Here is a 144,179-nt window from a genome sequence, read left to right as displayed (position 1 = left end):
GCCTTCTCCTCCATTCTAATTTTATGTCAGCAATGTGAGAGGTATCTGGAAATGACAGTCACATGACACCCTGAAGGGCATCAAAGTAAGACTAACGAGGCAGGCATTGAGTGACATTTGCTGGGCTCCTTCTTGGTTCTGCTGGTCTCTAACATTGAAGTTCTTCAGAGTCTCTGCCAGATGATGATGATGATGGTGGTGGTGGTGGTGATAATGAAAGTACCTGAGAATTAAATGCAATCATTAATGATATATGTATACATGTATAATATTATGTTATATGAATATATTATACACATATATGTGTATACACACACACACACACACATATATATATATATACATATATATATATATATATATATATATATATATATATATATATTCTTTCTCTTTGTAACCCTGGCTATCCTGGAACTCACTCTGTAGACCAGGCTGGCCTCAAACTCACAGAGATCCACCTGCCACTGCCTCCCAAGTGCTGGGATCAAATGTAAGGGCCATTACCTCCCAGCTGCAAGACTTACTCTCTAGTTCTTAAATTGTGCTTGTGCATGTGTGCTATGGCATGTGAGTATGGATGTGTGCATGTGTACATGCGTGTGTATGTACGGATGTTGGTGTCTCTTTTCGCTCTACCTTTTTCTTTGACCTGGTGTCTCACTGAACCTGGAACTCATTGATTTGGGTAGGCTAGACCACTGATGAGCTCTGAAGATCTGATTTTTTTTTTTTTTTTGGTTCTTTTTTTCGGAGCTGGGGACTGAACCCAGGGCCTTGCGCTTCCTAGGCAAGCGCTCTACCACTGAGCTAAATCCCCAGCCCCCTGAAGATCTGATTTTATTTGGTCCCCACCTTGGTGTTTTTATGTAGTGTTGGTCCCTGGGCTTCTGTGCCAGGGACTGAGTGTCATAGTGACCCCCCCCCACTCACATAAACCTCTTAGGGTAATGTATACACTGCTGCCCTTGGCAGATGTCTGGCTAAACTTCACCTCCCTAGCTCTGGATCTACCCTCATACCTCTATTTCGTGGTCGCTCTCCTGACAGCAAAACACTGGCTGCTGATTCTGTAAAATGGTCGTACGGAGACGACTCGTTCAGTAAGGCACTTGCCTTGCCAATTCGAGGACCTGAATTTGCATTCCCCAGAGTCCGTGCCAAAAGCCAGGCATGATGTCATGCACCTGTAATCTCAACAACGGCGTGATGAAAGGCAGAGGCAGGTAGACGTCTGGAAGCTTGTCTGGCGTACACGGCAAAGGTCTGGGTCGGTGAGAAGCTGGTCCCTGGTTTACTCTGTGCAAACACGAGGCCTCATTGCTGAAGACAGCACCCACACAGCTCACTGAACATGGAGAAGTACAGCTGTGCCTACAGGAACCTTCCGCCCTGCGTTCCCTGTCATTGGTTTAGGAAGGGACTCTGCTGGCCATGAAGGGAGAAGCATGGACACCAACCCAGACACTAAACCTTTGACCTTCAGTCTGCCCTGCCTGAAAGATAAGCCAGGGTAGTGGTGGCACAGGACTTGTGGGAGTGGCCAACTGATGTCTGATGTCACTTCAGACCCAACCCATGAGATGAAGCTCACACCTGATACTGCTTGGCTGGTCAAGAACCAGAGACCAGATAAGCAGAGACCTCGGGTAAAACCGAACACTACTGGTCTTAAAAAACAGCCTCGATGAAATGACTCTCAGTGATATCTTTCTTACTCATAGGTGAGTGCCCTTCTCAGTCAGGAAAGACGCTTTTTCCTGCAGCAGATGGAGACAGACGCAGAGACACACAGGCAGACATTAGCCACGTGTGTGTGCACATGAGACAGAGACAGAGTCATAGAGAGACAGAGAGGACAGAGAGACAAAGAGAGACAGACAGAGGAGAAACAGAGACAGACAGGAGAGACAGACAGGAGAGATAGAGAGGAGAAACAGAGAGAGACAGAGAGACAGAGAGACAGAGAGACAGAGAGACAGAGAGACAGAGAGGGTGAGTCTTTGAAACACACAGCTCTAAAAGTCTCCATCAAATCCCTCCCCTCAGAGCTCAGAGAATCCCGCAGAGGAGGAGACAGAAAGTGTATGAGGTAGAGGAAACCAGGAAACAAGGTCTTCTAAATCACCTGAGCAGAGCTCATGTGAACTCACAGAGGCTGAAGCAGCAAACACAGGGCCGACATGGGTTTGCACCAGATATGTTCTGTATAGATTATAACTTTCAGTTTAGTATTTTTATGGAATTCGCAAGTGTAAGAACGAATGGGTCTCTGATTCTTCTGAGTCGTGGACGTGCTCTTGGGAATCTTGTCCTTCTGCTGGGTTTCCTTGCTCAAGCTCAGTGGGTTTTGTTGTATCTTACTGTATCATATTTTGTCACGTTTAGTTGTCTTTCAGAAGCCTATTTTTTTCTAATGAGAGACAGAAGGGGGTGGATCCAGAGGGGAAGGGAGGTGGGGAAGAGCTGGGAGGAGCAGAGAGAGAGGAAACTGTAGTAATCAGGCTATATATTACATGAGATATTGCATGAGAAAAAAATCTATCTTCAATAAAAGGGAAAATATTATCATGTCTAGATTGTGAGATATTATTCAGTGCTCACAGGAAATGAGCTATCAAGCTAGGGAAAGATACGGAAATGACTGCTGCTAGGTGTGTAAATTCCTGTCTGGAAAGACTACATGCTGCATGATTGTAGGTGTGTGGCATTCTAAAAGAGACAAAAAATGTCTAGAGAGGGTTGAAAGGGGTGAATGGCTGTGAGATCTGGGGGTCATGGTGGTGGTGGACAGGGAGAAGGGGCTTCTGGGACACCAGAATTGTTCTGTGAGATGCAGATAATGTATGCACACGTTATCCATTTGTCAGGGCCCACATTCCTGAGCACGTTCAGACAGTGGTCATGCTTCCTCATACATGTTTATGTTAACAGTGTTAGGTGAGAGTGTTTCTGGCAGGGAATTTACTATTATTACGAGCAGAGTCTGCTTTGTGTCACTGTTTACTGGATCGAGCTAAGGTAATCCTCTGGGCCTTATCTGATACAAAAGCAAGTTTAGAGGCAGGCTTAAAGTCATTTAACAAGCAGCAGCTTTATCCTGCAAGTCCTAACACCGAGACACAGACACCGCACACATGCACGCACGCACACACACGCACACACGCACAACACACGGTCGTGCAGATGCACACATGTTGGGGTAGCCAGGCCAAGCACACTGCCCTCTCATTGAGTGTAGCTTTGGTAAGGCTCACATCAGTTTATTCATGCTACAACCTGCCAGTCACACTGGCGAGGAATGACCCATCTGTCATTACTCGCAGTGTCCGGGGACTTCCCTGCCTCAGGCCTTAGCTTACGTTTGATCCTATAAACAAGACCAAGTTAAGGCCCTGCCCCCTTCTTCCTCTCTTTCATCCTTCTCTCTCCTTCCTTCCTTTTTTGTGTGTCTGCAGGTATTGTGAGTGTTCGTGTCTCTGTGTGGATGCACATGTACGTGTGAGTGTCTTCGTTAGGGTGTTACTGCTGTGAACAGATACTGTGACCAAGGCGACTCTTATAAAGGACAACATTTAATTGGGGCTGGCTTACAGGTTCAGAGATTCAGTCCATTATCATCAAGGTGGGAGCATGGCAGCATCCAGGCAGGCATGGTGCAGGAGGAGCTGAGAGTTCTACATCTTCATCTGAAGGCTGCTAGCAGAATACTCACTTCCAGGCAGCTAGGACTAGGGTATTAAAACCCACACCCACAGTGACACGCCTACTCCAGCAAGGCCACACCCACTCCAATAAGTCCACACCTCCTAATAGTGCCACTCCCTGGGCTAAGCATATACAAACCATCACAGCGAGGGTGTGGAAGCCAGAGACTAATCATGGGGACTCTTCACCTGGTTTTGTAAGAGTCTCTCGCTGGCCTGGAGCTTGTCACTTAGGCTGTGCTGACTGGCCAGCAATTACCAAGGACTCCTGGCCTCTCCTCTCAGTGCTGGCATTTCAGGTCACCACGCCCAGCTCTTTTGCATGGGTTCTGGGGATCAGACTCAAGTCTTAGTATTTGGGAGGAAAGCGCTTTAGCCACTGAGCTATCTCTCTAGCTCCTTTCCCTCTATTAAGATGGGCTTTTGCTGTGTCAGCCTGGCCAGGAGCTTCAGTCCACCCACTGTGTCTCACCGAGCAGCCGGATTAAGCATCCATTAGTACCTGGCCAGCTCTTTTAAGGAGCAAGAGGGAGACTCTCTCCCAGGCAGCGCAGTACAGGGAAACAGAAGTGTGGCAGGCTCCCAATGGAGCCGTTTACATGAGGACCTGTGGCAGGCTCCCTCTTGCCCTGTTCTTAGTTTGTGGCCACGCATCAGGTCATTCCTAAAATAATGAAATCCTCCCACAGACGACAGCTCCTTTATGAGACAAAAATTGTCAACAGAGAAAAAGAAAAACTTCATCATTTCAAAAAAAATATTCTTCAAGCAACTACATATAAAATGTTGGCTTACCCCTGTGCCTGTTTTTCCAAAGAAAATGAAATACATTTTAAAAATCACCTTTTGTACAAAAGACAGTGAAAATGTACAGGTTTTTGTTTATTTTGTTATTATAAGGAACTTTCAACCTGCCGAGAAAAAGCCTGTCGTGTTTAAAGACATTTTGTTTTATATTAAAACTGGGCTGAGTGTGCTTGGATAATTCTAGAATGTCATGGCTGGATTTTAAAGCCAATCACTCTTTCAGGTAACGTTATGGAAAACCCATTTGGCAACGGTGCAAACAGAAAAACGAGAGCTATTCAATATAAATTCCCAATTACTAAGTTTCATCAGAAAGTCATTTCCTATAGACTGTTCTTGAGACAGGACTACCCTATCTTCTGGGTAGTGTTCAGGAGGGAGCTTTAAGAGGATGGTTATGAGCTCGCAAGCCTGGACCAGCAGAGCAAGCCTGAGATGACCCCCAGTCTGGTGCCATGCAGGCTCAGGCTGGCAGACATTGCCCTAGAAGACACCTGCCTGGTGTCATACAACACAGGAGGGGCATAGCATTCCCGAGACAACCCCAGCCACCCAGAGGCCCTAGCCACCACTAAGATAAGCAAGTAAGCATTAGAGATGGAGGAGAAAGAGAGGCAGAAGGACGTGTGGACAAAGAAGAGAGGCAGAACTGAAGACTTGAGGGTGGTGAGGGAACAGCCTTGTGAGAGTAGTTGCCGGTGCCACCTAAGACCGTGGTGATGTCCTGGCCCTTGTGGCCGCTGAGGGCCAGGTCTGGGCCCTTAGTCCTGTAGCAGCAGGGTCTATTAACCACCAAGGCCAAGCTGATGTCCAAGGGCCATGTTGATGTTTGAGGGCTCTACAGAGTTGTTCCCATACCTCATCTGGGCATTATGGGAGAGCTGGCCTTGAAGGTGTAATAGCCAGAGAACAGGCCTCACCCCTCATCAGTCGCAGCACTGGGAGAGCAGGCCCTACCTCTGGCCTAGGCAGTACAGCAGAGCTGGGTCTAGAAGAGAAGGTACAGGTGAGCTGCCTCCAAGGTGAGAGAGCAGGAGAGCTGCCCCTGCCCCTTGCTGACTGTGGCGTTAGATGAGCCAGCCAGGACAGTGTTGGAGCTTGCTCTGGAGCTCTGGGTACAGAAGAACTGGCAGGTTGATCAGCTCAGCTATCACCCAGGCCCAGATCCAGGGCTCTGAGTTGGCCCTCCCCAACATCTACCCCATCTGTGAACTGCTGGAGCACATGGAGGGCTCCTTCTACAGATCCAAAGCTACAGGATGAGCTGGGGTCCGTATAGGCGCTCCATGACACACGGCAACAACAGGATACCCAGAAGGAGTCCTGGCAAGGACCCAGTATTAATTGAGTAGCAGAAGCCAGAGGCCTCCAGTCGGATTATCGACTCATTGCAGTGAACCTTTTTAAGGTGTGGACAAAAGGGTATACTGTGGGACAGTGGGACACACTACAGCTTCTAAAATGAGATTTTTTTTCTTTCTCTGTTGGTGGGCGGAGGTTGCAAGAGTGGAAGGTGGGTATGAAGTGAGGGGGGAATGAGTGGGTTGGGATGCATGATGTGAAATTCACCAAGTATCGATAAAAAGTTAAATAAAAAAGATGATTATGAGTGTGAATGTGTGTGTGTGTGTATGAGTGTGTGGGAGTGTGTGTGAATTATGAGTGTGTGATTGTGTTGTGATTGTATATGAGTGTGTGATTTTTGTGTGTATGAGTGTGTACATATGAATATGTGAGTGTGTGAGTGTGTATATATAAGTGCATAAGCGTGTGTGAGGTGTGAGTGTGTCTGCATGAATGTTTAAGAATGTATGTGTGGGTGTGTATGGTGGTGTGTGATTGTGTGTGTATGAGTGTGTGATTGTGTGTATATGAGTGTGTGATTGTGTGTGTGTGTAGGTCAGAAAATACGTTTTAAGAGTCAATTTTCTCAGAGCTTGAAGGGGCTCGAGACCCCAAAAGTACAACAATGCCAAGCAACCAGAGCTTCCAGGGACTAAGCCACTACCTAAAGACTATACATGGACTGACCCTGGACTCTGACCCCATAGGTAGCAATGAATATCCTAGTAAGAGCACCAGTGGAAGGGGAAGCCCTGGGTCCTGCTAAGACTGAACCCACAGTGAACTAGTCTATGGGGGGAGGGCGGCAATGGGGGGAGGGTTGGGAGGGGAACACCCATAAGGAAGGGGAGGGGGGAGGGGGATGTTTGCCCGGAAACCGGGAAAGGGAATAACACTCGAAATGTATATAAGAAATACTCAAGTTAATAAAAAAAAAAAAAAAAAGAGTCAATTTTCTCCTTCTACTGTGGGTGCTGGCTCCCATGGTCTGGCTTGCATGACAAGTGCTTTCTTCCCTGCATCATCTTGAAGAAGGCCAATATTTTGCTTCTTGGTTTGATGTAGGGGCAGGCAGGGCCAGAACTCTACTGAAGGGTTCTTGTTAACTGTCTTCAAGTCCTACAGGTCATGGCTGGATCACTCCAGTTCCTTCCTGAAAGGCGTCGATTGGTTCCTCTGAGTCTGTCCTAGTGTTTGCGGTGTGTTCATAAAGTAATTTCTTTTTTGATTTTTCTGTTTTCTCTTTCTCCCTCCTACACACTCTTTTGCAGCAATCCAGCTTTTGATTAAACCCAGGATCTTCTGTGCACCAGGCAAGCATTCCCAGCCCTGTTGTCACACACTCTGTTGTGTTGAGAGAAGTGACCCAGAGCCCCGGAATACAAGCTATCCTCGGACACTGACTGATCACTTACTTGCCTCTCTGTTCACCAGAATTTTGATTTTTAGTTCCCATGTTGGGTTCTAAATTCCATGCATTTAAAAATATATATCATATACCTCTTGTTGGTGCAAAACTGAGAAAGAAAACAAGATAGCCTTGGGGCATTTGGTGAGAGCACATGGTTCTGCTGTGCCAAGAAGAAGAAGAATTTCAGAATGAGTTGGGGTCTGTCCAGCATCTGGAGACATTTTCAAAACCTCTACAAAAGCCATCACTTACCTTCCTTGCTGCTTCTAGGGAATTTGGAGCTCTTTGACATAGCTAACGATGTGTTAAAAAAGTGTTTTAAACGTGTTTCCTGGGCAGGTGAGATGGATTGTGGGTAAAGGTGCTTTGGTCAAGCCTGAAGAACTGAATTCCATCCTGAGGCCCCCACTGTGGAAGGAAGGAAGGAAGGAAGGAAGGAAGGAAGGAAGGAGGGAAGGAAGGAAGGAAGGAAGGAAGGAAGGAAGGAAGGAAGGGACTAACTCCTTTAAGTTGTTCTCTGATGTCTGTCTGTCTGTGTATCTGTGTCTGTCTGTTTGTCTATGTCTGTGTCTGTCTATATGTCTCACTTCTCACTCTCTCACTCTCTCTTACACACACACACACACACACACACACACACACACAGAGGAAGTAAACACAGTGTAATAAGGCTGTTCCCCAGCCCATGGCTCTTACTTTCCTATTTGCTTTCTTTACTCTCTCTGAACCATCTTGTCTCCATTTTTCCTGCAAATGGATAGAATTTCAGCAGTACCATGATATCAATAGGCTCTTCTTGGGGCTGGATCTGGAAGCCCTATCACCAAGAAATTATCTCTGTGAGAAAATACTCTCCAGTTCTAAACAAACCAGAACACAGTCTCTTTGGACACCAGACATGGCTGATTTGGGGCAAGGTAAGAGCATAAATAAAAAGAAAAATGGGCTAAATTTAAATCGTGACTATTTTCAGCCAGCTGTGCAACTTCAGCTAGTTTCTTACCCACTCTGAACACATTGTTTCTTTTGTAGTGTGGCGGACATGACAGTGTCTACTACTGGGAGCATTTTCATCTATGTGATGTGATACAATGTCTAGAAACTGTATAATTAAAAGCACTTGCTGCCCTATGTCCACTTCTCCTTCAGGGCAGCCAGGCCCTTTACAGCACCTGGCTGGACCTGAGGGAGGGAAGCTCAGATAGGGGCAGGTAGGTGCATGCAGGCAGGATCTCGGTGGGTAGTGTGTGCTCAGGCAAAAAATAAAAACACACCAAGGAACAGCTTCAGAGAGCTGGTTCAGTTTATTGGGGGAGAAAGGGTAGTTATGCCCCTGGGGAGGTGGCCAGGGCATCTGGGTAGCAGTGTTGGAAGATGCCTCATCTACATACTGAGGGGCTGTAGTGTCAGGGTGAGGTGGGGGTGGGGGACCTTGTAAGATCAAACAGGGAGTGAGGCTTGATAACTGTCAGGGTAATAAAATTCTTCCTAGGTTTGATGCTGGGGGAGCTGGCTTTATGGCTTCAAGTTGAAATGGGGAGGGAGCCAACTCCTGCTGTCCTCCTTATCAGAGGTATCTGGGGTTGAAGCTCCCCTTGACTCTTCCTCTGTAACCCTGAGCCATTATGGTCCCACAGCCCCTCAGATGTTAACTTATTTGATCGCTCTGTTGATATTATCAACCGTCAGTTTGACAGGATCTAGAATTGCCAAGGGGACATACCTCTGGGCATGGCTGTGAGGGAATTTTTAGATTGGGCTAGTTGAGTAGGAAGACCCACCCTAGCTGTGGGTGACACCACCCCATGGGTTGGGGCCACCATGATGGGGACCCACACTGGGTGCTGGGGACCATCCCATTTTGCTGATTTCTCACAGTCCTCTGCTCAGTTGAAACACTCAGGAGACAGCTTCTTTGATGGTCCTGTCCTGACTTTTCCACTCACAAGCTGTGTGGTCTGGAACAAGATACTCTTTCAGTTTCTCCCACAGAAGGCCATAGCAAGGATGAGGCAGGCCAGGATGCATGACACAGATACATGTTTAGTGCATAGAACATTTTTAATGATGGTGTTGGGGATGATGTTGGATGATGATAATGGTGTTGGTTTGATGGTGTTGGTAATGATGGTGTTGGTGATGATGATGGTGTTGGTGATGATGGTGATGATGGTGGTGATGATGGTGGTGATGATGGTGGTAGTGATGATGGTGTTGGTGATGATGTTGGATTATGATAGTGGTGTTGGTTTGATGGTGTTGCTGCTGATGGTATTGGTGGTGCTGGTGCTGATGGTGCTGATGCTGTTGATGATGATGGTGATGATGATTATGGTGGTGGTGATGATGGTGGTAGTGATGATGGTGTTGGTGATGATGTTGGATTATGATAGTGGTGTTGGTTTGATGGTGTTGCTGATGATGGTATTGGTGGTGCTGGTGCTGATGGTGCTGATGCTGTTGATGATGATGGTGATGATGATTATGGTGTTGGTAACAATGGTGCTGGTGACGATGATGATGTGCTGCTTAGACCATCCCAATCTTAAACACCACAGCTGATAATTTATTGCCCTGAGCTCTTTGAGGATACCTTGAAACAGTTGTCCTAGCTACATTACCGAATGGGTGTTGTCCTGCTGCTAAGGTTAAAGTCCGATGTTATTGCAAAGCTCTGTCTTGGTGTAAAATGGTGGATTCCCTTTGTCAATGAGGCTTCCTCTTTTAGACCTGGGGGATCCTGGACCCCACATCTGCAGTAATGTCGGCAGGGTGCACAGATTGTCATTTTGAAGGATTATCATAGTCTAGGACAAGATTTGACACAGAGTTTTCAAAACTCTCTGGGTTTGTCAAAACCCTATTCTGTGTTTTGTCAAGTGTACTGGCATACACTACAAGCCAGGAGACCCATCATATGTGAGAACTGTGGTCCCCGCACTGCTGTCAACCTGTGTAGCTACAGCCTCAGATCTGAGAGGTCCAGCTAAGATTTCTTTCTTTTTGTAAATTTAGTTTATTTTATACATCTGAGTGCTTTGCCTGAGTGTATCATGTGTGTGCAGTGCCCACAGAGGCAAGAAGAGGACATTGGATCTCCTAGAACCAGAGTGACAGGAGGTTATGATCTGTCACACGTGTGCTGGGAACCAAACCCACTCCTCTGTAGGAACAAATGCTCTTAACCACGAAGCCATCTCTCCAGCCCTCTTTTTTTTTTTTTTTTTTGGTTCTTTTTTTTCGGAGCTGGGGACCGAACCCAGGGCCTTGCGCTTCCTAGGTAAGCGCTCTACCACTGAGCTAAATCCCCAGCCCCTCCAGCCCTCTTTAAAATGGAAACGTTTATTTTTATTTATGTGTGCATGAAGTTTATTTTTATTTGCATGTAAACGTGTGTGTACATGTGTACCTGCAGAGGTCAGTAAGGGTTTTGGATCCCCTGGGACTGGAGTTACAGGGGGTTGCAAGCTGCCTGAGGTGGGTGCTGGGAACTCTGGTCCTCTGGAAAAGCAGTTGAAGCTCACTTACTGCTGAGCTCCCAGCACATGGCCAAGATTTCATTTGAAACAAAGTGTTTGTACTTTGTTCGGGTATGTCTTTCTGTAGGCTTTGATAGAAAATATATTTCTAGATTAGGAAAAGCCTAACAGTCATTTGTAGTCAATAAGAAGATGATATATATATATATATATATATACATATATATATGTGTGTGTGTGCATATACATATATGTATACTATATATATGTATGCATGTATGTGTATGGGATATGTACACATATATACACACACACACACACATATATTAATTTTAAATGAAGGGAAGCCTTACCTATCTTTGGCTGAATAATAAGAGAGGAAACCAAATGGGACAGGCAGAGCCATTGTTTTGAATGCCCTCCTAAGGCAAGGTCATTACCTCCCTCATTGCTTCTAGGGACCAAGATGTTCCTCCATTCCCATGTAGTTTTTCTTGTACTTGGATGTACCCAGAATGAGTGATCACAAAGACAAGGTTGCAACATTGTATCATTTTAAAATCTGGGACATGCTGAACTAACAAGGACCAAGTGATTATGAGCCCAGTAATGGCCTAGCACTAGCTGTACGGGGAATTCTAGATAAAAAGGAAAGTATTCCGAGGTACCTTGAGACTCCCTTTTAGCCAGCACTCAGTGATCCCAGAAGAGATTAAAAATATCGCCGAGGCTTTTTGTTTCTCATAAAAACATCTTACAACATTGTCAGGCTAAAACATATGACTTTGGTCATTCTGAAATGCATTTTTATTTAACTGCCAAATCTAAGCCCGGTATCTGGGTACTAATGGAGTATTTACTCCCAATGTGCGGTCAATGGACACATCAGGAACAAGTGAATAAGGCTAATGTAGGCACAGCGAGCGCTGACGTGGGAGCTAGGGCTCTGTCGGAACTGGCCCATATGTACAGCACTCGACGATCTCAGTGCTTCATATGAGTGGAGTGATTTCCTAGATCCGCAGACACCGGCTTCCAGCCTTACCTCACGGTGTCCAGTTTGACTGTGCGTGACTGTGGGGCTGAAGGTCTTGCTGACCTTGTCTCTTTGGGGTTGTCCATGCTCTCATTTCTGTCCTTGGGCTGAAGCATCAGAACAGAGGATGTTGCCTCTGGAGGCCATCTTGGGAGGCAGATTGTCATCGCTCCAGGCGGACTGTAGTCTGGTCTTACACAGTACCTAAGCCAAGCTGGTCAGCGAGTGGGCCTGCTGCGTGCCACAGACATGCTCGTGTGCGTCCGTGTGGGGATGTGACGATGTCTATCGGACCCTTGCATCATTTAAACAAGTCCCTGTTAAGTTTGGCAAAAATTATGGTTTTACAGAGTTCCCTAATTTTTTTTTTTTTTGTAGAATTCCTCATTTTTCTGTTTGGTAAAGAGTCTTACATGTTACAACGAGTAACTTTTTGTTGGCTTGAGTCGCAGAGAGTAAACCTCAACGCAACCAATCTTTAAGCACAGAAACGCACATTTTATCTATTTTCTCATTGTATCTCTTGTTTCGAGGAAGGATTCAGAGTGATTGAATGCCTTTCTGAGTTTAAAGACTCCGGAGACACAGAATCCTCTCCCATTTAATTAAATGGTAATTCAGAATTCTGTTAAAGAAATATTACTGTACCCAAAGCTCAGATCAAAAGCAACCTTCAGGATCAATGAACTTACAAAAGAGTAGTATAGTTTGCATGCTCCTTGTCACAAGTGTTTGATGGCACCTTCCTCAACCCCTTCAACAAAACTGTTAATGGCAGTGGCTTAAATATGTGACCCCAGCAGGGACTGGTAGGGACCTGCATGTGTTCTTGGGGTCGTGGTAGACTTTCTCAGGAGAGGACACAGCTCAGCAAAGTCTCCCAGGGGATCTGGTGCCTCTACTTCTCTTTATCCCCACGCCAGTTCCTGCCCTAAGACTATCAGGCTGACTCAACCAGGAACTTAGTTTGGTTTCTCAGCCCCAGAGCTCTGGTTCCTCTGCTAAGCTGCAAGATGGGCAGTCTTGGCAGTGATGCTGGCTGGCTTGGAACCTTGCTGGACCCGTGCCCTCTGAGTGTCTCTTCCACAGATCCCTCCGTTTCCCTGGAAACCAGCTCTTCTTCCTGCATCCAGAATGTGAATCTGTTTTATCGGCGTGACACCCCCTTCCCCCTAAAGGGCCCTGGATTGCAGTTGTGAGTCAAGATGGGTCAGGATAGTCACAAAGCTCTCATTGCTTATGGTGAGGAAGAGTTACAACAGACTCCAGAGAAATGGAAAGGTGCAGTAACAGAGGTGAGGTAGGGCGGAACTCATCCCAAATATAAGAATGATACCTGGGTGCTAGAAACCCTTCCTTGTCCTGTCTGCCTGGATCCTAAGCACCCTGAAGGTGCAGCACCCATCTTGTGTATCCTGGAAAGGTCAAAGTCAGCATGCCAAGGTCAGGGAGGAGGAAAACAGGAAGATCTGGGTAATTATTTTTCTTTTACTGGATTTTTAAAAAAATTTACATTTCAAATGTTACTCCCTTTCCCGGTTTCCTGGACATAAACCCCCCCTATTCCATTCCCCTCCCCTTCTTCTATACGGGTGTTCCCCTCCCCATACCCCCTTCCTGGTCCCCAACCTTCCCCTACCCTGGGGGTTTCCAACCTTGGCAGGACCAAGGGCTTCTCCTTCCATTGGTGCCTAACATGGCCATCCTCTGCTACATGTGCAGCTGGAGCCATGGGTGTGTCCATGTGTACTCTTTGGGTAATGGTTTAGTCCCTGGAAGCTCTGGTTGGTTGGCATTGTTGTTCTTATGGGGTCACAAGCCCCTTCAGCTTTTCAATCCTTTCTCTAATTCCTCCAATGGGGGTCCTGTTCTCAGTTCAGTGGTTTTCTGCTGGCATTGACCTCTGTATTTGATGTGCTCTGGCTGTGTCTCTCAGGAGAGATCTACATCCTGTTCCTGTCAGCATGCATGTATTAGCTTCATCAATCTTACCTAGTTTTGGTGGCTGTATATATATATGGGTCACATGTGGGGCAGGCTCTGAATGGCCGTTCCTTCAGTCTCTGTGTCAAACTTTGCCTCCATATCCCATCCTATGAATATTTTTGTTCCCCCTTTTAAGAAGGAGTGAAGCATCCGCACATTGGTCATCCTTCTTGAGCTTCCTGTTGTCTGTGGATTGTATCTTGGGTAATTTGAGCTTTTGGGCTAATATCCACTTATCAATGAGTACATACCATGTGTGTTTTTCTGTGATTGGGTTACCTCACTCAGTATGGTATTTTCTAGTTCCATCCGTTTGCCTATAGATTTCAGGAAGTCATTATTTTTCATACCTGAGTAGTACTCCATTGTGTAGATGTACCACATTTTTTGTATCCATTCCTCTGTTGAAGGACATCTGGGTTCTTTACAGCTTCTGGCTATTATAAATAAGGCTGCTATGAACATAGTGGAACATGTGTCTTTGTTGTATGTTGGAGCATCTTTTGGGTATATGCCCAGGAGAAGTGTAGCTGGGTCCTCAGGTAGTGCAATGTCCAATTTTCTGAGGAACCTCCAGACTGATTTCCTGAGTGGTTGTACCAGTTTGCAATCCCACCAACAATGGATGAGTGTTCCTCTTTCTCCACATCCTTGCCAGCATTTGTTGTCACCTGAGTTTTTGATCTTAGCTATTCTGATTGGTATGAGGTGGAATCTCAGGGCTGTTTTGATTTGCATTTCCCTGATGACTAAGTATGTTGAACATTTCTTTATATACTTCTTAGTCATTCAATATTCCTCAGCTGTGAATTCTTTGTTTAGCTCTGTACCCCATTTTTAAATAGGGTTATTTGGCTCTCTGGAGTCTAACTTCTTGAGTTCTTTGTATATTTTGGATATTAGCCCTCTATCAGATGTAGGATTGGTAAGGATCTTTCCCCAATCTGTTGGTTGCCCTTTTGTCCTAATGACAGTGTCCTTTGCCTTACAGAAGCTTTGCAGTTTTATAAGGTCCCATTTGTCAATTCTTGATCTTAGAGCATAAGCCATTAGTGTTTTGTTCAGGAAAATTTCCCCAGTGTCCTTGTGTTCAGGGCTCTTCCTCCACATTTTCTTCTATTAGTGTGAGTGTATCTGGTTTGATGTGGAGGTCCTTGATCCACTTGGACTTAAGCTTTGTACAGGATGATAAGAATGGGTCAATTTGCATTCTTCTACATGCTGACCTCCAGTTGAACCAGCACCATTTATTGAAAATGCTGTCTTTTTTCCATTGGATGGTTTTAGCTCCTTTGTCAAAGATCAAGTGACCATAGGTGTGTGGGTTCATTTCTGGGTCTTCAATTCTATTCCACTGATCTACCTGCCTGTCTCTGTACCAATACCAAGAAGTTTTTATCACTATTGCTCTGTAATACTGCTTGAGGTCAGGAATGGTGATTCCCCCAGAAGTTCTTTTATTGTTAAGGATAGTTTTTGCTATCCTGGGTTTTTTGTTATTCCAAATGAATTTGCAAATCACTCTTTCTAACTCTGTGAAGAATTGGATTGGAATTTTGAAGAGGATTGCATTGAATCTGTAGATTGCTTTTGGCAAAATGGCAAGTTTTACTATATTAATCCTGCCAATCCATGAGCATGGAAAGTCTTTCCATCTTCTGAGATCTTCTTCAATTTCTTTCTTCAGAGACTTGAAGTTCTTGTCATACAGATCTTTCACTTGCTTGGTTAGAATCACACCAAGGAATTTTATGTTATTTGGGATTATTGTGAAGGGTGTCATTTCCCTAATTTCTTTCTCAGCCTATTTATCCTTTGTGTAGAGGAAGGCTACTGATTTGTTTGAGTTAATTTTATACCCAGCCACTTTGCTGAAGTTGTTTATCAGGCTTAGTAGTTCTTTGGTAGAACTTTTGGGGTCACTTAAGTATACTATCATATCATCTGCAAATAGTGATACTTTAACTTCTTCCTTTCCAATTTGCATCCCTTTGAACTTCTTTTGTTGTTTGATTTCTCTGGCTAGGACTTCAAGAACTATATTGAATAAGTAGGGAGAGAGTGGGCAGCCTTGTCTAGTGCCGGATTTCAGTAGGATTGCTTCAAGTTTCTCTCCACTTTGTTTAATGTTAGCTACTGGTTTGCTGTATATGGCTTTTACTATGTTTAGGTATGGGCCTTGAATTCCTGATCTTTCCAGGACTTTTATCATAAACGGGTGTTGAATTTTGTCAAATGCTTTCTCAGCATCTAATGAAATGATCATGTGGTTTTTTTTCTTTGAGTTTGTTTATATAGTGGATTACGTTGATGGATTTCCGTACATTGAACCATCCCTGCATCCCTGGGATGAAGCCTACTTGATCTTGATGGATGATAGTTTTGATGTGTTCTTGGATTCAGTTTGTGAGAATTTTATTGAGTATTTTTGTGTCAATATTCATAAGGGAAATTGGTCTGAAGTTCTCTTCCTTTGTTGGGCTTTTGTGTGGTTTAGGTATAAGCATAATCTTGGCTTCATAGAAGGAATTTGGTAGTGCGCCATCTGTTTCAATTTTGTGGAATAGTTTGGATAGTATTGATATGAGGTCTTCTATGAAGGTCTGGTAGAATTCTGCACCAAACCCATCTGGTCCTGGGCTCTTTTTGGTTGGGAGACCTTTAATGACTTCTTCTATTTCTTTAGGAGTTATGGGGTTATTTAAATGGTTTATCTGTTCCTGATTTAACTTTGGTACCTAGTATTTGTCTAGAAAATTGTCCATTTTCCTCCAGATTTTCCAGTTTTGTTGACTATAGGCTTTCACAGTAGGATCTGATGATTTTTTGAATTTCCTCAGATTCTGTTGTTATGTTTCCCTTTTCCTTTCTGATTTTGTTAATTTGGATACACTCTCTGTGCCCTTTGGTTAGTCTGGCTAAGGATTTATCTATCTTGTTAATTTTCTCAAAGAACCACCTCCTAGTTTTGTTGATTCTTTGTATAGTCCTTTTTGTTTCTACTTGGTTGATTTCAGTCCTGGGTTTGATTATTTCTTGCCTTCTACTCCTCTTGGGTGTATTTGCTTCTTTTTGTTCTAGAGCTTTTAGGTGTGCTGTCAATCTGATAATATATGCTCTCTCCTGTTTCTTTTTGGAGGCACTCAGAGCTATGAGTTTTCCTCTTAGCATTGCTTTCATTGTGTCCCATAATTTTGTGTATGTTGTGCCTTCATTTTCATTAAATTTTAAAAATTCTTTAATTTCTTTCTTTATTTCTTCCTTGACCAAATTATCATTGAGTAGAGTGTTGTTTAACTTCAATGTGTATGTGTGCTTTCTGTCGTTTTTGTTGTTATTGAAGACCAGCCTCAGTCTGTGGTGATCTGATAGGATGTATGGGATTATTTCTATTTTCTTTTATCTGTTGAGGCCTGTTTTGTGAAGATTATGTGGTCAATTTTGGAGAAAGTACCATGAGGTGCTAAGAAGAAGGTATATTCTTTTGTTTTAGGATGGAATGTTCTATAAATATCTGTTAAGTCCATTTGGCTCATGACTTCTGTTAGTTTCTCTGTGTCTCTGTTTAATTTCTGTTTCCATGATCTGTCCATTGATGAGAGTGGGGTGTTGAAATCTCCTACTATTATTATGTGAGGTACAATGTGTGATTTGAGCTTTAGTAAGGTTTCTTTTATGAATGTAGGTGCCCTTGTATTTGGAGCATAAATATTTAGGATTGAGAGTTCATCTTGGTGGATTTTTCCTTTGATGAAATGAAATGTCTTTCCTTATCTTTTTGATTACTTTTGGTTGAAAGTCAGTTTTATTCAGTATTAGCATAGCTACTCCAGCTTGTTTCTTCGGACCAATAACTTTGCTTGAAAAGTTATTTTCCAGCCTTTTACTCTGAGGTAGTGTCTGTCCTTGTCTCTGAGTTGTGTTTCTTGTATGCAGCAAAATGCTGGGTCCTCTTTACATTTCCAGTCTCTTAGTCTATGTCTTTTGGTTGGGGAATTGAGTCCGTTGAAGTTGAAAGATATTAAGGAATAGTGATTGTCACTTCCTGTTATTTTCGTTTTTAGAGGTAGAGTTATGTTTGTGTGTCTCTCTTCTTCTGGTTTCGTTGCAAGGAGATTACTTTCTTGCTTTTTGTACAGGGTAGTTTCCCTCCTTGGTTTATGCACCTGTTAATTGATAGTTTTGCTGGATATGGTAGCCTGGGCTGGCATCTGTGTTCTCTTAGGGTCTGTATGACATCTACCCATGCTTTCATAGTCTGTGGTGAGAAGTCTGGTGTAATTCTGTTAGGTCTACCTTTATATATTACTTGACATTTTTTCCTTACTGCTTTTAATATTCTTTCTTTGTTTTGTGCATTTGGTATTTTGATTACTATGTGATCGGAGGAATTTCTTTTCTAGTCCAATCTATTTGGAGTTCTGTAGGCTTCTTGTATGTTTATGGGCATCTCTTTCTTTAGGTTAGGGAAGTTTTCCTCTATGATTTTGTTGAAGATATTTACTGGCCCTTTAAGTTGGGAGTCTTCACTCTCTTCTATACCTATTATCCTTAGGTTTGATCTTCTCATTGTGTCCTGGATTTCCTGTATGTTTTGGGCTAGGAGCTTTTTCCATTTTACATTATATTTGATGGTTGGGTCAATGTTTTCTATGGTATCTTTTGCACCTGAGATTCTCTCTTCTATCTGTTGTATTCTGTTGGTGATGCTTGCATCTATGACTCTTGATCTCTTTCCTACGTTTTCTAGTTCCAGGGTTGTCTCCAGTTGTGCTTTCTTTATTGTTTCTATTTACATTTTTAAATCCTAGATAGTTTTGTTCAATTCCTTCACCTGTTTGGTTGTGTTTTCCTGTAATTCTTTAAGGGATTTTTGTGTTTCCTCTTTAAGGACTTCTACTTGTTTACTTGTGTTGTCTTGTATTTCTTTAAGGGAGTTATTTATGTCCTTCTTAAAGTCCTCCATCATCATCATAAAATGTGATTTTAAATCTAAATCTTGCCTTTCTTGTGTGTTTGGACATCCAGTTTTTGCTTTGGTGGGAGAACTGGGCTCTGATGATGCCAAGTAGTCTTGGTTTCTGTTGCTTAGGTTTCCGCACTTGCCTCAGGTTGTCTCTGGTGTTATCTTGTCTTCCTGTCTCTGACAGTGGCTTGACTGTCCTGTAGGCCTGTGTGTCAGCACTCCTGTAGACCTGTTTTCTTTCAGCTGGATCTGCGAACAGAGAGCTGCTCCTGGGTTTGTGTGACCTGAAGCCTCCAGTCGGGTTGCTTGCCACAGAAGAGTTGGTCTTACCTGTGCTCTCAGGTGTGTAGGTGCTCCTGGCGACTGGCTTTCTACTCTCAGTGCAGGCAGAAACCCAAAGGGTCCTGCCCCTGACTGCTCCTAGGTCCCTGTGCTGAGAGGGCACAGATGGCAATTTTCTCTCGGGTCAGGAATGTGGGCAGAAAGTAGTTGTTTCCTCTGAGTTCTCAGGAGTGACCACACTTCTGAGGGTCCAGCTCCTCCCCCATGGAATTTGGGTGCAGGGGGCTGTGGGACCAGTTCAGGTCAGTTCTGGCACAGGCGGAAACCAGCAGGTTCCTGCCACTGACTGCTCCTATATTCCTGTATCCAGAGGTAATATGCAGTTTCTTCTTGGGCCATGGATGTGAGCAGAAGTGGGCAGAAGTGGTGGTCTCTCCTGAGGTCTCAGGATTGTCCGCACTTCTGGGAGTTCAGCTCTCTCCCCCATGGGATTTGGGTGCTGGGAGCTGTAGGATTGGTTCAGTTCCTCAGTAATTTTTAAATTGTATTGCTTGGCTTTTGTACTAGCTCTGGACTTTGGACCTCTTTCTTATCCAATCAGAAAGATAAACTCACCAGTCAAACCTGGGTAAAAATTTCCTTGTTTATAGCTAAAAGCAAGCTCATTTGATGCACGCAGGGTTTAAATTATGAAGTGAGGAGCAAACCCATAAGCAAGAAGTCCCAGCACAGAAAATCAGTGCACAGAAACCACTGTTGTTTCCTTTCAGCAGCAATGGGATCGGGGGCAAATACTACTTCCTTTTTTTTTTTTTTTTGGTTCTTTTTTTCGGAGCTGGGGACCGAACCCAGGGCCTTGCGCTTCCTAGGTAAGCACTCTACCACTGAGCTGAATCCCCAGCCCCCGCAAATACTACTTCCTAATGACGGGAACAACAAAGGACAGGCAACAGACAGATCATAGCCTCCTTTTCTTCAGACTACTGATAGGTCATACCGCCTGCAGCTTTCCCTAGAACACAGCTGATTAGAAGGCAGGCTGTGCTGTGGCCTGCAGGCCCTCCCTTTTGAGGCTACAAGTACATTTATGGCCCCACCCTGTGCCTGCCTCTGTCATACTTAGCATGTAGTCTAGGCCAGACTAGATTTCATGGTAGGAAGCTTACTCAGCCTCCTGAAAACCTAGAAGACATAGACCCCTTTTTAGTCTCTGTACCCGAAGGGACCATTATGCCTGTCTGTGGCTCTGATGTATACTCAGTTGGTGTTTCAGAATCTGAAGTTTCTACTCCTGTCTTCAGGCCTCCTGTATGTTATACCTGATAGTCATCTCTCTTAATATGGCTCCTCTTTGAATTTGAAGGGCTGCTCTTCCCTTCTAAGGCCATCTCATGCCAGCACCTTTCCACGCGCGTGTTTCTCTTCCCCTTCAAGGTATAATGACAAACACAACCGACGAGGACAAAGCCAGACGCCAGCATGAAGTCTCGGAAAGAAGATAATAAATCCGAGAGACCTGTGAGGAGGAAGCAGTCTTTAATAGTCGAGTCTGCAGAAAGGCACACAACACAGAGCAAAGGCAGGAAGGGCTGGAGTGCTGCCTTGGCACAAGGCCATGGCTCACCCCACAACTGCTGGGAAAAGACAGCATTCGAGACTAGCGTTGAGGGGACAACTCGATGGATCTAGGTGTGGGTCTGAGCAACTGAGAGTGTGAACATGCAATTTTGGGGAAGGGGAAGGTCGAGCGAGGGTTCGTTTTGGGGACAGCGAGGCAATGAAAGAGGCAAAGAAGTATGTGGCTTTGTCCTGGTTTTCTATACGGCAGGAAAACTCAGGGCTATCAAGTATCCTGGAACTGAGAGGGGTGGGAATTAGAACCATGGATATTGACACAGGAGTATTTATTTCCATAGCTCTGGCTGCCCTGAAATTCACGGAGTAGCCTAGGCTGAATAGGAAATCATAGCATTCACTATGTAACCCAGGTTGACCTGTAGTAGCAATCCTCCTGCCTCAGCCTCTTGACCACCACAGGTGTGAGACACCAATTCCAGCTGAAGTGGTGTGTGAAGTCATGGGATTAGAGGAGAAACAGAGAGAAGACTAGATATAGAAACTGAGACCAAATAGAGGCTCTTGAAGTGAGTTCTTATGAAAACTCAGGGGGAAACAAAGCCCTTCACTGTTGTCCTAGCACTTGAGAGGCAAAGAGGCAGGAGGATCACAAGTCTAATATCATTCTTGGTGACATCATGAATTCAAGGCCTGGTTCCATGGAACCTGTCATAGTTAGCATTAACTGTCAAGTTGAGATAGCCCAGAATCACTTGGAAAAAAACAGAAGAGTCTCAATCAAGTAATTGGAGTAATTTCTGTTATGGATATGTCTGTGAGGGATTGTGTAAATTGAATTTTTTCAAACCTTATTTTTAATGATGGTTCTTAAACGCTTTAACCTCTCCTTTTGCCCACCCCCAACCAGAGATAGTGGAAAAGAAAGGATATGGGGGAAGTCAACCTGTTTAGAAAGGTTCTTTGGAGCAACTCCTGTTTGTGTTGTCTGGAAATTGGCAGTTCAGTTCACAGGTTAGCAGCAGCAGCTTGATCCACTCGCAAACACTTCACAGATACACCAGCAGTCCCGTTAGATAGAGTCAGGATAGCAAACATGCATCAGCAGTGGTAGCACTACCTAGCAGAGACAGCCAGGCCTCAGCCTCAGCTCGAATCAGTAGAAGGGACCAGGAGAAGCTCCAGGAGAAGTTCTCAGCTGTGTCTCTCTCAGGGAAGCAAAGATCATTGAAGATTCGAGACCTGTCCTTCGTGGGTCTTGCTTCAGCACATGCATCTGTCTTAGGTGACATCACTCTGCCAATCAGCCCAAGTCTGAGGAAGCAGTAAGAAACTTCAGCACACCACCACAAGTTTTTGGGTGCATTTCTCTCTTTGGAGTCCTAACAAATGCAGCTCAACTATGCAATGTAAGGTGGACCAATACATGCAATCCTTTATCACGTCCTTTCACATGCTTGCCTAAGCAGAACATCCTTTCTCCTGTGTCTGCTTCAGCAAAACGTTCCTCCACAAGTCTGCCTTTAGTCTTTCACCTGTGTCCACTTCAGGAAAACACTCCTTCACGTGTTTGCCACAGCAAAACACCATCCAACCGACTTTCCGAGAACCCTTACGTTTCCACTTCAGGACTGCCTTCATTAATTGATGTAGGAGGGTCCAGTGTACTGTGGATGGACCATCCCTAGGCACATATCTTAGGCTATATAAGAAAGTGAGCTGAGCATGAACCAATGTGAGCCAGAGAGCGAGTCAGCAAGCAGAGTTCCTCTGTGGTTCCTGCTTTGAGTTCCTGCCCTCATTTCCCTCAATGGTAGATTGTGATCTGTGAGTTGTAAGCTGAAATAAGTCCATTCCCCCTTAACTCGCTTTTGATTATGATGTTTTAACCTAGCAACAGAAAGAAAATTAAAAGAAAAAAGAACGATCGAAACAGTAAACAAACAAAGAAACAAAGAAAGAAAAGAAAAAAGACCAGACAAAGCAAAACAAAAGCAAAGGTTTCAGAGAAGACTACCAAGACCAGGGGATGGAACTGTATACTATTTTGACACCTTGTGTAAGAGGTGAAGTGTAAAGGGGGGTTTTGGTACTAAGGTCCTATTCCCCAATTGGTTCTTGATTTGTCAGTAAAGAAAGTTGTTGGCTAATTGCTGGGTTGAAGGTAGAAGCGGGATGTCTGGCTCCCTGGAGGCAGGCAGAGTGACATGAGGAGGAGAGGGCTTTTGGCCATACTTTGGAATGAGAAGAACACAACAGCCATGTGAGGTCTTGGAAGGAGCTGGGGCCTGCGGCCACTGCTATAGGCGGGTGGTGATGGATGTTTAGCATGGGGGTAGGTGGGACTAGACATTGAAGTTTAGGACATTTCGGAGGAACAGAGATAAAATATTAAGGGCACGCTTTCCCAGGTGGGAGACAGTAATGCCCAGCAATTGTGCTAAGAAAGCAAATTTTAAAGGAAAAAACTGTGACTCTGTGTGTGTGTGTGTGTGTGTGTGTGTGTGTGTGTGTGTATGTGTGTGTGTGTTTTATCGGGGGATTCAAGGGTCTAGGGTGGGAACTGGAAGCATGACGATCCTGGAGCCAAGGTGGTAACATAAAACTACACGAAAAGGACACTGTCACTGGCATTGTCTAGATAGAAAGAATCTATAGGTTGGTCATGGCATCAGTAATGGAGACAGGAGGGAATAACGGGAGATGGGACCGTTATCCTAGCATTTGGGAGGCAGAGATAGGAGGATCTGAATAAAGAAGACACGGGACAGTGAGGATATCAAATGCAGGGGTGCTCTGCGTAGGAACCTTGTGGAGAAGGACTTTGGGGTCGATTGGTTGGGGTTCAGGAGTCATCCCGTAAACCACATGAACACCCATCTCAGTTGGACAGGGATGGCTTATTGAACACACACCCTAATACTGATCGATCAGGGCCATAGCTCAGAATTCGGGGGCTGAGCTACGACCTTATACATCTTTCTCTGTGAGCTTATAAAGGCTAAAACTGCAAAACCCACAGTGAACTCATATGCAGGTACGGGAAACAAGTTATTTTAGATATGAGTTCATATTGACTTTAATTTGATGGGTCCTACATAAAGCTTTCTATAGGGATTTCTTAAGATTAACAAACCTCATACAGAATATAACAGGGTATGTGATCAACATGAACTTGCTCCGAGTAAAGTTATTTCTCTGTGTCAGTGATTGGCAGGCATGTTACAGCAACAGGATGAAATAGCTGGCAGGCATGAAACAAAATGGCCTCAGGTATGCTTGGGGGCAAGGCATGGGGCAGACCTCAACAGACTGACTGGCCACAGAGGGTGGAGAGACTCAAAATGAGTCCCACAGTTATGATCTGTGCTCGTGGAAGGATGCAGTTGCTTACCACAAAACTAGACTGATGGTTTAGGATGTTGGGGACTAGGGAGTTGAGATTGATGGCTGAACTCCTCAGCTTCACATCCCCTCAGTGCTCTCTTATTGAGGTGATATGGTTTGAATGAGAAACCTTCCATAAGCTTGAAAACTTGGTTCCTAGCTGGGATATTGTTTGGGAAGGTGGCAGAACCTTGCTGGCCCAAGTGGATCACTGGGAGGTGGTCCTAGATGTGGATACAATGTGATCCGTTAGCTTCCTGCTCCTCCTGGATACAATGTAATCAGTTGGCTTCCTGCTCCTCCCACTGTATTTCTCCTGCTGATCTGCAGCCATAGTTTCCTGGTTGTGATGGACTGATCCTCTCAAAAGGTATAAACTCTTTTCCCTTTAAGGCGCTTTTATCAGGGTATTTTATCACAATAATAGAAGAGAAACAAAGTCAGGAGGAAACCTTTCCTCCTAAGGAATGACTGAGGCTCAAGGTCTCCAGTTGGTGCAGATTTCATTTCATTAAAAAGCCTTGTGATGATGGGCTGGAGAGATGGCTCAGCGGTTACGAGCACTGACTGCTCTTCCAGAGGTCCCGAGTTCAAATCCCAGCAACCACACGGTGGCTCACAACCATCTGTAATGAGATCAGATGCCCTCTTCTGGTGTGTCCGAAGACAGTGACTTATATATAATAAATAAATAAATCTTTAAAAAAAAAGTCTTGTGAGCCCAACAATTTACTCACGAATATTAACGGAGATGTATATTTAAAACTGTAAATAGTGAAAGGTCTGTATGAGCTTTTAAATGCCCCTGGCTGGCTCTTGCACTTCTTAATTTCAAAATGAAGTGTTTCTCACTACCAGAAATTTACCTTCCTTTTTCTATAGAGGAGGGGCCCAGCCCTGCTGTAGTCAGTTGTAAAGGACTCAGTTTACAGACAGTGTTGGGAAGCAGTAGAAGACACGGCCTCTATGTAAATTATTAAGCAAGAAAATTAATCTGATTTTTAAAAGTTTAGTCAGAAAAAAAGGAGGGGGGGATAATTAGTATCCGTGATAATTTTTTTTTACTTGAAAAATACATACAATGACTGCCCCACTCCACCTCCCATTTAACAGTTTTTATTTTGTCAATGTCTCAAATGTTTCCTGCTTCTAAAAAGGGCTGATCTGTGCTTCTGAAACAAATTAAGCTTTATAATAAAGAAGGTAGATGAGTATCTTGTGTTTACAAAACACACAGAAGGCCCACTTTCAAAACAAAATAACCACAATGCTTTCCCTGCAACAATGCGACCAAATCTAGACAGAAAAAAAAAAAGTCAGTAATCTTAGAAAGGGAGAAAGCTGGCTTGATAATTCTGCTGATGCATACATTTCACACCATGCTGGAGTACCAGGGACTCCATGTTACTAAATTGTTATAAAAACGTTCACCTCAGAAAACCATTCTTAGAGAAAGAACACAGTGAGCCCTAGTTCGAAAGGTAGGCGTGTTCCTTCTGAAGGCTGCAGGGGACCCGGTTCCCACAGCTGCCAATCACGTTCCGAGATGCCAGGGTGGAAACCTAATCTTCATTTGGGATTTCTATTTTTCTTTCTCTACTTCCATTGTGTACCTTCGCTGCTCAGTCTTCTCTGAAAAGCTGTCTCTTGAAAACAAGAGTTTAAATTTATGAAGAACCAAATAATACCTTCCATTATTGCCGTTCAGAACCCATCCTAGGTGAGAGCTCCTCCCTCCTGATAGTTTATGCATTCATATGCAAATGAAACATTTGTATATATTTGCATACACATAATAACCCCTCCTCCCCTTAAACTTTGCATCTCGAAATAGCTTTTAATTACAAAAAGCTCAAAGCTGCCACAATGTTGTGGTGTGGATGGCACACGTTAGCATATCATAAGGTCAAAAGCAAGGGCAGAGACATTAGTCTTAACCCTGCCAACACACAGTCTTTATTCCAGCCACATTCATTTTTACCTGTTTTATTTTTTCCTCGTCTAGTAATACTGCATCCCACAAAATTGTTGCTTGTCTTTTGAAAAGTTCAATTTAAAAATCTTTTCTCAACTCTTGAGGATTGTTTCAGATTTAGCACAGCTTCTATGCTAGAGGCTGGAGAGATGACTCGCTCCGTGGTTAAGAGCACTGACTGATTTTCCAGGGGTTCTGAGTTCAGTTCCCAGCAACCACATGGTGGCTCGCAACCATCTGTAATGGGATCTGAAGCCCTCTTCTGGTGAGTCTGAAGAGAGTGATAGTGTACTCACATACATAAAATAAATAAATCTTAAAAAAAAAAAACCTTTCTATCTTCAGCATATGCATAAGCTGTTCTCCTAAATTTCAGTCTAGTCTCATGAAATAGTTTCAACTTTGCTTTAACAAGTATTTGCCCAGCTGTCTTCCACCCAGATCTGTAGCTAATTGCTCTTTTCCCTATTGAGTCAATGATTTTATTTTTCTATTTTAGGCACATGTGTAGGATGATGTCATTATGCAGCAAGGCGGGTCCAGGATGAGGCGAAGCCTATCATTGGATGAGAAGGAAGGGTAGGGGAAAAATCTAGGAAGGAGGGAGGAGGAGAAGTAGGGAAAAAATCAAGATGGCGATGACGGAGCAGGATGACGCAGGTCCAGGTGGACTGGGTCAATTTTATCTTGTGTAGGTAGGCAGTTTATAGCTTTATTAATTGGCAGTGAATTTATTGTGTGTGTGGATGTATTATGCATTGAGAATTTAACATATAAATCTGATTGATAAATTACAAATTTCTAGAGCTTTGATTTAACCGGGCTCTAGGGGATGTGAGCAAAGTTCCCCGAAGGCAGAGAGATAGCCTGGAGAGGGTGGCTATACAATGATTGGGGCTAGTGTGGTGTGGGGCCATGCTAGAACGGCCGGTGTAACAGATGTGTGTGTCAGGTGACAACCTGCCAAGGGGACAGTGTGAGAAAGCGGAGAGACAGCCAGAGTGCGCGGCTCCCACGGATCCGTGCGGAACGGGAACACACAGTACTGGTGGCCTCCGATCCATTTTCGGTTTTTACTGCAACACACATGTGTGAACCTGAGTGTGTGTTAGTGAACCTGTGTGTGTGTGTAGGAGCCTGTGGAGACCGGAAGAGCTCTGGGATGCCCTGGAACTGGAGTTACAGGCAGCTACAAGCTGCCGGACATCGGTGTTAGGGACTGATGAGAACGGTTAGCCCTCTCAAGGCCGAGCCATTGCTCCAGCTCTGACTGACTTGAAGTGCCACCTTGGAGAATAATACTGCACTGTCGCATAATTTGGGATCGATTCGTAGACTGTTGTATTCTATTAATATGTCTATCTCAGTGTGCCAAAAATACGGTTATTATTATTATTATTATTATTATTATTATTATTGTTATACTTGTATAATTTGTTTCCATGCTTCCTAGAAATTTAAAATAGTTTCTGATCATCAACTGCTATGGTCTCTGCTTTGCTTGTCCCCAGAACAGGGTCTCCTTGCAGCCTTATTCTTCGTGGTGGCACTGTCGAGAGTTTCTTACTTTGTTCTTTTATTTAAAATATTCTATTTGTTTTTTTTTTAAACAACTCAAATTCCATTGTCAGTTTGGATTGTAGTCACTACTCTTTTGGTAAAGATCTGTAGGTAGGCGCAAGAAAGACAGATTTGGGACAAGTAGAGCCACTGTCAGTGAGGAATGAAGAGACATGGTTATGTTTAAGGGCATGAATGAACAGATAGCACTAGCTGATACCAACCCCAAAGTTCACACAGTTGCAGGCTGCCACACGTGAGAGAGGCCGCTTATTTCTACCTGGGGATTGTTTAAGCCACGACACCTGCATTGGAAAAACATGGACTGAAGTCGGATACTGAGGTGGAAAGCGCTAAGATAGCTTCTCCTCTGTGTGTGTCTATCTCTAGCTACAATGGGTTCGGCGTTCATGAGACTTCGTTGTGTTGCTGAGGGTCACATCTAGGGCTCCACCATCTTAGACAAGCAATCTGCTGCTGAGCCACGCCCCAACCTGTTCATTGAAATAATGTCAAGGAGTCAATTGACTCTCCGGGGCAGGGGCAGGGGCAGGGGCAGGGGCAGGGGCAGGGGCAGGGGCAGGGGCAGGGGCAGGGGCAGGGGCAGGGGCAGGGGCAGGGGCAGGGGCAGGGGGTTGTCATTTGAAACAAGGTCTCAGGTAGCCCAGGCTGGCCTTGAACTTTCTATGCATTCAAAGGTGGTGTTGAACTCCTGACTTTCCCGCTTTTGCCCCTCAAGTACCGGGATTACATAGTTGCTGGGACAGAGAAAGCTTGCTGTACCTGATCCTGGAAGATTGAGTTGGAAACCGGAAGTTGGTACTTAGAGAAAGGTTGGGGGCGACCAACCAAGATGAGCCTCGTGAGGCTCTACATCACACTGGTGAGACTGGGGAGGGGGGTGTTTGTCTCAGCAGCTGGGTCCGAAATGGTGCAGAAGTGATGACCACAGCGCGGTGGAGACCACGTGCTCGTAATGGACTCACCTGATCAACCTGGGGCCATGGGAGAATACTGAAGTGTGTTCGTGACTCACGGGGTTGGCGACGCTTAGAATATGCAATCCCGCAGGATGAAACTGCTGGAGTTCTGAAGCGTTGTTTGTGTAAGTTAATGGGGAGATGACATGGTCAGTGTTGGATGAGGATGTATCTTAGAAAAGATGGCCTCAGAAGTCCAGGCCAGGGGAACAGGAGAAGGAACAGGGAGAATCCATGTGGGAGACAATGTGAAGGAAGAGATGACAGAAATTGCTTTTTCTTTTAATATTTAGTAGATTGATTATTTTCGTTTTTTTTTAATTTTTATTTTCCCTTTTATTGAAAATAGATTTTTTTTTCTCGTCAGCATATCCTGGTTACAGTTCCCCTCCCCCTGCTCCTCCCAGTCCCTCCCTACCTCCCCTCCCCTCCAGATCTCCCTTTCTGTCTCTCCTTTGGAAATAATAGGCTTCCTAGAGATAGTGATAAAACGCAACAAACTAAGACGTAGTAAGATAAAACAAGCTTATCACATCCAGGTTGCACAAGGCAATCCAACAGAAGGGGAAGGGCCCCAAGAGCAGGCACGAGAATCAGAGACCCACTCATTCACACACGCAGGAATCCCATAGAAACACTAACCTGACAGCTATAATATTTACACCGGGGACCTGGTGCAGACCTGTGGAAGCCCTGTGCCTGCTGCTGCAGTCCCTGTGAGCTCATATGAGCGGTGTTCATGGTGATTTTAGAGGGCCTTGTTTTCTTGGTGTCCTCATCCCCTCTGACGCTTAGCACTCTTTCTGCCTACTTCTGTGGGTTCCTTGGGTGCTGGAGGGTGGCATTTGATGGGGACATCCTATGTAGAGCTGTGTGTTCCAGGGTGCCCCCCCCCTCTCTCTCTCCCTCTCTCCCCTGTGGGTCTCTGTACTTGTTCCCACCTGTTCTAGGCAGAAGTTGTCTCTGATGATGGCTGAACAAAGTACTTATCTATGAGTCTCATTAGGAATCCTTTTATCACTAGATTTAACTTTTTTTTGTTTTGCTACGAGTAGTATTTGATTTTACACCAGATCTCCGGGCTCTCTAGGCTGGTGCTTGGTCACCCATGCAGTGTCCGGAATGGCTTCCACCTCGTGGGGTAGGCCTTAAGTCAAAGTGGACATGGTTACCCCCATGTGCTTTGTGCTACCACGGCCCTGGTGTATTTTGCAGGAAGGACAGTGTTGGCCGGCAGGACAGATTGTAGGTCAGAGGTTCTGTAGCTGGGTGGGTGTTTGCCTTTCTCTCTTGGTAGCCCACAGAGCACCTCCCCATGCCAACGACGCTAGGATGTAGGGGTGAAGGTTCTATGCAGGCACCACCTCGACCTCTCCATCGTCATTGAGTTGTGTGGGTGCTGTCCTCATCGATGGGGCCTTGGTGTCAGTTTGTGGAGAGCAACCTATCTTGGCAACAGACTGGATTGTTTGGGAATTTCTCTGGGATCCCTCTGCCCCAAAAGAAACCATTTTATTTATTGCCAGACGTTCGAAATCTTTTATGTTCCCCCCCCCTTTTTTTTTTTTGGAGCTGGGGACCGAACCTAGGGCCTTGCGCTTCCTAGGCAAGCACTCTACCACTGAGCTAAATCCCCAACCTATGTTTCCCCTTAAAGTAAAGCCTACTATTTTTTTTTCTTGAGTCAGTATTGAGAATAGAAGTACACAATGAGGGTTATACTCATGGTCTATATTTTAGGAACTTCCTCATTCCTGTAAGTCTGTGTGTTTATTAGCTTTCCATTACTGTGACAAAATGCCAGAAACAATCAACTTAAAGAGTAAGGTCTCATTTTGGCTCAGCGTTTGGAGGCTTTAGTCTATGGTCGGTTGTCTCCGTTGCTGTAGACTGTAGCAGTACGAGGAGGAGGCTCGTCCATCTCAATGCAGACAGGAAGGGAAACTAGAGATAAATAGGAACTGGGCTCCGATGTTCATACAAGGTCACCTGCTTACTTCTGAATGGGGGTTGAGAATAGGAAGAATTTCCTGCTCTGCCATATGCATTTCCAGGTTGCCTGAACTTTGTGCAAAAAGTAAAAGTGAACTTTGATAGGACGGAGGTTAGATGTGGCTCAACCTGTAATGGGAGCACAGATGTACTAGAAACAGAAGGTAGGGTGCCAGTTGACAGGGACCACTGAGAGGGAAGAAGAGAGATTTTTAAGATTTATTTGTTTTTATGTGCATTGATGTTTTGTCTGTGTATGTTCTGGATCCTCTGGAACTGTAGTTACAGATAATTGTGAGCCACCATGTGGTTTCTGGGAATGGAACTCAGGACCTCTGGAAGAACGTCCAGTGTTCTTAATCCCTGAGCCACCTCTCCAGCCCCGGGACTCTCTGCTTGCTTTCTTCCTTCCTTTCTTTCTTTCCTTCTTTCTTTCTTTCTTTCTTTCTTTCTTTCTTTCTTTCTTTCTTCCTTTCCTTCTTTCTTTCTGTCTGTCTGTCTGTCTGTCTGTCTTTCTCCTTCCTTTCTTCTTTCTTTCTTTCTGTCTGTCTGTCTGTCTGTCTGTCTTTCTCCTTCCTTCCTTTCTTCTTTCTTTCTTTCTTTCTTTCTTCTTCCTTCCTTCCTTTCTTCTGTCTGTCTGTCTTTCTTTCTTTCTCCTTCCTTCCTTTCTTCCTTTCTTTTTCCTTCCTTCCTTCCTTTCTTTTGTCTGTCTGTCTGTTTCAATGAATATAGTTTTCCAAGTTCTGGAGAATATTGCTCATTGTGAACACTTAAAATGGCTTTGATAGGGGCTGGGGATTTAGCTCAGTGGTAGAGCGCTTACCTAGGAAGCGCAAGGCCCTGGGTTCGGTCCCCAGCTCCGAAAAAAAGAACCAAAAAAAAAAATAAATAAATCAATAAATAAACTTAAAAAATGGCTTTGATAAAAAGGCTATGATGATACATTGTGTGCTACACGCATGTTGTTTGAGCGACTGTACCCGTGTGTGTGTGTGTGTGTGTGTGTGTGTGTGCCCCACATGAGTGCTGTTTACTTTGGAGGCCAGAAGAGGGTATAGGATGCCCTGGAGCCATAGCTACAGGCAGCGGTGGTGGCTTGCCGTGGTCTGTGGAGCTGCTTGGAACTGAACGCAGGTCTTGTGGAAGTTCACTGAGCATTCTTAACCCCTGAGCCATCTCTCCAAGCCCAGTAACAGGACTTGTTTAAGAAGCAGAACATGGTTCACCATTGCTATGTAATGGAGAGCAGTATTTAATGCCCACGTACGGTCAGGGCTTGAGAACTCATGAACAGATGAAAAGGTGTAAATGTCTTTTTCTCAATGGATAGGTTGGAGGTCAGTAACAATTCCCAGGGTCACTTCTGGTGGGAATTCTTCTTGCTTTTGACCCCAGTTTTAGGCTACGAAATTTAAAAAAAAAAATAAAAGCCTGACACTTGTCCCTTATATTGCCCTCCAGCACAAACTCCAAGGTCATTAATGCAGACAAACTCTAGGATTCGATACTTTGGATACATTTATTGTTATGAATAACCGATCAGATAGATTTCTGAGGAAAGAGGATGGTCAGGCATAAAGAAAGATAGTTGCGATTTTATACTAATAAAGAGACCGATTATCAAGAGGACAGCATTTTTTGTTTTTATTTTTAATGTATGCACACACACACACACACACACACACACACACACACACACACACACACACCAGGGGTCTCATGGTCTGCCTTGACAGTAAGAGACTTATGGCTGAGAGCCATTGTACTAGTTCACATTCTGCTTTTGTGATTGGTTTTCCCTTTTTAGTCAAGGCTGGTATTGGCCTCACTTTATGGATCCCAGTCTGGCCTTGAACGTATGGCAATCCTCTTGCCCCAGGCTTCTGAGTATTGGGATCACACATGATTGCCACCGAGGGTGGCAGACGCCGGATGTTCTGAAGAGTCATGTGATTTCTGACGTTGTAACCAGAAGTTACCAATGCAGCCTGCGAGTGTGGGGGTGGGGTCAGAGTGTGGAGTGGGGATTCTGAATGGAAAGGAAGCACAGATACCCCCCCACACATACACACACAGGCGTTTGTTTTGACCAGTCCAAGGGGCAGAGGAGGCTGCCTATGTGATAACAAAAATTCTCTGGCAGTTCCAGGGGGGGGGGGGGGGCGCCTTAAACAAACCCGTGCCACAAGGCCTTGCTCCTTGCTTCCAGGGGTGGTTATCCTTGTAAGTATTCATGACCGTGTGGATGCTGACTATTGTGAGCCTGAAATTGATTCTCTCTGTTTCCAGGGACAAGAGAGACAAAGTGTTTCACGATAGGGAAAGTGTGGCTGAGAAGGGACACACGTCTAAAGAAATCTAGTGGGTTTTTCAAAGCATACGCCTGGGGACTAGGGGTATATCTCAGTTAGAAAATGCCTTGCCTGGTAGCTCTGAAGATCTGAGTTCATTCTCGAGAACCCACCTAAAGAAGCCGATTGTGGTGGCACACGTGTGGTGGCACACATGTGGTGGCACTGGGACATAGGCACATTCGGCTTACTGGCCAGCCAGAGCAGTCTGCTTGAGAAGTTCCAAGACAGTGAGAGCCTCTGTCTGTGAAAAACGAGGTGGACAGTTCCTGATGGCTGTCTGGACTTTTTGGAAAGGCCATTTTTTTTTAATTTAATGTGGTCCCAGTCATGGGACACACAATTATACAAAACAGGATATGCTCAGTGTCTTACTTAGGGTTTCTATTGCTTTGGCTAGACACCATGATCCAAAGCAACTTGGAGAGGAAAGGCTATTCTGGGCTTATAGCTCCACATCACAGTCAGGGAGTGAGGAAGGCAGGGAAGGGCTTCAACATGGGAGCCTGGCAGCAGGAACCTAGAAGCAGGAACTGTGGCAACCACTATGGCAAAGCACTGTTTCTGGCTTGCTTCCTACTGCCTGCTGGGGCTGCTTTCTTATACTAAACAGCCCGTGGGCTTAGGGCCTGGTACTACCCACAGTGGCCTTGGTTTAAAAAACTTCCCATACTCTTGTCCAAAGGCCAATATGGTGGGGGTACTTTTTTTTTAAGTTGAGGCTTGTTTTAGTTAGGGCTTTCCATTGCTGTGAACAGATACCGGGGTTGGGGATTTAGCTCAGTGGTAGAGCGCTTGCCTAGGAAGCACAAGGCCCTGGGTTTGGTCCCCAGCTCCGAAAAAAAGAACCAAAACAAAACAAAACAAAACAGATACCATGACCAAGGCAACTCTTATAAAGGACAACGTTTAATTGGGCCTGGCTTACAGGTTCAGAGGTTCAGTTCATTATCATCATGGCGTGAGCATGGCAGTGTCCAGGCAGGCCTGGTGCAGGAGGAGTTGAGAGTTCTACATCATCATCTGAAGGCACACAGAAAACTAGTTTTTAGGCTGCTAGGCAGAGGATCTCAAAGCCCATGCCCACAGTGACATGCTTCCTCTACCAAGCCACACCTACTCCAAGGCCACACCTACTCCAATAAGGCCACACCTCCTAATGGTGCCACTCCCCGGGCCAATCAAATTCAAACCACCACAGGATTCTCTCTTCTCAAACAACAGCAGGGAGATCACTTGCATTGCACACGGGAGCCCTGGTTCCAGGAACGGTCTGGAATCTAGCCTTGTATTTACTTAAGAGTTAATGGGCCATTTGGGAGAAATAATAAGAAATTTGAGACGGAGGTCTGGCTGTGGAAAAATTTGCTTTCTTACACAAATATTCTCCCTGTTTCTTTTTATAAATAGCCTGCCCTGTTCCAAAATAGACTTTCTATTTTCTCTAGTTAGGAACTACTCCTTCCTAAATGCTAATTTGCTAAAACAAAACCATTTGTTTATTTGTTTATCTCTAACTATTTATATGAAAAATGAACTATCTAGAAAACTGGTAAGGCCAGCATCATTTCCTTTTCTCTGAATGGTTATTAGGAGCTCCCTCCCCTTTTGCCATTTGAGGTGTTTTGTGAATGTCTGTTGTTCCAACTCCAGGGCAGAATGTGGCTGCTTCCCCTTTGAATGACTTTAGTGTTCTGAAGCAAAAAAGTACTGTATATGCAAAAACCATTTACTCAGTGTTGAAAGACAATTACTGAATTAATAACTACTAAGGGACCTGATGATTTGAGGGTTGCAAATCTTTTAGGTTCATTGTGGATCACATCATAACCTGTTTATATATATATAGATTTGTATAAAACATATCTATATATATTGCATATCTCATACTAAGGGATAGTTTATTTTGAAATTTTGCTAGATTTCATAAATAACTGAAAAACCCCAGGTATAGTCTTCAGGGATCCAGATGTGGTATTGGCATTGAATGTTTGGTGAGATTTGGAGTGGAGAGACATTTGTAGGCTTTTTAAAATACCCACTGGAAGAAATTTCCACACTCATGTTCCACTGCCTTCTGGTGAAGATGTTCGTCTGTCTAGAAGAGTGCTATGTTGAGAGTCCGGCATTAAGGGGGAATGGAAGAAAGAAAAATTAAAGGTATACAAGCTGGAGTCTCAAAGACAGTATAAGGGTGGAGTATTATCATCATCACCATCACCATCACCACCACCATCATAATCTTCATCACTACCACCCCACCACCTCCTCCTCCTCCCCCTCCTCCCCCTTCTCCCCCTCTCTCCCTCCTCCCCCTCCTCCCCCTTCTCCCCCTCTCCCTCATCCCCCTCCACATTCTCCCTCCTCCCTCTCCCTCCTCCCCCTCCTCCCCCTTCTCCCCCTCTCTCCCTCCTCCCCTCCCTCCTCCCCCTCCCTCTCCCCTCCTCCCTTTCCCCTCCCCCTCCTCCTCCTTCTTCATCCCCATAATTTTGCATAGTGGCAGAGGAATTTCATATGAAATATTAAGGGGGCTGGGGATTTAGCTCAGTGGTAGAGCGCTTACCTAGGAAGCACAAGGCCCTGGGTTCGGTCCCCAGCTCCGGAAAAAAAAAAAAAAAGAAAAGCGGAGTTGAAATATTAAAAGGTAGCCTTCTTGTGGGCTTCTTATGGGGTTCGGGGTCTCATGCTCCCCATGTAGCTGATGATGACCTTGAACTTCCAGTCCTCCTGCCTCTACCTCCTAAGTGCTGAGATCTCAGGTGGGCCATAGCAGGCCCAGTCTTAGGTCGCTGTGCTGAAGACGCAACCCGGGCCTTCGTGCGAGCGCTCTAACAGCTCACCTACACCCTCAGCCTGCGGGATATTATATTCGGTGCTGACGGAGTCTGTTTCGTTAAGACAGATAGTTGAAATGGTAGGCGATGACATGTCTGGATGAGAAGCTCGATATATTGGCTGTTAAAGTTTAGCCTGTTCAGGAGGAAGTGGGGCTTTCGTTTGCTTTAATGGGTCTTTTTACTCAGCAAAGCGAGACAAAGCATCGTGTGTCCTGGAAGGGTAGGTGGGGGGGGGGGGTAGAAATACAGTGTTCTAGGCTGCTGTCCTGCTTAATGATTTTAAACATCCTTACCCGCACCCCCTCTTATTTTTCCATTTCCAACTTTCAATTACTTGGTTTTTTTCTGCCCCTCATCATTGGTTTTATACCTACTGCGTAGACGAGGACTCCCAGGTGCCGACATTGCTGGAGGCTTGATGGTTACTGGGTAATTGGAAGGAAGAGCTTCTATCCAGAGGGAAAGCTTAATTCTTTTCACTGAGATATTAAACTAATGGGATTTTGCCTCATTTGCTTGGTGCGACCGTCCCTGAACCCTGGTGATCATCGGAATCCTGGGAGGAGACAGTCAGCGCCTTTTCATCGTTGAATTAATTTCGGCTGTAAGAGTAGCACATGCTGTGGAGTAAAATAACGTACGTTATGCAGATGGATGGGAAGCAGGCCAGGTCCTTCTCTTTCTGCTTCTTGGGGCAGTGCTAGTATTAATATATTACTCAGCCTGCCTTCCCAGGCCTTGCTTATGGAACTTCTCACAGTGCTTATACATGTAGTCATAGTTTGAATATGCTCCGTCCAGGGAGTGGCGCTACTTGGAGGTGTGGCCTTGTTGGAGTAGGTGTGGCCTGTTGGAGTAGGTGTGGCCTGTTGGAGTAGGTGTGGCCTTGTTGGAGTAGGTGTGGCCTTGTTAGAGTAGGAGTGGCCTTGTTAGAGTAGGAGTGGCCTTGTTGGAGTGGATGTGGCCTTGTTGGAGTAGGAGTGGCCTTGTTGGAGTAGGAGTGGCCTTGTTGGAGTGGATGTGGCCTTGTTGGAGTAGGTGTGGCCTTGTTGGAGTAGGAGTGGCCTTGTTGGAGTGGATGTGGCCTTGTTAGAGTAGGAGTGGCCTTGTTGGAGTGGGTGTGTCACTGTGCATGTGGGCTTTGAGAACCTTATTCTATCTACCTGGAAGCCAGTATTCTCCTAGTGGCCTTCAGATGAAGATGTAGAACTCTCAGCTCCTCCTGCACCATGCCTGCCTGGACGCTGCCATGTTCCCACCTTGCTGATAATGGACTGAACCGCTGAACCTGTAAGCCAACCCCAATTACATGTTGTCCTTTACTAAGAGTTGCCTTGGTCATGGTGTCTGTTCACCGCAGTAAAACCCTAACTAAGACACATGTCTCCCAAATGTGTCCCTTCTGTCTGTAACTTGCTTTGCCAGGCCATCATCTGTTGGGCACCCCTGCGGCTCACACAGTCCCTGTGCACAACTTCTTAGAGCTGCATGTTCTGCTCCAGGCATGTTAGCACACGTCTTTGGTTGAGCATTCAGGATGCAGAGGCAGGGGGATCTCTGAATGTCAGCCTGGTCTACATAGTGAGTTCTGGGCCAGCCAGAGCAAGCTATGTAGTGAGCCTGTCTCACATAAAAGAGTAAAACAAACAAATGGAAAGAGATGTGTGTTTTTAATTCAAATAATTGCAATTTGGTATCTCTCTCTCTCTCTCTCTCTCTCTCTCGCTCACTCGCTCGCTCTCTCTCTCTCCCTTTATTGTGATCACGTTAGTCAGAGTCTCGTCCCTGTGACAGGACATCTGACATCAACCAGCTCTCAGGAGGACAGCATTAGCATGGATCGTAGCGTAAGTCCATGTTCAGTCAGGCTGATGTTTTTTGGGCCTGTGGCTGGGCAGTGCCTCCTGGCAGTCATGAACGGCTAAGAGTATAACTCACAATGAGGCTGTGTGTTGTGCTGGCTGTGAGAGCATTGTCTGTGGAAAGTAGCAAGCATGGGCAGACCTGAAGAGTAGATGTCTCAATATGCCACCCTGGAGGTCGCTGGTACCAGATGACGCCAAGCAAATACTCACGGATTGTCGAGAGATCGGCGATGAGTCAGGGGAAGGCTAGAGAGAGTGGGATAGACGGGGGCCAAAAAGAATTTCTTCTCATAATTGGGGTGCTGTTCCCATTTGGAAGTGTGAATGAAAATGGATGCTCCTTTCAGGGGAGATGTGATAAAAGTGGGACACTGTCACTGGTGAAGTGGAGGGCCAGAGACAGCGGTTCTCACCCTTCCTACCCCATGACACTTTAACACGGTTCCTCGTGGTGTGGTGACCCCCGACCCTAAAATTATTTTTGTTGCTACTTCATAACTGTACTTTTGCTACAGCTATGAATTGTAATGTAAATCTGTGTTTTCTGATGGTCTTAGGAGACCCCTGTGAAAGGGTTGTTTGACCTCCCCCCAAAGGGTCATGACCCACAGGTTTAGAACCGCTGACCCAAGTTATAGGTGGAGGGCTAGCAACTTGCAGAAAAATTGTACGTGAGTGCACCCATGTGGGGTTCTTAATGTTCATCTCATTTTCTTTGATTATTTTTATTTATTATTATTATTATTATTATTATTATTATTATTATATTTTATAATCATGGCCATGTTTTAACAGCTCAGCAGCCTATCTGACAAATGACAAAAGGACATTTATTTTGTTAATTTTAAGTGCATAATCATTGACAGGGTTTCTCTGTATAGCCTTCTCTCCTGGCATTCATTCTGCAGACCAGGCTGGACTTGAAGTCACAGAGATCTGCCTGCCTCTGCCACCCAAGCGCTTGGATTAAAGGGGTGCATCACCACCGCCCGGCTGTGCATAGTCATTTTAAGTTAGACTGGGAAGGGACAGGAAGGGGTCTATGGGATCAATCATACCATCGTCACAGCAAGGTACTTGCTAGGGCAATAATGTTGGTCAGCACAGTGTCACAAGGAGACCAGCGTCATACCCGGTGAGACCTAGGGCTGGGGCAGGCTCACCTGCTAATTTAAGGTGCAGGTTCCCAGGACCACCAGCATGACTGAATTTGAAATTCCGAGCCACCAAATGAGTTCCAGCAGACCAATGTAACACTATTACGCGACTGCAAAGACCCCCACTCTCATGCCAGGCCACATGCTCCTGGCGTGCCGTGGATGGGGCACACAATAGGAATGGTGCCTCTCAAGCCACGCTGTAGGCAACTCTTGCCTGAATTTATCCTACCTTGGCTGCCACAGTCTGTCTGCTAGAGGCTGCAGTTTACCACAGTGACACCATTCGCTGTGTCTGTGTGTGAGGGGAGGGGCTGAGGCAAACTCGATCCTCCCGGCCGAGCCTTGTATACCTACCTGAAAAAAAGGGGATAAAAATTTATTCTGTGTCCACAGACAGAATTATTTCTAGTTACTGCGCAGGCAAGTCTAGGTTATAATCTCTGACTACCTGTGAGCACTGACGAGATGGCCAGAGATGCTCGAATACCACGACTGAGCATCTGACAGGGACGGCGGAGTCTGAAGTACACTTGGTTCCCATTGCTTTTTTCCTCCGTCTCACGTTTCAAAAGTGCTTGGGATACTAAGGACACAGGACGTCAGGAGCCGCCGAATGAGATTGCTTTTTCCCACCCGGACAAGATTGCATTGAACAATTTTTTTTTTTACCTTGGTTATTGACTTCTTCCAACACATTCTCTCTGGACTGACTAGGACTTGGGGAAATTTGTTGATCAGACAAATAATAGCTCAAGTTGATTGAGCTTTACCCATGTGTTCGGGGTTCTGGGGACGAAAGATCAAATAAGACCTTTATCTTGTAAGATTCATGTTTTCATTAGGGGCGGAGGTTGAACAGGAATAGATTAAGCTGCCACGGTGTGGGATGGTGCACACCTAGGATATGGAGGGAGGAGGGGCTAGTTCTTCCTGGATAGACAGAGTACTTGCCAGGGAGGGGGATAGCTGATCAGCTGTGCTAGCTTTCCATTGCTATGACGGAACACCTGACATAAATAAACCAGAGAAGGAAAAATTTGGGTCTTTTGTTTGTTTTTGTTTCTTTTTTGTTTTTGGCTCACAGTTCAAAGGGCTCAGTCCATGGTCATGTGACTCCAGGTTTCTAGGATAGCTGGTGACAGAAGTACACGGCATCTCATTGGAGGGGAGAGGAGAGGAGAGGAGGGGAAAAGAGGAGAGGAGAGGAGGGGAGAAAAGAGGAGAGGAGAGGGGAGGAGAGGAGGGTAGAGGAGAGGAGGGGAGAGGAGGGGAAAAGAGGAGGGGAAAAGAGGAGGGGAAAGGAGGGGAGAACAGAGGAAAGAAGAGGAGAGGAGGGGAAAGGAGGAGAAGAAAGGAGGGGAGAACAGAGGAGAGGAGAGGAGAGGAGAGGAGGGAAGAAGACAGAATAGGGAAAAGACAAGATAACCTAGAAGACTTGACCCAGCGGCCTATTTCCTTCAGTTAAGCCCATACCGCTCATGGCCTCCAAAAACAACCAACTCGGGACCGCATTTTCAAAACAAGAGCCTATGGGGCAACGTCTCATATTCGACTGACCTCATAGCCCTTGGTTAAAATCTGGGGATGAGGAGGAGGAGGCTATCACACTCAGCAGGGGCTCTCGTGCTAACACAAATGTGCTTGTAAATATGTGGTGGTGCAAATGTGTTTGGCCCAAGGGGAGTGGCACTATCAGGAGGTGTGGCCTTATTGAAGGAGGAGTGGCCTTGGAGGAAGTGTGTCGCTCTGTAGGTGGGCTTGCAGGCCCTTTGCTTAAGCCCCACCCAGGGCAGGAGAGCCTTCAGATCAAGATACAAAACTCTCTGCTCCTTCTCCAGTACCATGTCTGCCTGGGCGCTGCTATGTTTCCCGCCACGATGACACTGGACTGAGCCTCTGAACCTATAAGCCAGCCACAATTAAATGCTGTCCTTTTTAAGAGTCTCCTTGGTTATGGTGTCTTTTCTCAGCCATAGTTACTACAGAAGCTCAGGGAGGCTGGAGGTGTGGAAAAGGGAGGCAGGGCCAAACCAAGGAAAGGCAGTGCCTGCCCAGTGGTGAGCCTTGATCTTGGCAGTGGTGGGAACAAGATCTGATCAGATGCGTTAAGGTAAAAAGAACACCTGGCAGGGTGTGGCTGCCTCCTCTCCAGGGGTACATCCCCTGTCTCCTCTATGTGGTACCATCTGGCTAGCACCAACTAGTTGGTGTGGCCTCATGGAGGGAGTCTTGCCTGATTTTCCCTGTGTCCCTGTCAGCATCTTCTTGTGTGTCTCTAAGGGACTGTGTGCATGTGTATCCGAGGATACTTTATTCCGTATCTGTTTTCTCAGCAGTCTGCGAGCTGGCCTCCTGAAATGGTCATGTTAATAGTCAACCTTTGTGGTGGTGTGAATATGCTTGGCCCATGGGAAGTGGCACTATTAGGAGGTGTGACCTTATTGGAGGAAGTGTGCCACTGTTGGGGGTGGGCTTTGAGGCACCTATGTTCAAGCTCACCCAGTGTGGAAGAGAGCTGTGGAGAGCTGTGGGATGATGTCACAGGTGAGGCAGGTACAAGACAGAAGGAGGCCTGTCATTGGACGAGAAGGAAGGATGTACGGGAGAAAAGTTTGAAGGAAGAGGAGGAGACTGGAACGGAAAAGAGGAGGAGACAGGAGGAAGAGAGAGAGAGAGAGAGAGAGAGAGAGAGAGAGAGAGAGAGAGAGAGAGAGAGAGAGAGGAGCCGTGGCAGGACAATATGGCGGGTGACGTTAAGATTCCACACTGTTCCTTTACAGGTTGTTACGAATGTTTTTAGGAGATGGATGTGTACTAGGCTTTGTGTGTTTAGGTGGGCAATTATATCTTATCAATTGCGCCAAAGGTTATTGTATTGTGTGTTCTTTCATGTGGTGATTTAAGTGGGGCGGCTGGTCTGGGCCACCGCAGAGCTGGGATGTGTGTTTCTGGCATGGACACCTGCCTTGGGAACTAGATAGGTAGAGAGATCGCTGCCAGGCTCAGAGGGAGGCCTTCGGCAGTGTGATATGGGATGGAGCAGAGTGGATGAGACGCTTTGCTGACTGAGAATTAAGATATCTAGCAGATATCTTGGGGCACTGCGGTGCTGGACTTAGTGGGGATAGAGGCAGCTCTTTTATTTTTTATATTTTTACAACAGAGAGCCTCCTCCTGGCTGCCTTTGGGTCAAGATGTAGAACTCCCAGTTCCTCCAGCACCATGTCTGCCTGGACACTGCGGTGCTTTCCACTGTGATGAGAATGGACTGAACCTCTGAAACTGTAAGCCAGCCCCAGTTACATGTTTGCCTTCATAAGAGTTGCCAGTGAGGGGATATTTGAAGAGAGCTGGTTCCCGTGTCTCTTCACAGCAATAAAACCCTAATTAAGGCAAACTCTTCTAATCCATCTAATGGTCAGAAGGGCTTGACACAGGCACTTATTTACCCTCTTGACAAATAGGGAAACCGAGTCACAGAATGACCGAATAACCTGCTGGTAGATGGGGAGGTCAGAATTTGGACACAGGAGATGTGGCTGTTAAGGCTCTTGGTTACACAGGTCCTACCCATGCCACAGGCAGAAGAACTTAGGGACTGGAGATCAGCCCGCCCGTCAGTGGTGGCTTCTGTCTCTGTGGCTCCCCAAGTTCTAAGCCTGCAATTTCCTGCCCTGTTCTTGGGCTAAACATATCGTGAGCCATCGCCAGGGTTACTGCTGAGGATTCAGAAAGCTGGATTGCGGCGGCGGAAATAAAGCACCACGGGGAGACATCTGACTCATGGTCGGGAGGAACAGCTGGCTCTAACTATTGCATAAAAGCTTGAGTGAGGAGGGTTGAAGGAAAGTGAGGCGGGAAACTGAGTCTGGAAGGAATGGGGCTGCGGAGGTGGTGTGAGAGCCGGGCACATAGTGCTGTGGCTGGTGGCAGAGACAGGCAGATCCCAAGGCTCAGAGGGTGGGCCATCTACATCTAAAACAGCGAGCTCCAGGTTCAGTGAGAGACCCTGTCTCAGAAAGTTAGGGGAGTAGTGATCGGGGAAGTCATCTGCATCTGTCATCTGGTATCTGGCCTTCATACATGTACAAGCAAATATATCTGCAGGATTACCTGCATGCCCGTGTTTGCATGTACACACACACACACACACACACACACACACACACACACACACACACGGAGGAATGGGGCTCAGAAGGAAGCTCTGACCTAGGGGTTCACAGTCTGAGAGACACATCTAGAAACTCATTTTAAGGTTTTTAAGCTTGGAAACCCTGCAGCGTTTTAATACTAAAGTCCCTTTTTGCTCGCCGACCTCTGTTGTAGCATTTCTAATCAGAAAAGGATGTTCTCATTAAGCCTCTCCATGCCGCTGTGTCTCCTCTGCTCGCAGGGCCTGCCTGAATTAGGAAATTGCTTCCTTCGGAAATCCCTTTAAGTCCAGGTTCCAGACTCAGGATTCCAAACGTCTTCGGCCTTAGCTAATGATTCAGCGGCCTCTCCACCTCTCCTTCCTCTCTTCCGAGCGATTTAATCATAACTGTCCCTGGATGTTGTTTGCTTAGTCATGGCAACAGAGCCATTTCATAGGCCAATTAGCAGCACAGACACTATTGACATTCTGCCTGTGCGAGGCGAATGTCTGAGATGCAAACAAACGTTTGACTGATCTCCATGCATCTTCCCAAACTGGACCCATGCGGGTATTGTAGGTGACGGAAGTCTCGTTCGTGTGCATGTGTGGCAGGATGTAGGCTCTGGGTTTTCAAAGGTGATCACAAGAGGTGGGGACGCAGCTTGGTTGGTCTCATTTTAAGTAGCCCGTGAAGTAAGGATGGGGCGGGAGGGATTCCTCAGAGAGAAGAGGACTTTCCGGGAGAAACAAACGTTCCAGAATTTCAGCACCAAGCTTCTTTTCCTGCTTCGAGAGACAAATATGCAGCTGTTAAAATTTGGCTTTTGAAGATGGAACTCTTAGAAAATGACAAACCACTGTGATAAAGACTTCAGTGTGTGCCCTCCAGCTACTGCTCTGGGTCCCCATGAGACTTCACAGTAATTTGCTATTTAAATATTAGATCTTAAAATGAAATTCAAATAGAAAGGCCATATTCAGTAAATAGTTGTAGCTGTATACTAAATTGTTAATGGCTATACACACAAACACACACACACACACACACACATACACACATATATATGAGGTTTTATACGTGTTTTTAATCATCAAAAGTTGTCCATCTATATTTCAAACCTTGAACAACAATATGCTGAAAATATAAAAATGGAAATCAGAATAAAAGACTTTAAATGTGTTCAGTTCTGCAAACGAAGAGACCGGCACCTTTACAATGACTTAAACATTATATGATGCACGCATGTCTTGGAATATTACACAGTACCCACATGCGTGCACGATTTTTAATGTAACCAAAAGCTCAAGTTTAAAAATGTAGGCACAAAAACCTCAGGCAAATCGGTTGCTGTCTGTGGTTTGAGTCATAGTTCGATATTCCCTCAGTTGTCAGGCACCGGCCTCCTCTTATACGGGCTAATAGATGTCTGTTATATAGTGACCGTCCAATGCCCAAGTGAAATTGCTCTCAAGTCCTCAGAAAAGAATGGGGATATTCGCCAAGTAATATACTTCCAGGGAAGGGACATGACGTCACTTGTTTTACAAGTGTGCTAAACCTTCATCATGGTACCGAGTAAGCACCAGGCACTGGGCTTGCCTATTGCAGGATGGACCTAGTTCCCTCCTTTCCCCTCCCAAAAGAAACCCAGCGTCTCTAAACCAACCCTTCACTTCAGATCTTAGTTTGCCCCGAAAGCCACTAAGTCCACGGCGGCACAGAGTAAGATGCAGCTTTGGTAAGATAAACTTCCCACATAATCCAAGCTTAAAATATAACAGTGACTCTGCTTGTATGAAACACCCAAAACAGGCGAATCCATCAAGACAGCAGATTCACTTGTGTGGAGGGGTGGGCAGGGCATGGCTGCCCGGTGGGTGCCGTGTTCCCTTTGAGACAGGCGGACATGCTCTGGAATTAGATCACGGCGTTGGTAGCACACCACTGAGGGTATGCTAAACGCCACTGAGCCATACACTTCACGTTGGTTGGTTTTTAGCTTTGCTAACTTGTGAGAGGCCGGCAATGTGAGGAAGTGGGTGTTTTGTAAGGGGCTCTGCTGCCTGGTTTTGGTCTTTGCTTTACTCTCTCCCTTTTTGAAATGGCAAACTATGTGGGCAAAGTAGACAACAGCCTAGGCACGGTGGGACTGAAGTGGAATCCTACAAGGCACCTCCTGTCAGGACCCTGCAGAGATCGTGTGTGAGATCCCTTTCTCCATTCTCAGGCTCTACCTGTGGAGTAGCGCCAAGCCTTGTGTCCTGGAGTCTTCTGGTGTGTGTGAGTACACGCGCACGTGCACGTGCGTGTGTGGTGACGGTGGTGCTGTGTGTGCACGCATGTGCACACGCCCATGCATGTGCACTTGTGGTGATGGTGCTGTGCACGAGTGCAAACACACGAGCATGTGCATGTGTGGTCATGGCAGTGGTGGTGTGTGTGTGCGCTCACGTGCATGTGTGTGTGCATGTGTGGTGATGGTGGTGGTGCTGTGTGTGCACTCATGGGCGCACCCCCATGAATGTGCACGTGTGGTGATAGTGCTGTGCACTCATGGGCATGCCCCTGTGCATGTGCACGTGTGGTCATGGCAGTGGTGGTGTATGTGTGTGTGCATGTGCATGTGCATGTGTGGCCATGGCAGTGGTGGTGTGTGTGTGCGCACATGCATGTGCATGTACATGTGGCGATGACAGTGATGCTGTGTGTTTGATTAAAACAGAGCCAAGGAGCTTTAAGAACCATTGATCTAGCTCCTTAAATCCCCAGCCTCCCCTTAAATGCCCCCACCACGGAGCGAGGGGCTTCTGAGCTTTTGTTTCAGTTGCAGCCCTTCATGTCACGCACACTTGTCCCAACAAGGCGTTACTACATCTATCTGTAGTTACTTGGTTTTGCATCTGTCTACTCCAGAAGACCTTGGTGGGAGTACACATGGATAGATATTCTCTCCAATATGGCCGAGTTCCTACCTGGGCTGTGGAAAGAGCACTGGAGCACACCAGCCTTTGACGGGCATTCTCAGCAGGAGACACGACTCGATGTTGAGGCTCAGTGGTGGGAGGGGTGTCAAGAGTCTGGGACCTGAAAGAAAGATGGTGGAGCAGGAGAGGTGGACAGAGGGCCTAGTGCTCAGTCAGGCACATTCGTTTTGCTCATAAGAACGATGGGGAGCTAGGGCAGGTGTAAGGAGAGCTGGAAGGGGTGACGTAATCAGGTTTACATCTGCAGACCTACTGTGCGGTGGAGGAAATGCCAAGGGAAGGACTTCCTGTGTCTGGATGTGAACCACCATTTGCTCCCTTCCTCACTCAAAGCCCTTCATGCGGTCTGAGCGGACGAGTGGCCAGAAGCTCTGAGTTAAAGTTCTTGCTCTGGGCGAGGGATCGACAGTAAACAAGACTTCTATGGGCCTCTGCTTCCTCATCAGCAAATGACAGGATCAAAGTCAAGTTTCTTTTTTTTTTTTTTTTTGGTTCTTTTTTTTCGGAGCTGGGGACCGAACCCAGGGCCTTACGCTTCCTAGGCAAGCGCTCTACCACTGAGCTAAATCCCCAGCCCCAAAGTCAAGTTTCTAAACCAACATTATACGGCGTCCGGGCCACTGCCCTTTTAAGTACCCAGAGAAGGAGCATTCTTCTGAGGGTCTCGGGAGAATCTTCTTGTCCTGTTTAAGTCACTAGCGGTCCTCAGCAGGTCAATGGAAGAGACAACAGCCTTTCTTTCTTCCTGACCTCAGCAATCATGTCACCTTGGATCTTCCTTTTGGGACTTTGAACCTGGAGAGAGTAGCGTCCGGTCAAAGACAGGTGGTGGAGCAAGTCTGTAATGTAAAGCCCTGGGAAATTAGAGAGTAGACCGGAAGTGAAAGGCCATCCTTGAGCTGTAGCGTGAACTTGAGGGCAGCCTGGGTTCCACGTGACCCTATCTCAAATGGTCCCTCTAAATTAACTACAGTAGTTTCTGTATTATGCTTAGCTTATCGAAGACTCCCTGTGGATGCCTGGAAACACTGGCTCATTTGTCTATGTTTTTCATGCGCGCGCACGCACAAACACACACACACACACACACACACACACACACAGGAGTTCAAAATTAAGCACACTGAAAGCTTAACAATACTACTAATGAAACTGGACATTCAAAGCATTTGTTTTTAGTTTACTCCTATGAATGCTTTCCCTGCGTGTACATCATGCATGTGCCTGGTGCCTATGGAGGTCACAGAAGGGCCTCAGATCCCCCCAGAAGTGGATTTGAAAGTTTGTCAGCCACCATGTGTGTGCTGGGAACCGAGCCCTCCCCTTGGACTGGAGTTATGGCTGGTTGTGAGCCGCCATTCTGGGAAGTAAACCTGGGTGGGTCCTTCTGGAGAACACCAAGCGTTCTTAACTACCGAGCCGTCTCTGCAGGACAAGTTTAATCATATGTTGTCATAAGATGATGTGTGTATGGCAGGTTCCTTTCTCTGAAGTGGCCCGCTACTCTCAGGTTCTTTCTTGTGATGATGTGAGATGTTAGGGCTCTAGAGACAATCAGAGGAAGGACAGGATTGTGGTGTGGGGTTAGGCTACCGCTCCTCTGAAGACCATCAGAGAAAGGATGGCTCTGGCCCACAGGAGAAGAAGGGTACTGGGTGCCTCCCAAGTGTGCACAAAGTAGGAACTCTCCTTTACCTAGTGTCTTCCATGCAATGTGCTTAGGGGCCAAGGCCACTTGTCAACAGAGAAAGAAAGGAAAATGTAAAGGAAACCCAAGCCATCCAACATGCGGGGGAGTCTTGTATGGGAGGGACCATCTCCGGGAAAAGTCTTCACAGCTTCCCGTCTCCTACTCAGCACACGGCACCCTCCTCTCCACAAAGCGGTTGCTGTTCAAAGGTGGAAACAGCTGCTGAGTGGTGTGGTTTTTCCCACCGCACTGAACGAGACCAAAGTTGATCAGTCAGGAAATGGGGCGTGCAGTCATGATTTTCTTTTGACTAATTATGGTTAGAAGCATCTGAATGCAACAAGCCTTTGCCTATAAGGTAAAACAAACAAGTACATTTCTAAAATGGAAAAGAGGCACTGTGCTTTCTCTTCGTCCTGTATTTCCATGTTAGGGACTTTCCGTTGCCCATCTGACGAGCCCGCACTGCCCTTTGACTAAACTCAGTACAGTCATAGCCACAGCGAGGCCACCCCTCCCCAGCTCCCACCTGGCCTCTAGCCTGGTCTCCTGGACATTTTTTCCTATTGATGGAGGATACGCTGCACGCTCCTGGCCTCAGGGCTTTGGAGTAGCTATTCTTTTTTGCCTGGGATCTTCTTGGTTCTTGGAGTCTCCGTTCTTAGCAGCAGACTTCTTAAAAATCCACTGCATTATGTTCACCTACTTAAAACACCATCATTTCTCTCTTCACCCCAATCCTCTATTCCAGAAACTTGCTCTTCTTTGTTTCTTTTTTCTTTTCTCTTTCTTTCTTTCTCTTTCTCTCTCTTTCTTTCTTTCTTTCTTTCTCTCTTTCTCTCTCTCTTCCTTCCTTTCTTTCTTTCTTTCTTTCTTTCTTTCTTTCTTTCTTTCTTTCTTTCTTTCTTTCTTTCTTTCTTTCTATGGTACTTATAGTGCTTGAAATTGTATCTTTTGGTTTGACTTTGTCTGTTCTTCCTAGAGTTTTCTTCTGTCTTGTTCACAGTCATTTCTCATGCATGTAGGGGATGGCTGGCCTGAACAGGGATTTTTTTTTTTCCCGGAGCTGGGGACCAACTGAACAGGGATTGTTAAATGAAGGGACAGATTACACATGCTATAACTTTATCAGGTGGAATATTCGATATCCACCAGGTCCAGTTAAGGAATATGCCTGTAGTCAGGCAGGTTGGGTCAATGACTGCTCATTCTCTCTCTCTCTCTCTCTCTCTCTCTCTCTCTCTCTCTCTCTCTCTCTCTCTTTCACACACACACTCATCATACACACACTCACTACACACTCACCACACACATACACACTCACCACACACACTCACCACACACATACACACTCACCACACATACCCACCACACACACACTCACCACATACACACTCACCACACACACTCACCACATACACACACTCACCACATATACACTCACCACACGCACACACTCACCACACACACACCACACACACACACTCACCACATATACACTCACCACACACACTCACCACACACACACTCATCACACACACTCACCACACACACACTCACCACACGCACACACTCACCACACATAATCACCACATATACACACTCACCACATATACACTCACCACATACACACACTCACCATACACACACCCCACACACTCACCACATATACACTCACCACACACATTCACCACACACACACTCATCACACACACTCACCACACACACACTCACCACACGCATACACTCACCACACATAATCACCACATATACACACTCACCACATATACACTCACCACATACACACACTCACCATACACACACTCATCACACACACTCACCACACACACACTCATCACACACACTCACCACACACACACTCACCACACGCACACACTCACCACACATAATCACCACATATACACACTCACCACATATACACTCACCACATACACACACTCACCATACACACACACACCCCACACACACACTCACCACACACTCACCACACACACTCACCACACACACACCACACACACACACCTGCTGAGAGCCACTAGCCATTCATAAGAGGACATGAGGAGAGAACTTCCATGATTTAGCTTCCCAGGAGGTCATTGGTGCTGGGATTTGGGAAGCAGAATTATTTTGTTTTTCTGGGTGGATACTGTCAAGAAGCTGGGACAGTCCCATGGATGTTCTTTCTGAGTACATCTCCTGCATGGGTCAGGAAGACTGACCTGGGAGCAGACTCTCAATAGGTGGTGAGGTGACAGCGACCTCTTCTCATTGCCAGGCCAGCGCATGGTCTCTGCTTGTGCAGTGACATAATAGCAGTCCTTGGACAAGACTACCAAGGGGGCTTGGTTTGAGTCTCTATCTGCTGTTAGAGTGGCCTCAGGTGGTAATGCTGGGCTATGCCTTCAACCTGGGCAGAAGCTGCCACAGATAGCTACCTGGTGGTGCCAGGCCAGTTTCTGGGTCTCCTGGAGTACTTTCCCTGTTCTTACGGCTGTCTCAGGGTGAGGCACAGGGTCAGGTAACATAGAAATAAACAGTCAGGGTGTGGTGGCACACACACTTAATCCCAGCACTCAGGAGGCAGAGGCAGGCAGATGTCTGTGGGTTAGAGTCAGCCTGGACAGTGAATTGCAAGACAGCCAGGGCGATTACAGAGAGAGACCGTGACTCAAAAAACAAATTATCTATCTATCTATCTATCTATCTATCTATCTATCTATCTATCTATCTATCTATCATCTATCTATCTATCTATCTATCTATCTATCGATACAGATATAGAGATCAGTAATTCTATCTGGTAGTGGTATTATCTTTCTAATATAGGATTTGTTTAGGGGTGGCCACTGAACCAAGACAGCAGAGGCCAAGGTGGGAACCAGTGTATTGTGGTTCATTCTCCAGGTAGGAGTGTTCATTTGGAAGGCTGTGGAAACTTTAAGAGGTAGAGAGACTTGTTGGAGGGAGTGGGTCACTGGGTGTGGGCCCTGAGGTTATCATGCAACCCAGCCTCATTTCCTGCCTGCTCTTGGACCCAGTGAGACCAGCCACCTGAGGCAGGAGTTTAGTTCACAGTAGGCCAAAGGGAAAACGGCTCATGCAAACTCCAAGTTACTCACATATGTTACAGTGGGAATGGATGTTAGAGTTCATATGGGATTCTAGGTTTAAACACTAAAGCTAGGCCCACCAAGGACTAGAGACAAAGACACTTACATCTGGGTACAAGACACTCAAGGACTTGACAGACTCAAGACAAACCATGAGGACCAAGACCAGCATTGTTGAGATGCTGGATAGTTTCCAGGAAACCCCAGACCATTCATTTGGTAGACAAGAGACAGACGAAACATTGTAGCCACCTCTTGTTAGCTGTGAGGGCAGACAGAGCTTTGTATAACTGAGAACATTTAGGATAGCCGGGGGTAACACCGAAAGTCTTACTTTCTCTTTTTACCAAACCTTTATGTCTTAGGAGCCTGCCTTGTTTTCCCTTAATTTCTTACTGTTCTGTGAACCCCTCAATAAAGTTTCCCATTTAACTCTTACAAGCACCTGCAACTTTAGTCTTTATTGGCATAGGACACTGAACTTGGAGTCACCGCATCTGGTCAATCTTTGGCGATAGTTAAGTGTCCACCACCTTAGGACTCTGGTCAAGCCCGCCTGGCTGAGAAAGGCTGTTGCTGGTAAGCACTGTAACAGCTTCATGTGTGCTTTTAACACCCTCCCTTTTTCCACCGCAATGGACGGACTCCCCTCCACTCATCAGCTAGAATAAACCATCCCTTTCTTAAGTTACATCTTGTCAAGTATTTTGTCACAACTAGAAACAAAGAAAGAAACTTACTTCTAGAGGTAAAGTGAAAAGTGCCCATTTTGTCCAATAACAGTCTCTCACCACAAGGTCAGATGCCTTCGTTTCCATGGAGGATGCATCATCTCTTTTATCCTGTACACTGGGTTTCCCCAGTCCTCATAGCTCAAAGGTCATGTTCAGTAGTCTGGTTCTTAACCTGTGGGGTGAGACCCTTTGGGGATCAAATGACCCTTTCACAGGGATTGCCTAAGATCACCAGAAAATATTTACACTGCGATTGGTAACAGCAACAAAATCGCAGTTATAAAGTAAGGATGAGATAAATTTATTGTTGAGGGTCACCACAGGATGAGGGGCTGTATTAAAGGGTGGTAGCATTAAGAAGGTTGAGAACCACTTTTCCATATGACCCCTCAACACACCTATAGGGTTAAGCCGGTCCCTTAAGCCTTTCCTCCCTATATCGCTCTTTTGGCGTCCCTGTTTTGATGTAGCTAATTTGTTTATAATTTGTCTGTCTGGGGACACAGTCTCCCTTCGTGTTTGTAACCCCAGAGCTTAGCAAAGAACTTGGCACGACCAGGGCTTCTCTATAAATAGCGAGTTCAAAATGGAGCCTTATTTCCTGACGAGTTCACCTCTCAGTGAGTTTTATTGATTCTGCACTGTGAGCCAGGAGGACACTAGGGAACGGAGGGTCCTTGTCTTCAAGGAATTTGAACTTCTGCTCAAAAGCCCAACACCTGTAATAGCAGATGGCGTTGGCTGAGGAACAGGCGCGGAGCCGTTTACAATGTCTCTGTACAGCTCCTAGAGTCACATAGCGGTCAGAGGGTCAGAGGCCAGAGCAGGAGTTGTGGTCCCAGTTAACAGCTCCCAGCTGTTAGGCTGAAACGGACCACGGAGGTGAAACTCTAGTTACAGATCTGGGAGATGTTGATTTTGAGGAGGAGCTCTAGGTCTGAGCAACCCTGGGAGAGCTGGTCTTTCTAGGTGATGGGGTTGTGAGGGATGGAGCTGTCTGCTTTCTTCGAAAGCAGGAGAGGGCTTGGTTTCCTCTTCAGACCCGAACGTCATTTAGTCTGTCGACCTTACCAGACATATACCCACGATGCTCAGAGCAGGTGTTCCCTGTCATTTCCTCTCCTCTCCACATCCTGGGGACAGGGAGGGGACGTGAGGAAAGAGAGCGGAGGCCAAAAGGAGGGAGGGCAAGCAGGCGAGCCCTGCTGCGGACCACGCCTTCGGCCACGACCCCCCAAATCCTACTTTAAACTCCCGCCCCCTCTGAACCGCCACCAATGCCCGGCCCAGGAACGCGCAGGAGGCTGCGCATTGGTTGGCGCCACGGTTGCCGCGGTGACGGGTGGGTCCGTGGGGGTCCCCGCGCGGGGCGGGGCTAGGGCTGTCCCTGGTCCCGCGCGCCGCCTCCATCTGGGTCTCCGCCACCGGGACCTGAGGTCCAGAGCGCGGATTCCCTGCGGGTGGCGCGATGGGTTGCGGGAACTCCACGGCCACCAGCGCGGCCGCGGGCCGAGGTAAGCCAGGCTACGGGGCGTGGGTCCCTCGGGAGAGGCGGCGGCGGCGGGGGACGCGCAGTTCCCTCGCCCCATCCTCAATTTCTGAGACTGAAGCTCGCCCGCTTCTGGAAAGACCGAGAGGAAGCCGGTGCCCCTGTGCGGGGGCGGTCACGCCCGGATTCAGCGGGGAGGACTGTCGCCTGGGTCCTGCAGCCGGTCTCTGCACCCTTCTGGGGAGCAGAATTTCCCAGTTGTGTCTCTGGTCCCTCACATCCCCTTTCCATCGGCTTGGCTTCCCTCCAGGCCTCGCCCCGGACCCCTTGACTCTCGGACCCTGCGCCTGGAAAAGTGCAGCTGAGCAAGTCAGGACTTTTCTGGGAGTGGGGCTGAGGGCCAGTGGGCTGGGGACAGCAGCCCGCAGGGCTATAAAAAACGCACCCGTGTGGGTCTGCTTACTTAAGACCCACCCTGCTGCGCGTTTAGGCTCTCGCTGAGAAGCTGCGGGAGCTAGAGGCTCAGTTTCGCTTGATGGAGAGCTTCAGGGCTGGCCTCTCTTTTGATAAATTTTCACTTAAAATATATATCCAAACTTGTTTGTGCACGACTTCATTTCGCTGATTGGCCGGGCAGGGCTTCTAGATTTCCCTGGCTAAGCCAGGCTTTCTATCGAGTAACGTATTGTAAGATTCAGCCCCTCTGATAAAACCAGCTGATGTTGGATTTGTTTGGGGTTTTCTCCGCTGACGTATTTTAGCGTCCTTTTGGACAGGGTTCCCTAGCTTCGCTCGCTGAGTCCAGACAGATGCCACAACCCACTCTAACCAGCAAGCGCAAACAGTAGTCAAATACTGCAGTGTTTGCGGGGCTGATGTGGGTGTCCTGCTAATGGCTTTTTGAAACCTTGGAGCTGTCACCTCCCTTAGCTAAGACCTTAAGGCTTGGCAGTTATTTTTTTTATTGATTGAAGCATTCAGGTTTGAACTCGGAGTCCGATAATTACCCATGCTGAGCAGGACTTTGACCGGTATAGCTTTTTATTTTAAGATAGGGTCTCACTAAGTCGTCCAGACATGCTCGGAACTCACTGTGCTTCTTGGGCTGGCCTTAAACTTGCGACTTCCTGGATCAGGCTCTTGATGAGTGGGACAAAAGGCCTGCAACATCAAACCTGGCTGAACTTGCTTAATATTTGCACGATGGGAACCACTGTGGTAATCTACCCAGAATATTGGCTGAATTTGGTCTACCTTTTTGGGGAGGGCAGTCAGTGTCATATCTGTGGATTAAGTGTGCCTCAAGGGACTCAACTAAAACACCTGAGAGTCTAGGCCCAGGGAAAGTTTATCCGTTCCAGGTGACCTTCCCGGTTTTGGATTTAGGTCTGGCTTTGGGATCTTCAGACAGCCACAGGGAAGCAAATCTTTTAGATTCCTATAGCTGTGACTCAGCTTAGTATCACATGCAAATGAAAGCAGGGGCACCATTGAAGCCGCGTTTCAGTGCAACATGGAAATCAGGAAAGTGTCAAAACCTCAACAATTGTGTCCAGCTCCCAGGTTCTGTAGCTCAGTGTAACCTAGTGCACGTGTGTTTCGCTAAAAAAAAAAAAAAAAAAAAAAAAAACATTGAGAATGCTAAGAGCAAAAACTGAAAGGAGAATCTAGAACAGATTTAGAAGTGGAGCAAGTTTAGTGCATTTACATTCTTTTAAGGATTTATTTTTATTCCTGTGTGTGTCTGTATGCTATGTGCATGTAGGTGCCCAAGAAGACCACAAGAGGGCAGCATATCCCCTGGAACTTGAGCCGTTGGGAGCCACTGTTGTAGGTGCTGAGAACCAGACTTGTGCTATCTGCAAGCACAGGAAATGCTCCAACTGCTGAGCTGTTAGTTTAGCCGCCCCCCTCCCCCACCCCCGACATTTTATAAACAGACTGCTTGTCAGATTTGAGGTTAGAGGGAGAAGTGTCGGTAGTTCTGACATGTTAACGTACAAATTACATTTGGGGCGGGGTGGCCAAGCAGTCTAGAAATTGTATTTCAGGCTGGAGACGTAGCATTGGGTGGTACCTGTCTAGCACACACAAACCCATGAACTCTATCTTCGGAACCCAATAAACTGGGCATGGTAGTGTGTGTCTGTAATATCGCCGTAAATATTTTCTGAGGGCTTTCTACCCCCACCTTAAACCATCTGCTTCCAAATAAAAGACACAGAACCTTTGCGTTTATAATAAGCCTTAAAGCATTAGAGCCAGCCAGATATTAGTCCTCTATGCTAGTTTATCTACTTCCCTGTCAGTAACCCAGAGACATCACTTGCCGAGTTCCACTCCTACCCCAATAGGCTGGCCCTCCTGGCCGTGTGCTCACAATCTATCTACCCCACGACCCATGCCACCTTCTTCCTTCTCCCTCATCTCCCCTCACTGCAGTCCCTGCCTCAGACCCCAAGCCCAGGAACCCCGCCTACCTCTCTTCTGCCCAACTACAGTCTGCAGGCATCTGTGTTCAACCAACAGTTTTAAAAGCTGGTATAGAGAATTCACTCTTCCCGAGGCAACTAGCCTTTGGGATACAGAGTTTAGCATCATTATGCGTAGCAGCAGACCAAACCTCAACAGTCCAGGTGGGAGGGTCAGAAGCTCAAGGCCATGAGCAATAGTTCCTTACTTCTTAGTGAGTTCAAGCCACCTTGAAATCAAGTAAACAAACAAACAAACAAACAACAGCATAAAACTATCTCCCACAACACAAACACATCTCAAATCGGGTTTCTTCTGCCAATCTTGGTAATCCTACACTCAGGGACAGGGTAGGAGGTTTGATCCAAGTTCATGGTCAGCCAGGTCTATATGGGGAGCCAGACTATATCTTAAAGGAAAAAAAATGCTATTGAGGGGGGGTTTACAAGTATTAGATTGATTTTTTTTCTCTCTTGCGTAGGTCTCTCACTGGGTAAAGGGAAATACAGTTACATTGAAAAGGACCTCTCAGAGTGCCCATCCTTAAAGGACCCGCTTTTTTTTTTTTTTTTTTTTTTTTTTTTTTTTTGTGAAGGGAGAGCATACAAGAGCTTGCCGTTCTCTGGCTTGCTCTTTGCTAAAAATTACTTTACGTTCAGAGAGAGCAGGGCAGGGAGTGGTACGTCCTGTGAAGCGGGAAGGCGAAGGGGCCGTGAGTGGGCGCGTTGGCGGCATCTAAGGGGCCGGGAGTGGTCGCGTTGGCGGCATCGTCTCTAACTGGGCTCTGCCCTTGGCTTTGAGAAGTTCTTCTCAGAGTGCCCAGCCTTCGTGTTCACCGGGGAATTTCGGTTTCTGGAAGGGAACGCATCAAGATGAGACCTGGAAGGGCAGGAAGGAGTGCCCTAACACAGGGATGAGTGCTCCGGCTGTGAGCTGGGATTTTGGTACCACAGTCACTAAGGGTCAGGCTGTAGACCCTGTCCGGAGCCTGGGAGATTCTGTGACTGGATGACGCTGTCCCGGACCTCTAGGTATGGACAGAGAGTAGCTTTGAAAATGTCTCAGGAATTCTGCTTTCAGTATTTCATACTGTCCAGTAGCCATACTGAAGAAAAAAATATAATGAAAAAGGCAAATGAAGGCGAAGGAGACCGGGTGACCTTGGACTGGAAGCTCAGGTTTGATACTGTTTCCGGCTGGGTTGCTGTGGGTGGGCATTTCCCTTTGCTTTTCTGAGCTCTGGTTCCTTTATCTTCGCTGTGGTGGAATAATTGGATGTACCGTGTTTCCTAGGGTCTGTGTGAAACACCAGATCAGATAATGGAGCTAAACACTCAGTAAAATGAGATTACCGTATTTGCAGTAAGAAGTTATTAAGTAAGAAGGTGGCTTCCGGGAATATTTCACTATAAGAAAATGACAAATCTGTATTTGTCTCAACAGGTCTGAAACTCAGTCTCTCCTCTCCTCCTCTCCTCTCCTCTCCTCTCCTCTCCTCTCCTCTCCTCTCCTCTCCTCTCCTCTCCTCTCCTCTCCTCCCCTCCCCTCCCCTCCCCTCCCCTCCTCTCCTTTCCTGTCTCCTCTCTCTCTCTCTCTCTCTCTCTCTCTCTCTCTCTCTCTCTCTCTCTCTCTCTCTCTCTCTGGTGACAGTCTCTTCAGATATCCTGGCTGACTTGGAACTTGCTCTGTATGTAGATACAACTAGCCTCCAATGAAGCCCATTTTGTTCCCTACATATCCAGGCAAATCTGGACATTTCTCTTCTCTCCCAGCTGACGGGACCACAGTCCTTCTGGTCTGTAGCCTAGTGAACTTGGCTAATATGACAGATGGCCATGGTGCACAGAGTGGAGTGCACGTGGGTCTATGTCACATTAGTGGAGGAGCTGGGGCATGGGGTCTCACAGCCATGGAGACCCCTTCACTGTTCCCTTGTGCCTTTGTCTTCAAGCTTAACCACTGCCTACCCCTGTGCCGAGCGATGTCCTGGAGACCATAGGACATGGGAGGAGCCACCAGCAAGAGACAATTGGAGATTGGAGTCTAGTTTTCTGGCTGTTGAGGAGCTGAATGTGGAAGGCTTAGTCTGTGAGAACAATCGAGGATACAGGAGAGCAGGGCATGGTAGATTGCACCAAGAAAAGCTAAGTGACAGAGCTCATGGGAGAAGGCTTCCTGGAGGAGGAGTTGAAGTGTTGACGCTGATGGCTGATGACGCTGTGACACTCTTTTGAGTCTGGAAGAGCTCCCCATTTTCTTATTTTCTCTTTCTTTTGTCCTTATAGTTCTGGCTCTCCAACTCGGGACCTTGTCCATGTGCACGTGGTAGGCCAGCACTGCACACGGCACCACAGAGCTCATCCAATTCTTGTTTAATTTTGGGAACTCTTGTCTTAGCCTCCTGTGTGCTGAATTCCAGAATGTTCCCATCACTCCTAGGAACAGCGCATTTTAATATCTCCATAGGAGCCCTTTCTCCCCGCAGGAGTTTTGATCTTTCCCGACTTAGAGCTGTGGAAGACCACTGCTTGTGTTTTCCATTTCGAGACAGTTTAGCATTTCTCCAGGGAAACAGCTGTGTAAAGTACTCTGTTTGGATTTTGATTCCCATACAGGGAGCTTTGGGGTGCCCCTGCCCAAGCAGCCAGGAACTCATATTGTGTGTTTGTCCTCCAGTTCTCTCCTCAGGAGGCAAAGACTGAAGTCCAAGGGATTACTCAATCCCTTTAAAAAAAATCATGGGTAGGGCCAGGGAGAGAGGCACATTCCTTTAATCCCAGCACTCAGGAGGCAGAGGCAGAGGTGCAGAGGTGCAGAGGTGCAGAGGGGCAGAGGGGCAGAGGGGCAGAGGGGCAGAGGGGCAGAGGGGCAGAGGCAGAGGTGCAGAGGGGCAGAGGGGCAGAGGGGCAGAGGGGCAGAGGGGCAGAGGGGCAGAGGGGCAGAGGGGCAGAGGGGCAGAGGGGCAGAGGGGCAGAGGGGTAGAGAGGCAGAGGGGCAGAGGCCAAGGCAGAGAGGCAGAGGCAGAAGCTAGCCTGGGCTATATAGCAAGTTCTAGGCCAGGATTATATAGTGAGATCTTGTGTCCAAATAAACTAATGAATTATGAATAAATAAACAATGAAAGGAAAAGAACACTGATCACACAAAGGGAGGTTTGGGGAAATTGCTTAGTTGGTCAAGTGCTTGCTTTGCAACCACTGAGACTTGAGTGTGGGCCTCATAACACATGTAAAGGGGGGGAGGGGGCTGTCTCTGACTCTGTTCCCTGCCACTGGATCCCCTCCCCCTAGCTGGGCTGCCTGGTTGGGCCTCAGTGGAAGAAGATGTGCTTAGTCCTGCTGGGACTAGATGTTGCAAGGTGGGGTGGTACCCAAGGGGGGAGAAAAATTCGTAAGAGGGGAGAGTTGGGAGGAGAGGAGGGAGGGAGGCTGTGGTTGGGATGTGATATGAATTAAAAAATTAATTATGGAAAGAAAAAAAAACCAAACTAATAAAAAAAAGAATAGAAACATACAAAATCCCAGCGTGGGGAGCTGACAGTAGGATCTCTAGGGCTTGCTGGCCCTCCAGCTTTTCATCCTTTCCAAGCCAGACAGAGATCCTGTGAATAAATATGGAACACCCACTTGAGCCTGACCTCTGACCTCTGACCTCCACATGCACACACATGCCTGCACTCACAGGAGGGTGTAGGGTGTCCGTTCACATACACTGTTCATGTAGGTACTTACTACTAAGTGAGTCTTTGGGATGGAAGCCAGAAAATCCCCTTTAAATGTAAGTCAGACATTCTCTTGAAAAACTCCACCAGGAACCTGGGGGGATGGCTGAGTGGTTAGAGCGCGTGAACTGGAACCCACGGAAGCGCTGGGTGGGCGTGGCGGCCACCTGTGACTCGAGCGCTGCTTCTCCCATTCTCCAATTTATTTTTTAGGTCAAAGCTTTTCACTGAACCTGGGCTCGCTAATTTTTGGCCAGGAAACCCCAGAGAGCCTTCTGTCTTTGCATAGAGTACTCCCTCACCCCCCTGCTGGCCGGCAGTGGGATTACAGGCAAGCTGGCTCGCCTCTGAACAAGGTGGAGATGGCAAGGAAGAAACTTGATGTTAACTGCGGGCTTCCACATGCCTGTGTATCCATCCATACACATATGAACACACTCGCATACATGTGCACACACACACACACACATGGAAAAAAAGTCCCAGCATTCTCAGATATCTTCAACATCTCGTTTCGCAGCGAAATAATCCTTTACTTCCTGGCAGTTATTTTAGAAGCGTTTGTCATAGGACATTTGCATCAGTCAGTTGTAGTTTTTACCCGAGATAGCCCATGGGCAGCCATCTGGCCTTGATTTTATGGGCCATTCACTGTGGATGTTTCTGATTTTTATGTAACAGTGGTCAGGAGGGGAGGGGCTTAGCCCTTGCCTTATTTATGAGTGTACCTGGGGAGTTCGTGCAATGCTTCAGGGTCCAATTATCCAGATTAGTCATCGGCTTGTCCTCAGTTAGCTCAGCAATTGTGTTCCCTTTACTGTCGCCACAGAGGTCCCGCCTTCACTGGTGTCTGCAGATGGCTCCATGCTGTTGAAGCAAGGCTGGGTGCTTCTCATTCCTACCTAACTAAGCAGGCTTAACCCAGGCCTGCTGGGGAATGGAAAGAGACCCATGCTGCCATCAGTGTGGTCATGTCCAGCTTACCTTGTTCCCTCCTCCCTCCTCCTGCCCCCTCAACCCACCCCCTCGCCCCGTGCTAGAAAGGTCGTCCAGCCTTCCTTTTGTTCTTCTAAGCAGCCGAGCTCTGCTTTCTCTCTGAAGCACATTTTGCTAGAGAGTCCCTGTCTTTTCTTTTCTTTCCTTCTTTTCTGTCTGCTTGTTTTTTTTTGTTTGTTTGTCTCTCTCTCTTTTTTTTTTTTTTTGGTTCTTTTTTTCGGAGCTGGGGACCGAACCCAGGGCCTTGCACTTCCTAGGTAAGCACTCTACCACTGAGCTAAATCCCCAGCCCCAGTCTGCTTGTTTTTTGACACAAGGTTTCTCGTGTTAACAGAACCCTGGCTGTTCTAGACTGGGTTTGTAGACTAGGTTGGTCGTAAACTCATAGAGATCTGTCTGCCTCCGCCTCACAAGCGTTGGAATTAAAGGCTTGGGCCACCATACCTTCCCAGTTTTGTCATTTTTTTTTTTTATCTGTTTCCCTTCCCCATGGGATATCCTCCTGACAGCCCCATACATTTTATTCATTTGCAGTATCCTTGGCCTCTAGATCAGTTTCCAAACATTAACAATTATATTTCAATCAATCCATCAGTCAACCAACCAACCAATCAATCAGTCCATCAATCAACCAACCAACCAATCAATCAATCCATCAATCGTGTGTGCACACGCATGCATGCATGCATGAGTGTGTGTGTGTGCATGAGTACGTGTGAGTGTGTGCATGTGTGCATGCATGAGTGTGGCCTTGGGACACGCATCGGTAGGGGATAGGGAGAAGCCTGGCTCAGCGGGCTCCCTTGTATTCAGGGATGGGAATGAAATAGGAGGGGCTGGGGATGGTGAGGGGATGGAGAGGCACCTCAGCGCCGAGAACATGGGGTTTGGAGCCCAAAGGAGCCCTGCTTTTCCCGCCTGTCTGTTGTGACCTTGGTCAACCTGCTTAACCTGTCTGTGACCCAGTTTCCTTGCCTCTAACCCGGGAATAACCAGATCTTTGGAAGAGTAAGGGAGTTAATGTTTCTACCCTGTTGAAAGAGTGCTGAGAGCACTTGCACAGTGAGTGTCCCACAGGGAAAGGCATTTACTGTGACATCGTGGGGGCGGGGGGTGGACAGAAAATGTGCACTTACAGAAGGGTCAAGATTCCAAGATGTTGGGACGGAGCCTTTGAAGTGCCGAGAGCGCCTGGCCAAGGATGCGGAGGTCCAGCAGTTAGGCCTGGAAGACTGGCTGAGGAGGGGTGCAGAGGGAGGTGAGAGATGGGCATGTGAGTAAGCTGTTTGGACTGGGTAGCAGCAAGGAGGGTGCCGCCCTCTGTGAGAATCAGCTCGGAGGGATGGGGTTCTGCATGTTTTTGGACATATACACACCGGAAATGTTGGGAATGGAGAGGGACTGGCTACCTCAGTTGTCTCAGATAGGCAAGAGCATGATATTCTTTCCTTCCTCATCCCGTTATTCATTCTCTGTCCTCGGAGCTGACACTGTGACCACATGAGAGGCTCCTGAGGGTGGTCCTGCACAGTCAGTCTATTCCACCGTGAGGGACTTTCCACGGATGGCCATGGATGAAGTTATGTGACAGCAGCAGAATGGTATTGCTTTACCATATCTGGCTGCCTTTGGGGTGTGTGTGTGTGTGTGTGTGTGTGTGTGTGTGTGTGTGTATGTGTTGTGTGTGGTATGTGGTGTGTGTGTATGCATGTGTATGTGTGTATGGTATATATTTGTGTGTAGGGTATGTGTGTGATGTTGTCTATGGGTGTGTGGTGTGTATGTGTTTGTGTGTATGTGTGTGGTTGTGGTGTGTGTATATATGTATGTGGTGTGTGTGTATGTGGTGTGTATGGTATGTGGAGTGTGTGTGTGGTGTATGGTAAATATTGGTGTGTAGGGGTGTGTGTGAGATCTGTGTGTGTGGTATGTGTATATGTGTATGTGGTGTGTGTGTATGTGTTTGTGTGTATGTGTGTGACTGTGGGATTGTCATGTGTGATATGTATGTATGTGTGTATGTATGTGTGTATGGGTGTGTGTGGTGTGTATATAGGTGTGTATGTTGTGTGTGTATGTGGTGTGTGTATGTATGTATGTGGTGTGTGTGTATGTGGTGTGTATGTATGTATGTGGTGTGTGTGTGTGTATGTGGTGTGTGTGTGTGTATGTGGTGTGTGTGTGTGTATGTGGTGTGTGTGTGTGTATGTGGTGTGTGTGTGTGTGTGTTCCTGGAGGCAGAGAAAGACACCAAATATCCCACTCCATCATTTTCTACCTTATTCTAGTGGCCCCTTGCTTGATTTGTTGTCTGAGTTAGATTGGCTATCCAGCAAGCTGCCACCTGTCTCCACCCTCCCCTCTCCCATGCTGGGGTTTCGGTCCTATGTGATCAGATCATGCCAGCTTTCCTGTGGTGCTGGGGTTGGATTCAGGTCTGTAGCAAGTGTTCTCACCCACGGAAACCCCCCTCCCCCAGGCCTCCAACCCCACTTCGTCTGCCTCTCTTTCTTTCTTTCTTTCTTTCTTTCCTTCTTTCTTTCTTTCTTTCTTTCTTTCTTTCTTTCTTTCTTTCTTTCTTTCTTTCTTTCTTTCTTTACCTCTAAAGTTAAAACATTAAAGAAGAACCTAGAGTCCAGGAGTTTTTCTGAGAGCATTAAACTCATCCACATAATTGTGCATTTCTGGGACACATTGACCTGAAAATTTTCTCTGCGTTATGGGAAGAAATACAGCTTATGAGTCTGTATTGTTTAAAAAAAAAAACAAAACAGAACCATCATTTTGAACTAATGGGCTGTTGTTTTCTCTCTTTTGACCAAATTGAGACTATGATCTAGGTTTAGTACCATTACTGGTCAGGGGAACCAGTGCGAAGTGTTAAAATGAAGGAGAATTGCTTGTTTTCCTCTGCATGTTTACACGATTCTCAGCAGGATTTTTCTTTTGGAAAATAGAGTGAGACATTCTGCATGTCTTTATTGTTTCCCATAAGCACCAAAGCCATTTCGCTTTCTGATTGCTTCTACTTGAAGACTGGTGCCTTTTTTTTTCTAATGTGAAAATGCATGCTATTCTTTTAGAAGGGATAAGGGACTGGGCGTGGCTCAGAGGGTAGACCTCTTGGGTTGAGGGTGACTCAGAGGTAGACCTCTTGGGCTGGGCGTGGCTCAGAGGGTAGACATCTCGACTGCGGTGCTGTTCAGTGGTAGCACTCTTGCCTGACACGAACGTGTTGTTTTGTTGCCCAGTGTTCGTAGTAGAGTGGGAGGGAAAAATAAGTATTCTTTTGGCATGTGTGTGTAACCTCTCATATTAACCAGTGTGTGAATTTGAACAATTCTAAGAACATTCTGGACAGCCTGACTCATTCTTCATGCTCACTCTGTGTGGAGGAGCATCTGCCTATTGGGACCAAGATATGTGCGCTTCCTTTGAGCTACCACGGAAGCTTCCGGGCTGAGGTGGTGTCTTCCGAGCTTGGTGGTTTTGTTTGAGTTGGAATGTGAGACACGTGGCTGAGAATGTACTCTCCCCAAATATGAATTTTCCCATGTGTGGTGGTTCGAGTACTTGGCCCACAGGAGGTGTGGCCTTGTTGGAGGAAGTGTGTCAGTGTAGGGGTGGGCTTTGATGCTCCATTCAGTGCGAAAGAGTCAGTTTCTCCTGGCTACAGTCAGGTGAAGATATAGGACTCTCAGCTCCTCTAGCACCAGGCCTGCCTGGACACTGCCATGCTCCTGCCTTGATGATAATGGACTGAACCTCTGACCTCGTAAGCCAGCCCCGATTAGGTGTTGTTCCATGTAAGAGTTGCCTGGGTCATGGCTTCTGTTCACAGCGTCAAACCCTAACTAAGATACTATGGGTTTCTTTTTTTTAAAGTGAAGTAATTAATTAACTAATTAACTTAGTGGTGGTGGTAATTGAACCCGCCCTCATTCTTCATGCTAGGCAGGTGACCTAACACAAAGCTGTGTACCAATAGAATTAGAAAAACATTTAATTACTCCAACCCCTCTGTGTGTGTGTGTGTGTGTGTGTGTGTGTGTGTGTGTGTGTGTGTGTGTGGGTGGGTGGGTGTATGCCTTAGCATGCCTTGGCATGCTTGTGGACGTCAGAATGCAGATTGTGGGAGTCAGTTCTGTCTTAGGTATTCAGCTCAGGTCATCAGGCTTGGCTGTAGACATCTTTACCCCCTGAGCCACCTTACTGGCCCTGGAAGTTTGTTTTAAGGTGAGGAAGGACAGGAGTAAGATGTCCTATTGAATGGTCTTCCTTAAAAAAGCTGGGCCCCTGTCCCCATCCCCAGATGTGTGAACGTTCCCCTTCTCAGATATATAGATAGCCAAGTGAAGGATTATGTGGCAAGGAGATGATATAGATGGTCCGATCGGGCCCTAAATCTAGTAAGAGCTATGCTTGCTGCCACATAAGAAATCCCAAGGGTTTTAAGAACCAAAGGAAAAGACCAAGCAAAATGGCATCCCAATAGCACATTTATACACATGTGCATGCACATGTGCACGAGCACCCACACACGGTTTGATTGAGTTTGCAGTGTATTTTTATGTGGCTGACTTTTGATTTCAAGAACTCACGGATGCAGCAATGACATTGTTCCTGAGTCTGAAGTGGAAGATAAAAACAATTTTGGTGAACTCATGGGAACGGCTCACATCATATTTAAGTCTTAAAGGTAGTTACCTTCAGAAAGAAATGGAATTCTTCTGTAACTTAAGCACTTACAACTTCTCTCCATTTCTTTAAAAAAGAATTTTAGGGATTATTTTTTATTTTATGTGTTTGTGTGTGTGTGTGTGTGTGTGTGTGTGTGTGTGTGTGTGTCCCTCTAAGATCACAAGAAGGTATGGGCTCTCCAGGAACTGGAGTTATGGGTGTTTGTGAACCATCATGTGGATGCGGACTGGGAACTGGAGCTTCTACAAGAGCAGCCAGGGATCTAACCACTGAGCCGTCCCTCCGGCCTCTTCCTCCATCTCTTGTGCCCGTGACATTAACTCATAAATGCTGCTTAAACATCGAAGAGCTAGTCTGTCAGAAAATGAAGGGTTTTGTTGTCGTTGTTGTTGTTTGAACCCATGGAGAAGTCAACACACCTCTCTAGATATTTGTTGAATAAATTACAAACCAAATTTATATAGTTTAAAGCAAATGGGATTTTTGCTTTTTATTTTTATTTTTTTGCCACTCTCTGAGCAGGTCTAGTCAAAGCATATTTTGATATAAATTAGATTAGAAGTTTTGATCCTGTTTATTGCAATTAACAAAATGTGGTTAAAATGCTACAGGGAGGGCACACACACACACACACACACACACACACACACACACTTATTGTTTTATGATCTGACCCCTTTTCAGGATAAAGCGGTTTTAAATTTCACATTTATGTACCTATGTACCTGATACTTGCGCCACAGATTTCCAAACATTACACAGTTATCCTAAGGAAAAAAAAATTCTGAAAAGAAGCAGGCATGTAGGTGTCACAGTCTCTGTACCCTAGTTGTTAGCTGACTGTGTTATCTGCTTTCTCAATGGCAACTCCTTTCTCTTCTGAAAATGAGATTCAACTGCTCTACAGCCCTGTCTGCACCAGTGAAACGTGACTGGGTCCTTCCCCTCACCTCAGCCACAGTTACTAAACACTCACACACACACACACACACACACACACACACACACACACACAGACACACAGACACAGACACACGCACAGACACAAACAAACACACACAAACACACACAGACACACACAGACACACACAGACACGCACACACGAACGCACACACACAGACACGCACAGACACAGACACACAGACACACAGACACGCACAGACACAAACAAACACACACAAACACAGACACACACAGACACGCACAGACACAGACACACACACAGACACACAGACACACACAAACACACACAGATACACACACAGACATGCACACACAGACACACACACACAGACACACACACAGACACACACACAGACACACACACACAGAGACACACAGACACATACACAAACACACACAGACACACACAAACACACACAGACACACACACACAGACACATACACATACACACACAAGCATGCACACACAGACATGCACATACAAACACACACAGATACACACACATACACACAGACATGCACACACAGACACACACATACACACACACAGACACACACACAGACATGCACACACAAACACACACACACCAGACACACACATACACACACGCAAACACACAGACACACAGACACACAGACACACAGACACACACACACACACACACACACACACACACACTGTTTTCTAATAAGGCATAGCTGTCTTAGAGAGGAAGGACGTTAAGAAGGTAGCACCACCCGGCCCTGCTGAGCCTGCTGGGATATTCACCCGCAGTGATCCCAGCAGGGAGAGGCTCTAATGGCACCCTGAGCCTGGTGCAATCAGCGTGAAGCAGATTGAGACTTCCTGATGGCTGATTGAAGTGAGGGCCGATTACACAACATGCTGTAGGTTTTAAAAGAACTTGGTCCCTGTGCTCTGCCTTCCAAGCCACCTCTGACTGCCCAGGGTGCCCCATTCACTAGACACCAGAGCATAATGATTTGGTGACTCTCAGACAGACACTGGAGAGGAGACTCCACGAGAGACAGAGTGTTGCCTTCTGGTTCTGTGCAGAGCCTGCTGCCCCATGCCTGGGATGCAGCCCGAGGCTTCGGGATGCCCCGTCTATGATCGATTGCCCCACGTGCTCTTCAGCAACTGTGGACTCAAGATGCGTTTGCTGTGTCAGACTCTGAGAATCAAAGTTTCTTACCTCTGGATGTCCCCTCCCCAACCTCATAGGGAACAAGAATCCACTCTCTCTCCTGCTTCCCATGAATGAAACTAAGGAGAGTATGATTTCTTTCTGGCTTTTTATTTTTTAATTTTATTTAATTTTTATTGGATATATTTCTTTATTTACATTTCAGATATTATTACCTTTCCCGGTTTCCTGTCTATAAGCTCCCTATCCCCTCCCCCTCCCCCATAAGGATGTCCCCCCCATCCATCCCCCCTTACCAACTAAACATTCCCCTGCATGGGGGCCCAACCTTGGCAGGACCAAGGGCTTCCCCTTCCACTGGTGCCCCAACAAGGCTATTCTCTGCTACATATGCAGTTGGATCCCTGGGTCAGTCCATGTGTAGTCTTTGGGTAGTGGTTTAGTCCCTGGAAGCTCTGGTTGGTTGGCATTGTTGTTCTTATGGGGTCGCAAGCCCCTTCAGCTCTTTCAATCCTTCCTCTAATTCCCACCCATGGGGTCCCATTCTTGGTTCAGTGGTTTGTGCTAGCATTGACCTCTGGATCTCAGGAAAGATCTATATCCGGTCCCTTTCAGCATGAACTTTTTAGCTCCATCAATCTTTTCTAGTTTTAGTGGCTGTGTGTGTGTGTGTGTGTGTGTGTGTGTGTGTGTGTGTGTGTGTATAGGACACATGTGGGGCAGGCTCTGAATGACCGTTCCTTGAGTTGCTGCTCTAAACTTTCCCTCCATATCCCCTCCTATGGATATTCTTGTTTCCCCTTTTAAAATGGAGTGAAGCATCCACATTTTGGTCATCCTTCTTCTTGAGCTTCTTGTGGTCTATGGATTGTGTCTTAGGTAATTCGAGCTTTTGGTCTAATATCCACTTATCAATGGTCTTTCTTCTAGATCCTCTCAGCTCTAAAAATTGCTCATTTTTGAGGCACTGATTGTTTATTAATTATTTGCACTACCAAAACATCCTCTCACTGGTTGTTTTTATTATCTTATAATTTAATTTTACGGTGTTTTGTATATTCAATTTTAGGGTGGTGTAAAGGATTTTAAATTCCAAAATGTCTGTCTGCCTGTCTGTCTCCTTCCATCAACACACACACACACACACACACACACACACACACACACACACACACACACTCTTACTTTATGGAGGACACCGAACTTGCTTTTAGCACTGTCAAGCCACATGACAGTCTATGTCTTCTTGGTATTTACTCGCCCACTTTGCAAGCGCACCTCCTCTCCTTTCTCTGGAATGCGGTGACCATTTTCATCTCCTTTGAGAAGGACAGTCTTTTTTCCCTTGTTTGATTCTAGAGGGGAAATGAAATCGTGTGGTGTAGAACGACACGACGTCTTAGCTAATGGGGGGCAGGCGCCAAGCTCAGAGTCTTTCAGACGGAGGTGAGGACAGGGCGCAGAAGATCTGTGAAGAGCCTTGGGCTGTGTTTGGGCTGTGGGTGGGAAGGGAAGGGGGCCTAGACTCGAGAAAATAGACTCAGATCACGCACAGGCACACGCATGTGCACACTCCATTTAGGAATTTTCAATCCATTTAGGTATTGGGTTTAGTTTTACAAGTGCTATCATACCAATACAAATGTTTTTTTCTTCCCCCCACCTAGGTCCGACAGGAGCAGTTAAAGATGCGTAAGTACTTGACATTTTGGTATTATAACCTCTGTCTCTGAGAAAAGCTGTTTTTTGTGGCTCTGACCTTTAGGGGTTCTAGGCGTGGCTGACAAGACACGGGATGCTTTCTGTGCCTGGCACTTGTAAATGTTACCATTTGATTGGCAGCTAAAGTACTATTTGAAGGATGTTACCATTTGTAACTTTTCATGTTAGCTTTTCAGTTACCCTGGCATGCTGACTTAGAATGTTAATAAGGATCTGTTCGTCTTTCCAGCCCAACCTGGGCAGAGACTTGAGTTAGGGACAGTGGTGATCAGGGAGCCTAACAGGTGGCGCCTGGGCTGCTGCTGTGTCTCAGAGCTCTCCAGGGAGGAAGATGGACCCCGGCCTTTACTTAAGGGAACACCCATTTGTGGTGGCAAAAACTAGATATTCCTAGATACTCAGGGGAATGGCGTGACCATTTTCTGTAGCATTGGGGGGTGTCTTCCTGAAGCTCATGTGTTGAAAGGTCAATCCTCAGACCCCTCTGTTGATACTTCGAGCTTTTTGGAGGTAATTAGGGTTCATGAAGTCATGATGGCAGAGCCCCCAGGATGGCATTAACAGATTCCTAAGAAGGGGTAGAGAGACCAACCACGTGTTTGCCTATGTCTCCATGTCCTCTGCCCTATGCTGACATAGCATGAAAGCCCCCAGCAGATGCTGAGTGAGTGCCACATGGGTCTCCATGACCTCCAGAACCACAGCCCCAAATATACTTCTATCCTTGCAGGTTCCCCAGTCTCAGGTGTTTTGTTATAGCTATGGGAACTGGATCAAGACATCCTTCCATGTAACCTGTGATGAACTGAACTGCAGGCTGGGGGGCTTCCTAATAGGGCATCTCTATAGGAGGTTTCTATGCTCAAGAATGTCGCCCTTGGGGGTTGGGGATTTAGCTCAGTGGTAGAGCGCTTGCCTAGCAAGCGCAAGGCCCTGGGTTCGGTCCCCAGTTCCTAAAAAAAGAAAAAAGAAAAAAAAAAAAGAATGTCGCCCTTGGTATCCCTCTGCATTCTGTCTGTAATCTAGATATAATAAGGCCCGTATAGTCAGGCCTATGGTCTTAGAGGTTTCTAGTCACCACACTGTGGTAGTTTGATTTCTGTTGTGATAAAAATACCCCGACAAAACAATGTACAGGGGGAAAGGGGAGATGTGGCCGCGGGCGGAGAAGTCAGGCCGCTGGAACCGGAACCTGCCTGATCACACTGCATCAGCACTCAGGAAGCAGAGAGCAGAGGAAATGGCGGTGGGTGGGTGCAACCCCCAGACCGGCACTTCCTCCATCGAGGCTACACCTCCTAAAAGTTCCACTACCTTCGCAAATAGCATCACCAGTTAGGGACCACATTCGCAAACACGTGAACCCACAGGGACACGCCACACTTCACAGTCAAACCGTAACCGTGGAGGTTGGATTAACCTTCATGTCCCCTGTTCAGTTACATGATGGGGTCACTTGGTGTCAACAGAACATAGACAGATTTGACACTTATTTGGTGAGGCTTTCTGGGGAGAACGAGCGTTGCAGCCAAAGTGGACCACTTAGATTGGGTGGGGGAGGGGCGTGCTTTTGGTTTGTACCGGGGTTGGGGAATGGGTTAGGACGAGGGATCCTCCATCAGGATGGGACTGGACCACACAGGGAAGCCAGGTTTTGGTAGAGCTTTCGTAGATATCAGACTGAAGGGGGAGGGGAGGACCTGAGAGCTGTCCGTGCTCCAGTATTAAAAATAGAATCAGACTCTTTTTTTTTTTTTAAGTCACCAAGAAGAATTCAGAGAAGACTAGAGTGTTGTAAAGTTTTCGGGGAATTAAATAGCCATTTCAAGTGACAGTTTTGGGCACAAAAGAAGCAATCACTTGCTTCAAATTCCTGGTGTGGTGCTCGAGTTTCCAGTGGTTTCTGAAATGGCTCTGAACACACTTCTGCCCTTGTAAACTGTGTACTAAATGAAGTGGCCATCTTACGTGGTGTTTATTATTATAAAGTGAAATAGGATAAACTTAAAACTGTGGAGGACTCTGGATGTCCCGAAGTAGCAGATATCTAGCCGAAATGCAGTTCTCTAAAAATATTCTTTTTTTACATTAATTTAATTTTGAGTGTGCATGTGTTTACATACACATATGATGACACACAAGTGCCAGTCAGAGGACACCTTGCAGTAGCTTGTTCTTTCCTTGTACCATGTCAGGATCAAACTCAGGTCACCAGGTTTGCCTGCAGGCGCCTTTACCCACTGAGCCATCTCATTGAGCCAAGACTTGACTCCTTAGGTAAAAAGTAAATAAGCATTTCCATCTCATGACTTACAAATTTCTTTGATCTTTAATGTGGAAAAGTTCAATGAACTTTAAAAATAAATTTCTTCAAAAATTATTAGTAGTAAATGTTTGTATCCCCGTTTTATGAACAAATATACCTGCGGTCATGTGATCAAACATACCCAAGGTCATGTGATCAAATATACCCAGGATCATGTGATCAAATATACCTGCAGTCATGTGATCAAATATACCCATGGTCATGTGATCAAGTATACCCAGGGTCATGTGTCAATCTCTTAGGCATAATGGAGCATCAGATGGAAAATATTCTAGAAGTCTGGCTCTGGGGGAGGCATCTGGTTCTTAGATCTTTTCCTATTTGTATGCCTGTTTCTGTGTGCAAGAATCCAATACACAACAACAGGTACTTCAGTAGCAATGGCTGCTGGTGGTCAGGGCTCTTCCTGAAAGTAGATAGAATGTGTGTTGGGCTGGAGATTCATGGGTGAGCAAGGGTTCATGCACCAAAGAGGGAGGGAAGACGGTGAGCCTGTGTGGGAAGAGCATGAATGGATACCACAGGGTTGCAGAGCCTGGCCCTCTCCTGGAACCCCCTCCCTCCATCCCGTGCCGGAGGGGTATAAGATGGGGCCAGTGTGTGAAGGGGGCTTTGCTTCCAGGTCACAAGTTGGGCTTCCTTTATGGATGTTTCAAGAGCCATCGAAAATATTACGTTGGAGGAGTTAAAGGATTATGTCTAGGGTGCTAACTCCTGGGGTTGTGTGGATCAACGAGGTGGCTCAGTGGGGTAAAGGTGCTTGCAGGCAAACCCGATGACCCAAGTTTGACCCTCAGGCCTGACATGGAGCACAGGGAGAATAAGCTACCACACGTGGGGGAGGAAGGAGGCATTGAGGTGCTATGAAGTTGGAGGCGCAGAGGGGGGCCATCAAGTAAGAACCCCGGGAAGGAGAGGACCCCCATAACTATGCTGGGATAGACGAGGTCCACATGTTGAATAGGGAGGGAAGCTATGGGACCAGGAGGAGGAGGCCGCAGTCCCTGAGTTGAGCCAAGGATGGAGATGGTGGATGCTCTGAAGAGGTCAGAAGGAAAAAGAAGAGGGCAGGATGGCAGTAGCCGTCACCACATTGCTCCCTTGGGGACGGTGGTTTCAGCTGAGCGTAGTGAGGAAAAACTGAGTCAAACTGAAAGGAGAAACACTTTAAAAATATGTCTTTCTACTCGAGAAGAGAATTAGAGTAGAACATGTCTGGACAGATGCTTCAGATCTGTAATCCCAGCTACTTCAGCAGCTGAGGCAGAAGGATGGCAAGTTCAAGACCAGCCCGGGCAAGTTAGTGAGAGCCAGCCTCAATAAACAAAACAAACAAACAAACAAACAAACAAAAAAACCCAACAAAAAAGGCAAACAAACAAAACCAAGTAAAGAGCAGGTCGAAGCTGTAACCTCCTGGTAAAATGATTTCCTCGAATGCATGAAGCTTCATTCAGTCCTGGTACCACCAAAACGAAACCAAAAAGCAGAAAGTCAAGGAAAATTGGAAACCACAGAAGATCACCATCAACATCACCATCACCATCACCATCACCATCACCATCATCTTGGTTTTCTGAGACAGGGTTTCTTGGTGTAGCCCTGGCTGTCCTACAGCTAGCTCTGTAGACCAGGGTAGCCTCACAGAGATCCTACTTTTTTTGCCTTCTGAGTGCTGGGATTAAAGTCGAGCACCCCTACTGCTCAGCTGAAAGTATTACTTTTTTTTTTTTTTTTTCCGGAGCTGGGGACCGAACCCAGGGCCTTGCGCTTCCTAGGTAAGCGCTCTACCACTGAGCTAAATCCCCAGCCCCTACTTTTTTTTTTTTTTTTTAAGAAAAAGAAATCATCTGTGATCTGACTACCAGAGGCAGTGGAACAGTTAAACAGTTTTTGTTAGCGTTTCTGCCTGACCGGGGTCGTGTGTGGCTTTCAATGTTGAGGCTGGAGGTTGTCTATGCTAAGGAAGAGAGTAATGGATAGAAATAGACCCCAACACAAAGGGATTAAAACACAAACCTTCAAAATGTGACAGCCTGGGTGAGGGGCATCTCCCTGAAGCAGACCTGCGTAGGGACGGAAGCTGTATACTGGCTTCCCGCCTCCATAAATCACGGCGCAGTGAGAACACGGGTTTGTAATCCATTTGGCTGGTTCACGCAGTCTTTACAAAGATTTTTTTCTTTTAATTCTTTTTTTTTCCTTTTCTTTTTTTTTCGGAGCTGGGGACCGAACCCAGGGCCTTGCGCATGCTAGGCAAGCGCTCTACCACTGAGCTAAATCCTCAACCCCTTTTTCTTTTAATTCTTTTCTGAGCTACTTGGCACCAGTAGGTTGTGTAGGGATATTTTCGTTGGCTGTGGCGAACCAAATTTTGTATGTTTTGACACAAACAAACAAACAAAGGACTCCATTGGCCGTGTTGGTGAAAAGGCCAGTGGTTTGGCTCCAGTCACAGCTAGATAAAGGTGGTTAGAGCCAGGAAGCATCTCTCCCCGGCTCGCCTGTTGCAGACAACTTTTCCAGGCCATAGTGGAGGTGGCCACTCAGTGCCTGTTAGCTTAGCCACCATGGGAACAGTCTACCCTCCTCATCAGAGGGCCCCTGCAAGGTCCCTTCTCCCACAGTGGGGACACGTTGTGGGTTCTTGAATGGGAGGGGGAAGCAGGAGAATGTGGAATTCTCATTGGCCAGGGCCAGAGCATGTGCTTGATTGGGGAACCAATCATATAGCCTCATCCACCCACATGGCCAAGGCTGGGTGTTTGGTTTCCCAAATGAAATGTGGTGGTATAGAAAAAGGGGCGGGGGGGCGTTTTAAACGTTAGCGCCTACCTCGCCTCAATATCTGTCATCTTTCGTATTTAAAAAAAAATAGTGATTAAAACAGGGCTGTGCTGAAACACACCTTTAATCCCAGCACTCAGGTGGAGGCAGGAGGATATCTGAGTTCGAGGCTATCCTGGTCTACAGAGTGAGTTCCGGGACAGCTAGGGTTATGCAGAGAAAACCTGTCTTGAAAAAACTATATATATATATATATATGGGATGGGGGGTGGCGGGGTGAGAGAGGGAGAAGAGAAAGAAAGAAGAAAGAAAGGAAGAGAGAGAGAAGAGAGGGGGACAGGAAAGGTCTGCTATTTATTTATTTATTTATTTATTTATTTATTTTTGGTTCTTTTTTTCGGAGCTGGGGACCGAACCCAGGGCCTTGCGCTTCCTAGGTAAGCGCTCTACCACTGAGCTAAATCCCCAGCCCCGTCTGCTCTTTATTTGAAATATGACATAACTGCTCCCAGGTGAAGATGGGAGCTGAACCAAAGGTATGCTGGGAATATATGGCCGTTGCCATGGCAACAGATACACAGGTGACGTCATTGCTGGAGGCGAAAGCAGTTCCTGAAACCGACATAGTATGTATTGGTGCACATATTAATTATGTATAGTAAGATTTACTTACGACATTTTCATACATGCATATGATATATTTTGAAAATATCCATCTCCTACTTCCTGTGTAAGAACCTAAGAATTGTGACTTTTAAAGATTAAGCATTATTTGTGAGACTATGAATGTGTTCCAGAGAAGACACTATTAAACGAGTTAGCTCAAATTTAATGTTTGTCTTTGAAAACAAAGCAAGAATCACAGCCTTCAGGTTTAAACAAGATAATTCAAGTACTCCTTTCACTTAAGACTTCAAGTGACATTTCATTAAGATTCTTTTTTTTTTTTTTTGGACAAAGCTATTTTATTGCCATAAAAGGTAATGTGTAGAGAAAAATATCCAGAAAAACACATTGACAAGCAACTGTAAAAAATGAAATTGTGAATATCCGATTTTGATTTGTGTTTTGTGCTTGGTGTATGTGTGTATGTGTGTGTGTGTTGCATGCACGTGAGTGTGCAGATTCACACACCTGTGTTTACACATAGGTCAGAGCAAGATCTCAGGTGTCCTTTGTTGCTGTCTGCTTTCTGCCCTGAGACAAGGCCTGTCACTGTTGTTAGGCTGGCCGGCCAGCCAATGAGCTCTCAGGGTCTGCCTGTCCCCACTTGCCAGTGCTGGGGTCGCAGAACCATGTCTAGGTTCTTACATAGGGGCTGGGGGTTCAAACTCTGCTCCTTGTGCTTGAAGATTGACATTTTAACATTGATCCTTGGTTCCTTTACGTGTTCCCTGGGCAAGTCCACCCGTGCCCATGAACATGGACACACACACACACACACACACACACACACACACACACACACACACTATTTGTGGTTGTCAACTTGACTACCTCTGAAATGACCTAAAATCCAAAATGGAGGTCACAACTGTGAGGAATTTTTGCTTAATTCAAAGTGTGAAGATTCACTTCTAATCTGGATCTTTGAGGCAGGAAGACACGACTCCCTTTGAGCTGAGAAAACACACGCTTTTAATCTGGACCTTGAGGTGGGGAGACACTTTTTAATGCACATCATTTGAGCAGAGATAACTCATCTCTAGTCTGGGCAACAGCTTCTAAAGGAAGCCGATAGAAGGAGAGGGTAGGAGGCCATTTTGCTCTTTGCCTGCTTGCTCTCACCTTGCTAGCAGGTCCATTCCTTCACTGGCATTAGAGCCTACTTCTTCAGGATTCCAGTGTCTACTCAAGACTGTCTGAGACACCCAGCCTCATGGACTGAGCAACTGTGGCATTCTTTGGACTTTTTGTTCATAGACAGCCATTGTTGGTTTAGCTGAACCTCAGCCTATAGTCATTCTAATAATCCTATACATATATATATATATGTATACATACATATATATGTGTGTGTATGTGTGTGTATGTATTAATGAATTCTATCACTATACAGAACCCTGACAAATACATTCTATGCTCTGCAGTATCAAATATCAGCCAAGATTAAATTCATTATGGAACAATGCAAAACCTTATCCACCTCAGAAATATAAGCATTTGTATTCACCTTTAATAAATACTAAAGTTACGTACACATCAAATGTCGTTTTTTAAGTACACTTATTTATTATCAGTAAATGTTTGATTTGTGTATTTATTTTATGGGCCCCTATACCAAGAGTTGTGTAAAAACTTCTAGGGAGAAAAGAGCTCGGGAGGTAACATGTGGCCTCATGTGCATTGCCCTGGCGAATGGTAGCTGTAGTTACTGACGGCTTAAAGACTGTTGAAAACATCTGTTGGAGGCTCTGTTTTGAATTCACGAGGGCAGAAGGCACAGCAGCATGTGGAAGGCCTGGCTGTGACTGGAAGATACAGTTCTCAGTGGTGATCATGATTGGGTCTCTGTTGGTAGGACCCAGGGGAGTAGGAACAGGCAAAGAGAGAGAAAACAAAGCATGAGGGATGGAGAGGGGCCAGTGGTGCCTAGCAAATGTCTGTTTGTAAGACAAACCAGGGAGGAAAGGAAGGGAAGCCCAAGGGCCGATGTGTGGGACAAATGGGGGGGGGATGTGGTCTGAGAAGGCAAACAGGCAGTATGTTCTAGGTAAGATCAGGGAGAGCACTGTTTTCTCCCTTAGGGGTGGGATTTTTTTATTCCAGAATGTCACAGGTGAAATAGTTTCATGATCTAAGCCCCATAGGGCAGCAATGGGGTCATGTCACCAGTGTCATGGGAACACTTCAAAATTAATGATGTGCTGGGACTTGGTGGGTTTCTTTAGCTGTGATAAAACACCATGACCAAAAGCTACTCATGGAGCAAAGGCATGCCAGCTTACAGCTCTCTGGTCACAGCCCATCACTGGCAGAAGTCTAAGCAGGAAGTCAAGGCAGGAACCGAAGGCAGGAACCGAAGGCAGGAACCGAAGCAGAGGCCATGGGGGATGGTTGCTAACTAGCTTGCTCCTGATGGCTTGCACATTCTGCTTTCTTTATACCATCCAGGACCACCTCCTCTGAGGGTGGGCTGGGGTAGGAGGTATTTTCTCCCACAGTAAGTGGGAACTCCTGCATCAATTATGAGCCAAGAAAATGCCTCCACAGGCTTGCCCACTGGCCAGTCTGGTGGGGACATATTCTCAGTTGAGGGTTCCTCTTCTCCAAGGACTCCAGCTTGGGTCAAGTTGAACAAACACTAGGCGGTATAACAGTGTCCCGCCGTTCTCCATAAATGTGTAAATTTATTTGTCATTTGAAAAATGATTTAAAACTCCCATGATTTATGTAATAGCTAAAGAAAGAAAGAAAAGGAGGAACAGAGCTCAGACAGTGACACAAGGGGCTGAATGGATGGTGTTCAAGGGTTTAAAATGGACTGAGCTGGTGACAGAGAGACAGACTTTGGATAAGAGCCAGAAGCTTTAGTGCTTTGGGAGTTTTTATAACAGGGGCAAGCTTCCACAGAGGAACGTTTCTGAGTGTTGATGGAATTTGCCCTGTACGCAAGCACATTAGGAGCGCAGTGGCTCTAGTCCCCTATTTGGAGATGCTGGGATGTTTGAAAACAAGCCGTGTGTCCTTGAGGCTTTGTACAGAATTGGTACATCGGGGGAAAGACAATGTTTCTGAAGGTCAGGAGGCAGCATATTCCTGCCTTGCTTATAGCAGTTCAGAGAGCTCTACCACTGGCCGGAGGGAAGGTCGGAGCCGCCAGTGGAAAGGGAGGGATACAATGTAGCCTTCATCCCTCTCCTGTGTGCAGAGGTTGAAAGTTCCTGCTTTGAAGTCAAGGATCCTTGTGCTCTTCAGGAAAAAATAATGCATCCAGTCTTGGCCCAGGAGCTCCTCCTGGCAAAGAGCGAGAATTAGAGTGGCTGGGGAGAAGGCTTGATATTTTTGAACAAACGAATTAAATTGCAGAAGAATAATTGAGTTGGAAATCATCCTATAACTGTTTGATAGATTTGATTGGAACCACAGTGCTGGTTACATTTCTTGTGACTGCAACAAACCCCTGACATGAATACCTCACCGGAGGAAGGACTGATTTTGGCTGAGCTTCAGGCTCAGGCCCACATGGCCAGGAGGGCATGGCAGAAGGGGCATTGGACAGTCTCTTCATATCACCAGGAAGCAGGGGCCTCCTGTAGCTAGTCTTAAAGTTTCCACAGCCTCCAGAAATTGTGCTACCAGGGAGGGCAGGGCAAAGTGGGGCGGGGCACAGGTGTTTCAAACGAAAGCCAGTGGGGAACAATTTCAGATTCAAACTGTATAGCACTGCTCTGAGGAGCTGGGACCACCATTAAAAAATTCTAAAGGAAGTGAAATGATTAGGTTTATACGTGGAGAATTATTCTGTAATTAGAGCAAGTATTACTTGGAAGCAAATATATTGTTAATTAATAAGCCTGTTCCAGCTGGGTGGTAGTTCATGCCGCCACCCCAATGCTCCAGAAGTAGTGGAGGCCGAGTTTGAGGCTAGCCTGGGCTACCATCTGAGACTTTGTCTAACACAAAGAAACAAACACCACCCCCCCAACCCTCCCCTGCAACAAAACAAAAAACCTACTTCAAAAGATTATCGTAAAAATTGAAATGTAGATGAGAGGTTGGAGTCCTGGATCTGGCAGCTTCCGGAATCAATTTGTACTGTTTACAAACTGAGCCTCCTGGGTGTGGCACACAGGGTGGCTGGGGCAAACCCAAGGTAGGGGTTGTTGTTCTGTTTCTCAGAACAGCTCCGAAAGAAGAGCTTTATGTTTAGAACTTTTCTCTTCTTTGATGAGTAAGCAAACAGCGAATTATGGTTTTGCCACATAAATACATTTGTTCTAGAAGGTGCAGGGAGGTGAGACCCTCCTAGGTTTCAGGCAGACTGAAACTGGGAGGAACGAGAATGGAACCGTTGCTGTGTCTAATGCTCAACCATCAGTGTTTGTTTTGCAGCATGGCGTGGCTTTGCGATCCTAACCCTCAAAGGCTTTGGTCATTTAGGGTGGTTTGTTCAGCCCTGAAGCTGAGAAAATATAATGATGAAGATATACTGATTACCACATATTATTAGTGAAGAGAAATGGTTCCTATATACGCACATAGAATATTATATATGCACTTATTGGCAGTTCTGGGGATTGAACCTAGGATTTCCATGTCCTAGGGAAACTAAGTTATATCTCAACCCCTTTTTCCCATTTTAATTTTTGGGACAGTGTCTCATTAAGTAGCCCAGGCTGGACTCTAACTTGTAATCCTCAAGCCTCAGCCTCTCTTTCGAGTAGCCAGGATCAACTGCTTGGGTCACCAGGCCTGGTTATAGTTTATATTGGATGGAATAATGTTGAATGAGGTTTGTTTGTTTGTTTTGTTTTGTTTTGTCAATGCGCTAGTTGTTGAGAGAATGAAAATCAGTGTAAAATGGTCATGTACAAAATATAGCATTGAAAAGCTGGGTGGAGGAGAGCCCACCCTTTGCTGGGCAGCCACAGGCTACGGCCAGTTGGGAAGTGGCCCATCGTCTTGAGGCCTGGTTCAAAAGCAAATAGAACTCAGGAGACGTTCATGTGTCTGGTTCACTTAGGAAAGTCTCCAAGATGAGGATGAAGCAGAAAGGTGTTTAATTATCTGCAGCCTCTGGATCAATGCACGATTGACTGAGAGGTGGTGGTGAAGATGGTGGTCATGCTGGCTTGGGCAACCTTACAGGAAGTAGCCGCAAGTGGGATCGATCAGTCCCGTCTATAATCTTAGCTGTGATGGTTGCTTTGGTACTTGTGTGTTCTCAAATACTCGCCCTCTCTGGCATTCTCTCTCTCTCTCTCTCTCTCTCTCTCTCTCTCTCTCTCTCTCTCTCTCTTTCTAAAAGGCACCCTACTCTGCTGAGTGAATCATGTCTCAACCGTAAACAGAGGATGTACCCATAATCCCAAGTTGTTGAAAGCAGGTGGGATTTTAGTCACAGAGGTCCGCTCGACCTTCAGTCGTATCTGCTTTTGCAGACATTCTCATTGACGTTGTGACCAGAGGCCTGGGAGTTTGTGATCTTAGTCTTGGAGATTATTATACTCAGTGGGGTAGCTTTAACCTTGACAGCTTTTTCCTTGAAAACCCGTCCTTTGTCCAAAGAAGCTAAGTCTTTGCTAACAAAGACAGACCTCATTTCCATGAACTTCTCGGTGTGTTTTATAAACTTGGTTCTTAATGGTTAAGGGCTGGTTCTTTGGAAATGTTTCTGTGGTTTAGAACTTTTTTAGACATGTCTCATAAAGTGATTAGCAATATTTCACTCATATATATATATATACACATATATATTTTTAAATATTAAATTGCATTCCACATAGTTTTCAAATGGTGGGGATGACCAAAAGTGATACTAGGAAGAGTGCTGCTGCCCCTGAGAAAGACAAGTGTGCCACACACATTATTCTTAAGTTACTGATTGATGTGCCACTACGGGATGAAGTAGAGTCTCCTTAAAACATCTGTGATGGCCTTTGTGCTTCTGCTCTTGAGACCAGAGAGCTAAGTCTTCTAGGTAAGATGGGTTCTGAGTACAGTGGTGGAATTGCACCAAACGCAGTTCCAGTCCCTTCCCCCCAGCTCCTCCCTTTCTCTTGCTATCTGGCCTCTCCTTATATTGGCTTTGAAACATTCGTGATCGATAATGGATAGCTTGAATTTGTATCATTAGCCAGACAACATGGTGCGCTCCATTCAAATATCCACTTTGCTGGGCCCTCAAAATTACTTAACGATGGCAGGTGAGATGGCCCACCTATGAAGGCACACTGGTCGCTATGACTGAGGACATGAGCTTGATCCCTGGGACCCACGTGGTAGAGGGAAAGAACTGATTGCTGTAATTTGTCCCTTGACCTCCATGCATGTGCACACATGCACACACTTAAACGAAAATGCAGAAACATTTTTTTTGTAAGTCCTTAAAGGACATCCTGCCAGTCCCTGTTCATCTCCCCTTTCCTTTACTCTGCGCTTAGCAGTCTGGGGGAGAGAGAAATCAAGGTGGGCTTGTATCCAGTCATGAAGCAGATCCAGTGGGGAATGTGGCATCTTCATGCTGTTTCGTGAGGGTGAAACTCTGGGTTAAATCCGTTATATGTAAACCCCGACCCCCAAATCTAATACCACAAACAAACAAAGAACTCCCAAACAGTGTTTCGTGGGCAGGCTTCAGGTTTAGTTTGGCACCACAGCGGGATCTGGCAGCCATTTTGGCTCTGGTGAGATTAGAGATGCTGTTGCAGCCTTTTCTATTTCTTTTATCCTGTCTCAAGAGTTCTAGCCAAGCCTAAGCTAGAACATGTGAAGTTAACGGAGAAGAGCTGCTTCTCCATCCAGCACCTTCTCTGGCAGGGATTTAAGCACCACGGAACTTCGAATGGGAAGTGTGTACCTGGGCCCCTCATCTGGCAGGGCTCGCCTTGCTTGGGGTGCTTAGCAGCTGCTCGAATGTACTCATAGTTCTAGATTTAAAAACGCCACATCAGCTAGAGAGCCATAGAGGCAGGAAGAGCTGAGATCCCCAAATGAGAATGGCTCTGTTGGCTCCACGGGCCAAGCACACTGCCAGATAATCATCAGAGTTTCAGAGTCACCCTAACCGGGGAAGCCTGGAGAACATGGGTGGGAACGGACTCTTAGGACACACAGTTAACTAGGAGAGAGGCGTGCCGAACTAGACTTGGTTTATTAACGCTGGGGTGATGAGCAGAATCCAGATCTGGCCAATTTAGAATTTAATGCTACCACTTTAGTTGGTTTGGGTATTAAAACCAGGACCTGTGAGCTCCTAGGCAGGGAGGCACTGCTGGGGTTGCTCCCCACCTCTCCTTTGTCCCTTGGTGGCTCCACGGAACAGAGCCTGCCACTAAGGCGAAGGAAGAAGTACTTGGGCCAAGGGAGGGGCTCCAGGAAGACAGGGGCTCCTGTCTCCATACAGACAGGAGAGCATGCCGCTGATGGCTGTGTTGGCGTCCTAGAAGAACTGCCAACAGCGGGTAGAACTTAGCCTCCAGGTCAGTGTAGAAGCTCAATAGTAAACCCCAAAGTGGTAAGAAACCCCACAATGCTGTAAACTGGAGCAAACCTTGATGACAGCCAGTTCACCAGAGGTTCCGGGGGAATAATTAGAAGCACAGCCTTCTGGGTGCTAAGTATCTCCTTCTCTCTTGATATATATCTCAAGATTATATATATCTATATATCTATATATATCTCAAGATTTTATATATATATATATATATATATATATATATATAGTAAGACATACCAAATCAAAACGAAACAAAAAACAAAAAATTCCAAGCAACAACAACAACATCCCTCTATCTGTGGACCAGAGCCTGATTAGTGTCACCACAATAGAAAAGGCCACTCATCTTGGTCTCCAGACCCAAGTCAGAGTCAGCCTCCCAGTGAAGGGGAGGCCGGCTTGCTTCGAGGAGGCCTTCAGTGCGGTTGGAGGATGCCCTGAATTAGTCTCCAAGTCTCTGCACACACATACTTGCATGTACTGGCTGAAGTGAGCATGCCCAGGGTAAAAGGCAGGAATTAGACCTCTGAGAGAGGCCCAGCTCCTGGCTGGGAGTTGGTATTAACTGCAGAGGACCTCAATCGTAACCATCTCCCCCCTTCCCAGAGTGGGCTGTGTAGTCCACTGAGGAAAATGGAAGTTGGGCCAAGGCTGAAGTCACAGCAGACGCTCTTGGTGCTTTCTGAGGTTTTAGTCGTCAGTTTCAGGAATAGCGTGTTTGCCACCTGGCCTCATCCTCCTGCGGCCTTCTGACCATGAAGTGAAGGCCGTCACGGTAGCTAAGGCTAAATGAAAAACCACTGAATTTTCTTTCACCGCTGGCGGGAGGTCAGAGCGCACCCACAGGGTATTTCCGTGATTGGTGTTCTCTGTGAAGACTTGAGAACGTGATTTCACGGAGACACCTTTCCCCTGTGGATTTGACCTAGCCACTGGGCGGTAGAGGAGGCGGGTTCATCTTAGAGAAGGATGTTGGGTCATTGTGCATTTCATCTGGTGGGGACTCCAATTTCAACTGGAAAGGACTGGTGTATAAGTGGGGAGAAATCATATCCACCCCTGGCTTCATGTCCGATGAATAGTGTTTCTCTGTCCCTGAAGGGGTTTGTGTCACGAAGCATGGCCCACTGTTTATCAGATGTTTGCCTTTGTGTTAGATGAACCCCCTGGTTTTCTCCACCTTCTATTCAGCCGTCCTTTGAACTTACTGACGCCCCACAACACATCCTACTGTGCTCGCATCAGCGACCTCGTTAGCGCTCGCAGCTCATGAGCAGAAAGAAAGCAGGAAGTTAGTTTGGTACGTGACACACACGCTCAGTTCCGGGATGGAGACGAACTCCATGCTCAATACCGAGTAATACATTAGTGGGCAGTCAGCCCGAAGGAGAGCCACCACTGGCCATTTGTGTGCGCTTTCATGTATGTGCAGGTGGATGTGTGTTTGGACAGGGTTTCCTGTTTCTCTCCCTAGGTCAGGCTAGCTAGGTTGCTTCAGGGAACTCTCCTGAATCCATCTTCTATCTTCACATAGGAGCACTGAGTTTATAGACCATGCACCTTGGTGCGTCTGGCACGGTTCCTGTTCTGTACCGGTGAGCTTAGTTCACAGGGCTCCCTGGACCAGTTAACTCCCAAAGCCCATTAAATGCAGTAGATCCTCCCGGTCCTCTTTCTGGTTCACAAGCTGTGACTTCAACTCATTTTCACTTCATCTCTCCCAGCTTGGAACAATTGGATCTGTAGGCCCTCCTCTCCAAGGAGAGGCCCCAGGCGGCAGAGTCATGCTGTTACCGGCATTCCCAAATGTGCCTCAGTTCTGGCAGAGATCAACGATCCTGCCTGTTTTGGAGAAGCATCTGGACTCTTCTTCCCTTGGTGGCTCCCATTCTCACAGAGCTGGGGAAAGTGTGGTTCAGTGTTCTACTCTGAGCCCCTGAGGAAGATCTTACAATCCATTAGGCACGGGGGCAAGCCACCTGAATGGCACCACCTTCCCCATGGAGCCACAGTGGCCATAAAGGAGAACGGATCGCAGCCCCAGTGAGGCACAGCTTGGCTCAGGGGCTCAGTGGAGCTTCCGTGGCTGTGGATATTCTGACCCAGTGCAGCCAGCTTGACTCTACATCATTAACTAAAGATTTCCGTTACTTCGATACCTAACAGAAGTTTCCACGAACTTACAGTGCTGTGTATGGGGCTACCAAACTTGGCCTTTGTTTCAAATTAATCTGTGCTCCCTGTGGGAATTCTGGTCATTCAGTACTTTGCAAACATTCTCTCTGACCCTAAGCTAGGAAAATATTAACAAATGCATCTCTAAGGCAGGCTGAGGACAGAATCCTTCAGACTATGGTTTTCTATAGGGGGCAAATGGTATAGTGGTTCCTTACAAGGGTGCACAGATGGGTCAGATCTGTTGGTCACAGAGTGAAGGTAGTATTCGAACCTGTGCTTGAAGACAAGTTGGAGCCCCAAAGTCTTCAAGTTTCTTCCTAAGTTGCTGAGCAAGTGCTGAGACTAGTTTAACATTCTAGATTCGAAACACTGCCCGGTAATGTACGCTTCTCCTTACAAGCAATGAAGGAATGATCTAGAGGCTAGTTTTCCACACCAATGTGTATGAGTGTGCAATGTGTTTTGTGTACATGTTTGTGTGAGTATGAGTGCATATGCTATGTGCATGTATTTTTGTGTGTATATGCATTTATATGTGCTCCTCTGTATGCATGTACATTTATGTTTGAGCATATGTGTGCACTTATGAAATGTGCACATGTGTAGGTGTGTGCATGTGCATAGGTCCATGTATTTGGGTATAAGTGCATGCATGTTTGAGTTTGTATGTGCATGCTTATATATAATTGTATGCTTATGTGCAAATATGTGTGTATGCATCTGTGCACATGTGTGGAAGTATGTATACATCAACACACATGCATATGTGTTTGTGGGTATATTAGTTTTTTTGTATGCACAGATGTGTGCATGTGTTCTTGTGTGCAAGTGTGTTTGTCTGTATATCTGTATACTTTTGAGTGTAGCTGTACACATATGCTTATGCATGCATGCATGTATATGTGTATGCATATTTATTTGTATGTATTCTTGTGTTTTTGTGCACTGCACCTATTGTGTGTATGCAGATATTTCTTTGTATGCATATACTTGTACCTTAATGTATGTGTCACATAAGTTTCTATATGCATGTGTTCACATGTGTTTGTGTATAAGTATACATGTTTCCTTCTCTATGCACTTGTGTTTCTTATGTATGCATGTGTTGTTTTTGCACTTTTGCATATATTTCTTTGTGTGTATGTTTTTGCCAACACATACTTGTACATGCATTCATGTATATGTGTATGTGTATATATGTGCTGAGCTTCTTTTGGAAAATCTCACATTTCAATGATCTTTTCCACGGCAGCCTAGCATGGTAGTTTTTTGGAACCCAAACTTTCCCCCTCCTGCTCCCTGAGCTTTATTGACACTTCTTGACCCGTGTCTTAATTAGGGTTTTACTGCTGTGAACAGACACCATGACCAAGGCAAGTCTTATAAAGGACAACCTTTAGTTGGGCTGGCTTACAGGTTCAGAGGTTCAGTCCATCATTATCAAGGTGGAAGCAGGGCAGCATCCAGGCAGGCATGGTGCAGGCAGAGCTGAGAGTGCTACACCTTCACCTGAAGGCTGCTGGTGGAAGACTGACTTTCAGGCAGAGAAGGTGAGGGTCTTAAGCCCACGTCCACAGTGACACGCCTACTCTGACCAGGCCACACCTCCTAATATTGCCACTCCCTGGGCCAAGCGTATACAAACCATTACAACCTGCTTCTTTCACAGCTGGCTGACCTTGAACACGGGGAGGCTAACTATGGACAGACAAGACTCAACAGGAGCCCAGTCACCTTAAGGCAGTCCCACTGGTGTGTTGGGCCTTTGACTCCACATCTCCAGACCTTCCATCTGCTGAAGCTTTCTCCTTCTTTGCATCTTTAAAGGGAAGCTGGAGGATTCCCTGAGGGTGGAGGGAGAGCCTCAGGAGCCAGTTGAGTAGGGAGGCGGGCCAGTTCTCAGCGCTTTCACAAGCCTGGCATATAGGCAGCTTCGCCTCTGGGGAGCCACCGCGGCCATGTCTCCCTGGAGGTAGGATTTTTCTCTTTCTCTGTGAACAGAAGGCTGTGGAACATAGTGTTCGAGTGCCCTTCTTCATGTGTGAGCTCCACGGTTCTCTGCCCTGACTTCTGAAGGATGAAGCTCTCAGAGCCCTTGGGTAGGAGAGTACTGATGTATTCCTCCATCTCCCCCTGATACACAGGAGGGACTGTGTGTTAGTCAGGGTTCTCTAGAGTTACACGTAGAATGTGTGGGATCTCTCTCTCTCTCTCTCTCTCTCTCTCTCTCTCTCCACACACACACACACAGACTCTCTCTCTCTCTCTCTCCACACACACACACGCACACACACACACACACACTCTCTCTCTCTCACACACACACCACACACACCACACACACACCCCACACCACACACACACACACACACACACACACAGACTCTCTCTCTCTCTCTCCACACACACACACACGCGCACACACACACACACATACACACTCTCTCTCTCTCTCACACACACCACACACACACCCCACACCACACACACACACACACACACACACACACACACACACACACACACACTTTATTAGAACGAATTGCAGCCTGCAGTCCAACTAACCCAACAGTGGGCAGCTGTGAGTGGAGAGTCCAGGAATCTAATAGCTACTCGGTCCCACAAGGCTGGGTGTCTCAGCAGCGGTCATCTGTCTCTGCTGAGTCCCAAAGAAGCAGTCTCCAATGCCAGTGAAGGAGTGGATGTGCTAGCAAAGGGTAAGCAGGCCAAGAGCAACAGCCCCCTTCTTCCACACCCTTCTATAGGCTTCCAGCAGAAGGGGGAGGCCCAGATTAAAGGTCTGTCTCCCTGCCTCAAGATCCAGATCACAGGTGTGCCTTCCATTTCTGGTTTATAGTTCATTCCAGATGTAGACAAGTTGACAACAACAATGGCTGTCACAGACTGGTTGACAACGACTTGTTGTGTTTTAAATTTTGAGACAAGGTTTCTATACCAGTCTTGCTTTAAGGTCACTATACGGCTGAGGATGACCTTAAACACCTAATTCCTCTTTTTCCTGAGTGTCGGGATTCAGAAGTTTATGTGGGTCAGTACATACTGGGCTAATACACAGTCATGAGCTGCCATGTGGTTGCTGGGAATTGAACCCAGGTCCTCTGGAAGAGCAGTCAGTGCTCTTAACCACTGAGCCATTTCTCTAGCCCTAGACAAACATTCTATCAACTGAGTTCCATCCCAAGCCCACAGAGGCCATTTTTAAAGCCCAGGGCTCCAGTCCCAGAATTAAGGATAATTATTTGTGAAAAATGGATCAGGTGGCAATCTCATTCACAGAGGCAAACACACCAAAGCAGGCTCCACAGCTTAGCTGAAGGTTTGGAAGACTGGACTGTGTGTGTATGCGTGCATGTGTGCGTGCGTGTGTGTGTGTGTGTGTGTGTGCGTGCATGTGTATATGTGTGCATGTGTGTGTATATGTGTAAGTGTGTGCAGGTGTGCATGTGTGTATATGTGCATGTGTGTATATATGTGCATTGTGTGCATGTGTGTGCATGTGTGTGCATGTGTGTATGTGTGTATTTATGTGTGCACATATGTGTATGTGAACATGTGTGTATGTGTGTGCACATGTATATGTGTATGTGTGCATGTGTATGTATATGTGTGTATTGTGTGTTTGTGTGTGTGTGTGTGTGTGTGTGTGTGTGTGTGTGTGAATGTGGAGGCCCAAAGATGACATCAGGTGCAGTCCTTGATGGCTTTCCATTTACTGAGATGGCCTCTCCCACTGATCGCAGTCCCACTTATCCTAGCTAGCTAGGCTGTCCTGGGAAGCTCCATGTTTCTGCATAGTTCTGGGATTGTGAGGCACCTGATCGACTTTTTATATGAATCTCAAGGATCCAAACTCTAACTTCACATTCCCACAGCAAACATTTTACACACAGAGACCCCCTTTCCCAGGCGGGGACTGGACAGCTTATAATTCATTATGGTGGTGATTTTAGAAAATTTGCATCTGAAACTTTAAATAGTCAGTCTGATGACTGTGTTACCATTTCCTGCTAGCTGTGTGTGTAGAGGTTGTTTATACCGAGGACTACAGTTCTGGTTGTTTATACTACAGCCTGGGTTGTAGATAATTGATAAGAGATAATAGATTTAAGGTATGGGGGCAAAAGATGGCTCAGCAGGTAAGCATGTAGACTGCTCTTGTATTGGACACTCACATAGGGCAGCTCATGACTACTTGTAAGTCCAGCTATGGTGAGTCTGATGCAAAAGCTGTATACTTATGTCCACATACCTACATACCCACAGACAGACAGACAGACAGACAGACAGACAGACAGACAGACAGACACAGACATACACACACACACAGGAACAGACACACAATTAAAAATAAATATTTTTAGACATCACTCTGTTCTTGTATTTGGGAAAGTTAAACTTTGAATCAGAGTTAGGCAAAGGAAGAATGAATTGAAGACACAGCTGGAAATTGAGTGTGGAGAAGTGCTGTGACTGAGTCCATGGGAGAGCCCGCCTGTCCAAACCTACCGGTTACGTACAGCTTCACAGATGATGCCTTCAGAGTAGTGTGAGTCGCTTGGGACTACAGCACGTGGTTCTGATAATCATGACTGAGCTCTCACTGCTGTCTCCCTGTTATCTGGGCTTCAGATTTATGAATCCATTTTGGCTTTAAGTAGTAAATATCATTTTCTTTAGCCTCAGCAGTGTGCACCACACCACGTCTAATACGGCGTGACGTTGACGCTCCTCAATTATGGAGGATTTGGATCCTCCGCGAGGGGGAGTGAAGTGATGACGGAGTTGCGTGTAAATACTGGGCTCAGTTTAGTAAATGACAACTCAGGATGGGTGTCACTGTGCTCACGGGCCATATTCATCGGGAAACTGTCAAGTCTGCTGGCGATGAGGGAGACCACAGGTGTGTGCACAGCTGTGGTGGGAGCCAACTCGAATTCTAAGTGGGTAAAACCATGGCCAGGCCACCTCTAGGATCAGCAGATTTAGTGATGGGTGTTAGAAGGAAGCATTGGGTGTCTGTTCTGATTGCAGCCCCTTCTGGATGACCATGATGTTGTCGTTTGAGTATTGCATTTCTCTAAGAAAAATAAGCTGTGTGTGCTAACTAGGGCTCCAGGACGGCGTCCCCTTAGAGATCAGCAGAGGACTTTTGTGGAATCTGCACTCCTCTTGCACAAGGAGAGAGTCTGTTAGAGGCACCCAGAGGCCTGAGGTCAAGCTCAGGTGTTTTACCTGAGGTGTCTGTTTTTCTTTGCTGCGACAGAGGCTGTCTGACACTGGCCTCTGGCTTAGCAATATGGCGTAGCTGGTCAGCCAGTGACTCCCAAGTGTTGGCCTGCCTCTACCCTCCAAACTGCTGGGACTACAAGCATGCATCTTCATGTCTGGTTTCTGGGGTTCAAACTAGGGTCTTACTGCTTGCACCACAAGTCATTTAATAGCTGAGCGTCCAGCACCAACACTATGTATTTTAAGGAAGAGAGACCCCCTAAGAACTTTGGAATGTTTTCCGACTCTTTGCAATAGAATGAGTATTAATGGCACACTTTTTTTTTTTTTGTAAAAGGGAAATCAAATTGGCTTTAACTCCTTCTCATAAGTCTCAGTACTCTTGGTTGGGCTTCTCTGGTGGCACTAAGGACCCCATATCACAGTAAGGGCAGGAAAGAGTTTGAGGGGTCACCTGCTCACCCCTTATTTTAGAGAGGAGATCCAGGTAACTTGTCACTGTCGATCACTGGGGGAGAGGGGGAGAGAGGGGTGGGTGTCAGCTTTCTGACATCCAACTTTGTGGCCTTTCCAGTCTCAGCTGCTCTGGTTATTTATTTATTTGGTTTGGCCGTTGGGCTTTTTAGCATTGGCCGAGTCTATCCACTTTGATACGTAGAGAGTTGCTCAGTCTATACTGTGTGGTCGGAGTCAGCCAGAGTACTGTGCTGTAGAGCTGCTGGGTGGTAGTAAATGTCAACCAGGGGTACTGTTACCTTCACTTTACTCGTGACTGAGGATGCAGTGTCCGGTTTGCAGCTGAGCAGCTCACACACGTGTCTTTGGCTTTTTTTTTTTTTTTTTAGAACAGAAGACTCGATAACTGAAGACGACAAGAGGAGGTATGTGTGCTGGTTTCTCGTGAGTGACTTTGGCCGTCGTGCATGGATGTAGCCACACTAACACGGGAACCGAACCCAGGTTCCATCAGCTGGGATGTTGGCAGGGATGTGCACTCTGAAAAGGCAGCAGCCCAGCCAGACTCGGAGTCTGGGCTTCGGTCCTACAAGCTCGTGCTCTGCCCTGTGTGTGGCCCTGTGCCATCCACTCCCGTCCTTGAGGTGACTTCCCCTCCTCACCTCTCCACTTCTTTCTCTCACTGTTCCTCAGGTTCACTCTGCTCCGCTCCACACTGCACTCCTGGGCTCTCTCCCATATGACACATCTTTCCCTGTGAGGAAATGGTTTCTGAATCTTCTAGATTGCCTAATTCTACAGGGACCTCTGAATGTGTCAAAAGTGGTGATTGACAGCTGTCACACATTCCTCAACCTATCGCTCTACTGACTTACCTAGCTCACTTCTTTCTCATTACAAGCAAAATATTGAAAAGTTTCACTGATTTAATACAATTATTTTCCCAAAGCTCCCTTCTACCATAGAAAACCAAGAATCTTCGAAAAGTCATGAGTTGTCTTCATAATGATATAATTGTTTGGAGTGGTCCGTGCTCTGTTTTCTAATCATCTCTCTGTGTGTAAAACCCTTTAATTTGATCTGATTTCTTTTCATAAAGAAACTACGGAGGAGTGTATGTTGGCCTGCCCTCAGAAGCTGTCAACATAGCGTCTAGTCAAGCAAAGACCGTACAAAAAAGTAAGCAAGGGTTTTGTGGGGCTATTTCCTCAAAACAAAAGTATGAGAGTGTGTGTGTGTGTGTGTATGTGTGTGTGTGTGTGTGTGTGTGTGTGCATGTATAGGTGTGGGTGTGGGCGTTTGTGTATCTATGTATGCATTTACATTTCTGGGTGCTTGTGTGTATGTGTGTGAGAGCATGTATGGGTGTGTGTGTGTGTGTGTGAGCATGTATGGGTGTGGGTGTTTGTGTATATGTGTGCATGCATTAGTGAGTGTACAGATTCACACGCATGCGAAGGTTGAGGAGAGGCTCTGGGGATCCTTGGAAGCTGTCTTCCTTTTTGGAGACCGGCTTTCTTTGACTTTGAACCTGTTGAGTCCTTTAATCTGTCTGTCCAGCAAGCTCCGGCGTCCCGGTGCCTTTTCCCCTCCTCAGCACTGGATGTACAAGCACATGCTCCCATGCTGGTTTCTTTTATAAAATGTGGGTTTCGGGGCTCAAACTCGGGCTTGCCCAGCAGGCACTTTGCCTCACCTACTGAGCCATCCCCTTGGTCTCAAAGGAACACAATTTATGTTTTCCACTCACTCAACTTAGCCACTTGCTCTGCTGCAGCAGCGAGCCATGTGTGAGCTCCGCGTTCCCTGTTGCTGTTTCTCAAAAGTGCCACCCACATGTTCAAGCAACCTCCACAAAAGCCCAGCTTGCTTGGAGGTTGTGAATAGGGGTTTTATTTACATACATGTACCACGGATACTCAGATTCTCATTAATTTTAGTGCCGATGAGTGTGAAACAGAAAACCGGCATTTGAGCAAGTTGGTGGAGTGTTTGCAAACATGGGCTGTATTTTCACAACATGAAGATAATGAATGGACTTACAGCCGCAGTGCAGTGGCTACAGGAAAAGAAGAACTGCTCACAAAGTGATATCTCGTTATTGTGAAACGCATTGTCGTTATTTGTTTGCACGTGGAGATCAGAGGGCAATTTGCTGTAGTCAGTTCTCAACCTGTGGGATCCAGGATGAAGCTAGGGCTACAGGTGCCTGTACCCTCAGACCCATCTCGCCTGTCCTCCTTCATGATGTCTAGGAACAAATGTGTGTGCGCGTGCATGTGTGCATGTGTGTGCATGCATGCATACATGTGTGCACATGTGTGTGCACATGTGTATATATGTGTGTGTGCATGAATGTGTGTATGTGTGCACACGTGTGTGCATGTGTGTGCATGCATGCATACATGTGTGTACATATGAGTTCGTGCCCATGAGTGTGCACGTGTGTATATATGTATGTATGTGCATGCATGTGTGTATGTGTGTGTACATGTGTGCGTGTGTGTGTGTGTGTGTGTGTGTGTGCGAGACTATTTGTAGCTTCTAGCTTTTTGGAAAATATAATGAGCTTTTAAAAATCTGAACACTGACTGTTCTTCTCTCTCTAAGATTAGAGGAAGATAACGCAATGGCTGGATACCCGAGAGGTACTTTGTTTTTTTCTGAATCACCTCGTGTGCTTACCCTCAATGATGAAGAACTGCTTGTAGTTTCAATGTGCATCTTAGAGATCTCGAGTGCTGGGAAGACAGTCTCGGAAGCTCTGGTCCACTGTCTTCCGTGCTGCCATGGTTTCTCTTCATTCTTTCACAAATGCAGCTTGATTGATTTAATCAGAGCAAGCTGCATGCCTCCCTAAAATACCAGGGCTCACCAAGACCTGGGAGGGCTTAGGACTTGAATGACAGATGGGAGAGCTCAGCCAGGGAGACTCCAGCTAGGAATCACACGAGGATCAACACACAGTGTGTAGACTCTGTGATACAGAGAGGAGATATGGGTTCAGGAGGAGATGTGCCTCATGGTGCATTCCGTCTGGCAGTCAAGTCTGTGTCTGTCTTGGCAAACATACCTAGCCTCTTTTGAAACCACCCCTTTCAGAAGGGCTGTTTCCCAAGAGAACCCATACTCTGTTCAAAGTCAGCCTCAGGCTCTTCACAGGCTGGTTGAATGGGTTACTTTTCCCTTGTGGCCTCAGTTTTATAATCTGTAGAATGGGTCTTTCGATTAGACAATAAGGGTTGTTGTTAGGATTAAATAAAATGAATGGTAAGTACTTTCTGCCGTGTCGTTGCCGTGTCTTCTTTGTCTTCTTCCTTCTTATTTCTCCCCCTCTCCCTCTTCCCCCACCTTTTTCTCCCCTCTCCAACCTCTTTATCATATACCTCCCCTCCCTCAAAACCCAGTCTCTAGCAGACTAGAAACAAGAAGAGTTCTTTGCTATTGAGGCCACCTCTTGTCCAGCCAGGGCCAGTCCTGGAGTTGGGAGAGACTGAGAAGTTTCCAGGTGGAGATTGAGTAGTTTTTCCAATGGAGGACTGGGGCACACAGGGTCTACTTCTTAAGGGAGGCCACAAGCCTTAAAATCATTCTCTGGAGAGTAGCTCATCAGAGAGGCAGCATGGAGATTCATAAAGACTGGAATCCACCCCTCACCCTCCAACTCTTGAAAATTTGCCAGGGATTTTTTTTTAAGTCTAGTACTTATTTGAATAGAGTGATTCCCCTCCCCACACAGAATTCCAGGCTTGCGGTCACTTTGTCCCTTGTAGACGTACGTGTGTGACATGGCCTCCTGTGTAAGCTGAGCTGGTGGGGCAACCAGCCCTGTGCTACCATTCCCCCCTCCCCCCGTAATGATGACATGTTTCAAAAGTGTAAGAGCTGACCAAGAGGTGTCCTGTAGCCCCATGCTGGGAATCTGGTTCCCCCTGCTGCTCACAGACCTCAGGCGAGCTATGCTGGGCCTCGGCTTTCTCGCTTGGCTTTGTGTGGGGGTCAGATGTTACCCAGTAACAGTTTAGCAGTTACTGCTGACGCAGCCCACATGGCTGTAAGTGGCTCGTTCGCTGCTCTCGGATCCGAGTGTGTTCTTTGACAACCAGCCTCTTCTGTCTGCTCTTTTCCTCTGACGGTGTCCCTAAGTAGTCAGTCGGTTCTGATTTCCCTCTGCCTCACCTTTGAATCACCTGAAAGCTTTTCCTGAGTGGCTCTGTGTCCACTGTCCCCCCTTGTCTGTGACACTCTGACACCCGTGATTCTCCAGGCCCATCCTTGGGCAAATCCTTGGTGTGAGGATGGTCCGGGGAAGCTTCTGATACGAAGGGCAAGCTACACTATTGTTGGTTAACACCACAGCCTTTCTGAGTGGGATTCACTTTGTGAGCTCGGTCCGCTCTGTATTGGGCGAAATGGAGGAATGACTTGGTGTTTTCGTCACTTAAGTGATGTTACAAATGTGTAGTTTCTTAGACACCTGACTCCAGAGTGGTAATCACGGCTGTATGGCTGTGACTTTATGAGAGGCGTCCTCTTCCCAGGAGGGAAATGAAGACACAGGCCTGCTTTCCACTCAGCCAGCAAACAGCAGTTTATGAGCTGGCTCTCAGATGCCAGCGCGGGCCAGTCCCATCGGTGTCCCCCTGGGGAGCTTCACAGGCTGCAGATACACGGAGCCCCTCTGCAGTATAGCGTGGGGAAGGGAGGGATAGAGTTTTCACGGCGTGATCTATGTTATGAATTTGGTGCTGATGTGCACACAACCTAGTCTGGCCGTTGCTATTCTGTATTTTAATTTTTAATTATATTTTATAAGTCTCTCAGCATCCAGTCTGATCTCTTTATATAAATATTACCGATGTTCAGAACTACACTACAATGCCCGGTACCTAATCTTAAGTGACTGTTGGCTGCATATTGAACACACACTCCACATAAAAGCAATTCAGTTAAATAATTTGCAGGCTCTAGGACATGTACTTCTGTCTAAGTTATGATTTTTGAATGTGCTAATTCTTTTCTCTCCCCCACTTTTCCTATCTTCCCTTCATAGCTTGCTCGTGAATTTGGAAGGAACTTGGCTCCCAGGACAGTGTATGAACACAGATGTCTTCAAACAAATTCCTAAAGGTTGTCCCTGCCGTGCCATCTCGCCCAAATCCTAGCTGTGTAGTCAGAGTCATGGGTCCATAACCGGATGTCGTGGTCATAGAAGGAAGCTGACAAGACTTCGCGTTCATCCGTGGGATTTTGTGCCACCCACCCATGAGAGACCATAAAGGCTGTTGTTACCCGGCCTGGGCTAGCAGGCTCCACACCATGGTGTTTTCCCTCCTGGCCACTCAGCACAGTCCACAAAGCGCATGTCTTTTCACAAATAATCTTTTGATAGTTTTTATATGACACAATCCTTATTGTATTTATAACACGACTGTAGGGCCATGAAATCGAATTACTGAAGTAATATATTGCCTCTTGTCCGTCGATGTTTCTACATCATGACTTTTTAGCTGTGAAGTTGGTGAATGGATTCTTACAACCATCTCCCATTTTTACCAGCAGGTTTAACGTTTTTATTTAAATGCCGGAGAATCCCTTCCCTTCGTTAAGAACGTTGCAGCATTTGAAATGAACTGGTTCAATGTGCATGCTACACACACATGTGGATTAAATTCTTCTCTTACGTAATTATAAATATTCTCCAGCCGTCCAGTTCCTGTTCTCCCCTTGTGTAGCCCGAGCATCTCATCATGTTAACTTGGCACCGTCTCTTAGGACATAACTGAGGACAGTTAATGTTTAGCGGGGTATCTGGAAAATTCTTAATTTGCTAACGTGTGTATCTACTCATGACGGCAGTGTAAGCAACACAGTTTACCAATGTATTCCAACAATTAAATATTTTTATCCCTCTTTACCTAGATCTCTTAATTATTTTCAAAAGAACACTTTCAAAGAAGCCACATGGGGTGTCACCATATGTAAATAGAGTATATCAATATTTAAACGTAACACTGGTTGTCTTAGGGTTTTACTGCTGTGTAGAGGCACCATGACCAAGGCAACTCTTATAAAGGCAAACATTTAATCAGGCCTGGCTTACAGTTTCAGGGGTTCAGTCCATTATCATCATGGCCAGAAGCATGTCAGGATGCAGGCAGACATGGTGCTGGAGGAGCTGAGAGTTCTACATCTTGATCGAAAGGCAGCAGAAGACTGTGTACCATCCTGGGTGTGGCTTGGACATATGATACCTCAAAGTCAGCCCCCACAGTGACACACTTCCTCCAGTAACATCACATCTACTCCAAGAAGGCCACACTTCCTAATAGTGCCATTCCTGATGGGCCAAGCATTCAAACACACAATTCTACAGGGACCATAGATATTCAGACCAACACACTGGTTAAACGGATTACTCTGAAAAGTAGGATTTTTTTCCCAAAAAGAAAGGCACTGTCTTCCAAATTTTCTCACTATAGAGCCATCAAATTGTTAAAAAGTAATAAATAAATAAATAAACTCAAAAGTTAAAATTAACAAGAACGTAGGAGGCACACATCTCTCTCAAAGTCCACAAGATCACTATGGCACTTGGTGGGGACATCAATGTGTACATCATTAATAATAGCAGCTCTGAGAAGCCTGAGGCAGGAGAGTCAGAGGTTCAAGACCAGCTGGCTACACCATGATTTTGAGATCATAATAAACTCCATGAGACCTTTTCTCAAAAATATTTTTAAATTAAAAAGTAATAACTACATCGGCTTTGGAAAATAACTTTAGATCAACAGAACCCAAGGATAGGCTGGGGTACAGCCCAATTCTAAACCTATTCCATTAGTTTTTCTGTCTCTGTTGTTACTGTTTCAATCTGAAATTATACTCTGTCTCAACTGAATGTATCTGTTTCATTTCCTCTTCTTCCTGACGATGTTTGCTCAGCTCTTCCTGAGGCTTTTGAAGCCTTCTGTGTAAGAATTTTGGAATCTGCCCCTTAATGTGACTCAGTGCTCTTCTACGAGGCCCGGGTTACAGATCTTGAGGGCGATCCCCACACTGAGATGGAATACTCCTCATCAAATCGAATCCTGAGATCTCAGGATCCTATCTTATGACTGGCGACATTGACCTTGATCCTTTGGTTAAGAGGTGTAGTGGTTTGTATATGCTTGGCCCGGGGAGGAGCACTATGTGGAGGTGTGGCCTTGTTGGAGTAGATGTGTGACAGTAACCAGCCGTGGGCCTTAAGATCCATGTCCTAGCTGCCGAGAAGCCAGTCTGCTGCTAGTTGTCTTCGGAACAAGAGGTGGAACTCTCAACTTCTCCTACATCATGCCTGCCTAGACGCTGCCATGTTCCCACCTTGATGATAATGGCTTTGAACCTGTAAACCAGCCCCAACTAAATGTGGTCCTTATAAGAGTTGCCTTGGTCATGGTGTCTGTTCACAGGAGGAAAGCCCTAACTAAGACAAGAGGGACCTCAGCTCTCTAAAAATGGTTTTCCCTTTGTGGTCTTTCTAAATGCACCATGAGTTTGAGACCAATTCAAGAAGGGGATTGAACTCCACTTCGTGGAGGAATTTGGGGGATTTATTAAAAGTATGATGGCGTTTTTGTGATACTCTTGTTGTCACCAGAGTTCTAGTTATTCTCTAGGTATCTGGGGATGATTTATTCAGTGTGTGTACTAAGCCAATCACTACGCAGCTCCCTGTTCAGCATCTCGCTGGAAAAGAAACATTGTTACTGATGGAATGATTCCCACGCTGGGTCACTGGGAACACAGCTTGCAAGTCATAGCGAGGTTGGTGTAGACTCATCTGATGGTGTTTCCCCTGGCGATCCCAGCCACAGTCTGTCATGCCTCCTGTAGGAGAGGGGAACTTTGGGGTAACTGACTGCTCTACTTGGTATGAACAGATGAGTGCGTCTAGTCATATCCCCTGTGTGTGTGTATCCGCTATCTGATGGATTGGACAGCAGACACATTTTATTGCTTTAGGTAAAGAAAAACTCTGCTATAGAGGGAAAAAATCATCCTGGTAATGGAATATTTCGGGAGAGCTACTTGGAGACCGCAAGTATTCTGTTTCTCCTTAAAGTTTCCATAGTTAATATGACTGCTGCTTTCGGCTCTTATCTTCTGGGAGGTGGTGGGGACTGAGCTCAGGGTCTCGTGTGTACTGGGCAGGTACACTGAGCTTCCTCTCTAGAGCTGTCCTAGGACCTGTAGCATAATTTTTGGGTGCTCTGGTCCCCATTTTTCCCCTCCTCATTCCTTCAGTAGGTACTACTAGAAATTCTCTGAAGTATTTATTTATTTATATCGGTAAGAATACATGGGTATTTGTCTTGCTCTTCAGGTCCAGTATTGCGATGCTTTCCTGGGTTTGACATCTTTGACCATTGGGGTTTTTCCAGGTCAAGATTCTGACATGCTCTATGAGTTTTCTCCTGTCCAGGTTGACTCTCAATAGTGAGCAGTGCCGCAAAACAAAGATCGTCTTTTCAAAAGTTAGAACTCCATCAAATTCCATTGCAAATGAACAGTGCCTTCCATATTTTGACAAGTTTTAACATTTTTCCTTCCACTAGGGATCAGATAAATTTAGAGCTTCCTAATTCTTGTGTGTTAATAACACAGCTGCCCACCTCCCTAGTCTTAAGGCAAATGATTAATGTCTTTCTAAAGTACTGTAAGGATCTGGACGACAGAGGAGGATAAACCATTAATGTAGAGACTAAAAAGGAAAAACTGGAGTCTGGCTGTACTGGTTGGTTTAACCAACTTGACACAAACCAGACTCACCTGGAAAGAGAGAACTCCCCAATTGAAGAATTGCTTCTATCAGACTGCTATGCGGGCAAATTCCTTTATTAGTGATTGACATAGGAGGGACCAGCCCACTCTGGGCAGCGCCAATCCCTAGACTAGAGGTTCTGGGTATATAAGAATTCAGGCTGAGCAGGGCTGGGAGAGCAAGCCTGTAAGTGTAATATCTTCATGGTCTCTGCCTCAGTTCCTGCCTCAGTGGCCCTCCATGATGGACTGTCACTTGGAAGTGTAAGAGGAAGAGAACCCTTTTCTCGGTACCTTGCTTTTTATCAGCATTTTATCAAGCAAAAAGGAGGCAAGTTATACACTGGCTCTGCCTTCAAAATGCCTGAAGCATAAGAGTTCACACCTCTCTCAACAGTATGTCCCCCCTTTATTTTACAAGATTATTGTTAAAAATACAGTGCAGATGTGTGTCAGGGCGCTTTAGGAGACTGATGAAGTGCAGATGTGTGTCAGGGCGTTTTAGGAGACTGATGAAAAGGGGCTTTTAAAGCTTACCCATAGAGGAGACGCACATTGCAGACTGCTGAAGCCTTCGGAATTTCCTCTGCAGGGGTGGTCTTCATCGAGAAGAGGTGATAGAGGGAGCTCATGTTCTTCAGCAGCAGATGAGTGCCTTCCAGCTTTGGAATCCATACCCTTGAGACCATAGAATGTATCAGCCGCAGGAGCTGAAGTGAAGGAGAAGCAAGTGTTGGGCTTGTGGAATGGGATGAATGCAAGAGAAAACACGAGATCATGCATATGTGAAGGAAGTTTTAACTTTTAGTAACAGTTAAAGTTGTTTTTAGTGCATGTGTGTGTGTATGTGCATGCGCATGTATGTCTGTGTGTATATATGTATTGTGTGTACCTGTGTGTTCATGTGTGTGCACATATGTATGTGCATTGTGTGTGCTTGTGTGTGTATGTGTTCCTATGTGAGTGCTTGTGTGTGCCTGTATGTGTGCATGTGTGTGCCTGTGTTTTCATATGTGAGTGTTTGTGTGTGCATGTATATGTGCATGTGTGTGCTTGTGTGTGTATGTGTTCCTATGTGAGTGCTTGTGTGTGCCTGTATGTGTGCATGTATGTGCCTGTGTGTTCATATGTGAGTGCTTGTGTGTGTGTATGTATGTGTGCATGTGTGTGCATGTGTGTGCAAGTGTATGTGTATGTGCATTGTGTGTGTTTGTGTGCATTATGTATGTGTGTGCATTGTGAGTGTGTGTGCGTGTGTGTGTATGTGTGTGTGTGTGTGTGTGTGTGTGTGTGTGTGTAGTATGAGTACCTACAGAGGCCAGAAGATAGCATCAAGTCTGTCCAGCAGCTGCCGCGCCCCTCAGCATCTCTTAAGACCCCGAGTGGCATTGTCACGTTGCTGGATTGGTCCTTGCCACCCCTGCATTGCCATCACCAACTTCGGGTGACCCCCAGAGGAATAGCACACTACTCGGTTTTCTAAGCTCAGCTGCATTCCTTTGTTCCAAGTGTTTTCTGAACTCCCCCCCCCCCCCATATTCCACCTGCTTCCCTTCTCTAATGCTGCAGACCATACCAGCACCATCTTGTACCTGGACCTCAATGTAGTTATTTAGCCAAGCATTAGGCAGGGTGGAGGAAGGGTTCCTGCTTCTCGTTCCTCAGAGAATACCACTCCTGCACACAGTGGGGCTCAGCCCAGGCAAGGTTCACCCAGCGGGGCTGCTACTGAATGCTGCTGGCTGGCATTTCATCTGCTGGACAACTCTTTAGACACATACAGATGTGGTTGAATTAGATACAGCAAGTGTCTTGTCTTTATGGTAATAGAGAACATTGAAGAATGATTGGCATAAGGTCTATACTAAAACTTTCAGGTTTTTATTTATTTATTTTTTTAATATAAAGACAGGAGCTCATGTAGCCCAGGCTGGCCTTGAACTCACTGTGTAGTGGAGGATAACCTCATCTTTCTGCCTTTATCTCTCAAGGGTTGTGAATACAGGCATGGACCACTGGGTTAGGTAAAGCTTTCAGTCTCCCCCCACACAGAGTTTTTGTGTGGTCTAGCTGTCCTGGAACTCAGGGAGCCACCTGTCTCTACTTTCCAAGTGCTAGGATTAAAGGTGTACGCAGTTTTCACCCCCCCCCCAAAAAAAAAGTCGGTGGCTGGTTACACCTTTCTAATACATGCATCTCCTGCCCTCTGGTGGTCAGAACATCTAATAGCGGCTTGACTTCTCTCCCGGTTTTGATGGTGGCTTTCCTTCCTACTATAGCAGCTTCCCTAGTCACTAGCTCTGAATGTTGGACACTTTATTTAGCTTTCCTCCACCTCTGTTTCCTTTCTCTGTGGAGTGGAGTCAGTGTTGATTATAAAAAATTTAAAAGTCTACGTATGAAATGCTTATTACATGCCTAGGACTCTGACATCAGTCTTGGTATAGAGCATTGTTCTCAACCTTCCTAACGCTGCAGCCCTTTAGTACAGTTCCTCATGTTGTGGTGACCCCAACCATACAATTCTTTTTCCACTTCATAACTGCAGTGCTGCTGCTGTTATGAACTGTAAAGTAAATATCTGTTTTCCGATGGTCTTAGTGACTCCTGTGAAAGGGTAGTTGGACCTCCAAAAGGGGGTCTTAACCCACAAGCTGAGAACCACTGTTATACAAGAAAAGATATTTGCATCCTACAGTTGAGGTAAACAAGGACCCACAGACCAATAGCTTAAGGGTGAAATGACTAAATGCTCGGACGGTGATTAATAAGCTTGAGTTACTGACACCAGTACATCAGTAACACACCACCTGAGCTGTGACAGACATGGCTGTAGAGTGCAGGGATCCTGTCACATGTGGGTCGTTGCCATTTTTTTCTTTTTTCTTTCTTTTTTTTTTCGGAGCTGGGGACCGAACCCAGGGCCTTGCGCTTGCTAGGCAAGCGCTCTACCACTGAGCTAAATCCCCAACCCCGGGTCGTTGCCACTTTTAACATTCAACTGGGATGATAAGAACTTCAAGTCTCTGAAGAAAGGAATTGAAGATCTCAGAAGATGGAAAGAACCCTCATGCTCATGGATTGGCAGCATTAATATAGTAAAAATGGCCATTTTACCAAAAGCAATCTACAGATTTAGTGCAATCCCCCATCAAAATTCCAACTCAATCCTTCACAGAGTTAGAAAGAGCGATTTGTAAATTCATTTGAAATAACAAAACAAAACAAAACAAACCCGCAGGATAGCTAAAACTATCCTCAATAATAAAAGGACTTCTGGGGGAATCACCATCCCTGACCTCAAGCAGTATTACAGAGCAATAGTGATAAAAAAAAATCCTGTATGGTATTGGTACAGAGACAAGCAGGTAGGTAGATCAGTGGAATAGGATTGAAGATTGAGAAATGAATCCACACATGATCTTTGACAAAGGAGCTAAAACCATCCAAAGGAAAAAAGATAGCATTTTCAGCAAATGGTGCTGGTTGAACTGGAGGTCAACATGTAGAAGAATGCAAATCGATCCATGCTTATCACCCTGTACAAAGCTTAAGTCCAAGTAGATCAAGGACTTCCACATCAAACCAGATACACTCAAATTAATAGAAGAAAAAGTGGGGAAGCATCTGGAACACATGGGTACTGGGGAAAATTTCCTGAACAAAACACCAATGGCTCATGCTCTAAGATCAAGAATCGACAAATGGGATCTCAAAAAACTGCAAAGCTTCTGTAAGGCAAAGGATACTGTCACTGGGACAAAAGGGCAACCAATACATTGGGAAAAGATCCTTACCAATCCTACACTTGATAGAGGGCTAGTATCCCTGTCCAGTAGGAGCCAGTGCAGAGATGAATTTAAGAATTGGGTGGGAAGGATGAAGATACCACTTGGAAGCATTTTATTATATCTCATCTCTTTTCCGTTGTAGCATGCATGTGTCTATGTGTGGGTGCCAGTGTAGAGGTTAAAGGAATTGGCTTTCCCCTTTCACCCCGTGAATCTTGGATTCCCTTTGGACTGTCAGGCTTGGCTGGGCCATCTCACCTCACCTCACCCCTTCCCTTCAAACTAATATTATTTTTTCAGAAAAAGGAGTTTAATCCTGCTGTAGCAGTGTATGCCTACAGGCCCGACATCCTGGAGGTGGAGACAGGAGAATTGAGTTCCAGACCATGTAGCTGGGCAAAACCCATCTTTTTCTAATTGGTGTGAACAGCTCCCGATTCATGTCCACACAGAACCTCAGAATGCATCCTAACTTGGAAACTAGGAGAATGCGTCCTTTTTCAGAGTGCACAGCCCCCGGGGACTTTTAGCCTCCATTTTGGAAAATAACACACTTCTGTTTTTAATTTTTAAATGACACGTGCGTACGGGCAAGGGTACGCGTGCTGTGGGTCATGTGTGGAGGTCAGAGGGCAACTTGAAGGAGCCCATTCTCTCCCACTTGGTCCTGGGGACTGAACTCAAGTTGTCAGTGTTGGCACCCGGCACCTCTGCCCACCGAACCATCTAGCTGTTTCCTCCTTTCATTGCTTGAATCCTCCCATGTCGTGGTGTCACAAAAGGATTGAAAAGGTCACAAAGACTGAGGCCACCGATCCCTTGCCCTGTGGAGCGATAGAAGACGGTAGTCATTCAGGACACCTTGCCCTCTTCAATCAGGCTTCTGCACAGTCAGGATGCCACGGCAATTCTAAACACCTGCAGTTGGAGGGTTTCCTGCTCACCACAGCTCTTAACTGGACTGGATAATGAAAGCGATGGATGGCGAGTTAAGCTCAGAGCTACTCTTGTGGACCAATGAAATTGTAGCAAGCAGTTTGTTGCCATAGTTAATACACACACACACACACACACACACACACACACACACACACACACACCACATACACATTCTGTGTTGGTCAGAGGACAACTTTTAGGAATTTGCTCAGTCCTTTCACCTCAAGTGAGTTCTGGAGAATCAAGCTCAGGTCATCAGACTTGGCACTGAGTGTCTTTACCAGCCGAGACGCCTTACCACCCCAAAGTCTTAGAACTGGAATACTTTAACTTGACCTTAAGATTGAGAGCACTTTCCAGGGCCCCTAGTAGAAGCAATCTGGAGGCTTTCTGTGTATGCCTGCACTCCACAGGACTTGCCCACCCAGAGAAGCAGAGACTGTACTTTTTGTGGGCAAGGCTGCCTGGGATGAAAGAGTCAAGTTGAGCATGCCCAACAGTGAGTACATCTTAAAATCTTCCCACAGGAAACAAGAGGAATGGGAAAGAAGAGTTCCTATCTGTGCTGGCTAGTTTCCTTTCAACTTAACACAAGCTAACTAGAAGAGAAACTTGAGTGAGAAAATGTGCCTACGGATTATTCTGTAGGCAAGCCTGTGGAGCATTTTATAAAAGTAGGATTGGGTAGTGCCACCCATGTGCAGGTGGTCCTGAGCTCAATAAGAAAGCAGGCTGAGAAAGCACTGGGGACAAGCCATCATGCAGAATTCTTCCCGGGTCTCTGCCTCAGCTTCTGCCTCTAGGTTTCCTCCCTGCTTGGGTTCTTGCCCTGAGTTCCCTTGGCGGTTACCAGCAACTATAAGATGAATAGACTTTTCCTTTTCAGTTGCTTTTGCTCATGGTGTTTTATCCCAGTAATAGAATCTCTAACAAAGATAGAAATCGGTACCGGGGAGAGGAACTGCTGTCACAGACCTTGTCATGTGTTTTGGGAGGATTGGGATGACATTTAGACTCAGGGCTGAAAAGGCTGTATGGTTGTTAGGGCTCAGTGGGCTGTTGTGTGGGAGATTGGGAGATAGGCGTTTTGAGAGCAATGCATACATGTCTGATTTAAAAGCTGACCAAAGATGTTGTTCAGTAAGGTATTATTAGTGGTGGTGGTTGTTATGGGCAGAAGCTTCTCTCTCTCTCTCTCTCTCTCTCTCTCTCTCTCTCTCTCTCTCTCTCTCTCTCTCTCTCTCTCTCCACCTCTGGATGGATTCCATTATGATGTTGTGGTTGAAAAGAGGGTTATTAGAATATCTACCATGGCAAGGCAGATGGTTCACTGGGTAAAGTTGCTCCCTGGCAGGTTGATAGCCTGTGTTCTCTCTTGCTCCTGCATGGCTGATGGAGAATGCTGACACATCCACGAGCTGTCTCTGATTCCACACAGGTGCAGTGCAACACACCCACACCCCTGTTGCCGGTGCAGACACAAATGAGTAGATTTAATAACAAAGAAACAGGGAGTGAAGGCATGGCTTGCACCTGTAATTCCAGTGATTAGGGAGCTGAGGCAGGAGGATTGCCATGAGTTTCAGGCCAGCTTGAACCCGTTGGGATTAAACAAGTCGATAAGACAAGCAAGAAACAAAACCCAACGAAACAAAAACCAATACTACCACCACATAAACCGAACCAAACCAGTCAGCCAGCCAGCCAGCCAGCCAGTCAGCTAGTCAAACACAAACAAGCAAGCAAACAGACAACCCTCCAACCTAAAAGTTATTTGTGTAACTACCTAGACAACTTATGGGATGTGGTGGTTATGAGTTCCATCTGCCTGCTCCACTTTCCCTTCCCATCCTTGGCTGCATAGCAAGTTCAGGGCTAGCCTAAGCTACATTCGACCTTGTTAAGAAAGAGTAAAGGAGGGGGGGGGGCCCTCAGTTATACTGGCACACACCGTAGAGATGAGATAAAATGGGGAAAAGAACTCATCAAATAAGGAAACAGAGTGCTGATTTCTTATATTTTAGCATAACAGGGTGACCCCAGTGACAGCTGTTTCTGCTCTCTATGGTCTCCACAGTCAAGACCTCACAGCAGTGTAGCTAGATTGCTTCAGACCAGACTTTCAGGAGGTTACAGCCCTTCAGTCTGTGTTGGTGGCTCTTGAGAGTGGATCAAGACAAAGGGTGCAGGACAGAGGTGTGACCACACTAAAGTCCTTGAAAGCTTGTCCGCAGTGACCTGTGACAGCCAGGTCCACAAACTCCCAAAACTCTGCTGTTAGCGTGGACCAGTGGTTTAAACATAAAAGCCCGTTGGAGCTTTACAGATGCAAACTGTTAACACTTTACACTTTTTAGAAATGTATTTGGGGCTAGGGAGGTAACTCAGGGGCTAAGAGCACTGGCTGCTCTCCCATAGGACCAAGGTTCAATTCCCAGAACCTATGCACTCAGATGGCAGTCGTGTGAGACTCCAGTCCCAGGGGAATCTGATGCCCTCTTCTGGCCTCCAAAGATACTGCAGATGCACAGACACACAGGCAGGCCAAACACACATGCACATAAAAGAAAAACAAATACATCTTTTTAAAAGGTATTCAGGTGTCTTCCTTCACTCACTCTGGCTACTGGATGCCAGGTCAGTCCGACTGTTGACTCAGCTGGACAGCCCATACTCTATGTAACCTCTCTTGATCTTGGCCATTTTTCAGTATCGGTATGTCTGGGTGAGCATGCCTCTTGATGTTTCCTGTCAGGTCTTTATAGTTCTGTTCATCCTATAGCTGCTTATTTTACATTCTACCTATTCCCACTAAATATATTTGCAGTTATTTCTTCTTCCAAGATGATTGATTGATTAATTAATTAATTAATTCTTTTGTTGTTGTTGGCTTTTTTTTTATTTTTGGCTTGTTTGTTTGTTTGTCTTCAGATCATTTTTCCTGTATAGCTCTGACCATCCTGGAACTCTCTCTGTAGACCAGGCTGGCCTCAAATTCAGAGATCTGCCTGTCTCTGCCTCCTGAGTGCTGGGATTAAAAGCACACGTCGTCACCACCACCACTCGGCCTTCCAAGATTTTAAAGATCTAGTACTCGACACATCTTTTATTCTGTGTCCTTTAAGTGTCCCCTTCCTGTGCTAATAATTATTGTTCTCATGACTGCTAAAGCACTTTTATTCCCCCCCCGAGAGACTTCGTGACGACCGCTCATTAATTCGTGTTGGCTCCACTATGTGTCTGTTTTAACCAATATCAGGTTATGTAGGTTTAAGCTAACTCTCTCACGTGTGTCTGCCTTCTGTCTGTTTTCCTCTTGCCTGATACGTTAGTCTCTTGTCTAAACCGAGGTCTTCCTTGTGCCTCCTTGCGTATTCTCTAGTCTCACATGTTGGTTCTGAATAGTATGATTTGTTATTTTTATTTTTCGATTTTTAAGCTAATTTTACTCCCCGTGTTGCCTTTCTCGATCATGTCTTCATTTTGGTCCAGGTTCATAGGCCTTGAATGGCATCTGCTATGCTACCTACAAAAGGGCCGAAGGTCCGTATCATGGCTGCCCTGCTCCAGCATCGCGGTTACAATGGCCTGGTGCTGTTTCCATCTGTGAGAGTGCCCTGCGTGCTAGATGTGTCTACTCCCTGGTCCCCGTGAGTGCTGCCTGCATGTTGACATGCATTACGCCATGCACCATGCTCTGGGGGGACCCCATGCTAGTGCTGATTCCTGCTGAGTCTCCCCGAGAAGTTTCCCAAATGTTTTAGTGGCAGGGGAGTGTGGTCCTTCAGAAAGGAGCTGCTCGACTGTGCCGTTCCTCCGGTTTTCTCCCTGCTTGCTGTGTGTCCTCAGGAATGTTGGCTGACCTCTCTGGACTTCCCCGTCTTCGTGTGTGAAATGAAAACCAAGGTTCTGAGCCCATTGCTGGCGGTGGAGAATTACGGAGACAGTTCATTCAAACCTGAGCAGATGGCACACCAGGGACCTTTTATCCCTTTCGTCAGCCAAAGTATCTTGTTTCCCTGTGTCTCTCTTTGCTTCAAAACTGGAAGCCCGGGCCCCAGAAGCTTCAGGTTCTCAGGACTACAGGCCCGCTGTTCATCACTTGTGAAACTCGCGTCTTATCAGGGTTTCTGCCTGCCACCCACCTCTTTGTGGGATAAGTTCATTGTCACTAGACACACATTGAGCCAGCATCAGCCTTGACCGTCTAGTGGGACTCCCACTGTCTGACAGTGGTATGACACCCCGATAGCAGGCATCTTTGCTTGTAATCAGGCAAAGAAACAAACTCGTGTGGCCTGGGATAGCCCAAACTGGGCACACGCTGAGAGAGACATTTTCAAACAATACCATCACACGTGTGCTGACAGAGGGCTTCTGTACAAGCCCATTCTGCAGATAAATAAACTGAGTCTATTAATTATGTTTCTCGTTGCTGTGACTAAATGCTTAACCTAAACAACATGAGGAAACAAGGGTTTGGTTTGGCTCATGGTTTTAGGGACTGCAGCCCACCGTTGTGGTGAAGGCGCATGGTGGGAATGTGAGGTGCCCCATTGGATTCCATCTGCAATCGGGAAGCAGAGGGAGACGAATGCTGGGGTTCAGGTCTTGTTCTCCTATTTCCTTTTTTTCCTTCATGGTGCTCCCCACACTCAGAGTGGGTGCTTTCTTCTCAGATAAACCTTTCTGGAAACCCTTACCCAGCAGTAAGTCTTCCAGGTAATTCCAAATCCAGGCATCTTGACAATGAAGGCGAACCATCACTTGGGCTAGAGAAGGGACCTGGCTGTGTGTTGTCACACGGCAGTGTCATGAGGTCCCTTGGGTTGTCATCCCCATTCCTTCACCTTCTTGCTGTGAGATCTGGAGTGGGTCACAGGATGCCTGGAAATCTTGGGCTCTTTGTCTGTCAAAGGAGAGTGTGCAGTCATGGACAGGATGGATAGTGTGTGCATGTGCGTGTTCATGTGTGTGTGTGTGTGTGTCTATATGGATGTGCACACATGTATGCAAATTCCTGTGCATGTGTGTTTGTGTATGTGCAATGCAGATGTGTGTTCATGTGCATGTACCTGTGTGCATGAGTGTGTGCATATGTGCCTATGTTCATATTTGTGTGCCTGTAGGTGTGTATGTGTGCATACATGTGTGCATGTGTGAGTGTGTATGCATGTATATATGTCTAGATACATATACCTGTACATGTGTATATATGCATATGTGTGTGCATGCATGTGTGTATGCATACTTGTACATGTGTGTATGTGTGTGTGAGCATGTGTGTATAAGCATATGTATGTGTGCATATGTGTGCACATGTGTAAGTGTGTGCATGTGTGTGCATGTGCATGTGTATGTGTGAGTGCATGCCCGTGTGTATGCACCGCTGTCAGCCCTGGCTCTGGCACTGAGGAAGAAAGTCCTTATCCCCTTCTCTTCCTCCTAATTCCGCTTCCTCTCTCCTTCCAATTCCTGTTCTTTCTCTTGGCATTTGCTTTGCTTGGCCTTCAGGAGCTGCAGCAGGAGGCTCACGCCTTCCCCACAACCGTATCCACGCTCTAGATCTGGGGAACTGGGGGAGGCCTGCATCGTTTTAGGCTTTCGTGGATTTGACTCACACAGGTGGTTAAGGCTTGGGGGTAGCTTTGATTCTCCCCCTTTTCTGGATAAACTTTCTCACGCGAACCACAAAACTGTTACGGCATGATGTTCGCTGTAAAGAAAGCCAGTGGGCACCTGTCGAGGGCATCTGACGCACCCCGTGAGGGTCTTTATGGCAGTTCGGATGCAGACTCTATTTTTTAACACTTCAACTGCACAGAAGAAGGAACTGAGGTGCTGAGAGCCAGAGAAGCCCACTTGGAGTCACTAGCTGCTGAGGTCCAGTGTCCAGAGAAGGCCTAGAGCCAGCTGATGTCGAAGGGACATCTTCCCTCTGCGTGGCTTTGCGGCACCCACCCTCTGCTCTATTAAGGCAATATTTTGTTATTTTGTGTGCAGATGTTCTGACTGCATGCGTTTCTGTGCACTGTGGAAGGTGCATGCAATGCCCTTGGGGCCCAGAAGAGGGCGCTGAATCCATTGGGCCTGAGTAATGGGTGCTGGGTTTCAGAGCCTGGGTCCTTTGATGGAACCCTGAGTCCATTGGCAGAGCAAGTACTCTTAGCCATTTAATCCAGCCCTTAGCCGATTTAAACATGCTCCTTCTCTCTTCTCTCGCTTTTTAAGTTCCTGTTGGTGTATGAGCTGCTTGTGGAGGTGTGGGCCTGGTGGCTTCTCTAGGTAAATCTGGAGATGCCAGGTCCTACCATTTAGTCTTAGTTACACGCTTTGGTCCATTTAACAACTCCCTCAGACAGAAGTGCTTATAGCGCTGTTCTTTTTCTTTCTTTCTTTCTTTTTTTAAAAATCCTTGAGGGTTGGAGGTGGCGGGTGGAAAATTAGGCAGAGCAGAGGGAAAACTATTTTCTGGTCTGCTCTCATTAAAACAGCTCTCTTTGCTTTGTCCTTAGCATTCTGGCCTTCCTGCTCCTTACTTGTTAGTGGTTTGGGTCAGTCTCTGTTTGTTCTGCAGTTTGTGGCTGGAGCGATACTTTCTCAGAGTGGATAATCTGCGGTGCCTCTCTTTCTGGCCACGCGCTGACCACACTCTGTCAAGGCGTTCTTTGTGTAGGGTCTGCTTCCTCTGTTTAACAGGGATGCCATCTAGGGAGTCCATCCACGGGGGCAAGAATGGAATGGAGTCCCATTCAAGCAACCTGACATTTGAGACATATCCCGGCTGGAGATATTTTCCCTGGCACAGGGCCACCCAAGCAGAGGCTTAACACACAGGATTTCCGTGGAGGTGATGGAAACACAATCGCATTTCTGTTGTTTTCCGCAGAAGCAAGGGCAGAAACCGCTTGGAGCTGGATCTGGTGACAGGCTTATTTCAAGATGTCTCAGTGGAAAATGATGGTGTTTGGGCTTTCAGGAATGGGGTGGGTTTTGTGGGGCATAGGTCACACCCTCAGCTCTTAGAGCTTGAGAGAGGGGTGCAGATCACACCCTCAGCTCTGAGGGTTTGAGGGGCACAGGTCACACTCTCAGCTCTGAGACTTCGAGCAGCACAGGTCACCCCCTCAGCTCTCAGAGTTTGGGAGCACAGGCCATCCCCTCAGCTCTCAGAGTTTGGGGGTACAGGCCATCCCCTCAGCTCTCAGAGTTTGGGGGCACAGGTCACCCCCTCAGCTCTCAGAGTTTGGGGGCACAGGCCATCCCCTCAGCTCTCAGAGTTTGGGGGCACAGGTCACCCCCTCAGCTCTCAGAGTTTGGGGGCACAGGTCACCCCCTCAGCTCTCAGAGTTTGGGGGCACAGGTCACCCCCTCAGCTCTCAGAGTTTGGGGGCACAGGTCACCCCCTCAGCTCTCAGAGTTTGGGGGTACAGGTCACCCCCTCAGCTCTCAGAGTTTGGGGGCACAGGTCACCCCCTCAGCTCTCAGAGTTTGGGGGCACAGGTCACCCCCTCAGCTCTCAGAGTTTGGGGGCACAGGTCACCCCCTCAGCTCTCAGAGTTTGGGGGTACAGGTCACCCCCTCAGCTCTCAGAGTTTGGGGGCACAGGTCACCCCCTCAGCTCTCAGAGTTTGGGGGCACAGGTCACCCCCTCAGCTCTCAGAGTTTGGGGGCACAGGTCACCTCTCAGCTCTCAGAGTTTGGGAGGCACAGGTCAACCCTCAGCTCTCAGAGTTTGGGGGCACAGGTCACCCCCTCAGCTCTCAGAGTTTGGGGGCACAGGTAACCCCCTCAGCTCTCAGAGTTTGGGAGGCACAGGTCACCCCTCAGCTCTCAGAGTTTGGGAGGCACAGGTCACCCCTCAGCTCTCAGAGTTTGGGAGGCACAGGTCACCTCTCAGCTCTCAGAGTTTGGGAGGCACAGGTCACCCCTCAGCTCTCAGAGTTTGGGGGCACAGGTCACCCCCTCAGCTCTCAGAGTTTGGGAGGCACAGGTCACCCCTCAGCTCTCAGAGTTTGGGGGCACAGGTCACCTCTCAGCTCTCAGAGTTTGGGAGGCACAGGTCACCCCCTCAGCTCTCAGAGTTTGGGGGCACAGGTCACCCCCTCAGCTCTCAGAGTTTGGGGGCCACAGGTCACCCCCTCGGCTCTCAGAGTTTGGGGGCACAGGTCACCTCTCAGCTCTCAGAGTTTGGGGGGCACAGGTCACCCCCTCGGCTCTCAGAGTTTGGGGGCACAGGTCACCCCCTCAGCTCTTGGCATCACAAGGGTTCTTTCATCCTCTCACCCCCATCTCTCTGGGGCGGTGTGGCCTTCTTAAGTATTGTTTGTATAAAGAAGCATTTGGGGATACTGAAGGGGCGACACCTTTGGTTTGTTCTCACCATCCCTTCCTTTAGCAAGTGACACAGTTTGTCCCTTCATTTCCACTGGTGGAGCATGGGTCACCAGTTCCCAGGGGTTGTGGATGTGATTGTGTGGGTTAGCTTAGGGCCTGGTACTGATATTCGTCTCCCTTTATGGGTTCTCTTTGCTCTCAGGTGTCTCAACATAGCTGTAGCCATGTGACCTTTAACACAGCCGTGATGACTGCTCAGTGGCAATGACCTTTTACTACATGCTCTTGTATGGTGTGCCTATGTTCATGAGTGTGTAAGTGCGTATGTGCACGTGTGTGTGTGTGTAAGTGTGTGTGAGTGTGTGAGTATATGTGTGTGCGAGTGTGTTGTGAGTGTGTGAATGTGTGTGAGTGTGTGGTGTGAGTGTGTGAGTGTGTGTGACTGTGAGTGTGTGCATGTGAGTATGGGTGAATGTGTGTGCATGTGTGTATGAGTGTGTGTGAGTGTGAGTGTATGTGAGTGCATTGAGTGTGTGCATGTGAGTGTGTGTGAATGTATGTGTGTGTGAGTATGTGAGTGTTTGGTGTGTGTATGTGTGTGTGATGTGTGTGATGTATGTGATGTGTGTGTGTGTGTGTGTGTGTGTGTGTGTGTGTGTGTGTGTAGGTCAGTGGTCAACCTCATGTGTCCTTCATAGGTATGTGTGCTCCACCAAACTCAGGTCCTCATATTTACCCAGAAAGCCCTTTGCTAATGGGGCTATTGCTCTGACCCTGAAACATTCTTTTTATATCCACAGAAATCACATTGAGGGCCCTGAGTCTATGGTTTACTTGGTTTAGTTTTTGCTGCGTATGCATGAGGACCTGCGTTTGGAGCCTCTCTGCCTGTGTAAAAATCTGGCTGTGTGTGTACAGGCATGCCAAGCCAGCATTGTGGGGAGCAGAGACAGGGATCCCTGGGAATTGTTGGCCCCCTGACCTACCTGAATTAGTGAGGTCTGGGGTCAGTCAGGGAGAGAGATCCTAGGTCAAACAATGGGAAAGCGACTGAGAAAACAGCTGATGTCAGCTTCTAGCCTCCTCATGCATATGCACACATGTGCTGTTGAACACGTGTATGTACGCACACACATATACACACAAACACACAGAACTCACACACACCAACATACGCCCCACTGTAACAGGGCGTTCTGGACCTGTCAGTGGTTAAACAGCACAGAGACTTATTACTTTTTATAAAAGCTTAGGCCTTTAGCTTGGGCTTCCTCCCAGCTAGCTCATCTGACCATGTGCTCTTTCTGTCTTCCTCTTAGTTCTTTCTCTCTGTCTCCCTCTGTCTCCCTCTGTCTCTCTCTCTCCCTCTGTCTCTCTCTGTCTCTGTCTCTGTCTCTGTCTCTGTCTCTGTCTCTGTCTCATCTTGTTATCCTAGTGAATAGCCTGCCATGCTACTATGTCTTTACCGCTGGTGAATTCCAGCTTCATTTCTTCCCCAAGAGCCCCTCTGCTCAGAAATTCTGACCTCCACTTCTCGTTTAGCTGTTGGCCACCAGCTCTTTAATAAAGCCAATCAGCAAATAAGGAAGATCAATGTTTACAAATCATGAGGCCTGTGATTTACCATAGGAACAACAATACCAAGACTAGGCTAGTCCCTGGCTCTCAACAATTGACAACTTGCAGACACACCTTCCCATCGATGTATGTATGTAAATTAAGTTCTAGGATCCACACCTGAGCCATCTGAACATCGTGACCCAGCTGTCTTCCAGAGCCTGGCTTACTTCATTTAACACAATAATTTCCAGTCCTATCCATTTCCCAATGAGTGTCCTTTCAGTTTCCTTTCCAGCAGGATAGAATTCCACTGTGCATTCGGATCACATTCTGCAGTGTACATGGGCATGCTTGTATCTCTGTGGTAAGATGTACTGTCATCTGAGTGCCACCCAGGGTTGGTATAGCTGGAAGGACGGGGACTTGTCCGAGTCCCCTGGAGCCAACCCTGCCTCTGTTGGACCTCACTGCCTATCTGGGTTACCCCCAAACTCTACCTATGGTGCTGTTCACAGCTCCCAGTCTTGGCTTCTTAGGTCCAGTACTGGTAAGGTAAGGGGTGCACAAGTTCAGTGCACAGACATTTCTCTTTTTTGGGCCACACGAGAGCCTCAGTTTGGCCACCTGGAGTTGGACATGTGGTGTTTGAACATGAATGGCCCCCATAGACTCTTTTTTTTTTTTTTAGATTTATTTATTTATTATATATAAGTACACTGTAGCTGTCTTCAGATACACCAGAAGAGGGCATCAGAACTCTTTACAGATGGTTGTGAGCCACCGTGTGGTTGCTGGGAATTGAACTCATGACCTCTGGAAGAGCAGTCGGGTGCTCTTAACCGCTGAGCCATCTCTCCAGCCCATAGACTCTTATATTAAGATGCTTGGTCCCCAGTTGGTGGAATTGTTTAGGAAGGATTAATAGGAGTGGCTTTGTTGGAGAAGGTGTGTCACTGGGGGGAGGAGTGGTGAGTTTTGGTGTTTCCAAAGCCCAGCCAGGCCCAGTGTCTAGTTGCCTACCACCACCCCTCCACCTTATGCCCGTGGATCAAGATCTAAGCTCTCAGCTAGGGCTCCAGTGTCATGCCAGCCTGTGGGCTGCTGTGCCCCCACCCCCCCAGCAGGATGATCATGGATTCTAACTCCCTGAAACTGTAAGCCCCACACAAACTCTTTTGTAAGCTGCCTTGGTTCTGGTGTCTGATCACAGCAATAGAGCAGTAACCACCAACCATAAAACTTGAGACGTTCTTCCTTCAGTTCTCATATCGGCTCAGTCTGGTTCCCCAAGAGTGAAGGGCACATCAGGTGTCTGGTCTGCCCACCTCCTCCTGTGCTGGGCTTAGGGATGGGGCCTTCACGAGCAGGCTCAGTCCTGCCCACTTCTAGACTCAGTCTGCCTAGCCCTGGCAGTACATCCGGTGCTCCGTGCCTGCCAGTGGGTGGGGTCTGAAAATTCATCTGGCAGGCGGAAGCGGCAAGTATGTGTGAGTTCGCCATGCTCAGCCCTCCTCATGCCATTCGCGGCGGGGTTTTGGAATGCATTCTGGTTCTAATACCCCTGTTAATTCTCTTCATTGAGCCTGACATTCTGCCTAGCACATTCTCTCCCTCCCTGCTCCCCTCCCCACCCCTCAACCGCCTGCTGACATATTGTCTGAACCCCAACACACAGCTGTGAAGGCACAGACATACTCTGAAGAGTCCTGTGTACCATCCCCACTGCCAAACCCTAATCTAACTAGGTCCCTTTGTGTATCTGCTTTCGAACTCAGAATCATCTGGTAAACCATGGCATATGACCGTTTCAACAATGGCCGAGTCAAAACCAAACTTGTCTCATCTACTGCACGTAATCACCCCAATACTATTTTACAGAGCACCCCAGACACAGAATCATTATATCTCTTAATATTTTGGCATGTATCTCTTCAACTCAGAACAGTCTGTTTTTCCCGTTAGCACGATACCATTATCGGACTTAACTACACTAAAAAACGATTGCTTAACAAATATTCCAGCTGCTGTTTATTCTTCCAGTTGTCTTAGAAATTGTTTAAAGTATAATTATTATTTCTCTCTTAGGTGCTGGAGAGATGGCTCAGCGGTTAAGAGCACTGTCTGCTCTTCCAGAGGTCCTGAGTTCAATCCCCAGCAACCACACCGTGGCTCACAGTCATCTGTGATGGGATCTGATGCCCTCTTCTGCAAGACACAAGGGTGTACATGCAGACAGAGCATACTTTAAAAAAAAAAGATGATCTGAGTCTGTGTCGTATGCCTGTGAGATCTGTGTCTTGTGACTTGCTGAAAGCCTCTCTGGGGTTCTGTCCGTATGGATATTCTTGTTTATTTATTTGTGAAATTTGCTCATTAGTTCTGCAGTGTAGCTGTGGAGGGACACGGACAGTTTCAAACAGATTCTGAGTTTGTTTCTCCGAGCAGGCCCGCTTCAGAGGGAGTGCTGCATTCTTCAACCAGGTACATTGCATGCCTGGCTCTGCTGGCTAACTTTATGTCAACTTGACACAAACTAGAGCCATCTGAGAGGATGGAGCCTCAATTGAGAAAATGCCTTCATAAGGTCAGGTTGTAGGAAAGCCTGTAAGGCATTTTCTTACTTAGTGGTTGATGGGGGAGGATGCAGCTCACCGTGGGCAGTGCTATTCCCTTGGCTGGTGGTCCTGGGTTCTATAAGAAAGCAGGCTAAGCAAGCCAATGCGGAATAAGCCAGTAAGTAGCACCCCTCCATGGCCTCTGCATCAGCTCTTGTCTCTAGGTTTTGGCCCTATTTGAGTTCCTGTCCTGACTTCCTTCAGTGGTGGACTATGGACGTGGGGAGGTATAAGCTAAATAAACCCTTTCCTTCCTAACTTGCTTTGGGTCAGGGTGTTTCATTACAGCAATAGTAACCCTAACTAGGACTCTGGCTGTGCCTTATTGATTGATTGATTGATTGATTGATTGATGTAGTAGCTATTACTGTACTGCTCAATTCTAGCAGCTGTTACTGCTTGATTCTAAAATTTATTAATTGATTACAGTATGGGAGCTGGAGAGACGGTTCAATGCTTAAGAGTGCTTCCTACCCTTGCAGAGGACCCAAATTTGGTTCCTAGTGCCGATATTAGTTGGGTAGCTCACAATTGTCTTTAATTCCAGTTTCAGGGAATCTGACACCCTTTTCTGGCTTCTGAGAGCACCCACATGCACAGGACCACAGACATAAACAAAAATTCGAAATAAATATTTAATTTTATGAGGGCTTATACAGTGGCTGACTCTTAGGTTGTCCCCTGACTCTAAAGCAATTGTGTGAACTTTCCAATGTGCCTGAAAATCCACTCAGCACAGTCTTTTCCTTCCAGTGGCGAGGTTTGAATTCTACATTTCCTCACTCGTGAGGTGGATTATGTCAAGGAGACGTCACCTCAGCTGTCATTTGGCAGCTCCCAATGGCAGGAGCAAGCAGAAACAAGCTTGGTGCTTTTCCTGTCCTGTCCAGTGTTAGCAACACAGAGTGAGTTGCTAGAATCCTTCAACAGGGACCACTAAGGATTTGGAGAAAGAGACAACTATTCGAAGAGCTCTGATTCATCACCCATGAGGGACGACTCTAGTCTTCTAGGTGGAAGACCATTGCTCTTTGCTCAGGGTTGGACCAATTGCAGAGATTTCCATTTTTATATCATGAGACCTTTTACTTAGAGAGAGTGTGTGTGTGCGAGTGCACATGAGCCTGTATTTGCATGTGTGTGCACGTGTGTGTGAGTGTGTGTGCGCATGTGCACTGTGCACTTGTGCGTGTGTGTGCATGTAAGTGTGTGTGCATGTGTGTACGTGCATGTGCGTGCGTGCATGTGTGCGTGTGTATGTGCATGTACATGTGTGCGCATGTGCACGTGTGCGTGTACACGTGTGTATGTGTCTGTCTGTGTGTGTGTGTGTGTGCGCATACACACATGAATGCATGCTTGCATACATGTACGCCTGTGAATTGTAATCCAGAGACAGGGGAGAGCCTACTGGACAGGTCTTGGGGTGCTGGAGATCTACTTTGTCTCACACCTTTCATGAAGGAAAGGAATGATGAAGTGATTTGGGGGTCTTTAAATGTTAATGTCAAGGGTTGGGGATTTAGCTCAGCAGTAGAATGCTTGCCTAGCAAGCGCAAGGCCCTGGGTTCGGTCCCCTGTTCTGAAAGAAAAAAAAAAAAGAAAGAAAAAGAAAAAAATGTTAATGTCAGTCCAGACTCTTTGACATTCTTTAAAACATATGGCTTTTCTTCTCTCCTGAGTATAAACGAACATCAGTGTCTATGGGGGAAGATGGGAGGAGCCATAGTCACACACCCTTACTATAGTGTTGAAGTGTCAGACCTCTCTGGAGATCCGGGGTGGGCAGCTGGTGCAGAGATGGGAACTGGGCAAGAGTCGTCTTCAACTTCCTTCCCATATTGTTGGTTTGTTCTGGTTGAATAGTCTCAACAACCCCCCTTGTTGGCTGTCCATCTGTCTTTGTTCTAGGAATTCTGCATTCCACTCACTTTCTCTATAATTGTGTTTGGGTCAGGCTCACTGGCTGTCAGTCTGATCATGTTACTCATTTTAAAAAAGATCATGTCAGGGTGGAGAGATGGCTCAGTGGTTAAGAGCACTGGTTGCTCCTCCAGAAGATCAGGTTTCAATTCCCAACACACACATAGAAGCTCATAACTGTCTGTAAGTCTAGTTTCAGGGGATCTGATAGCCTCTTCTAGCTTCTACAGGTACTAGGCTTGCATGTGGTGCACAGACATATTTGTAGACAAAGCACCATATACATCACACACACACACACACACACACACACACACACACACACACACACACACACACACACACAGAGTTGGTAGAATTTGTAAAGGCATTCCTGATGTCATCTCTGGCCTACCCAGGGCAGTCACTACCCACTGAGCAGCTCAGTGATGAGATAATATTCTGCCAGATGTTTCTTCTTACTTCAACAAATGGAAGACCTTCTGTTCTCCTACAGACCAATGTCATCAGCCAGCTGGGCACCCAGGTTTTTGTAGTATATCCATGTACTTGTTAGTTTTCTTTCGACTTGACACAAGCCAGAGACATCTGGGAAAAGAGAACCTCGATGGACGAAATGGCTCTATCAGACTGGCTTGTAGGCAACTTTGTGGGAGCGTTTTCTTGATCAGTGATTGATGTGGGAGGGTCTAGTTGATGGTGGGTAGCACCACTCTTGGGCAGTGATCTTAGATTGTATTTTAAAAAGCAACCATAGATAGCACTTTTCTATGGCCTCTGCCTCAGTTTCTATTTCCAGGTTGATGTGGTGCTGGAGGAGACAAGAGTTCTTGATCCAAAGGCAGCCAGGAGGAGGGTCTCTTCTACCCTGGGAGGAACTAAAGCACTAGGAGTCCTCATAGCCCACCTATACAGTGATGAGCTTCCTCCAAGGCCATACCTATTCCAACAATTCCCCACCTTCTAATAGTGCCGCTTCCCATGGGCCAAAAATATTCAAAGCACCACACTCCTCAAGTTCCATTGATCATGTTGTTCATCCCAGCAACAGAAAGCAAGCTAGTCCAATTCACTCTGATAGGCTCGCTCCTCCTCCCTTTTGATCTCTTTCTCCATTGGCGTCCATGGTGCTGCCAGTCTCCATGTTAGGATGGGCCCTCATTTCTTCAAGCTTTTGAAAGCCACCTTAAAAGCCCCTTGACTCCAATCTCAGGGTCCTTGTCAGAGTGTTAAATCCTATATCCAGAGAAAGTATCCCTGTATCAATAAGCTCTCCTTGCCCGATGTCATTTTCTAATTCTCTTTCCCCCTGGAGGTAGTGTTCCCAGAACACAGCTCCACTGAGACTTTCTGAGCTCCTCCTTCCTGCACCTGTCTTTCAGTTGCGGTGGCTTTTCCAAGCGGTTCCTTCCTTCAGTTCTGCCCTGACTGGCTTCTGTTAAAAGTTGTGACTTGTGCTGGAGAGATGGCCCAGTGGTTAAAAGCACTCACTGCTTTTTCAGAGGTCCTGAGTTCAATTCCCAGTATCCGCCTGGTGTAGGAAGTGGTTCTGATGTTTTGATCATGTTACAGATGGCACTCCATGTGGAACGTGGGCGTCCACTATTAATTTAGGAACTCTAAGATGGTATACACACACACATACACACACACATACACACACACATACACACACATACACACATACACATACACATACACACACATACACACGCATACACACACACATACACACAGACACACACACATACACACACATACACACACATACACACACATACACACACATACACACACATACACACACATACACACATACACATACACATACACACACATACACACGCATACACACACATACACACAGACACACACACATACACACATACACACACATACACACACATACACACACATACACACACATACACACACCACACACACATACACACACACATACACACACACACCACACACACACATACACACACATACACACATATACACACACATACACACACATACACACACATACACACACACACACACACACACACACACACACACACACACACACACACACGATATAAGTCTAGGAGGAGGGGAGAATTGGTTTCTCAGTGAGCTGATCAGAGTCTTATGGCTCCAGCACTAGAAAACCAGAACCAAGGAACACAGCTGCCCACCAGGGAGAGCTTAAGCCAAAATGCTGGGAAATCCTGCTGTGCAGACAGTCTGGCTGATTCCCTGAATGCTAGGAGGGAGGGAGTGAGAAACAAAAAAGCTGCCAACCTCTAGCCAGCAAAATATCAAAGGATAGAATTTTAAAATTTAATTTAATGGTTTTAAGGATATTTGGGAGTATAACAGTAATTGTTTAAATGTTCTTATACAGATAGTAAGATCCACAGAAGAGAGAAGTTAAGGGAGAGTGATATAGTAAGCAGGAGGGAATTTAATTAAAGTAAAATACAGGAAATAGAAATATTGAGTCATTCAGTCTTAAGAAAATAGATTGAAGGCAGGGGTTAGGAAGCTCAGCCTATCTCAGACATTAAAAATTTAGGCCTTGAGAATTATATAAAGAGAGAGTCTGGAAATAGGCTTATACAGTAAGCAGAAGGGAATTTAAGTTCATATTATATAAATAATTTAGGCCTTGATCTCATGAAGGTCAGGGCAGGGGACAGCAGAAGCACTGTCTCAATGGTTAGTATTTGTTTAGATTGCTTCGAATTGTTTTGGTTATCAAAATGAGTGTGATTATGAGTTTGGTGGTGATATTAAAATTCCTCTTGGAGAGAGTTCAAGCTAAACATTTAATGACTTCCGGTTACTGGACCAAGGACATGTTATTTTGGGAGAGAGGCTCAGCGTTTGCTGACAGGAAAGGAGAGAGGGCTTTGGGCTCCATCCAGAGTCATGTGGATCAGATATGACAGGGGGAGACCCCTGAAGAACTAGAAATGTTCAAGAAAATCAAACAGGACAGGTGAAGATTCATCATGCCATCCTTCACGTGGCATAGATGAAGATTTATCACATTTGGCTATTGATAAAATTAACTCACAAAAAGACAGTTGCCTTTCACCCCTCAAACCAGAAGCGAAATTTCATCCTAAACTGATCTGTGCACCCTGCACAATCAATATGAACATCTTAATGGTATGGAAGTTTTAGTTGTAAGATTCATATATTACAGAATGCACAGCTCTGGTAAGATTCATCTGCTGGTATGCTGAACTAACCTGCTGTTCTAGCCCCCTGCTCCCTGATGCTGTCCAGAGATTTGCTTCCAGAAAAGCATTAGGATTGTTGATTCCAGATGACCTCGCTTCATCCAACCTTACAGAAGGATCGGGTCAGAACTTCAGTCAAGCTCTGAACCTTCCAAACATGCAAAGACTGGATAACAGATGCTAAATCTAGCTTTCTTAAGTCTAACTAGATTTCTAATTTTCCTACCCCTCGTGACCCCCTTAAAGAATTTCTTATCACCTCTATTCAGCAGGAAGAAGCTATGGAGAGTCATCAGCCCAATCCCCTGGGTTTGGGTATCTGGTAATGGTTATTTTACAAAAAATAGATAGGTTGTCATTTTAAGGGATAATTTGGGAATGATCATAATTTTGAACAGGGAGGAGATAGATAGGATGGATTACTAAATTTTATTCTTGAATAAAACATTGTGTAGCTATAATCTTACATTGATAAAAATATTTGTAATTGATACAAAATTGAAGTCTTAACATTGGTGCAGAAATTATATATTGATATAGAATTAAGGTTTTCATTGGTATAAGTCTATCTATTGATATACAATTTGAAATTAATATTATTACTCTTAGATAGGCACTGTACCTATACAACTTATTTAAGAATACAAGGCGTAGACCCAGTCCTTCTAATAGCTGCTTTACAAACTGTTTAGGATGATTAAGTAACACAAGGTAAGGGCCAGATAGCAAACTCACGGTTATGTTCAATTATGATTTAATTATAATAAAGTATTTTCAGTTTACTCAGACAGAAATGGCTAAGAGTAAAGGTTTAACAGTTTAGAGATACTTTGTACAGATAGATAGTCTTCAAAAACATCAGAAATCCACAGAATGTGACATTTAATGTTATTTCATTATTAAGGATGGTTTGACCATGAGATACATCTGCTCCTGAGAGCTTCCCCATTCCCCTTCAAAGAAGCATCGAGCATCCTTACCTCCAGCCTATGCTGTGCTTATTGTGGCCAGGTAGCCACTAGACAGAAATTGCTTATATCACCTACAGACAAATACTGTTCAAAAAGGACAGAGGTGGGATAGTGGACTACAAATCTCTGCCAAGACAGGGTAAGCCAGTCCTTCATATTTCCTGCTTCACGAAAGGACTGACAGATGGTTCTGAGCCAAAAGGCTGAAGATGGATACTCCAACGTTAGAAGAAATCAGGGGCTGTCTCTATAATTGTTTAAGTTTTGGAAGCTATGTTTGGTGCTTCCTATATACTCAGGCAATATTTAATTTATTCTTGATTTCTGACAGGGCTAAGGACTAGTTAGAGTCTCATAATCAAACTCAAGTTGTTTAGCATTGAGAGAGAGGTTATAGAGTAAAAGACATGGTTTTCAGATAGGTTACAGGCTAAAATCTAAACATAATTCAGGGATCGAATTATGACTCTTTAAGTTAGGAACGATGGTAGAGTACTTTACCTAAATGGTAACTATGATAGACTGGATGTTAACTGTATATCATACTTTATAATTTACATGATTGTTATTGTTTCATTCAATTTATGTTTGAGAGAAGAGTTTTTTTTTTTAATTGGACAGAAAAGGAGAGATGTAGGGGTAGTTCTGATGCTTTGATCAGAAATCTGTGTGTGAATGATGAAGATCCTACACCCCAATTGGTTCTTGATCGATCAATAAAGATGCTAGCGACCAATGGCCGTGCGAAGAGGCATGACTTCCAGCTTCCCACAGGCAGATGAGGAGATGCAGGAAGGGGAAAGGAATTCACCATGCTTTGGAGGGAGAGAGAGCCACCAGCCAGGTGAGACCTCGGGTGTAGTGACCAATGGCTGCTTTCCCAACTGGGCCTGGAGTAGCAGGCGGGAGGTTGGAAACACAACTAAACAGAGGGCAGATTCAGGATGCTGAGCAAGGAGAAGGTAACCAGGCAACTAAGTTGAAGGCAGAGTATTGAGCAAGGAATAAAGAGAAGGGCCCGCTAGCCATGCGAGACTTAGAAGAGCCCAGCCACTGAGCCATAAGGCAGGTTAAAAATGAGCTTTTGTGTGTGTGTGTGTGTGTGTGTGTGTTTTATCCTCAGATCCAAGAGAATCTGGGTAGCAGCTAGTAGTATGGTCCAGCCAGAACTTAAAGTGGGTTAGTAGAAACTACACATTACAACATGGTGGTTCACAACCAACTTCTGGTGTGTGTGAAGACAGAGCGCTCATATCTTATAAACTAACTAACTAAATAATCTTTTTTTTTTCTTTTTTCTTTTTTTCGGAGCTGGGGACCGAACCCAGGGCCTTGCGCTTGCTAGGCAAGCACTCTACCACTGAGCTAAATCCCCAACCCCCTAAATAATCTTTAAAAATTAAAACAAAAGTATTGGGACTTAAACCTGGTTTAGATGCCAGAGGGAAGCAGGGACAGAGAGCACAGCCACTCTCCTTGTTTGAGAGACACCTTCACAGCGCTTCCCAGGGAACACACAGTGACTTGGCTTATGAAACATTAAAGAACATCACTGCATTTGTAGCTGAGCTGGTAGAGTGCTTGCCTGGCATGTATAAGGTCCTGAGTTCTATCCTCAGCATTATATAAGCCAACTATGGTGACACACTAGAATTTCTAGCACTTAGGAGGAAGTCCTGGAAGGATCACAAGTTCAAGGTCATCCTCAGTTTACATAGTGAGTTTGAGGCCATCTTGGGCTATATGAGATCTTGTCTTTAAAAATAATTTGGACACTCAGAAATCTGAAGGTCGTTCAAAGGGATTGGCCCAGGCAACATTGTGATGGGGTCTCGTGTTTTGCTGATTTGCATCCTCAGCTTTCTACAGCAGATTTCCTTCCGGTTGAGACTTTAATTCCTCTGTTGCCACGGATGAGAGTATTTCTTTTTTTTTTTTTTTTTTTTTTGGTTCTTTTTTTCGGAGTTGGGGATCGAACCCAGGGCCTTGCGCTTCCTAGGCAAGCGCTCTACCACTGAGCTAAATCCCCAACCCCGAGAGTATTTCTATGTGGTACTGAAGATGCTCTTGGCTTTTGTGCTCAGTTTGCAGTTGGCTGCTCATCACCGCCTGTTGGCCCTTCCTGGGTTCCCTCAGTGTTTGTCCCCTGCTGAGCCTTGCTGATGCATGTGGAAGCTTTTGTTCCTAACAAAGGAACATCTTGACCTTTCTGTGTAGCACCTGGACGGTAACACCTTTAAGTCAGTTCCTGTTTTTTGTTCCTGTTTTTATCTTGAGGGCATAAACTTGTTTTTCCATTGTGTTTCCTGGAATTTTCCACCTGGTAAACTTGGGGTATATATTCTGAACCTCAGTAAAGCTTTGGCATTCTCATAACACAAATGACCCGAGTATGTGTCTTTTTCCTAAGTCCCCCAGGCCTACACCTGGTTCTCGATACCATGGCAGTGAGGGCGATGTCAACCACGGAGTCCTTTGACAAGGTTTTTCTCAAGGCACATGCTGCTGTTTGGTATTCAGTCCTACTGCTTCATTACAATGATTAATTACTCTCCACTCATTTTCAGGTTTCCCTGATAGGTTGCTGCCCTTACTGCCTTTCTTCTCACCTGTATCTCTTGTTATCATTGGCAGAAGCTTAACCAGTTTCACCACCATCCTGTGTCAGGGGCTACCGTCACCTCCATGTGCCAATAGGGATGGGCTTCTCCTTGATATGGCTGTTGGGTTGCTCCAGGTTCCACCTTAAATATTTAAGCAATATCCCGTTTGTAAGGGAGAGGACCTGGAAGAGAGTAGGGTGAATAGGTCCCTTGGGGTGTGCTTGAGATGGCTTTCTGCTGGGCAGGACAGAAAGTACAACCCAACGGAAAGAGGAATCAGACTGATAGGTGGTTTCCACAAAAGCCTCAGGTGCTCCTCAGGGAGGCTCTGAAGCTGGGAGGAGTTGCCTTAAGTTTGGGTAAAATGTCAGTCTTTATATTCATCTATTGATAAGGATTATGTGTTGTCTGTTTGAGCTTATCAACAATTAGATGTCAACATCATAATCTTAAATACGATGGTGTCAAGAGATTGGTCTTTAGAAGGTCACGCCCCTAGGGTGTGTCCTTAGCGATGAGATCGTAAAAAGAGAGTCCATAAAGCTTGCTCTCTTCTATTTTGGGGGACAAAATGAGAGAAGGCACATTGGGCATACTTATAATCTCAGTCACTTAGGAGGCTGAGGCAGGAGGAGCAGCAGTGTGTGTGTGTGTGTGTGTGTGTGTGTGTGTGTGTGTGTGTGTGTGTCCCTCTTTCTCAGAATAAAACAGGGGCTGGGAGATGGCTCAGTGGCTAGGTGCTTGCCATGCATACGTGGAGACTGGAATTCTGATCACCAGAACCTACAAAAAACATCAGGCAAATGTGGTGACCTGTTTTTAATCCTTGGGGACTGGAAGATGGAGTCTCTCCAGGACAAGCTGCCTAGCTAGTCTAGTCAGATTGGTGGGCTCTGATTTCAAGTGAGAGACTCTGCCTCAGAGTACAAAGGTAGGGATGAGTTGAAGAAGACACCAGGATGTTAACCTTTGGCTGTCACTTGTATGCACATACATTCACTCTCCTGTGTGTGCCTACATACACTGAAACATATGTACATACATTGAAACATATGTACATACATATATGTACATATGTGTATATGCATATATGCATGCGTGCACACCACACTCATTTACACATAAAATCCCCAATCAAAGAAGACCAACAACAATTAAACAATACACATGCATGCACGCACAGCACACAACACACACACACACACACACACACACACACACACACACACACACAGGCAGTTGTGACCCAAAGGAGGCAGGGCTTTCACCATAACCTGACTTGTAGACTCTCCAGAACTACGAGAAATTTTTTTCCGTTGTTTGCAATCTGAGCATCCCAACACCTTATTATAGAAGTCAGCAGAGACTAAAACAGGCAGTTACCATTCTGTGATGCCCCCATGAAAAGGAAGAGTCCCAGAGAGAGGGGAGAAAGGAAGAAGTAATTTCTGGATAGGCTGGAAGTTGATGGTACCAGTTGGCACAAATGTATGCTGCTGAGAGAAAAGGAAATGAGCACTGTTTTTTCAGCTCCCACAGTGAAGATGGGCATCTGGTTCCACTGCTTGAGTTAGGGCTGTCTGTGTCATTTGATCTGGTAACAGGGGTAGCAGAAGGCTCTAAAAGTGTCCATGTATTATTGCTTGCCCACCCTTGCTACTGAGACACCTCCCATGGTATGAAGAAGCCCAGATTATTATCCCCTTGGAGGAGAGATCCTCCACGCATCTCAGCTGAGTCCTCAGATAGACACCCATGATATCCTTGTCTCCTCTAAGGCCCTGCCAGTGGGGCATGTATTTGAGTCACCCAGCAGGCACACAGGATCATGGGAAATTATGAATGCTTCCTCCTAACTGCAGTTCAGCGGACAGGGATGAGTTGGTCGGTCAGAATGAACCTGGCACTCGGTCCCACATCGACCCAGAATGTTTTGGTATTTGAAAATTTTGTTTCATGGTCTCCTCCCAGGTTTTTAGATATTTAATAAATCCAGTCAAATTCATGGGTTTTTTTCCCCTCTAGCACTCTTTCAATTTCCTTTTTCAGCTCAGAGAACAGAGTATAAAGAGCTTTCACTGTTCGTATTTGCTAAAGAGAAGGCCTCCCCCAGCTGCCAGGGTGACCGAGGAGAAAACAATCACCACTGGAAAGAAGACAGGGCTGTTGTACCACCATAAGTGTTTTAAAGAGAGCAGGGCACTGCTTATGAGCTGAGCCAAGGCTTTGGAGGGGACACTGGAGGACCTGCCGCAGAGAATTAAGTGGAAACGTGCTAAAAACGAAGAAGCAAAAGCAAAAGCAAACCTTAAGGAAGCACGAACCAAGCACCTTTTAGAATATTGGAAAAATATTTTCATCGCACACGGTCCTTGGCAGCAAATAGCAGTTTGATAAATGTTTATTGAATGAATAAATGACTATGTGGATAGTTGGAATATGTGCTACTGGGCTTGGAAAAATATGTGCCTCCCTGCTCTCTGGGATTCTGAGGGCTTTGAGGAGTCAAGTTGCTGGTCCTGAGATGGAATAGCCGAATTCAGAAGCCTTCAAGATTTCTCCTTCCGGGTACTACTGGGCTCAAATCAAAGTCCAGGGCCACCTTTTCTGAAGGAGGCATTTGTTCCAATTCCATGTCTGTTTTCTGTTCTGAAATGAGAGAGAGAGAGAGAGAGAGAGAGAGAGAGAGAGAGAGAGAGAATTGAACCATTTTGAAAGCCCACACTTTGGGATTCACCATGGGGTCATGGAAGGGAAAAAGACACCCTGGATTTCTTTTCTTGGCTCTCCATCAGCAACATGTATGACCATGGGTAAGTTACAGGGAGCTCTATGTGCCTCAGTTTCCAAATCTGTACGAGGATGGCAGAGTGGCTGGGACAATCAGAGTCCCTGTAAAGTGGTGGGAATAGGGGGGGTTAAGTGGTTGGAAATAGTCAAGAATTTCTAGTATCTGAGTTGGAGGTTGGCACTCTCCCAGTGGGGCACACGATCCAACTAGAACTTTTGACTTCATTCATAATTGTCAAGTATTGGGGAAAAGCCTGCCGGACTGATCCATCCTCATGTCTTGCATTTAGAATTCTGGACTCTCCTCTCTCTTCTAAGTAGCCCCCCTCCCCCCTCCTCCGTGTCCTCCTCCTCCTCTCTTCCCAAATGCCCACAGGGACAAGTTGCCTAGTCTCAATCTGCTAAACCCAATTGTGGCTGCCTCTGACCCCATGTGTTTCCCATTCTAAATCGTCCTGTCAGACATTTTCGGCCGCTGAGCACAAACGCCGGCCCCTGTGCGCGCGTGTGCACGCAGTACTATTTTTTTTTTTAACGTTTCAAATGCCTGCTCTTGGGTTTTGCCTCAACCCGCGGTTTCCGACCCATTTGTTCCCCCCATTAATGGCTCTGCCAGCACTTAACCTCCTCACCAAGGCTGCTCCCCTTTCCCTAACGTCTCTGCGCCTCCCCAAAGGCCGTCCCTAATCTTCTGGGTTTTCTGATGCTTGGCAAAACTGAATGGCCTCTGTTTATCTTGCCCCTCCCCCCATGTCCAGGGCGGTTATCTCACTTGGGCTCCCATTTCCTGCTCTTATTCTTGGCTCCAGGCCAGGCATCACACATTCATGTGAAATCCTGCCTCCTCCAGCAGAAGGGAAGGCTGTTTCCATTCATGGAAAGCCCTTTTGCCACAAAGATGTTACGCCCTCACCCTGGGCACTGGGCGTCAGCATTCTTGGCCTTCTCGGTGACCAGGACAAGATTGGAGGGCTCTGGCCTCTGTGGTTATTTGTGCAGGTTAAGGCAGCAACAGTGTGGTTTATGTGGCAAGGGGACTGCAAAGTCTAAGTGACCTGAAGCCACAGTCCCTGTTATCCCAGTCCCATTTCATTTCTCAGTCTCAAGTTGTTTATTTTGTGAACTGAGAATACTGGCTTCACCACTTTGCTGGAGAGGAAAGGACTTAGCCCACTGCTCAGAAAATGTCATCTGCTCCATAAATATTAGATTTTCTGCCCTCTTACCAGGTCACTAGGACCTCCAGGCAGGTCTGGGTTTCAACAGGACGGAAATGGTACCTCCAGGCATTCTAGAGAAAAAAATATATGTAAGGAAGGTATGATTTGCCACGGCATGGGCAAAACATTCTGGTCTCTTCAACAGCCAGAAGTTGTAAATAGCTACTAGCCATGAATGATTGCAAAGCATTCTGGAGTTTTAATAAACTGAGAGCATTTCTTCCCTCTTAAGACTTACGCAAGTCCAGTGGGTTTTGCCGGTGTCAGTTGAAGTAGTTGGATGCAGGATAACCCATTCGAGGAGGAACATACAGCATAAGGTGCTCATTCCTTTTCTTTTCTGCCTTCTATGGGTTGAGCCCCAAAATAGGCCAGGGGGAGGCAGAACTTGAACAGTATCATTCAGAGATGCCCCCCAAAGGGGGAGAGGAAGCCAGTGAACGGATCTGAAGTGGAGAAGTACCCTGGCGGGGTGGGGCTTTATAAAGCAGTCACCTTGCACAAGGCCCTAAGTCTCCATTTCCTGCCAAATGATTCCACAACTCACCACTTGTCCTCCACAGGGCTGACGTGAAGATCCAGGGGCAGGGCTGTGACCGAGATGTATAAGGAAACCCTCATGTTCATCCCCATGGTTTCATCAACAACTGGGCAAGTTATAAGGTAGAAAATCCAGGACGAGGCACCAAGTGGGTCTTAGTGGGTCTTCACCAGAGGCTCAGCCAAGGCACCAAGTGGGTCTTAGTGGGTCTTCACCAGAGGCTCAGCTGAGGCACCAAGTGGGTACTTTACATTTGACTGAATGCAAACCTGACCTTTTGTGTGCACTCAGTCTGTCTGGGAGCTGCTCTTAGGCTGCATGAAGAAGAAATCATCCAAGAGGATAATTTTATCTCAACTCCACCATGGCACTGCGTCTGTGCATAAAACATCTTGGGTCATCTTCTTGCAGAGGTCTGGGAAATGTACTCACGAACATCAATATCCAGCTCTTGCCGGCTGAGAGCTCTTCCTGGGGTCAGCCATTCCAGGCTGTCTTATGTGGGCAAGCCCCCTCGAGGCCCCAGGGAGCCACAGGCAGCCAAGTAAGTGTCCTGGAAAGTGAGCCAGGAGGAAGTCGCCATGCAGCTGTGATGATGACTTTTGTCAACCTGGCCAGAGAGTCAGTGAGGGATTGCCCTGGGGGCATGTCTGTGGAAGACAGTCTTATCTGAACTAATGTGGTGGGAAGATCCACCCTGAGGGTGAAAGGCACCATTTTCTGAGCTGGTTCCTGAACTGTAGAAGAGTGAAGAAAGTTGTGTGTTAGCAAGTCCTCAAGCAGCATGCATTCATTCACTCAAGTGTGCATTTCTCTCTGCTGTGTATGCATGCATTTCTCTGTGACCAGAGATGTGGGATGTGACCAGCTGCGTCAAGCTCCTACCGTTGTGATCTCCCGACAATGGTAGACTATAACCTGGACTTTAGAACTTAAAAATAAATAAACTTGTTCTCTAAGTGGCTTCTTGTCAGTTTTTAACCTTTTAAAGTTAGTTAATTATTAAAAAATTTTTTTTGTCGTAACAACAGAAGGAAGAGTAGAGCAGACGCTGATGTCATCTGCCTTGTCTTCCTAATTTGTGTCATAGGGATCATGCCTGACTCACAGGACGCTTGTGAAGATGGAGTGACAGACGGTTAAAGGGTCTTGTGTGTTCCAAGTGCCTGGCCCATCCGAGTATCTAATAGAAAAAGAAGCATTCGCAATAGAAATGGGTGTAGATTAGCCATGCATTACAGATGGGGCAAAGGGGTTCAGGGAAGGAAAGACTTGTCTCTCAAATCAGACAGAAAGTCCCTGAGTGGCCAAACCAACTCTGGACTGTTTTCCCCTCACCCCTCCTGTTTACTACATAAAGCACAGAGAAGCATTGTAAACATAAAATGTTTGCAGACTTGGTAGCTCAGACCCAAGTCAAACTGACTCCCAGGGAGTGTGGCTCTCAGCCCAACTCTCAAATACACTCACATTTCTCAGTCCCTAGAGTCTTCTATTTGGCTCCCAGTCCCTCGCCAGCGATGCCTAGGTATCTGGGCCTATTCCAAGGGGTGCCAGAAAGTCTCCAGACAAAATAAACTACGCTGTAAAAGGACCAAGGGCATAAAACTCTACACACCTTGTTCTCCTTCTAATAGTATTTTCTTTTAAAAATAAATATTTTGTAATGCTCTCTTTACTGTCCTGCTGATACACACATAAAAAAACCAATAAAACGCACACCTCTTTAAAAGTTGTAGTGATATATATATATATAGCATTTTCCCACAGTTTGAGTCAGTTTGGAGTATACAGGGGTTTTTGTTGTTGTTTTGTTTTTGTATTTGTGTGTGTGTGTGTGTGTGTGTGTGTTGTCCACAGTTGATGCCAAATGTCTTACCTTAATTCATCTCCTCTTTTTAAAAATTATTTTCAACTTTTATATAGTATATATATTTTGCAAGTCCAATACACTCCCATAGCACCAAGGCTAAATTAAGAGGATGCATCTCGTCTCTGAGGCGTCTGTACGCAAACAGAACTATATACTCTAAAAGCTTCCTTGATGCACCAGTGGGTGCTGAACTGAATTCACCTTTCTTCTTAAAAGCCTCCAAAGATAAAGACACTTTATAAATCTAACCAGGGTGAAGAAAATTGCTGTTATTAAACTCTCCTCTAGTACCATTCTCTCTTTTCTCCTGCTTTGATGTGAGTTCTTGCTGGTTTCCATCTCTTCTTTCCTTGGTCCTGTATCACCCCCTACTATCTGTCCCCTCCCTGACCCCTCCCTCCACACCCCATCACCAAACCTCAGCTCCTTCCTGGAACAGACTCTGTCCTTCAGCTGCCCTGGGAGGGGCAACTCCATCTCCCCTCCTTTAAATCTCTGACCTCTCACCTCCTTTGTTTAGGGATCCTTGCTGATCCTCTGCGGTCACTTCTTTCCCACACGTCCTTCTAGTACGTTCTAAGTCACGTTTCCGCTCTTTAGTTTTAGCGTGCTGTTATTTGCGCACCCCTAGCCTTTTGCTTCTGTGAAAATGTCAGCCTCTTTTATTCACCCTGGTTTAAGAAGAGGGTGTGTAAATTCTCTCTATGTGTCTGGGCATCTAAATCACTTGAAAAAAAAATCAGTAAGCAAGCACCCTGTCCCTTCCAGAGAGCTTGTTTCTGTCCTTCTTGTGTTTTTCTCTGTGTTCTTGTTTAAGCTTACTTTCTCTGTGCCTGTCTGTCTGCCCTCTCTCTGTGTCTCTCTCTGTCCCTGTCCCTCTGTCCCTCTCTGTCCCTCTCTGTCTCTCTCTGTCTCTCTGTCTCTCTCTGTCTCTCTGTCTCTGTCTCTGTCTCTGTCTCTCTCTCTCTCTCTCTCTTTTTCAAAGTAACACTTAAAGCATGTTGGCAAGTTTGTGCCTTTGTACTTCTGGATCTCCACAGACTTCTTTACAGACTAAATGCCATCAGACATTGCAAATGCTGTCCCCTTACATGTTCTGGGTGAAGTTGTTCTCATCTGAGTATTTGTCACCTGACCTTTATGACCTATGCCCTCAGGGGCTGCATCTGCTGGGAAGCATTTGATAGAAGCAGATCTGGTTCTCACATCACTTTTATGCTTGTCGGTGACTTCAGGGAGTGTTTGCCCGAGAGCCTCCAAGTGTGGTTTCCTCTGCACTGACTTCCATGAGTTCTGCCTCAGACATACTTAATGCCTGCACGCTTGCATTGAAGTCTCTTGTCAGACAGCTTAACCTGTTGAATTTTGTCATGACTTCCAAAGGCGCCCAGCCTTCATCCAATTCGATCTGTTCTTTTAGAAATTTCTTTTGTGGCAAGTTGAAGTTCCCCAAAATAATGCTTAATTTGATGGCAGATAGTGGCCTCCGGAGTGGCCATTTTTTATCATCTCTGTCTTCAACTATTGTGGCGATCAGTAAAGTCTGCCCCACCCAAAGATCCTGATCATGCAGATGAGTTTGGGTGTCTGCATCATCATTGTTAGAAATAAGTGGTGTAGTCCCGAGCAAATCACACCATGCGGCAAGTCTTATGGGGGAGGTTTATTGGGAAGGAGTCAGAAGCAGCCTCTGGGAGAGGGTGAAGGAAAGAGAGAGGAGGCAGGACGATGAGTCTTTTATCTGGGCTTTGATGCGTACATAAAGGGACATGTGGTGGGGGCCATGGTGCATATGCAAAGAGACAGACATAGGAGCTATACTGTCACCTAGAGATGATGTGTCGCTGGGTCTGGGAGCTAGCTGGCTGTAAAGGTGCCTGATTGTTATGAAGTCCCTTCTAGCTGAACACAGATGCACCTGATGCTAACATTCCTCTCTTTTTCTTACTATAAAGAGAGGGGAAAGTGGGGGGGTGTTGGATCTCTTAAACTGCTTCCTGCTGCTAGGGTTGTTGCCAATTTTGGGGTGTCTCGGGGCTCATTTGACAGTTGTTTGCATCTGGCTATTCTGTGGACAGTGGTTGATAAACCTGTAAAAGAAACGGATTAATTGGTTAGAAAGTTCTTGAATTTGTCTTTGTAGCAAGACAAGGTTGATGAGGCAGGAAGCAAATAGTAAAGCCAGAATAATGAGGGGAAGAGGCGTTAAGAAGGGCAGTATCTACTTTGATATACTGTTTTCGAAAACCCAGGAATTAGAGGCCTCACACTGTTCTCTGCATTTTTGGATGTCTGATTGTAGCTAGATTTTGTTTCTTACTATGCCGGACTGGTTGATGTAGAAGCGGCATTCTTCTAGGAGAAAAAGGCAAAGGCGACCCACGCTCTTTAGCTGTAAGAATGTCTAGTCCCCGTCGGGTCTGAAGCACGCTGCTGCCAGGGAACCGATCTGTCTTTGGAGGGCGAGCATGGTTTGGTTCACCTCTTGAAGACTGTTGTCAAGCTGGAAAGAGAACTGGTTGTGTAAGGTTAGGGAGGGAGTCAGCCCTGCCACTCCAGTACCAACACCTATAGTTATTCCCGAAGTGACCAGTAGGGCACGATTTGAACTGCCTTTTTGTTATGTTGGGCATGTACTGAGTCTACAACCGGGATTGGTAGAGGATCTTCTCCATGGATTACTCCTAGTTTAGGGAAAAGGAGTACCTACCGAAGTGCAAACTCCTGACCAGCTGGCAGGTAGGTGATGATTTACCTGGGTGCCACAGAGGATTGGTGTGTTTTGGACTGTATGTCCCTGTGGCAGAGATGAGGGGTTGTGGCTCTGTTGCAGTCTAGGGAGTTTAGCGTTCCTACAGAACGTGTCCCAGATGTCTTTAAACAGTCTGCCGCACCAAAATGAGTGAGAGAGAGAAAAGTGTATGGGGTCGTAGCATCACCAGAATTGGGGCAGCTGATAAAAGGTGAGGTGAGGTTACTTGGCAGGATCACTGGAGAAGCCGTAAGGGACAATCGTGAGGGAGTTCCAGGGGCTGCACATAGCTAGCATTCTTTAAAGTGACCAGGTCGGGTGACATTAAAGAGTTGGTAGACTGAGGTCAGAGTCTAAAGCAGAAGGCAGAATAACAGGTTTTTAACCCCATTTATGGATGGGGGTTGTGTGTCGAGGAAGTAAGGAACGTGGAGGAGTGTTTGATTACTTCTCCTATTTCTCCAGTTTCTAGAGGTTGGACAATTGAGACATATTTTCTCTGGCTGTAAAGAGTATTCACTAGGGACCCAGATTGCTTTTACAGTAGAGCTTACCAACAATGCCTGTTTCCTACCTGGGATTCCATGGGTCTTGTATATAGAAGAAGAGCATCTTGGGTCATTTATAGAAGCGATTGGTTTGCAATCCCAGCATATGTATCTGACAAGACCAATTTGGGCGACCTCCATATTCATCTGGCCAATTTTTTTTGGCTCCCCATTGGGGAATCAAACCCTGGTCTCCCTCGGGACAGGCAGGGATGCTTGCCACTGTGTGAACGAGCATTGTCTAGCCATTTTGGACAATCGTCTGTTGTCTGATCAAAGAGGATGCAAGCGAAGAGGTCATAATAGTTAGATGGAGTGGTGGATATTGGATCAGCTCCTGGCATCGGCTATGGAGCAGTTTCCTGACCCTATTTGGAAAGACTTTGTTATCAGTGAGGGGGTTTCTTGAACCTTGAATCTCCAGATGCAAGGGCTACCCTGGGTGGAAACAAGCAGCAGGGGGATGAGGAGAAACCCATGTCTAATCCAGTGGGGTCGAGCACAGCTGCCAGAGTGGAGTCTCATTTTTCTGGGACTGGGGACAAGGTGGGTGGTCTTGACGTCCCCTTGAAGCTGAAGAGATCAGGGTCCTGGTAGGGTCTTGTGATTGGATGATGACAGGAGAACAGTGTTTAGCAACAGAGGGGTCCTACACGTCCCAGACTCGGGGTCTATCTGAGAGGCTGGCAAAGGAAATGACATGGTAGAGGGAGTAGGTTGGGGGGCTAGGAGGAGGAGGAGAGGGGCTCCTGGCAAGCTTGGGTTTAGGCAAATGGAGGAGCAAAGGAAATAAAGGCTCCCGCTTTAGTTAAAAGGATCCCTTCCCAATAAGGGGACAGGACACATTGGTACTACCAAAAAGGAATGGATGAGAGAAACACCCTTAAAAATACAGCTAAGTGGTGGGATCTGGTGAGGTTGGTAAGACTGTTCCCTTACCCCGACAATAGAGAAAAAAGGAGAGGTGGGTCCCCAAAACTCCATCAGGACTGAGTAAGTGGCCTCAGTGTCCAAGAGGAAGGAGATGGGCTGTCCAGATACCACAATGACCACCCTGGGCTCTCTGGTGGTGATGGAAGTGGTCAGGTCAAGGGAGCTTGGGCCTTTCAGTTGCCCATGGCCAAGCCTTGATCATCTAGAGGGTGACCTGGGAGTGATGTCCCTCTCTCCTGAGTGGTATGAGGGCAATGAACAGCCCAATGTCCCTCCTGATGGCACTTTGGGTGTGGCCTTGGTGGCTTGCATGGCGTTAGGGCAGACCCTTGCCCAATAACCCTGTCGACTTCATTTGAAACAGGGGCCTGGTGGCTCCTGGGTTTTAGGAGGTCAGGAAGTCTGGGAGGAGCTGGTTGCACTGCCTCTGCCAACCTATGGTTTTTGTCTATGCTCCTTTTCCTCTCTCTCATGTACACTTTGAAGGCCAGCGCCTGTGGGGTTAGGGGTCCCCTCTCCAAGCTTCTAAGTTTGGCCTTAATATTGGGGTAGCTTTGGGAAAAGAAGTAGATCACCAGGAGTTGCTTACCTTGTGAGCCCTCTGGGTCTAAATCAGTATATTGTAATAGGGTCTTTGTAAGGCATTCTAAAAACTGAGATGGGTTTTCTTGTTTATCCTGGATGACCTCTTAGAGCTTTTCAAAATTTACCGGTTTTAGGCCAACCTTACGGAGAGCAGCCAGGAGGCAGGTGATGAATCGTTCTGTAGCGAAGATACCGTCTGGAGGACTATAATTCCATTGGGGATCCTGAATGGTCACTGCCTCAGGCCTGATCAGGTATGATTGGTTTGGTGAACTTAGTCTGCATGTATTCTAGCCTGTTCCCAAATTTCCTTGCGCTCCTCAGGGAGTAAACTGTTACAGAGTCAAACTTTAAGATTGGGTGATTCATTGAAATTCTTTAATAAAGGCAGAGGAGTTAGGGGTGAGAAGGGAATGTGTACCCTAATCAGACCGGCTACCCCAGTGACTTCCCTTAAAGGAAGGACCAGAGCTGGGCTAGGCTGGGTTGGGAAAGAAGTGGGAACAGGCTGGCTGTAGATCCAGAGCGAGTGGTTAGGGGTGGGGTGGGGTGAAAGTGGGTGCCAGCATAGGACAGCTGGAGAAGCCTGCAGATGGCAAAGGAGGGGAGGAGTCTGGGGGAGCTGAGAGAGGAGGGTCTGGGGAAGTCTGGTGAGAAGAGGAAGCTGAAGAGGCTGGGGAAACAGGAGAGGCTTTAAAGGCTGGTCAGGGATGATGATAAGGGGGAGGTTCATTGGCCAGATCAAGAATAGTAGAAGTTTCTTCTGGTTGAGACTTCATGACCAATAGGAGCTGAGTTGGCCACAGGAGGAGCAAAGAGAAGGTTTGGAGTGAAGATGAGAAAAGGTCTGGACATAGAGAACTTCCTTCCGTTTTCCGGATCTCTGGTAGTAATTTTGAGGATCCTTTAAAATAGTAGGATCAAAAGTGCTGTGGGGCGGACACTTGGAGTCGTTATCTAACAAGTAATGCGACCAGACTTGATCGCAAAGGTGGATACGTTTGGAAACCTTTAAGTCAGACTCTTAGATTTAGGCGTTTGAGGTTTTCCAGGAGACGTCCTAGTGGGAGCCTGGAGACACGGCAGAAGATGAAGCACCCTTTGGGAGAGTAGAAGCTAGTAACTTGCTCGTTCCTGCGTCCCAAGGACAAATGCGGTAGTTAGAAATGACTACCAGGTCAGATCAGATCACCAGGTCGTCAAGGGGTTGAACTTGGTGCTGAACTCAGGCCACCGCCTGAGCTGAGACAAGGAGAATGACTCACGCAGCAGCGAGAAAAAGAACCAACTCAAAAGAGAGAAGAAAACCTCACCCAAGGGAAAACGTCCTAAAATGAGGAGTCAGCGAGGTCAGTCATAAAGACCATGGACTCTGTCTCTGGAACCACTAGACAGTGGCCAGCCATTCCTTGGGACCAGGGACCCTGCATGCCGACTAGGGCAGGAAGCTTACCAAATCACCGGTGTTTGGATGGAGAGAAGCGATCCAAGGACCATAAAGTGAGCCTGTGTAATAGGCAGAGTTGTTGGGATGATGTTAAGGCCTGTGGGTGATGTTAAGGCTACATGGTGGTGACAGAACTGTGAGCCCATCCGGGACCTGGAACACGGAGTCTAGCAGCACCAATATTAGAAATAAGCAATGTAGTCCCGAACAAATCACACCACGCAGCAGGTCTTATGTGGGAGGTTTATTAGGAAGGGGTCGGAGGCGGTCTCCAGGAGAGGGTGGAAGGAAGCGGGGGGGGGGGGGGGACGGGCGGCAGCTTTTATCTGGGCTGTGACACATGCTTAAAGGGTCGTATGCCATGGCGCATGTGCGAAGGGACAGATGCAGGAGCGATTCTGTAACCTAGAGATGATCTGTCTCCTCGTTGGGTCCGGGAGCTGGCTGTAAAGATGCCAGATTGCTGTGGAAGTCGCTTCTAGCTGTCCACGGATGTGCCTGATGCTAACCATCAACCCTAACGTGGCTTTGTGGGACACTTCCGTTGCAAGCACAGTTCCTCACTTGTCAGCTCAAAGCACCTTTGTGTGAACATAATACCAACCAGTTCATTTACCTCCCGGTTTTGGAGATTTAGAATCACTGCACCAACATCTGCTCTGGGGTTCTCCTTGACGGCTTAAAACCAGCAGAGAAACAGAAAGGAAGGAACCCCTCATGCAGAGACCCTAAGAGTGTGAGGTTACTTTGCTGTATAACTTATTGTGAGCTAGTATTAGTATTCTCGGGAGGAGAGGCCCACCTCATGAAGGTTCTGTTACATATTAACATTTCCCTGGGGACCCGGCTTCTAACATAGATAGACATTTTGGGGGGAACAGACCAGAAGGGGAAGGGCTGCAAAGGGGCCTTCCTTGTTGCTAAACTATGTACTTTTCTGATGGTTGTCGCCCCCCTGAACTGAAAACACCTTGGTATGAGCCTGCCGTTTCTCTAAGGACAATCTGAGGTCTTGGGTCAGCAGCTAAGGCCATGGAAGGTATGGTTTTTGCCAATTCTGTGAGACTTTGGACATTCTAAGTCAGGTTTCAGGGAAACCAAAAGGCCAGCAGGAATTGTGGCTTTCCTGAAAATGGTGTCCAAGGAAACCCCGCCCCCCAATTGCGTTTGAGAATGGCCCCTCTTCTGGCCTCTATGATCAGTGAAACCAGGAAGTTATAATTCACCAAGGACTTTGCAAGATTGAGGCCATAATCTCTTGTGACCTATACCTGTTGTCTTTAGTTTACTTTTTAGCACCCCACGGGGCTAAGCATAGTCCCCTCTCTGGTTGGCTTTCAGGAGGAAAATGTATCCTCCAAATAGTTAATGAACTTCAGCAAGGCCTTAAGGTTTAGTGGTGCACAAGATGGCTGACTGATACTGATTTTACTTGCACTGCAGCCTTCTCTCAGCCCAGTGAGAGAGCCAGGTGCTCTGAGCTCTGCCTCACCAAACACTTGGCCCTGGCCACAGTGTGAATCTGTGAGGGGCCTTTCGACTGTCCACGTGGTGCCGGGCTCCTCTTAGACACTCAAGCGCAGGGACTGTGGATGAGGGGAGGGAATTTCAGTGAGTCCCTGGAAGTCATTCAAGCCGATATCGCTCGGTTCTTGATCTGTAGTTTATTGATGCACCCTGTGTGCAAGGATCTCCCTAGTGTGGAGCTTGCTCCGGGGAGCTCAAAGCCCAAGGAAAGGGGGTGGAGTGAGGGAGATTGCATTAGAATGTGTGTGTGCAGAGGGGGATGTGTAGGCCTTTGTGCGGAGGTGTGAAAAATGTTTCATGAGAGCTTGGCGTGAGAAACTGCTTTCCCCAGACTCCCCATACGGACCATCAATGTCAGAGAGTCCTCACTATCCCAGCTATGCAGTGACCGAACTTTGGTCCCAATCAGCTTGGTGGGAAAGGGTGGTGGGTTGAGCTACCCTGATCTGAGGCAGGAGCATCAGAAGCTCACAAGCTGGCCTGTCAGAAACAAGAGAGAGCCTGCCTCGCCAAGGCAGAAAAGGAGAAAATTGTCCTCTGATCTCGATTGGCGCGCACCTACTCCTGTGATTACCAACCTACTTCTATGCTAGAAAGTATTACTCTATTCATGAGGGCCAGGTCCCCAGGCCCTGGTCACCTCATAAAAATTTTCTCTCAACAGTGGCACTTACATTTCATGGTAAGGTAGGTGTGTGTGTGTGTGTGTATGTGTGTACATGTATGCATATGTATGTGTGTGTATGTGTACATGTATGTGTATGTGTGTATAAGTATGTGTGTGTATGTGTGTATAAGTGTGTGTGTGTGTGTGTGTGTGTGTGTGTATGTGTGTGATCCAGAGGACAACATTGAGTTTTGTTCTTCAAACACTTTGCACTTAAAAGAATTCTTTTTGAGACACAGTGTTTTCACTGGCTTGGGATAGGCTACACCAGCTGGCCAGTGAGCCCGAAGGTCTGGCCATCCCTCAGCATGGAATTGCAAGTGCTTGCCAGAGCTTGCAGGGCAAACATCCTGATATCTTCCCAGTCCTCTGTGCATGAGCTTTCCAGGGGCATTCAAACCTCAGCACCAGAGCCCGGGAGGATGAGGCTTCCCATAATGCAGTGCTGCAGCCCCACACCGACTCCTGCCTCCACACTACTGACTTTTTGCAGCTCTCTGTCCTCTCTAGAGTTGCTGATGCTTTTGACTGAACTCTGCACTATGCAAGGGACACAGGATCACAGTGTAGATCTGATATTTGCGCAGGGAGAGAAGGAAGGGAGGGAGATGCTATGTAGCTTTGAGAGAGCAGGAGGGAATCCCAGGAGCTCGAGGGAGTTTAGGAAGGGGAGGAGAGGAGGGGGGCAGGATGCTAGCACACTCATTGAAGGAGCCTTGAGGCCAGTGTGTGTTTTATATGCTAGTAGGGGCCACAGTTATCCATAAACCCTGGAACCTCCAAACAAAGGCCCTTATGTGACCTCCCTTTGGATCTAGAAAGTTTGGGCTCAGTTGCTGGCTGAGGAGCCCTGGGAAGACAAGGCCTAGGTTCAGATGCTGCAGACTTTGAGGGTGTGGCTGGCTGGTGGTTGTCAGTCACCCACACCCTCCCACAGGCCTCTCCCAGGGAGATCTCAGCATCTGCATGAGCATCATGGCAGAATTGGATGGACCCAGAAAGGGTCGCCTGGCCACAAGTGAGTCACTTCCCAATTACTTTATGTTTGCTGGCGGATTAAATGAGGAACTGTGTGGAGGATGCCTGCCACAGGATAGCAGCGTTGGTTGGGGGATTCTGGAGAAAGGTGGATTTACCCTCTGGGGAAAATAGGGGGATATAATAACAATTTTTAACTTAGTGGGTTATGGGAACGACGAGGTAAGTCAACACAACGGCTGCTATGCTCTAAGTGACCTGAAGAGGGCAGCATCCCCACAGAAATCCAACTGAACCCGGCCTTTCAGAATAAGGTGTTCAAAGGCACAGAACAGTGATACAGAGAGGACCGGCAGCGACCCCGATATAAAGAACCTTTATCAGTGGGTGGGCAAAATCAGGCAGGATCAAGAAAAAGAGCAGGAGTTTTCAGTCCAAAGGCTCATGTGCACTTAACGGTGAGCATGAGAAAACGAAGGCTTACTGTCGAGCTCTGCCGTTTGGACACGCTTTGGAGAATCCCAGAACACAGGACAGGTTGCAGCTGGAGACCAAGTATCCTGAGAGGAATTGAGGAGGGAAGAGCTTTGGACTTGCAGGACATGTGGGACCGAATGCCAGCTCAGTGCCTAACTAGATAGAAGACTTTAAGCCGTGCGGGTCGTTTCACAGTGGGCCAACCTTTTGAGGCAGAGCAAAGGACCAGCCAGAGACAAGTGTTGTCCGGCTCTCCTGAAGGACGCTTTCCTAGGTTCTCTGGCACTTTCCGGAACCTTTAAAGCACCCATCACTGCCTTTTCCTTTTGATTACGTTCGGGATTCTACATCCTGGACCCCTGAGGCATCTCTTGGAGGTCATCATTAACCATCACGAAGCAAGGTCCCTACAGCTTGTGGCACATTATTTCGTTTTATGCTGTTTTCGAAACAACGGTTGAAACCCCCACCGCGGTCTTCACCTCCCACTTTTGCTTCTCCCTGGATTTAAAGAATTCCTCACACCACAGGCGAAACGGACCTTCTTTATCATGGCTGACTGGCAACACCCTGAACAGACATGCCAGCGTCCAAGAGTTCTAGGGCGGAAGGACGGGCGGACTCTGACTTCTCTTTTTGAGAATATGTGGTGCGAGTGTCCTCTACGTAGCGTGCTGTCTGTCGTGGCAAATGTTTCACTAGCGTGGATGCCCCAACCGTTCTGAGTTACAGAGGTGAACGTGTAGGATTCAGATAGATGCAACTTCTCCAAGTTGCCCCGGAGTCTGTGCCTACTCACTGACCTTCCCTCCCCTCCTCAAAGTCTCGGGTGTTCCAGGCTGGCCCCTCCAACTTGCAGTGTAGCGGAGGATGACCTTGAGTTCCCAATCTTTCCGCCTCCGCCTCCCTGCGTGCTAGCCTCTCAGGCATGTTGGTGCTGGGGATGGAACCTTGGGCTTTGCTCACACTAGGCAAGCGTTGAGTGATAGACAGGTCAGGGTCTGTGCTAGGCACGGAAGAGCTAGAGAAGCATAGAGAAGCATACGGTTAACTCAACTCTATTCCTAAGTGTAGGTGACTTTGGGCTGGTCCATAGCCTCTGGTGACTTAGTTCTCCCAAGCATAGGTGAGACTATTCTCAATTATGTGGCTACTAGGCTGAGTTCATATTTGTAGAACACTCAGAGCAGGTGCCCCGCAGTCACTGAGTACTAACCCATTGTTTTGTGTTATTCTTTTCCCTGCTCCTCTGAGCTGGGGGTTTGGGGAGCCAAGTGTGTGAGAAGCCGTGATTGCCTGGGGTGCTCGAAGCCAGATGACAAATTTTCATCAGCGGATGATGGTTTTGTTGAGCTGAGCTGAGCTTAGTACCTGATCCGATACATATCCAAAGACTTCTTTATAAAGAAATGTGATGGTTGTGAAAGAATGCAAAATCTGTGTGAAATAAAGAACTTTCAAAAATCGAGTTTAGGCTGGATGCATGGACACTCAACCTGCTATCTCAGCATGGACTCAGGAGTGAGGCAGGAGGATTGCTTTGAGTTCCAGCCAGTCTGGTTGTCCCACAAAGTAGGTTTGAAGGCAGCCCAGTTCAGCCAGACTGCATAGCGCCATCCTGTCCTCCTACCCCAAGTTGAATGCCCTCCCTCCCTCCTCTTCCTCCTTCTCTTCCTCCTCCTCCTTCTCTTCCTCCTCCTCCTCCTCCTCCTCCTTCCCCTCTCTCTGTCTCTCTCTCCTCCTTCCCCTTCCCTACTCACTTCCCTTCCTTCTTTCCTCTCTCTTCTTTCCATCTTCCCTTCCTCCTCCTTTACTCCTCCCCGCCCCTCCTTTCTCTCTTTCTTCCCTCCCTCCCTGCCCCCTTTTCCCTTCCTCCCTCTTTCCCCCTCCTTCCTTCCCCTCCCCTCCTTCCTTCCCCTCCTCCTTTCTTCCTTCTTCTCCCTTCCTCTCTTCTTCCCTGACTCCTCCTTCCTTTTTTCCTCCCTATTTCCCCCTTCCCTTTGTCCCTCTCTCCCTCTTTTATTTCTTTCTTTTACATATTTTAGTACTGGGGAATGAACCTAAGAACCATTAGAGAGTACCCAGGGAAGAGATGCTTCAACTCTCCCCCATCCCAGAAGCATGCACTGGCTTCGGCTGTTTCTGTTGGGAAGAGGTCGAATAATTATGATAATTTATGGTGAGTTCCCTTCTGAGAGGTTTTCCTGAGTCTGGCTTCCTAGAGTCTGGACTTTGCTGGCACTGTCAACTGTTCTTAGACACGGAGCACACGTTATTCACATAGATAGGTACGGCTGACATTTCCGGTCACCAGTGGGCAGGAAGCACATTTGAGGTAAGCTCTCCATAGTGCTGACTAGATAGCAGGGATTTTAAAGAGCGAGATAACCTAAGTTGTTCACCTCCAATCTTGTTGGGCCACTGGAGAAGACTGGGGCATTCAGGGAGATATGGTTTCCAGAACCATCTGGATCTCTCCGACACCCTCTCTTTCTCTCTGTCCGCTTGCTCCCCCTTGCTGTCAGGTCTTAATGATTTTACATTCGTCTCGTTCTTGTCAGGTGGTTCGCCTTCACTGACAGCTTTACTAAGGTGCAATGAAGAAGCCACTTAATTTCTTTTTTTTTTTTTTTTTTTTTGGTTCTTTTTTTCGGAGCTGGGGACCGAACCCAGGGCCTTCACTTAATTTCTTAATAGATGAATTTAGACTCCTTCCTCCCCCTCTATACCCCCATCCCCACCCCCTGCCCCACTTCCTTTCTCCCACTTCCTCCGCCTCTTTCTCTAGAGAACCTGGGGCTCACTGGGCAAGAGGTTCCCCACTGAGCTACAAATCTAGCCCTAATTTTAATTTTTGAGACAGTGTTTCTTTATATGGCCCAGGTGGATTTCGAACCTGTGATCTTCGTGGCTCAGCCTCTCAGGCAGCTGGGATTAATTCTGGACGTGCCACAGCTGGCCTGCTCCTTTCTTGAAGGCTGTTTGCTCTCCCTGAAGGACAAGGGCCATTTCTCTGTCAGGCAGCTGCAAATACTAGAAAGTTCATCTAAAGCAGAACTGTTGGCTCACGTGAGTAGAGACGATCCCATGGCAGACATATGGAGACTCAGGATTCAAAAGTCCTCCTTGGATATGACTTTTTCCCTCCTCACTTTTAAATTTTGTTTTTTTTTTACACTATCACCTATCTATCTATCTATCTATCTATCTATCTATCTATCTATCTATCATCTATCTATCTACCATCTATCAATTATCTATCAATAATCTACCTACCTTTCATCTATCTATCTTTCTATCTATCTATCT

The 144,179-nt window shown here is 46.5% G+C and overlaps 1 protein-coding gene, 1 long non-coding RNA gene and 1 pseudogene across 5 annotated transcripts; 1 reads left to right on the top strand and 2 right to left on the bottom strand.

Annotated features, from left to right (window-relative positions):
* Nucleotides 1-42,947: 42,947 nt before the first annotated feature.
* On the bottom strand, nt 42,948-52,612 carry LOC102549680 (uncharacterized). Of its 2 annotated transcripts, XR_015625188.1 has the most exons (5): nt 52,450-52,612; nt 51,385-51,550; nt 46,460-46,677; nt 45,812-45,923; nt 42,948-43,621 (listed from the first exon to the last, which is right to left on the bottom strand). It is a non-coding gene; the product is annotated as an uncharacterized LOC102549680 (long non-coding RNA). The 2 variants fall into 2 exon arrangements; XR_015625187.1 differs by lacking the exon at nt 52,450-52,612 and having other exon boundaries at nt 46,460-46,618; nt 51,385-52,124.
* Nucleotides 52,613-52,755: 143 nt separating this feature from the next.
* Nucleotides 52,756-95,670, top strand: C7h12orf75 (similar to human chromosome 12 open reading frame 75). 3 transcript variants are annotated; one of them, XM_087555291.1, is made up of 6 exons: nt 52,756-52,892; nt 68,537-68,561; nt 90,144-90,174; nt 90,849-90,928; nt 92,360-92,397; nt 94,803-95,666. In XM_087555291.1, the coding sequence occupies exons 2-5, from the start codon at nt 68,558-68,560 to the stop codon at nt 92,362-92,364; spliced, it is 120 nt and encodes a 39-aa protein (XP_087411417.1). In that variant the 5' UTR covers nt 52,756-52,892; nt 68,537-68,557; the 3' UTR covers nt 92,365-92,397; nt 94,803-95,666.
* Nucleotides 95,671-131,618: 35,948 nt separating this feature from the next.
* On the bottom strand, nt 131,619-132,455 carry LOC148004593 (lupus La protein homolog; annotated as a pseudogene).
* Nucleotides 132,456-144,179: the final 11,724 nt, after the last annotated feature.

The sequence above is a fragment of the Rattus norvegicus genome, chromosome 7 (assembly GCF_021556685.1).
Source record: "Rattus norvegicus strain SHRSP/BbbUtx chromosome 7, alternate assembly SHRSP_T2T, whole genome shotgun sequence".
NCBI lineage: Eukaryota > Metazoa > Chordata > Mammalia > Rodentia > Muridae > Rattus > Rattus norvegicus.
This window is presented reverse-complemented; position numbering and strand designations above follow the sequence as displayed.

Coding starts and splice junctions, on each gene's coding strand:
- C7h12orf75 (XM_087555290.1), top strand. CDS start 52,847: ATGGGTTGCGGGAACTCCACGGCCACCAGCGCGGCCGCGGGCCGAGGT. Junction 52,912..90,138: donor GGTAAGCCAGGCTACGGGGC/GTGGGTCCCTCG, acceptor TTTTTTTTTTAG/AACAGAAGACTCGATAACTG. Junction 90,175..90,848: donor ACTGAAGACGACAAGAGGAG/GTATGTGTGCTG, acceptor CTTTTCATAAAG/AAACTACGGAGGAGTGTATG.